Genomic DNA, 103,146 nt, shown 5'->3' with positions numbered 1-103,146 from the left:
TTCCCTTGCTGATGGCCACCACCTCTTAAAACCAGACTCAAAGAGTGATTAGGTTAAAAGCTCCCTGCCCAGCTCTTCCTTGACTCCCTATCTTATTCCATCCAGTCATCAAATACCTGCTCCTGCCTGGCTCTGTGCCCCATGCTGCTGACCTCTGTGATCTCTTGGGTCCACAGGGCCCAGGAATAAAGCCTTCAGTTAAGCTGACTTTCCTTGCAGTCTACCCAGCCCTGTGGCTCTCCTCGTGCTTCCACAATTCACTCAGGTGCCACTGCTTCCAGGAAGGACTCCTTGCCTACCCAGGCTGGCTTGGGGCAGACCATAGGCTTGTGACTCCTTCTCTCCCACCCAATAGACAGATTGTACCTGGAGTACAGGAACCACACCTGGTTCATCTCCTTGGCCCCAGAGCCCAGCACAGGCTGAGCACAGGGCAGGTGTCACTAACTGTTTGAGGAATCTGAGAATGAGAGACGGTCCAGGTAGATAATGTTGGTGACACCTTGGGCAAACTCCTGCTATTCCTTTCTCTCCACTCACCAAATTGAGCTGTGGATCAGATTGTGGAATTTGGCACCAGTGACCTTAAGCTCAAATCCTGGTACTGCTGTGGTGACTTTGGGCAGGTCATCTGTGACAGATGCTGCCTGTGCCCACCATGTCTCCTCTGCTAAGCTCACTCAGGGCCCTAGGCCCAACTCCCAGCTTCCTGAGTCTCCCTCTGGGGTCTTGTGTTAGTCATGTCTTTTATTTTCTGTGTTCTGATGCTTTGACACAGGCCAGGCTGACCCTGGAGGGATGACCTCCAGTTCCTAGAGATAGTAAAGGAGTTGCCATGAGCACATCTTTCATATGCAAACCAACACATCCAGCGCCAACACCACAACAACCTCACACTCCAGACCAGTGTCCACCCGCCCTAGTCACCCCAGGGCCAGCTACCAGACAACTAGCCTCTGTGCCCTGGTCCACTAAAATTATTCAAACTGGCCAGTCCTAAGCCTGCTCACCCTGCTCACTCGTTCCTTCCTATGGAAACCACAGTAAAGGCTCTCACCACATGCCCCCCTCTCCCTCTGCCTCCTGAGCAAACCTGGTGCTTCCTTGTGTGGCCCTACATGGTGCAGTGTGCTCCCAGCCCCCTGGCCCCTCAGGCAGGTTAGCTCTGAGGTGCTGGTTCTATACAGTGAGAAAGCTGGGCCCTGGGGCTCTCCTGTTGAACATAAACCGTCACAGAACATCAACATCAGACAAGGTCACTCTGTGAGACAAAGAAACAATCAACTGTACCTATCCTGGTGATATAAGTGGCTGCTGCTTTGCTACCAGCTACAGCTTTTGCTTCCCTTCATTCCTTATACTTTCTAATAAAACTTACTGATACTCAAACACAGAACAAGCCCCACTTCCTAACAGCATCCAGTCCAGCTCTGCTTCTTTGAACCTCTTCAAAATTGCCTTATATGAGCCCAAACCCTACTCAAGTCCTCCCTAACACCGTTGCACTGAGACACCTTACGATTTCGCACGGCAAGTGTTTCACCTCACCTCATCATGGCAGGTCTAAAAACCCCGGCATCGTCCTGGGGTCTCTGCTGGGACAGGGTGAGTGGCACACAGGCTTCCCCTACAGCCAAGCTTCAGTTGCCTCCAGACCTAAGTTGCTTGATACCACACTCTGTGTATCAGTGTCCTGGGGCCACTACAACAAAGTACCACAAATCAGGAAGCTTAAAACAACAGATGAATCCTGGGCATTCCTTGGTTGGAGCTGCACCACTGCAATCTCCACCTCCACCATCACATTTCTGTGTGTCCTTTCTCTCTTCTTATAAGGACACCAGTGATTGGATTTAGGGACCACCCTAATGCAGTAGGACCTCATCTTAACTAATTACATCTGCAAAGACCTTCTGTCTTGGTCACATTCGGACATTCCAGGTCGACATGAATTTTGGTGGGGGACACTATTTAACCCATCATAATCTACCCTTTGACCCCCTCAAAAGTCAATTTGGTCCCACTTTCAAAATACATCCACCCCATCCCAACATCTCCCAAAGTCTTAACCCATTCCTAATGGGAGAAAAAGGAAGGAACGAAGGAGTCACTGGTCCAAAGCAAGTCTGAAGCCCAGCATGCACACTCCAGTAGATTTCAAGGCCTGCAAATAACCCGTTGTGGCTTGATGCTCTGTCCTTTGGGTGCATGAAGGTGGCCCTGCTCTCCGGGGCTTTGGCAGCAGCTGCATCCCACCTTCTCTGGTCTCTGCCTCTGCATTCGTGGCTCTGCCCTCCAAGCCATTCTTTCTTCACTTCATTTCATCTCTGGGCCTCTCAATCTAGACTGGCAGAGTTTCCACTAATGTAACAGTCTCAAAAGCCTTGTTGGTCTTCTGCATAATTCACAGGGAGCTACACCATCAGGTAAGAGGCTCCACAGATCTTTCCTGAGTAGCCCCATCTCTCTTCCTGCATTCCGCTGAGATGGTGGAGTATACCCGACAGTCACAGATTTAATCTCTTCAACAGTAGGTTCTCCCACAACATCTTTGGTGCTGTCTTTAGACCACACTTTCTGAACAGTGAATTTCCTAATTTTAACAGGCTGAGGACTTCCCAAATCATCATGTGCTGGTTCCTTTTGCTTAACAGTTCCTTCTGCAATTTATATCTTTCCTCTAAGATTTTACTACAAGCAGCAAGGAGAAACCAGGCCATATCATTCATATTTTGCTTAGAAATTTCCTCAGTTAAATATCCAAGTTCATTCCTTACAATTTCTACTTTCCAGTCAACACTAGAATACAATTCAGCCAAGTTTCTGCTGCTTTATGGCCTTTCCTCCGGTTTCCAATAATTGGCTCTTCATTTCCATCTGAGACCTCACCAGAAGCACCTTTCATGTCCATACTTGATACCAACATTATGTTCATGACCATACATGTATTCTCTGAGACAATAGAAACTTTCTCTACATTCTCCTCACTTCTTTCTTTTCTTTTTTGGAGGTTCTTTTTTTTTTTTTAAATTGAAGTGTAGTTGATTTACAATGTTGCATTAGTTTCAGGTATACAGCAAAGTGATTCAATTATACATACGTATATATCTGTTTTTTTCAGATTATTTTCCCTTATAGGTTACTACAAAATATTGAGTATAGTTCCCTGTGCTATACAGTAGGTCCTTTTTGCTTATCTATTTTATATATAGTAGTGTGTATATGTTAACCCCAAACTCCTCATTTATCCCTCTCTCTCACTTTCCCCTTTGGTAACCATAAATTTGTTTTCTATGTCTGTGGGTCTATTTCTGTTTTGTATATAGGTTCATTTGTATCATTTTTTTTAGATTCCACATATAAGCGTTAACATATGATATTTGTCTTTCTCTGTCTGACTTATTTCACTCAGTATGACAATCTCTAGGTCCATTCATGTTGCTGCAAATGGCATTATTTCATTCTTTTTTATGGCTGACTAATATTCCATTGTGTGTGTGTGTGTGTGTGTGTGTGTGTGTGTGTGTGTGTGTATCCCGTCTTCTTTATCCATTCATCTGTCAATGGACATTTACGTTGCTTCCATGTCTTGGCTATTGTAAATAGTGCTGCAATGAACATTGAGGTGCATGTATCTTTTCAAATTATGGTTTTCTCCAGCTATATGCCCAGGAGTCCTCACTTCATTTTGACCTCTCTCTCAACAGAGTTGCCTTTATTGTCCGTATTTCTACCAACAATCTCTTCAAGGAAATCTAGGCATTTTCTATCATGTGCCTCAAAACTCTTCCAGCATGTATACATTACCCAATTCCACAGCCACATTTTTAGGTATCTGTTATAGAAGCATCCCCCTTCCTGGTACAAAATCTGTATTAGTTTTCTACAGCTGTTGTACAAATTTCCAAATTTAGTGGCTTAAAACAACAGAAATTTATCCTTTCAAAGTTTTGGAGGCCAGGGGTCTGAAATCAGATGTTGTCAGGGCATACACCCTCTGGAAGCTCTAGGAAAGGATCCTTCCATGCCTCTTCCAGCTGCTGGCCACTCTGGGTGAACTTTGGTGTTCCTTGGCTCATAGCTGCAGCATGCCCATCCCTGCCTCTTCCAGCTGCTGGCCACTCTGGGTGAACTTTGGTGTTCCTTGGCTCATAGCTGCAGCATGCCCATCTCTGCCTCCATCATCACAAGGCCTTCCCTGTGTGTCCCCTCCTCTTCTTATAAGGACACCAGTCATAGGACTTAGAGCCCACTCTATCCTCATCTTAACTAACTACATCTGCAAAGAACTTATTTGCAAATAAAATCACAATCTGAGGTTCCAGGTGGACATAGATTTAGGGTGGGGGACACCATTCAACCCAGGAAGCCAGCTTGTGTTGGCTTTCTTCCCTTCTCTGCCTTATTCTTCATTCCCCTACTATTCTTCCTGGGTTGCCTCCCAAATAAACTCCTTGCATTCAATCCGTGTAGCAGGATCTGCTACTGGGAGAAAACTACCTAAGACACAGGCCCCCTGCTGTGAGTCAATGGGGACCCACCTAAGACATGCCCACCTCCACCCTGTGAGCTACTGGCAACCCATTTAAGACATAACTCCTGGTGCTGAGCTACAATGTCCCCCTCTGTGAGTGGAGTGAAGATAATGGCCCTTTCCTCTAAGGTTTTGGGAGCACAGAGGAGAGAATGCCGTAGGGCTCTGGGTTTAGGACCACACACAGGGAATAGCCACTCCCTACTTCTGGGAAGTGGGGTACTTTGGGAATGACCCCAATATTTTTCCTTGAAGTGGATGGGCTGCTCTTTTGTCAGTTTTCCAGTGCCCCTTGGGGGCAGATGTTGTCCTGGGGGACTATAATGTAATTTCTGAGTTCTGATAGGGCACAAGGAAGTGGAGGTCCCTCTCCAGGATGGAGATTCATGGGATGGTGGCATGTGCATTTTCAGCAGGCAGAACTGGAGTGCTTAAGACCAGGCTCCCGGGGCAGGTCTGGCCCTGGTAGGAAATGGAAGATTTTTGTCCCTCTCAGGGATACTGCCAGCCTGGATTCTGTTGGGGAGATAGGGTCAAGGCAGGACTTTTTGGGGGGTGCAGGCTGGTCCCTGCAGATGGGGTCTGCGGGGTGGGGCAGGGCCATAAAAGAAATCAGACTCCAAATGAACTTTGTTCTCTCATGGCTGCTTCAGGTGAAGTCAGAGGTGGGTTTCTTCCTGCCTCTGTTCTCCCATACTGGTTTGGGTTCCCCGGGAGGCCCTTCCAGCCCGTTCCAGGATGGCCCCCCTCCACCCTCAAGTGGGGGGGACTATCTTAGGTCACGTGGCCATCTTGGACCAACCCCAGCAGAGGGAGCGGGAGAGCTGGTCAGTGAGCCTGTGCCACAGGAGGGCTAGCTGGACTCCTTCCCCTGTGACCTTCACTTTCTAGGATCTTGGGGCCAGGTGGCCCACCCGAGCCACCAGCTCTTCTCCTTGGCAGGAAATTCCCTAGGCACTACCTGGTATTTGCCATCCTGCTGGTCAGAGAGGACCAAGTCCAGTTTGGGGACAGCACAGTGGGGCCATCAGGAAGGTAAGACAAGGCTGAGAGAGCAATGTGGGTGTGCGACCATCCCCAGGGATCCCTGGTATGCTCCCATCGGGGGGGCCACTGAGGCCCAGCAGACAGCGGCTTGAGCACACCTGGGCTTTGAGGGGAAAGAAATCTGCAGGCTGCGAGATGGCGCGGGTGCCATGGGACAATGGCTTCCTGGGGCTGCAAGGGCCTCCATCAGAGCTTTGCACCTGTGAGCAGGGCACCAAGCCCAGAAATTTGTTGGGTCAGCAAGACCAGGCCTGGTGGGCCTTGTGGCCAGGAGGGTGGGGGAGGCCAGCTTTCTAGGACGGAATGTGCAGAGTGCAGGGTGGGAACCTGGCTGCTCCCCATGGCCTGCCCTAGCCCCACCTACTTCTCTGGCCCTCAGTTTTCTCTCTTGTAAATGGGGGCAGTGGTGGGCGTGGGAGGGTATGTGACCAGGGAGCAGCCTGGCCTCCTGTCACAGCTGGTTGCCTTGGGACCATCTGGAGCTCCTCGGATCACTTGGAGTACTTAGGAATACCTGGAGCCCCCAGGGGACACCTGGAGCCTCACAAGGACCATCTGGAGCCCCTGGGGACCATCCGGGGCCCCCTGAGACAAACTGGAGACCCTTAAGGATCCCTGGGGCCCTCGGAAACACCTGGAACCCCTCAGGACCACCTGGAGCCTCCTAGGACACCTAGAGTCCCTCATGGACCACCTGGGGCCCTCAGGACCACCTGGAACACCTTGTGACCACCTGGAGCCCTCTGGGACCACCAAGAGCCCCTTGGGGACCCCACGAGGAGGGGGAGGTGACTGAAAGGAATGGGCGGCGGGGGGTCCATAGTGCAGCCACCCTCTGTTGCCAGCTGGGCCTCCTAGAAGGATCATTCAGAGAGAGCTTGTCTGCAGACACATTGCAGTGGCTCCTGGGGAGGTGAGCCCACCCTCCTTCCTAGATGCCAAGCACTTGGACTAGCTGCTCAGAGGGGCTTGGATTCCAGGGCCCTGTCAGACCGCAGGAGGTGGGGAGGCCCTTTGAGCATCTGGGGGATGAGGGTTAGAGCCCCCCAAGGCCTGGACTCTGAGGCTTAGGGTAAGCAGGGACTTCAGGGGCTGATCCTGCCACTTCCATGTGCACAGTGGTCTGCTGTCCCCTTGGAGGGTGGTGAGGGATGGGCACAGGTGTGCGGCGGACCCACCTGGGTCCAAATGCCCCTCTGCTGATTTCCTGGGGCATGGCAGCCCCTTTGGGTCTTGTGTGCTGGTTTCTGCAATGGGACCAGACATCTGAGGAGGAATTGGCTCTATGTCCTGGAGACCTGGGGACCTCAGAGGAGGCAGGAGAGCACTGGGCCTTTATGATCTCAGGCAGCATCTGTCTCTCTCTGAGCCTCGATTTCCCCAACTGTTAAAAGAGGATTCCATACCCAAAGTGCTCTGGGGCTGCATGGCAAGAACAAAGTGTCTGAGCTTTCACCCAAGCTGTTGGCAGATATTAACTGAGCACATACTCTGTGCCAGGCACTATTGTAGGTGCTTCATTCTGCTCTCAGAACTTCTGTTCTAGATGAGGAGACAGAGGTTAAACAAGAGGGCAAATATCCCAACAAAAAGTAGAGAGACTGGGGCAAGGGCTCTTTGTTGAGGTTCACGGAGCAGACTCTTGCAAAGTCCTGCAGGAAGAAACCCCAGGCAAACAGAACAGCATGTGCAAAGTCCCTGAGATGGGAAGGAGACTGGTGTGTTCTGAAGGTCCAGTGGCTGGAGCCTGGTGACCTGGGGTGGGAAAGAAGCAGTGCGGGGGCACTGGACAGGAGAAAATGAGGCTGGAAGTGTGACAGGGCCAGAGGCTACAGGGCCTGAGTCCAACCCCTGAGTCCCAGAAATCCAAGTGGCTGGTACACCAGTGCCCAGCACACAGGAGGTATGCCAGCAGTGCCTGCTGCATGAAGAAATGGACAAAGAGTGAATGAGTGACTCCTGGCTGGGTCCCTAACTCATTATGTGACCTTGGGCAAGTGTATTTCCCTCCCTGGGGCTTAGTTTCACTGCTACTAAGACACCCTGAGTTGTCATTATTTTCAGCGAATGGCTGGGCTGGGTGCCTGGCTGCAGCAGGCCCTTGTGTATGCTGGCTCCTTCCTCTTCCCAGGACTGTGAGGGACACGGCCAGCATCCCCCCGGGCCTAGTGGGGAATGTGTGTTCCCCAGGCTGAAGAGGCAGCAGCCCCTGGGGGCACAGAAGACCCTCAGCTCAGGCCGTTGACTCCTGTGACAGTTGGGTACTTCAGACCCTTTCCTGCCCCGTCTGGCATTCTTTAGGACCCCAGAGGCCCCAGGGGCCACCTCCTGCTCAGCCCACTGGCCTTCCTTCTCCCCCTATCCAGGGGATGGCCTCCTGTCCTGCAGGGTTGGGGGCTGGACTTGGGGAGGAGGAGGAGGAGGAGCAGACAGAAAAGGAAGAACAGTGGAGAGGCCGAAAGCCAGTGTGCATCCAGCCTCCACCCTCTGTGGGTGGGCAGTGCAGAGTGCCCGGGCCCCAGGCTATGGGAGCAAGATGAAGGTGGACAGAGGTGGGCAGTGTGCAGGTAGGAAGACGCCCAGGCCACACACATGGTGTGGCAGCCTGTTTCTCACAGTCCTTACTGGGGCATCCAGAGGGGCAGGCTAGATGCCCCTAGCCAGAAGGGTCCCTGGGGACAGACCTGCCTTCTGGGGCCATGCACCGGCCACCCACCCCATGACTTCAGACTCCACAATAGTTATTAACATTTATCAGGATATTTCACAAGAACATCTGAGTCTCTTTCATCTCCCGAAAAGCTGGAAGCTCTGGCCGCACAGGTCCATGCCTGCGTGGGGACAGCTGGCAGAGGCTCCCCTATATCACCATGACTGCTGGCCTCCAGCATGCCCGTCATGGGGGTCTGTGTTGAGACTTGCTGGAGACACCAGGCCCTGTCTCCAGCTCTGCCCTGGTTGCCCCCTTTGCAGCCAACTGGATCTGTTAAGACCCCCAAGCCTGCCCCGTGGCTCTTGCCTCCTGGAGCATCACCAAAGGAGACCCCGTGGAGACCCCATGACCAGGCCTTGTCTCCCCCAGGCCCCCTCTGCTCCTCGCTGTGTGTCACTGGCTCCTCCAGGCCTTGGTGGCCCTGCACTAAACTTAGGCACCCTTCCTGCAACCCCTCCCCCAGGGTGTCCTGGTTGGGAGCGGGGCTCCTAGGGACCTCCTGCCACACCCCCTGCCATGCCCACTCTCCTTCCCTGCTTCTGTTCCTCCCCTGTGGCTGCACATCTTCTTCTCAATGTCTCAATGGGAATAGCCACTCCAAAGAGAGGGATTTCCTTTCCTCTGTGTTCTCAGGGCCCAGCACTGTCCAAAATGGACAGCGAGGACATTTTTCCTGGTCCTGCTGCAGCCACAGCCTTTGGGAAGCCTCCTGCTTTCACCCTTGTAGCTGGCCCCAGAACATATGGACCGTGATGGAATATAATGTCCTGGTGTACCCTGAGCTGCTAGGGACAGAATGCCCACCTCGCCAGCCTTCCGATGTGCTGACTGAGGACAGGACCCTCCTGAAATTACTGTGGAAGCTTGTGTGCCAGGCACCGCAGGCTGTTGGGTGGGAGAGGATAGGGCTCAGGTCTGCCCTGGGGCACAGAGAGCTCACTGGGAACCGGCCACGGGGACCCTGGGCAGGAACCCACAGTGGGGGCCGCGGGTGAGGACCCTGGATGGGGGGTCCAGTCTTGCCCCCTCAGACCCCAGCAGAGTGGCACCATGTCCAGCAGGTCAATTCCGGCTGCCCACTTGGTCTGGAACTGTGGGACTCTTGGAGGCATCCTTTCTGTGACTGTTTCCTCAACTGTCAGGTGGGAACATCCTGGGGTTGAGGTGAGACTGGAGTATTACAGAGTTGACCCTGAGAAGGAGCCCCAATAGGTCCGCTCAGTCAGTGCATGAGGCAGAGAGAGCAGAGCTCCAAGGGAGGAGGGGCAGGACCAGCAGGAAGAGGCCAGCTGGGCTCCAGGTCCCTTCAATGCCTCTGACGCCTGCTGTCCCTGCCTTGGCTCCATGGGCAGGGACTTTGCTGTATTTCCTTGAGGAAGAGCACAGTTGGAAGGGCCTGACCTCCCCTTCCCAGTGGGCAAGTTGCTGGTATCAAGCAGCTTCAGAACACCCACTGCAGGGTAGTGAGCTCTCACAGATGCAGGACTGACGCCCAGGTATGCAGCAGGTGTACAGCTGCAGCAGCATCCAGGCATAGCAGGGTGGGCATGTGGGGGATGGCGCTGACTCATGCCTAAGCTCACCTGCGCCCTGCCCACCTCACCTGGGTCTCTACTTTAGCTGTGTCCTGTCCTACCTCACCTGGACCCTGACCACCTCACCTGGGCCCTGCCCACTTCACCTGGGTCCCACTCCCAACTCACCTGTGCCCTGTCACTCCTTGCCTGGGCCCCACCCCCGCCTCACCCATAACCAGTCGTCCATTTCTGGCTCCCACAATGGCCCTCTCAGCCCACAGGTATGTGCCCTGCAAGTCTGCCCATGGCTGGGCAGTGATAGGCATCCCTGCAGGGTGCCTTGCGGATCTTAGAGGGATGGGGGTCCCAAGGGACTGGACACCACTCAGTCATCAGTCCCTAAGTCCCTCTGCTCTCCCTCAAGGGCCTCGGGGCTCTGGTGCAAAAAGACCTCCCTGACATCTTTGTGAGTAGCCAGCACCCCCACGATCCCATATCTAAGTCTGGCTCCACTTGCTACAGGGGCAAATGGCCCTATCTACCTCACTCGCATGACCAGGGACACAGAGCAGGTCTCCAGGCACCTTGTCTGAGGCCCTGCTGTCTAATGCCGCTGCATCCTGGGGCAACCACAGGGGTGTTACTTGCACCCTGCAGGCCTGGATTGGGGTCCAGGGCCTCATTACGGGCTGTGCCCATCTGTTACCCTCATTCTCCATCCAACCACCAGCAGGCCCACTGTGGGGAGGCCCTGCCCCAAGGCTGTGTCCACCTGTTGGCTGCCAGCATTTATTTATGTAGATAAGCACTGTCCACCACCCACCAGGGAAGGCAGGCACAAATCTCAGCCCCCCCCCCCAACGATGCCTGTGTGGTCCCCCTGTAGTTTCGCAGCATGGTTATTCAGGAACCCACCACTCGCCCCCTTGGGCATCTCCAAATGGGGTGGCGAGCTACGAGGTGGCACAGGGTGTGCCCAGTCCCCGGGAGAGGAAAGAGGAGAGAGGTGGAGTCCAGGGGGCCAGTATGGTTCAGCTCACATGGATGTAGATGGTATAGATGGGTGGGCAACTGTCAGGAGGGGTGGCATGACTGCAGACATCCACCAGGTGTCCCTGGGCACCACCCATGAGCTCCTTCTGTCTTCCGGCGCAGATGACCCCTCACTGCCCACTCAGATGGAGTTTTCTTGACAGTCACCCCACGCCCCACTCTGGGCCACACTGCTGGGCCTGAGGGCAGAGGCCCGGGTCTTTGAGGGACGTGCTGGGTGACCCTGGGCAATTGGCTGCCCCTGTTTGGGCCTCATTTTTCTCCTCTCTGATGTGGAGGAACCCTCCAGGGCCAAGTGCTATGTGGCCTGTTGGTCCCTCAGCAGTCCAGGCTCCCTTCATGCCTGCATGTGGCCTTGATGCCACCTCTCAGATGAGTACAGGCCCTGCCGTGGTGGCTGTACAGCTAGGAGACGCGGCAGAGACTCAGCTCATGGGGCAGCTGGGGCCTGGGGCTGCTGGGCCCCCGGGCTGGCCTGGGCCGGGTGCCCGTGGGCTGCTGAGCTCAGGGCCTCCAACCACTGCTGCTGCAGCTCGGCGGACGGGGCACTCAGGTACAAAGACTGCTGGGCCTGCTGCAGCTGCCACACGTGTCCAGCATCCAGCCTCTCTGCAGGGTCTGGCACACTCACCCTCCAGCCAGAGAGGGGGATGGCATGCAGCAGCTGGCCATCCTGCAGAAAAGGAGAGGAGCATCAGCACCTCGGCCCCTGGAGTCCTGGCATCACTAAATACCATCTCCCACAAGTGGGCAGCAGAAGGGTGATTCTGGACAGCCGGGGAAACTGAGGCCCTAGGGTCCCATGAGCCACCCACCGCATGGGGTTGGCCCCAGGCTGCATGGTCCAGGCCTATCTGGGCGCCGCGGGCTTGAGGCTGTGGGCTGCCGGAGCAGGGTGGACCCCCACTCCCAGTGTGGCCCAGCGGACAGAGGACACACCTGGCTGCCTCCTCGAAGGTGCAGCACCAACTCCAGGGAGTCCGACTCAGAGATGGCAGCCCACACCTTGCTCCAGGCTGTGCCGCCATCCGACACCTGCAGGGGGCCACAGAGCAGGCTGGGCAGGGGGTCCACAGTGGCTGGCTTCTGGGGACACAGAGGACAAGTCAGGTGGAGTCTCCCTTGTAAGAGCCACTCTCCAGGAAGCACCAAGGCCGAAGCTCTTGGGAGAGAGAGGAGGGGGAGACAGACTGGACAAGGCCTGGGCCAGCCTGAGCTTCCCCAGGGTCACTGCAAGGCCACTTGGGATTGGGCTGGACCTTCTAGGCAGTGAGACCACAAGAAGGGTCAGGACAGAAATAAAGATAAGGTAGGAAAAAATGGAACAGCAGGGAACCAGAATGTGGCGGCTGTTGATGATTTTCCTGTACACACACACACCTCTCACATATAACACCACACACACCACACACATTCACACACACATATACACCCATACCACCCCCCCAACACCCACACACACCTCACACACATTCACCACACACACAGTACACACAAACATACACACTCACATACACATCACACACACACACCGCACACCCACCCCTCCCTTTCTTCTGATGTGTTTAGAGCAGTCATGGACACAACCCTTAGGTCATCAGGAAGCCCCTCAGACACACCTGGCAGAGCTGGTTCCTGCTTGGACCTGAGACCTGGGTCTCCCAAAGACAGCATTTAAAGTGCATGGATGAGGGGGCCAAGGGGGCTGAGCAAGGGGCTCCTCTCTCCTCTATCGAGATAATCCTACACTCAGTTCTAATATACTGATGCACTTGACCTCTAACATACAGAGACCCTAACTGGGGCTCCAACCGGCCCACCCGGATGACCCTCCCTGGAACCTTTGGGAAGGGAAACTGACATTATAAATAGCTTCCCAGAAGACCCCGATGTGCAGTTGGCCTTGAGAATTATGCACTATGTTATGTGGAGAGAATGGAAAAATGCACTTTTTTGGAAACCACATTCTCACTTTTCCAGCTTTCCTGTTACCTCAACAAATAGGTACAGTGCCCTTGAAGGAGGGCCTGGAAGGCAGCAGCCATGCTCAGGAGGACAGGAGGTGAGAAGGGGTCTGGTGTCCTCACTGCCCCCTAGCCCCCTGATGGCTTGGGCAAGGCAGGGGCAGCATCTCCTTTCAGCAGGGCCTCCAGGCCTTCAATCAGAGTGACCATGAGTGAAGATGACACTTGTTCCCATCTGCTGTGGGCTGAATTGTTTGCCCTCAAACCCATATGTTGAAGCCCTAACCCCCCATGTGACTGTGTTTGGAGATGGGGCCTCTAAGGAGGTAATTAAGTTAAAATGAGGTCATATGTATGGGCTCCAATCCAATATGACTAGTGTCCTCATAAGACGTGGAGATTAGGACACAGACACCCACAAAGAGAAGACCGTGTGAAGACACAGGGAGAATATGTCCATCTACAAGCCAAGGAGAGAGGCCTCAGGAGAAACTAGCTTGCTGACACCTTGATCTCTGAATTCCATCCTCCAGGACTATGAAGAAATAAGTTTCTGTTGTTTAAGCTGTCCATCCTGTGGTATTTGTTATACAGCCTGAGCTGACTAATGCACCATCTAACTCCTGAGTGCAAATGGTTCCCAAGCTCTCAGCCATGACTGGATCCTAAGAGCCCAACACGCACACATGTGATATTTGGCATTCAACTGCTAGCTGCTCTCAGTGGCCTATGGACCCAACTGAGCTCTACCAGTCCTGGTCTCAGGGAAGGCGACAGCTCTAGCACAGTCTGTCAAGGCTTCTGGGGTCTTGTGTCTGGAAGGCTCACCAGACCCAGTCCACCCACCTCTGTGTTCTGCTTGGGCTCCAAGGGGTCCTCGAGGCTGGGGCTCGAGGGGGCCACCGGCTGGGTCAGGAAACACTCTCGGCAGACACGGCTCTGCCTGCCGTTCTCGGCCTTGAACTCGGAGCACTTCCCACAGATGACCTGCAAGACAAGGGCACCTGTGACCCCAATGCCCAGGGACAGAAGACTATCCAGAAGGAGGCTGGAAGGAGAGGTGTTAACGGCATGTGGAGGGGAAGGGCTTGTCTGTGAGCCATGGGAGTCGGGAGCCTTGTCCACAGGGCAGAGACCCCAAGTCTGTCCCCTGCTGGGCCTCCAGGACCTGCCTTCTTGCTCAGAAGGTCCAGGATCCAGGGGTCTGTGGGCATAGAAAGAAGATTGGGAGGAGGAACTAAGCACACGGAGGCCCCAGCAGCTGGCCTCCTCCCACCTGGACTCACCGCCCCGCACAACTTGCAGTGGTGCTTCCTTTTGGTGATGGAGTTGAAGGTCTCGCCGCAGCTGCTGCAGCCCTGCTTCTCCTTGTCACGTCTGGTCTTAGAGGACCCTCTCCTGGGCTCAAGCTATGGGAGGCAAACGGCTGCAGTCAGCTTCCCAGCGCATGTGGAGTGGCAGCTGTGCGATACACAGGCAATGCACATGCAGGGCAAGAAAGCCGGACGTGCAGAAGGGAATTAAGCAGGAGCCACACTGGCCATGGCCCCCTGCCCAGCCTCACTCCCCAGAAGCTGCCCTGCTGTCACACAGGGTGAGATTCCAAGGGGAACAGGCACTCTATGCTTGGAATGACTTGTCCCACCACGGAGGTCGGTGACTTTGCGTGTCTGCAAAGATAACAACCGGAACCCACACTGGGGGAAACGGTGGCTGCTCTGCACAGGAGCCCAGACGCCAAGGACTGGGGTGTCTGCACCCAGCATCCAGCCAGGTGGCCCTTGCTTCCACGCTCTGTCCTTCATCGGACCCCAGAGCATGGTGCCTGCTCCATGCCAGGCACTCAGGGGTGCGCAGTTGCCCACCCAACACGTGCGAGAGCACTCTCCTGGGGTAGGAGCAGGGTCAGGGGCTGGACTCCCCTCTCTATCTCCTCCGATGCTGCCTGAATTTCCCACAAAAGAGGGCAGTGATGAGTCCTTTCAGCAAGACAACGGGAAGTCATGAAACATGGTGTGTGTTCAGAGAGGTTAGAAGATCTTTAAGACTAGTCACAAGAACACACTATAAAATGCTTTTACTTCTTTTTTGTTTGTTTGTTTGTTTTCTTTTACATTTAAACAAGCTGTTTTGTGTAAGGTTTCTCAGAGAGTTTTACAAGAACCACATCAAACTCCTTGGAGCAAAGAGGAATTGGAGAGTGGCAGGCAGCAGTGGGAGAGAGGTTTTCATTTTATTCTATCACTTTACTTTAAAAAAAAAAAAAGTATTTATTCCTCTTTTAGTTAAACATATTTACAAATTTAAAAAAATCTGATGCAGTCTAAAACTAAGGAACAGGTATATAAATCATACATGGGAGGTAGATGTCAAGGCGACATGTTGGAAGACTGTTTAAAGGTGTCAAGTTATATTGCTAAGGGAAACAAGCAAGTTGCAAAATAACGTACAGTAGCGTATAATGTTTATACCAAAAAAAGTACGTGCATGAAAAAAAGACTGGAAGGAAGCACACCCTGATGATCTTATTGGCTGTTTGGGGTACAGTTACTCTTATCTGACTCTCTTATCTGGATTTTCTCAAGTGTTCACCGAGAACAGCTTGTGAAAGAGGAAGAAAACCAATAGACATGTAGAAAAGCAAACCAGCCACTCGCTGACCAGCCCCCCCTAACCCCTCCCACCTCCTGCCTCACATTCCCATTGAGGACTGTGTTCCCTCTGCACTGTGGACAGCGGTTTGAGAGCTGGGTGAGGGAACCTATGTGGTCCGCTCTGGCTGCCTACCCCTGGCCATAGTGACATCAGTCGTGTCCAGGACGCCAGCCCCACCTGATGCAAGGGCTTGGGAGGTGAGCAGGAGGCAGGAGGGAGTGAAGGTGGGAGTGGGCACCGGCCATGCAGGGTGAGGCTGGGGTGGGGGCTCAGTAGCGCTGTCTGGTTAGGTTTCCCCATATGATTAGGAGTGGTGCAAGTTGGGGGACAGCTCCCAGGCCCTTGCCCTGCCCCTCATCAGCCATGAGACCCTGCACAAGTCACTTCTCCTCTCCAAGCTTGGTTTCCTCATCTGTAAAGTGGGGTGAGGAACCGCCCCTGGCCCTGAACCCTGTCACAGCACAAGAATCCTGACTGGTTTTGCTGATTGCCCTTACATGTAACCATGGCTCTCAGGAAATGCCCCATCGTTTGATGAAACAGCTTTCTAGCTTTGAACCGCCCCAGCCCCTTAGCATTTCCTCTCTGTGTGGGTAGGGGGCGCTGGGGTCCCAGGAGAAAACACAGTCAATTCACCACAAACTTAAGATTTTAAGAAATGTCACAGATACGTATCAAATTCCCCAGGATGTCAGAGCTAGAATGGCTACTGGAAGTGCTTGTCTCAACCTCTCCCCTGCACAGATGGGGAAACTGAGGCCCAGAGACACTTTTTCTGTTTAAAAGAGAAACACTTAAAATAAGTTTAACATTAGTGTTTCTGAGCAGAATAAAATGAGGTCTGAGATTTGTTTTAAAATATTCCAGAAGAAAGAAGAGTATGTGGGGGTGGGGTGAGGATAGGGGTGGAAAGACAGATAAAACATGAACAGCACAAAGTTGAAGCTGCTCCAGGCTGGTGTGGGGGTCTCGCTGTCTGTTATTTCTACTTGTATGTGTCCAAAACTTCCCTAATAAAAATTTGAACAAAATAAGCTAAAAAATATGTTTAATATAAACTCTGCAAGTTTAAGGAGAAAGAGATGCACTGGTTGGGGGTGAGGGGGACCGAAGGGAGGGGCTTGGGCATTGGAGGCTGTTCCGGGCTGAACTGTGTCCCCCAAAAGTCACAGTTTGCAGTTCTAACCCCCAGCACCTCGGAATGTGACTGTATTTGGAGAGAGGGCCTTTAAAGAGGTGATTAAGGTAAAATGAGGTCACTAGGGTGGGCCTTAACCCAATATAACTGGTGTCCTTATAAGAAGAGGAGATTAGGACATGGACACACACAGAGGCAAGACTATGTGAGGACACAGGGAGAAGATGGCTATCTACATGCCAAGGAGAGATGCCTGTGAACAAAAAAAGAACAAAGAGTGCCACTCATCATCCAGTTATATAAGGGTTAAGATGCAACCACTGCAGTCACCCACGACAGTGCACCCTGGAGGGAATTCAGGATGCAAAAACAAGATGAGGCATTCTGTGTGTTGGAGAAACAGGCCCCGAGATAGATGCACATCTCAGAAAGAATTTCAGTGACCCCAGATTCTTGCATCTTCCCGTGCAGAGAAAAACACTTAAAAGTATTAACTTGAGATATCCGTTCTTTGTGATATAGCAGGAATCTTTTACCAAAATGTATGCTTGACTACATGTATTTCCTAGCCAAAAAATTCCTACATATACTGGCTCCTCCCCTCCCTCTTACAAGCAGTTCCTCAGAGCTGTCTCCCAGGCTATAGTCCTCAGTAAGATCCTGAATAAAACTTAAACTCAACTCTTAAGTTGTGTGTTTTTCTTTAAGTCGACAGGCCTCAGGAGAAACCAGCCCTACCAACACCTTGATCCTGGACTTCCAGCCTTCAGAACTGTTAGAGAATAAGTGTCTGTGGCACTTTGTTAAGTAGCCTGAGCACACTATTCTGGCCTATGCTTCCCAGCTCTGCTGCCTCTGCTCATAGACCCCACTGCGGGCCCCACCACTGTGAGGCCAGTGCTGGCCCCCTGGTACGAGGAGCCCTGGGACCAGCTGGTGCCTCTGAGGGTGACAGGGACACTTGCTCTGCCCAAGACCCCATCCCCCTCCAGCTCATGACCCCTGACCCCATGGACACTGGGTGTAAGAAAACCTTGGGCCCCCTCTCAGTTTATTCCATGCAGCTCAGGACCACAGAGCCCTGTGGGTGGAAAATGGGTGGCACAGACCCGACAAGCAATAGTGACGCTCCCCACAGCCACGTGCCTTACTGGAGGCCACCCCTGTCACCCGACCTTGGCTGCCAGCCACACTCTAGCCCTGAGGCACATCTGTCTGCCCCACTCAGGGCTCCTTCCCTTGAGACCATCTCTCAGGACTGCTGGGGCTCAGACATGAGAAGAGAGGGGAGGGGCCATCCCTGGGTCTGCCGTGGCCCAGGAGCCTCAGCCCTCTACCAACCTTCAAGGTGACCCTGCCATGCCTGTTTTCCAGGTGAGGACACCAAGGGCACTTGAAGTGGGAGTGGTCAGCGGCAGGGTGGTTGGATCAGCTGTTTTGCCTTCAAGCACTTACATGTGCTGCAGAACCTTGGCTCTCCAGACCCTGCGAACAGCGCTGCACAACTGCTGAGAACACAGGGAGGCCATGGGGGCTACTGGGGCATCCCTGAGGGGCAGGGCTGCCCACGAGATGGAGGAGAGGCTGTAGCGGGCCAGGGGTATGTGGCCAAGAGCTCAGCTCCTGAAGGTCAGCAGGGACCCCATCCTGGCCAGAGGGACCAGAGGGCAGTTCCTAGAGCCGGGCATCTTGGGGCTGGGGCTTGGAAGAGCGACCCATCCTGGCTTCCTTTTTTAGGCTGCAGTTCGGTGATCAGACAGGGTCTGAGTACCAGCTTTCTTGGCTGGGTACCAGCTTCCTCGGTGCTGAAGACTGTGAGCCACCATGGCCTACGCTTGATTCGGCTCCCCCAGGCAGTTCCCGAAACCGAGGGCTGGTGACCAGGTGGCTGAGGTGAGCCCACCTGCATCGTTGAGGACAGGTCTTCCTGGCCAACCATACTTCCTTTTTGGATGAGGATATAGAATAAGTCAACCAAAGGGAGGGGCTCAGATTTTCTCTTTGGATGTGGAGACATTGGAAAGGCCTGGGCCAAGTCTAACCAGGGAGGTGTGGAACCGTGGCTTCCCCAGTAACAGCCAAGCAACTTCACCCAAAGCGCTCCAAATGCACAAGCATGGGCCTGGGAGGTCTGTGCTGAGGGCCTGTTTTATTCAGCATTTTCTCTTCAGCAGATTCACTTACAAAGCAGGGAAGCAGGAGGAAAATTCAGGTAAGAATCGGGTCCCAAACAGTGGCCCTGACAACCAGCCTCAGGAGATAGAGCCACACAGTTATCATTGGTCCTAAAGGGTGTGGACATAGGCCTGGGTCTTAGGCCCGGTCCTGTGGCGGGTGCAGCCCAGGCCCTCTGCCCTTCACAGGCAGCCCTGTCCCGGGCTTGGGGTGGAAGGGCGGCACTAAGTTTGTGCACGCTGAGCGACGGGTGGCAGGGGTGGGGCCTTTCACGGCATCGCGGAAGGGTCCATGTGTTGCCATGGTGGGTCTGGAGCCCAGGGAGGCCTTTTGGACTCTGACATTTCTGTGCTTCCGTGAAGAGAGATGCAACTTTTGCAGAACGGGGAAGTTTTTGGATTCTGCAAGGCCCCCTTGCAAAACTTCCTGGTTTGGGTTTAGCTTTTCTTAGGAAAGAGGGCCTTGTGGGAACTGTGCATCTGAGGACACCACCAAGAAATCAAATGAGCACACCAAGAGTGAGTTTACATTTCCTCTCCAAAAGCTTACATCTGGCATGTTGTAGCAAAGATCACTCTTTCTAGTGCCAGAATTAAAACCCACTTTGGGGTACTTTCCACATATATCCACTGAGCACATCTCGGACTCACCCTGTATGGCAGGAGCTTCACTGAGCTCTCTCTCTTCTCCCCACCCAAGGGAAGGTAAGGGTAGAGGGGGAGGAGTTGCCCAAGGCCTCATGTCAGGACCCACTCCACGTGTTAAAACATTAAACATGTGACCTTCAGGTCCCTTCCAGCTAGAACATTCTCTGATGGGCACTGCCTGTCATGTGTGCCAGCCCCACCTCCTGCTCCTCTCTCTCTGCCTTGGCACTGGATCTTCCTCAGCCCTGTCTCCCTGACCACACAGCCCGCAGCCACTTCCACTTTTCCCTGCATCCACGGACTGAGGCCTGCCTGTGGACTCACCCTACAAAGAATGGGGGTTGCTCGCGGCCCTTGATGCCTTCCGGCCTGCCCCAGGCCAAGGGTCGGATAGCAGAGGGCCCTGCAGGGAGTCCAGCTCAGCTCCCCTGCAGAGGCAGGGAGAAGCAGTGCTTCATGCAAAGGGCCATCATGGAGGTTGTCAGAAACCCTGGCCAAGGGACCCTGGAGCTGATTGGAAAGCTGCAGAGGCCCCATCTGTCATTTTTCTCTGGGCAGTTAGTTACACAGATGAAGCTTGAGTGTGCAAGCTGCTTTTCATGACATTCCTAGACGTTCCAGAAAGGAGCCCAATAGCACACTGCCAGCCTCACACGCACAGTTTGGTGATTCAGAAAGCTGATGGTGGGTTGCTTCATGTGAGAAACACTTGTCGGTGACTCTAGGGTCAGCCGCGAGGGCTTCACAGATGAGGCCTTGGGGCAGAGTAGGCATAATTGAGGCATTCTGCACAGAGGGGATAGCAGGTGCAAAGGCCCTGGGACACGGCCAAGTGAGGGAGGCCAGGGCATGGTGGGGGAGGTTGGGCTGGAAGGAAGCCAAGGCCAGACAGAGCCACAATGCAGGAAGCCCCTCAGGGAGTTTGAGGGGCTGTGACAAGACCATCTCTCCCCTGCTGATAGTGCTGCTTTCAGATTTCCTGACTCTGAGTTCAAACAAATTAGCACAGGCTCCTCTTGGTTCTCGCAGTACCACCATGTGGCAGCAGTAGCACTCAAATAAGGGGGTTCCCTCCTCTCACTTGGTCCCTGAAGCCCATGATGCCCTAGAAACGCTCCATCCCTCCCTGGGAGCCCAAAAACTTCTCAACGTTTTCCCAGTGCCGGCAGTCAGAGACACGTTGGGTCAGGGGTCGTGTGGTGACCTGGCAAAGCTTCTGCTCTTGTAACAGAGCAGGGGACTGGGGCATCTGGGCACATCTGTTCTGGGGCCTCAGCAGGGGCTCAATGCTACCCAGCAGCATGGATCGTGTGGGAGGAGGGGACTAGTTTTCTTACTAAAAATCTACATCAGGACAGGAACACTTACTCCCCATGATGAGCTAGACATCCGTCCCTCCCTCTGCTGCTGTCCCAGGAAAGTCAAGTCCCACAAGGCCTTTGAGCCAAAGGCCCGGTCTCCTCACCTATCAAGCCCGTTTCCTCTTCTTAAAATGGGTTGACCCTAACAAGTGCCAACCCAGAATGGCTGTGATGACCAGCAGGGTGGCCCTTGTAGCCAGAAAAGAAGGAGCTCTGCAAGTTGGTGCTAAATTCAGGCAGACTTTGCTGTCCAACTGGGGAGCACCTGCCACCAAGGGAGTGCTGGCCCAGATGAGGGATGTGAGATAGAGAAGTTGGGGGGGAGGGAAGGAGAGGCAGGCACAGTGAAGAGAATGTGGGGGCAGTACCGACCCACCCATGGAAGAAGTTCCCCTTTAGGAGCAAACCCCCTGTTAGGGGTCAGGCTGGGGCTCAGGCCTCCACTCATTCCTTCCGAGCCTGGAAAACTGAGGGATAGGGCAAAGCGAGGATGCCCAGGAGAATCCCCTCTCAGGATGCAGGGTACAGCACCTCCTTGGTAGTCTAGGCTTATAAATGTCATCAGACTTCACGACTGTTAGGCCCAGTGGTTAATAATGATGCTTCCCTGTCCTGGATACTCACTGCATGCAAGGCGCATACATTTACCCTGTTACTAATCTCCCAAACTGACAGAGCAGGAGGGACTCGGGCATAGTCCCGTGGCCTGGCCCTGTCAGGGTGGGGACATGGACACAGGCTATCTGACCCTGGACCATGCCTTCTCCGCCCACATTGACTGAGCCTCCTGAGGGCCAGGTACCGCCTTGATCCACATTTCATCCAGGCATACTTTACCTGTGGTAAAGAGCACAAGTCTTCAGAAGAACTCAGCTGTGTAACCTTCACCCACCCAAGAAAATGGACATTTGGGTCCCAGCGGGCTTGCCCCAACCCTCCACCAACAGGCCCCAGGGGCCATCAGTGTGAGGACCCAGGTCACATGGAAGGGGGAGGCTAAACCCTCACCCTCAGGTCACCCTGGTCTGACCCCAACTTCCACCTCCCACCCCTGTCAAAGCTGGGGGGGGTCACTCACCCCTGCAGCACCCGCTCCACCAGTGGCTACCACTGCAGGCACCTCTGAGTTGGCGCTCACCATCTGGAGGGGACAAAGACAGCTGGCATGAGCAGAGGTTCCGTGGCCACATGCTGACATCCAATGCAGTGTTGGAATGCCACCATTCCTTCTGTCTGGTCACAGGGTCAGGAGGAAGACTGTCGGGGCCTAGTGTCTGCTATGACTTTGGGAATCTGTCCTCCCTGGCCTGAAGGCATCTCAGAAGAGTTATCATTTCCCAGCTGGGGTGGAGGGCGGTGGGCAGGTATGAACCTCCTTGAGGCCCACCAGGCCTAGCCAGCTGCATCACACCATGTGAGGTGGCCCTGGCCTCTAGCTCTTTCCTCAGGCATCTGTGGAGAGCTCGGTGCCCTGCCGTCTATGGTCAGGCTCTGTCTCTGCACCAACTTTAATGGCAGGTATGGGGTGGGGCGGGGGGTTCTGTTTCCAGGTCACCTCTTTTCAAGGTAGGGGACAGTACGTTCCCTGCCCGGGACAACACAAAGTTTTCTTCTAAAATAGTCCAGAAAGCAGACAAAATGGAGATTTGATGCAAATATTAAGTGGATAATGAGGTGGCCTGTGGGCCACAGACCAGTGAGACCACAGGGAGGGCCAATCAGGCCTGGTGTCTGGGACTCAGGGCTGCTCAGCCAGGCTGGGCTGAGTATCCCTTAGCTTCAGGGATGTCCCTGAGGCATGGAGTGAGGGACCCTCACTGTGAAGTCATGTTTGGTTGTACCCAGACAGAGGGAATGGCCAAGGCCTAGGGTGGACCCATCTGGCCCTGGGTGGGGATCCTGCTTCCTGGCTCCCCCCAGGCCTGGGGACAGTTTCCCATGGGGAGCAAGCTACCCCTGCTGATAAGATCACAGCCCCTAGGTGCATGTGATAGGACAATGCCTCATGTAGCAGCTTTATCCAGGCCTGTCCTTCCCTCCCTCCTGTCCAAGCGCTGACCACCCCAGCTACGAGGCACAAGGGTCCCCACATGCATGCTCAATAAAGGTGGGCATGAGGAGAGCATGGGGACCAGCTTCCCTCCCAGACACCAGTCCTTGTGCAAAGGGCCTGGGTCACCCCAGGGACACTGGCACTCACAGGCGGGTCTGGAGTGAGGGAGGAATCCTCATCCTGGCCGAAGGAGCCACTGAAGGCCTTGAAAGTCTGGCTGTTCTGCTTGTGCTTCTCAATGGTGGCCTCAATGACCTGAAACAAAACCACAAAGAACAAGGGCCCTCAGAGAGCATTCCAGGAGGGTGAGGACAAGGGTCCTGTGGTCATTGCGTTTTCCCCTGACCAACAGGCTCACATGTCCTCTGAGATGAGGAAACGAGGCTCAGGGATGTGATCAGTGACTGACCCGGTCTCCATTCCAATCTCCATGGGTCCCAGTGCCACCCACATGCAGTACTCCAAGCCAAGAGCAGATGCTCTCGGAACATTTTATATGGATTCGAGGCCATGTTTCCATTTCCTACAACAGCATTCCCATCTAATATCTGTTTCAATTTCCTTTTTCTCTTCTCACTCAGATTTCTGTCTTATGAATTTTGGGAGCCACAAATCTAATGGTTAGCATTTGGCCTGGCGGTGGTCTGCCAACCTCGGTCACTGCCTTGGCCTCCGCTCTGCCGTGGCCCTCCTGACCTGTGCCCCTACCATGGCTGGTTCTGAGCTGAGCCTGCTCTCGCTGCCCCAGGACACTGCCTGGCCTATCTCTGGAAGCACAGGCTCCGTCCTGGGAGTCAAGCTGCTCGTCCTGCAAGACCCACTGCTCCTGCCAGCCATGGAGAGAAGGACAACATGGACCCACCTTGGAGCTGCCAGACAGTGGAGATCCTCCCCAGGGTGAGGGCACCTCCCTGCATGCCCACCTCCAGGCCTTTATGTTTATTTGTTTACTGGGGAGCCCCAAATAAGAGAATGGATTCAAAGGTTTGTGGAGTCTGAAGGTGCTTATAAACTTGGTCACCCCATCACTTCAAGGTGGATAGATGGGTGGGTAATACCTGGGGGGACACGGAGCCATCCCATCCCTTGCTCCAACATGAAATGGCCATACCGCTCAAGAATTTGGTCATTTGGTTACTTTAAAACTTTAGGAGTTTCACCTGAATCCATTCTTTCTTTTCCTCTTCTGTCCTATAAAAGCCAAAAGAGTATTTTATTCATTTAGTCTTGGATACTGACTGTAAACCACCTGATTCCTCTCAGCCCTGCAGTACATGCCTGCGCTGCTCACTGCCTGGAAGTGCAACTCAAGGCTTGGGAGAGTGGTCCCAAAGGCTCTGGAACACTGTGGCCAGTATCACCAGGTGCAGTCAGGTGAGGTTAAGTGTGGCCTTGTGGGTGCAGGCGGGGTCAGGTATGGCCAGATGAAGTCAGATGTGGCTGGATGTGGTAAGCTTGGTATGCAGAGCCCTCTGCAGGGGATGTAAATCAACACTTCCCTGGGCCACAATGGGTCATTGCAAAGATCTCACATCATTGGCGGAAGTGAGAGATGGGCTCTCCCAAGCCCTGCCACAAGTCACGCACCATCTTACAGGGTAGTGTGACAATAGCCACCAAAATTTAAAGTGGACATGCTACCCTTTGGCCAGCAATTTTACTCCAGGAATCTACCAGATGGAAGTAACGACACATATGTACAAAACTTGGTTCATGGATACTGCTTGCAGCACCATCTGCAACAGCAAGACCCCAGAGGACCTAGGTGCCCGTCAATGGGAACCAGCCAATGATCATATTGGAAAATTATGCTGCTTTAGAAAATGGTGCTCATATATGGGATGATTTCTGATAAATTAAATGAAAAAAGCAAGATGAAGAACAGACTAGATAGAAAATGGTCATCTGTGATTTAAAAAATAGATACAGGGCTTCCCTGGTGGCACAGGGGTTAACAATCGCCTGCCAATGCAGGAGACAAGGGTTCGAGCCCTGGTCTGGGAAGATCCCACATGCCGTTGAGCAACTAGGCCCGTGCGCCACAACTACTGAGCCTGCGATCTAGAGCCTGCGAGCCACAACTACTGAGCCCGCGTGCCACAGCTACTGAAGCCCATGCGCCCTAGAGCCCGTGCTCTGCAACAAGAGAAGCCACCACAATGAGAAGCCTGAGCACCACAATGAAGAGTAGCCCCTGCTCGCTGCAACTAGAGAAAGCCCGGAGCAGCAACAAAGACCCAACGCAGCCAAAAATAAATAAATAAATAAATAAATTTATTTTAAAAATAAATAAACAAAATAAAAAATAGATATATATGTATGGGGACAGAAATTCCGGAAGGATACTTCAGAGATGGTTAAGAATGTCTTCTGGGGCTTCCCTGGTGGCGCAGTGGTTGAGAATCTGCCTGCTAATGCAGGGGACACGGGTTCGAGCCCTGGTCTGGGAAGATCCCACATGCCACGGAGCAACTGGGCCCGTGAGCCACAACTGCTGAGCCTGCGCGTCTGGAGCCTGTGCTCCGCAACAAGAGAGGCCGCGATAGTGAGAGGCCCGCGCACCGCGATGAAGAGTGGCCCCCGCTCGCTGCAACTAGAGAAAGCCCTCGCACGAAACGAAGACCCAACGAAGCTAAAAAAAATAAATAAATAAATAAATAAAGTAGCTATTAATTTAAAAAAAAAAAAAAAGAATGTCTTCTGGAGGTGGGGAACAGGGGGTGGGCAGAGGCTTAATTTTCCTTGACTTCCCCTTAGTACTGTTACATTTTAAACCACAAATAAGCGAGTAAAATGAATAAAAACACATCGAAAGGTTATCCAGTTTAGAAAAGGAAGCCATCTGCTAAAATTTCAGGTCAAACACATTCACACAGCAGCAGACACCAAGGCAGCTGAAGCCTACCGAGTTTGTAGCTCCAGGGACCTTTTCTTTCCAGTTATGATGAATGTGGGGGCTGCATTTGACTTGACGACATCCTGCACCTGAAGGCATACAACAAAGGACAAAACAAAAACAGTAGGTCACTTTTAGCAGGTCCTGAACTGTGGACTCACACTCTCAGACTTGGAGGTCTTTCCCTGAGAAATGGGGCGCAGAGGTGACCCAGTGAGTCTGCAGGGAAGTGCTCGGCTTAGGGTCATGGTTGCTGCGGGCCACTCCATGAGTCAGTCCATGGCGGAGGGTGGACCACCGACCTACTCAGGCAGGGCTAGGACCACTCATCCACTGTTTTGGAACTGTGCCGGCCAAATCTGCCTGCTCTCAGGGCTTCCCAGGAAGTCAGCCCCAGTGCCTTTCCCCACAAAGTTACCCACAGGCACTCCCGACACAGGGATGGGAATCTTAGGAGAAGAGCCAGGAGGGTCTCCACTACTCTGCTGGGGTTTCTGAGGCCCCATGGGCAGGTACCTTGGATCTGCCGGTGTCTTGCAACAGGGAGCCTTCCCTCATCCCCTTGACACCGCACTCCCACAGCCCTTGGCTGGATGTGGCCCACAGGCTGGCCACTGTCAGAGGGAATTTTTTGTATCACTAATGCACCCCTTCACTTTTTAGAGTAACTCAATACTTTGATTTAGCCAGTATTTTTGGAGTGCCCGTTTAATTCAAAGCACTCCCCCACAGGAGAGGGGGACTGACTCCAGCTCCAGCAGCCCCACAGCACGAGACATCGATGGACTCAAGGAATAGGGACAGCAGGAACAACAGGTCATCTGGACCTTGGGTACAAGTGCCTGCAGAACCTCATCTGGGCTCCAAATTGGTGCAGGAGTGGAGAGAGCATGGGACCAAGGACCAGGGAACAGGCAGGATGGGCACCCCATCTGCATTCACCCCAAGTTTCCCTTAGAGTCTGTAAATGGGGCCCTTAGGGCTGACTTCACAGGGGACGGGAGACGACCCAGGTCCTGGCATTGTGCTTCATCCTGCCAACATGAATCCAGCAGCGCACTGGCAGGTAGGCCAAGTGGAGGGACAGGGGATCCTGCCCATTCAGCCCAGGATGCTAGGCCAAGGCACCCTCAGAGATGTTCCCTCACGCCTGGGTCAGGATAGAAGCAAGGCCCAGAGAAGCAGGCAGGCAACCAGTTGCACAGCAGTGAGTGCTTTGGTGGCTAAAGCGCTGTGTCCCTACATCTGCTCTGTGCTTTCCCAGGGGAACAGATTGGTGGGAGGGGCTCACCCACCTGGAGGCCGGAAATGTCCATCTTCTCCCGGACACTGAACTTCTGGCCCATGAGCCGCAGTTTGGGCACACAGTAAAGGATCATGCTGTTGAACTGCGATAATGACGGGCAGGTATGGGATGAGGGGCGGTTGACTCCGCAGAGGAACACCCCAGGGAGGAGGTGGGGCGTGGCTCTGGCAGGAGTGGGCAGGGCTAGGCGGGGCTGGGCTGAATGTGGGCGTGGTGAGGGCACGCTGGGGGTTGGACTGGGGGAGTGGCTTAGCGGTGGGGCGTGGCTCTGCAGCTGGTTGGGCCTGGGTTGGGTGAGGGTGTGGCTGAGTGGCTGGGTTGCCCGGGCTCTGCACCTGGGCTGGGTGTGGCATGGCAGGGGCGTGGTTCTGCAGCTGGGCTGGGCAGGACTGGGCAGGGCTGGGTGTGACCGGATGGGGGCTCACCAGGAAGAGGTGGCGGTCCTGGGTCGTGCCATTCTTGGCTGATAGCTTCTGGATGTGGCCCTCCTTGATCAGCTCGTTTGCAGGGTTGACGATGTCCTCCTCCCCACCCAGTCTCTCGTACACCTCCAAGAGCTTGTGCATTTTCTCCTGAGAGAGACACGGGGAAAATTAGATAAAAAGGATCTAGAGTGAAATGTCACCTGTTTAGGTTGCCATGGGTGCCCCACTGTGGGCCTGACCTCAGGCCCATCTGGTCTGGGGGCTCCAGACCCAGTTCCGGGGACAGGCAGGTAATGAGGACACAGGACGTGGACCACACATAGCAAGAGCTGCCCCAAAACAGGCGGCCTGTCTCTCATTTCTCCCTTTTGAGAGATATGGGGTCAAAGAAATATTTCACTTTCTTTTTCCTCTCAAAAAACAACAGTGTCCATGTGAAAGTGAATAGGTCTCAGGACTGAGGCAACCAGGGCTGGGTAGGGACTGTGGCGGCCTGGAGAGCCGGCCCACTTAGGGGGCACCTCGCCTCGTCCCAGGTTGCAGTGTGGGCCTGGGGTTTTCAGAGTTTTCCAGTAAAGCCAGGAATTTGGATTCTCCTGTGAAATGACCTGATCTCTAATTCTGGGCAAGGATTTAGAAATTCTTACACCATGTCCAGGCAGTGTGCAGGCCAAACAAGGGCCTGTGAAGACAGGGCCCACTGGGTCAAAAGGCATTGGTATGGGCTAGGAGGCCTCCCCATCGGCAGAGCCTATTACTCGGGGGCGTTAGATCAACAAGAGGACACCATCTCCTCCACCTTCAGGCTGTATTTGGAGGTGGGGCCTTTGGTAGGTGATTAAGTTTAGATGAGGTCATGGTCATGGGGTGGGGGAGGGATGGGGGCATGATGAGATTAGAGCTCTATTAAGAGAGACACCAGAGAGCTCGCTCTCTCTTTTTGCCATGTGAGGACACAGCGAGAAGGTGGCTGTCTACAAGCCAGGAACCAAATCCGCCAGCACCGTGGTCTTGGACTTCCAGCCTCCGGAATGGTGAGAGTAAATGTCTGCTGTTTAAGCTGTCCAGTCTACAATACTTTGTTAGAGCAGCCCCAGCTGACAGAGCTTCAGTGAGTGAATGAACGAACAAATGAATGATGCTAACACCAAGAGCTAACATTAAATTATGCCAGGTCCTGTTCTGAGCACTTTATGTAGAGTGATTTAATCCCCACAACAGCCCAATGAGACAGATTCTGTCAGTGACCTCATTTTACAGATGGGGAAACTGAGGCATGGAGCGCTATATAACTTACCAGCAATCACCAAGCTAGTAAGGGACAGGCCTGTCTGGCTCTCAGTGGAGCCTCTGTGTTCCTGGGGGACAGGTGGGTGAGTATGCATGCTGACAGTGCCTGGCCCACCCTGTGCCCTCCCTGCCCCAAACTACTGGTCCCTCGGGCATCTTCCAGGGTCGCCCACACTCACCATTTTCCGAATGGCAGCGTTGGAGTGGTTGGCAGCTGTGGAGATGAGCTCCAAGGACCCTGCAGGAAGAAGACAGAGTCAAGCTGCAGGGCGCCTGGTGACTCCACCCAGGTAGTTGCCCCACGAGGCTTAGTGTCAGGTTCTGCCCTGCTCCTGCCCTTTCCCACGGCTGTACCAGGCTGCTCATGAGACCTGGCCCTGGGTGTGGGGGTGTGACCCTGCAGACGCATCCCATTTGCTGGGGGTCCGCCAGGGCTGGCATGCCACTCTCCTGTGCAGACCTTGCCCCATGCTGCCCGCCAGCTGCTGCCCATGCACCAGGAGCAGCCTTGCCAGCCCCATAAGGTCCTCCGTGGGGCCTAAGCTCTGCCAACACTTAGCAGCCCCCTCCACAGAACCATCATCCACCCCTCGTACTACAGTGGGGGCAGGGGCGGTTTTCCCTTACACTTAGACTCTCAGTCACCTCCTTGTTTAGGGGTCACTTGGAGCTCTCTCCGTCTCTCTGTCTCTATCTGTCTCTCTGTCTCTATCTCTTTGTCTCTCTCTTTCTGTCTCTGACTCTCTGTCTCTCTCAGTGTGGGTTTTCAGCAGGGGCCCCAGCTCCCACTGCCCAGGAGCTCCTCAGCCTGTGGCCGGCTTGGCTCACTCTCTGCATCCTTCCAGTCTGGGGCATCCTCTGGGAGCCTCTTCAGATAGTCCTTGAGCAGCAGCTCATAACGGGGGACCCTCTGCACGGGCTCCAGCATATGGTGCTGCAGCGTCAGGTTTCCGCACATCTCCTGCTTCTGTGGGGGAGATAGAAGCAGTGTGGGGCACCCATGGACACATGTGTGGATCCCCCAGGAGGCTGCCTGGAGTACTGTACCCAAATGACTGCAGACCACATCTTACAGCAGAGGAAACTGAGGCTTGGAGAGGTTGAACGATGGAGTAAGGAGCTGGACCCAAGGCAGGGCTGCTCTAGACCCAGGTCCTATTGAATAATAGTTTGTGATGACACAGATCGCACAAACTTTTTGAGCCACGATTTCCTCACCCATGAAATGAGAATGATGATTTGTCTCTGGGAGTTATTTTAAGGATCAAAACATCAATAGAGCATCTGGACACATCCCACAATTTTACTGATTTTCTCCATGTTGAAACACAAACCCAGCACTGTGCCCGTGAAGCAGAGGTGGGACCGCCCTACCTGGATGCCTTGGACAATGTCCTTAAATACCAGTGAGCGCTGGGTCCAGGTGCTCACCAGCTCCACGGCCCGGTCAAAGTTCTTGACATATTCACCATACATCTTGAGGAATGGGGCCAGCTTCTGCAGGATGTCTCCAAGCCGGGGGTTTGTGTCCCTTTGTGGGGGAGTGAGATCGTCAGACAAACAGCTCCAGTGAAGGGCCACGGTGGGTCAGGGACTTCACCAGGGAGCTATGGGACAATGGCCTGACTCCCAGCTCTGTGTGTTGGTGGGCAAACTGGTCACCTTCCCTAAGCCTTACTTTCCTCCCCTGTATCACATGGGATGGAAAATAATGTGTTACCTAGAGGATCATGTAAAGTACTTCAACCGTGCAGTCATAGAACGATTGCTCAAAACCAGGAGTTGCTAGTAATAATGGAATCACTTTAATGATGAGCCACAGTTATCAAAAAGAATCAAGAAAACCCCATTATACTTCTTCTGTATGAGCAAAGATTAGGAACAATGGGGCAATCTAACTCTGGCAATGTCATGGGAAAGCAGCACTGTGTAATAATGAATGGTTTGGACAGGGATTTGGAAATAAATTTCAAGGAGCAGAAAATATATTAATAACCTTTGACCTTAGAACTGTGGGGGATTTATCCTAAAGAAATAATCAAAAAGAAGAAAAAAAGGCATATGCATAAAGTCATCCTCTGCAGCATTACTAGGAACGTGCACTCAAAGGCCCACCACCTGTGAAGATGGATGGACAAGCTGCTGGACTCTCGTACCATTATTATACAAGGAGTGTCTGTGTGCTGACAGTCTCTCCAGGGCCTTGAGGAGAAAACTCATATCTAGCAGGTGTGCACTGCATCAGACAGAAAGCCAGTCTAGCCCTGAGCTTTAACCTCATGGCCTTGGACACAGTACAACCTGCTCTGCAGGTGGAGCATGTCTTTCTAAACATTTACAAATTGCCCTGGACCCTCGATGAGCCTTGCAGGTGCAGGGACAACCCCCAGTCAAGCCCCCTGGCCTCTGTGTTCTCCCTGGCCTGGCTGCAGCTTGGAGAATGGCCTCTTCCCCTCTTACCACAGGAGAACCACACACTGGCTCAAGTCAGGCCAGTGAAGAGGGGAGACAGCAGAGACCCCAAAGCAAAGCTGCAGCAGCACCCAGAACAGAGGGGGAAGCACATAATGTGGAGAATGGCAAGCTGGGGGCCATGCCTGTAATGTTTTATTATCATTTCTTACAGCTGGGCAGTCCCTCTGCTACAAATGAACGGAAGCGGCAGAGGGACAGATGGACAGCCCTCTGGCGACACTGCTGAGGAAGAAAAACATCTCATTTTTTAAAGCAGAGGTGCAATATACACTAGGAGGGAAAATAAACCAATAAGCACTGTCTATTCACTGGTGTTTGCAGATGGCAAACCTCATTTAAATTCCACAAAGCCCTGAGCAGGTATTAAAGCCCCTTTAGTTTGCAGATGAAGAAGCTAAGACACTGAGAGAGCTTGGGGTCAGGGTTGGCCCAGGACCCTACAGAAAGAGAGCCCAGGGCACTATGAGACAGGCTCCCTAGGTGCCTCCTGGCTTTTGGGCATGCAAACCCCAGATTTAGAGGCTGCTTGGCGGAGAGTATTCAACAAAACCACTGCAATAGTGTCACCATGACCCTCAACCACTAAGGGCATTGGAGCCAAACTCCCTGGGAGATGCCAGCCCCTACACTTCCCGGGCACCATGAGCTGCACTTACCACTCATTCATGATCCGTGTCTTCAGCTCAGGCAGGAGGAACTGCCCATGGAAGCAATAGATGGAGGAGATGTTAGAGAAGATGCCTGTGGTGACTTCCGAAGGGATTCCTGCTTCCATCAGTCGGGTGCAGAAAACCTGGGCACGGAGAAGCCCATGCAGTGGTCACTGAGTGTGGGTCACTGCAGATGGTTACAATCATGCTTCTGCTGCAGGTATGGGAGCTCAAGAGAGGCTGCCATTGCCTTGTGTTTTCTTAGTGAACCTTCCACTTCATCAAACTGGCTCAAAGAAACTTATGGTCTTAAAGCAAGCTTACTTATGACTAAGAATTGGGGGTGAGGCAGGGACAGTCCCCTCTAGATAGGGACAGGCCATCTTTCTCCCATCTGCCTTTCAAGGGAAATGGATGGTCCTGATTTCCTTTCTTTGCTTTGTGAGCTACAAACAGAAGAAGCACCTGTCAAAACCCAGTTTCTGTTGGAGTTTTACTTCCTGTGCTCATAAACCCCACGTTGCCAGGTGGACAGGGAGAGTGCCACCCACTGTCCCAACTATTTATGCAGAAAGATGTCCAGAGGCCATTTACATGCTCAGATAATTTAACTGCCAAGAAGAAAAAAACCCCAAGGTGACTGGATGAGACCGTTGCCCCAGAGCCACAAGTTCTGAAAGCAAAAACTAAGACTTTCTGGAGGAGACTTAAATTTGTCCAAGTTTTAGTATTCATGTCAGTCATACTCCAACAGCAAGCCCTAGCCAATGCTAAGATAGAAAGTTTGCCTCTGAAACTGCCCACTGAAACTCTGGAAGTGGACAAAGGCAGGCCCAAGCCAGGAGGTCTACCTGGTCTAGCAGGTGCAGACGCTTCACATAGGTCTCCTCAGTGTGCAGCAGCTCCTGGGCAATGTGGAGCAGCTTCTGGGGCTCAGAGCACTGTGAAGAGAAGAGCCATAGCTCACCTGGGGAAGATGAGTTTTGGGGAGGCAGCATATGACAAAGGCTACCCGCTGTATGCCAGGGATGACCAGGGGCCCCAAAAGGCCAGAGGAGGCTGCTGGGACTGGGATGTGGGGCTCAGTTCTCACAGATGGAATTTCCAGGGAGGTTTCTGGGGAAGACATAATAGTTTCTACCAACACCCCCCAAACCTTCTGCAGCCCAGAGAGAACTCTATCTTCCCGGGGCTTTAACTACAGAGGAGCTGCAATAGCCACATCAAAATATATTGTGGAGTGACATCAGCAAGGTGGCAGATTAGAAAGCTACAGGCCCTCCCAACAGGCACATGAAAAGATGCTCCACATTGCTAATTATTAGAGAAATGCAAATCGAAACTATAATGAGGTACCACCTCACACTGGTCAGAATGGCCATCGTTAGAAAGTCTACAAATAAGAAATGCTAGAGAGGGTGTGGAGAAAAGGGAAACCTTCTACACTGGGAATGTAAATTGGTGCAGCCACTATGGAGGTTCCTCAAAAAACTAAAAATAGAGTTGCTATATGATTTTGCAATCCCACTCCTGGGCATATGTTCAGACAAAACTATAATTCAAAAAGATACATGCACCCCAATGTTCATTGCAGCACTATTTACAATAGCCAAGACACGGAAACAACCTAAATGTCCATCAAAAGATTAATGGATAAAGAAGATGTGGTACATATATACAATGGAATATTAGCCATTAAAAAGAATGAAATAATGCCATTTGTAGCAACATGGGCTAGAGATTATCACATTAAGTGAAGTAAGCCAGACAGAGAAAGACCATATGATATCACTTATATGTAGAATCTAAAATATGGCACAAATGAACTTATCTATGAAACAGAAACAGGCTCACAGACATAGAGAACAGACTTGTGGTTGCCAAAGTGGGGGAAGGGATGAATTGGGATTTTGGGATTAGCAAATGCAAACTACTATATATAGAATGGATAAACAACAAGGTCCTAGTGTATAGCACAGGGAACTATATTCAATATCTTGTGATAAACCATAATGGAAAAGAATATTAAATATATATATATATAACTGAATCACTTTGCTGTGCAGTAGAAATTAACACAGCATTATAAATAAACTATACTTCAAGAAAATATATTTTAAAAAAAAGAAAGAAAGTTATAGGTCCTCCTTCCCTCACACATGAGTTAACAGTATACAAATAAGAATACCTCTGTGAAAACTCTGGAGACCAGCTGAGAAGCTACAGCTTCCAAGGCATTGTAAAACTAAGAAGAGATTCTATCAAATAGAGAATGAAAATTGGCATGTTTGGAACACCCTTTTGTGTTCCTCCCTCATGCAGCATAGCACAGCACAACTGGGAAGAACCCCCTCCCCCCACACTAGGGCTCCTCCCTCAGGATGGAAACAAAGGAGTGAACTGTGCATCCAAAGTTTTGGCTCATCTGGAAGCTGCCTGAGGGACTGGTTTCTGTCTTGCCTGATTTGGAATGCTGTCATGACCAGCAGCAGAGTTTGAAAACAGAGGGAAGCAGCATGTTAGAGCTGATGTTCTGCAAGCAGATGCCAGGGGAGCAAGAGATCAGAAAAAGTTTAATAGGTCTTAGAAATTCCAGCCTGATTGGCTAAGGTTTTCCCTGCACAAAGCCAGCATGCAAAGACTGGAGAGATGATTGTTTTTCAGATGCCCAAATTCCAGCAAAAAATTACAAAGAAACAGGGAAACATGGTGTGATTAAAGGAACAAAATAAAATTCCAGAAACTAAACCTAAAGAAACATAGCTCTATGAGCTGCCTGTAAAAAATATTAAATACCTGTCATATAGATGCTCAATGAACTAAAAAAGAACACAGACAACTAAGTGAAATCAGGAAAGTGATGCATGAACAAAATGAGAATATCAATAAAGAGATACAAACTATTAAAAAAAAAAGAGCCAAACAGAAACTCTAGAACTGAAAATTGCAATAACTAGACTGAAACATTCAAGCTAGGTCATTTGAAATCATAAATCAGAGAAACAAAAAGAAAAAAACAATGAAGAAAGCAAAGAGAGCCTAAGAAACTTATGGGATACTACCCAAGGGACCAATATATGCATTTTGGGAGTCAAGTACAGCATACTTGAAGAATTAGTGGCTGAAAATGTCCCAAATATGAGGAAAGAAATGGACATACGAATTCAAGAAGCTTACAGAACTCCAAATAGGATAAATCCAAAGAACCACACTGGGAGACATTATAATAAAAAAAAGGGGGGGTGGGAGGAGAGGGATGATATATTTAAAGTGCTGAAAGAAAAAAAAAAAGCTGTCAACCAAGAATATGTATCCAGCAAAGCCATCTTTCAAAAATGAAGACGATGATACAAAAACCAGACAAACATATCACAAAAAAAGAAAACTACAGGCCAATATCACTGACGAACATACACGCAAAAATCCTCAACTAAATACTAGCAAACCAAATCTAACAACACATTAAAAAGATCATACACCATGATCAAGTGGGATTTATCCCAGGGATGCAAGGATTCTTCAATATACACAAATCAATTAATGTGATACACATATTAACAAATTGAAAAATAAAAACCATATGATCACCTCAATAGATGCAGAAAAAGCTTTCGACAAAATTCAACACTCATTTACGATAAAAACTCTCCAGAAAGTGGGCATAGAGGGAACCTACCTCAACATAATAAAGGCCATATATGACAAATGCACAGCAAACATTATTCTTAATAGTGAAAAACTGATAGCATTTCCTCTAAAATCAGGAACAAGACAAGGGTGCCCACCCTCGCCACCATTTTTCAACATAGTTTTGGAAGTCCTAGCCACTGCAATCAGAGAAGAAAAAGAAATAAAAGGAATCCAAATTGGTAAAGAAGAAGTAAAACTGTCACTGTTTGCAGATGACATGGTACTATACATAGAAAATCTTAAAGATACCACCAGAAAATTACTAGACCTAATCAATGAATTTGATAAAGTTGCAGAATACAAAATTAATGCACAGAAATCTCTTGCATTCCTATACACTAACAATGAAAGATCAGAAAGAGAAACTAAGGAAACAATCCCATTTACCATTGCAACAAAAAGAATAAAATACCTAGGAAAAAACCTACCGAGGGAGGCAAAAGACCTGTACATAGAAGACGATAAGATACTGGTGAAAGAAATCAAAGATGACACAAAAAGATGGAGAGATATACCATGTTCTTGGATTGGAAGAATCCACATTGTGAAAATGACTATACTACCCAAAGCAATCTACAGATTCAATGCAATTCCTATCAAATTACCAAGGGCATTTTTCACAGAACTAGAACAAAAATTTTACAATTTGTTTGGCAACCCAAAAGACCTCAAATAGCAAAAGCAATCTTGAGAAACAAAACTGGAGCTGGAGGAATCAGGCTCCCTGACGTCAGACTATACTACAAAGCTACAGTAATCAAAACAGATGGTACTGGCACAAAAACAGAAATATAGATCAATGGAACAGAATCAAAAGCTCAGAGATAAACCCACGCACCTATGGTCACCTAATCTATGACAAAGGGGGCCAGAATATACAATGGAGCAAAGATAGCCTCTTCAATAAGTGATGCTGGGAAAACTGGACAGCTACATGTAAAAGAATGAAATTAGAACACTCCCTAACATACACAAAAATAAACTCAAAATGGATTAAAGACATAAATGTAAGGCCAGACAGTATAAAACTCTTGGAGGAAAACATAAGAACACTCTTTGACATAAATTGCATCAAGACCTTTTTTGACCCACGTCCTAGAGTAACGAGAATAAAAACAAAAATAAACAAATGGGACCTAATGAAACTTAAACCTTTTGCACAGCAAAGGAAACCATAAACAAGATGAAAAGACAACCCTCAGAATGGGAGAAAATATTTGCAAATGAAGCAACTGACAAAGGATTAATCTCCAAAATATACAAGCAGCTCACGCAGCTCAATATCAAAAAAACAAACAACCCAATCCAAAAATGGGCGGAAGACCTAAATAGACATTTCTCCAAAGAAGATATACAGATGGCCAACAAACACATGAAAAGATGCTCAACATCACTAATTATTAGAAAAATGCAAGTCAAAACTACAATGAGGTATCATCTCACACTGGTCAGAATGGCTATCATCAAAAAATCTACAAACAATAGGGCTTCCCTGGTGGCGCAGTGGTTAAGAATCCACCTGCCAAGGCAGGGGACATAGGTTTGAGCCCTGGTCCAGTAAGATCCCATGTGCCACAGAGCAACTAAGCCCGTGCACCACAAATACTGAGTCTGCGCTCTAGAGCCCGCGAGCCACAACTACTGAAGACTTCGTACTTACAGCCCATGCTCCACAACAAGAGAAGCCACCACAATGAGAAGCCTGCACACCTCAATGAAGAGTAGCCCCCGCTTGCCGCAACTAGAGGAAGCCTGTGCACAGCAACAAAGATCCAAAGCAGCCAAAAAAAACCTACAGACAATGAATGCTGGAGAGGGTGTGGAGAAAAGGGAACCCTCTTACACTGTTGGTGGGAATGTAAATTGATGCAGCCACTATGGAGAACAGTATGGAGATTCCTTAAAAAGCAAAAAATAGAACTACCATATGACCCAGCAATCCCACTACTGGGCACATACCCAGAGAAAACCATAATTCAAAAAGATACATGCTCCCCAATGTTCATTGCAGCACTATTTACAATAGCCAGGACACGGAAGCAACCTAAATGTCCATCAACAGATGAATGGATATAGAAGATGTGGTACATATATGCAATGGAATATTACTCAGCCATAAAAAGAAGCAAAACTGGGTCATTTGTAGAGACATGGATGGACCTAGGGACTGTCATACAGAGCGAAGTAAGTCAGAAAGAGAAAAACAAATATCATATATTAATGAACGTATGTGGAATCTGAAAAAATTGGTGTAGACGATCTTATTTACAAAGCAGAAATAGAGACACAGAAGTAGAGAACAAACGTATGGATTCCAAGGGGGAAGGGGGGGATGGGATGAATTGGGAGATTGCGATTAACATATAAACACTACTGATACTATGTATAAAATAGATAACTAATGAGAACCTACTGTATAGCTCAGGGAACTCTACTCAGTGCTCTGTGGTGGCCGAAATGAGAAGGAAATCCAAAAAGAGGAGATATATGTATACATATAGCTGATTCACTTTGCTGTACAGCATAAATTAACACAATATTGTAAAGCAACTATACTCCAATTTATAAAATAAAACAAAATAAAATAATAAAAATTTTAAAAATGAAGAAGAAATTAAGACTTTCCCAAATAAACAGAAGATAAAGAGTTCATTACCACTAGACCTGCTATACAAGAAATGCTAAAGTAAGTCCTTCAAGTTGTGAAAAGATGGTAGATAGCAACATGAAGCTGTACAAAAATATAAGGTTCTTCAATAAAGGTAAATGCATGAACAAATATAGTAACCTGTACTATCATAATTTTGATAGAAAATAACACAAAAAGGACAAAAACATTTAAAAACTATAAATCTACGTGAAAGTGCATACTATATATATAAATACATAATTTGTGACATCAATAACATAGAGTGTCTGGGAGGGGGAGCTGTAAAGGAGTAGAGTTTTTGTATATCATTGAAGTTAAGTTTTTATCAGCTTAAAATAAAATGCTATACAGATGAAAAGATGCTCAACATCACTAATTATTAGAAAAATGCAAATCAAAACTACAATGAGGTATTACCTCACACCAGTCAGAATGGCCATCAGCAAAAAGTCACAAACAATAAATGCTGGAGAGGGTGTGGAGAAAAGGGAACCCTCTTGCACTGTTGGTGGGCATGTAAATTGATACCTCCACTGTGGAGAATAGAATGGAGTTTCCTTAGAAAACTAAAAATAGAATTACCGTATGACCCAGCAATCCCACTACTGGGCTTATACCTTGAGAAAACCATAGTTCAAAAAGACACATGTACCCCAATGTTCATTGCGGCACTATTTACAATAGCCATGACATGGAAACAGCCTAAATGTCCTTCAACAGATGAATGGGTAAAGAAGATGTGGCATATTTATACAATGGAATATTAGCCATAGAAAAGAACAAATTGGGTCATTTGTAGAGATGTGGATGGACCTCGAGTCTGTCATACATAGTGAAACAGTGAAGTAAGTCAGAAAGAGAAAAACTAATATCAAATATTACCACATATACATGGAATCTAGAAAAATGGTACAGATGAACCTATTTGCAGGGCAGGAATAGAGACACAGATGTAGAGAATGGACGTGTGGACACGGCGGGGGAAGGGGAGGGAGGGATGAATTGGGAGATTAGGTTTGACATAAATACACTACCATGTGTAAAATAGATAGCTAGTGGGAACATGTGGTATAGCACAGGGAGCTCCGCTCAGTGCTCTGTGATGACCTAGATGCATGGGATGGGGGGGTGGGAGAGAGGTCCAAGAGGGAGGGGATATATGTATACATATAGCTAATTTACTTTGTTGTACAGCAGAAACCAACATAACATTATAAAGCAATTATACTCCAATAAAAAAATAAAAAGCAGATGGAAGATCTTTAAAAAAAATACTATAACTTTAATTATTTTATGTAATTGCAATAGAAAAAATACATAGAATATACACAAGAGGCAATGAGAAGGGAATCAAAGCATATTATTACAAAAAATCAATTAAACTTAAAAAAGGAAAGCAGTAAGAGAGGGAAAAAAAGCTACAAAACATACAGAAAACAATGAAAAAGGCAATAGTAAGTCCTTCCCTACCAGTAATTACTTTAAATGCAAATGAATTAAACTCCCCAATCAAAAGACATGGATTGATTGAACAGATTTTTTAAAAAATCCGATTATATGCTACCCACAAGAAACTCACTTTAGATTTAAGGACGTACATAGGTTGAAAGTGAAAGATGGAAAAAGATATTTCATGGAAATGGTAAACAAAAGAGATCACGAGTGGCCATATTTACATCAGACAGAATGGACTTTAAATAAAAAAACCATTACACAATACAAGGGAAGACATTATATAATGTTAAAAGGACCAATTCACCAAGAAGATATAACAATTATAAATATTTATTCATCAAACCTCAGAGTTCCTAAACATATGAAGCAAACTTTGGCAGAATTGAAGCAAGAAACAGATAGCAACAAAAGAATAGTAGGAGATGTCAGTACTCTACTTTCAATACTGGATAGGACATGCAAAATATCAATAAGGAAGCAGGGGATTTGAATAATACTGTAGATCAAATGAACCTAACAAACATATGCAGAACACTCCATATAACAACAGCAGAACGTACATTCTTCTCAAGTGCACACAGAACGTTCTTCAGGTCAAACCACTTGTTAGGTCACAAAACAAGTATTAACAAATTCAAGAAGATTGAAATCATATAAAATATCTTTTCCAATCACAATAGAATGAAACTAGAAATCAACAGCACAGGGAAAACTGGAAAATCCACAGATATGTAGAAATTAGAAAATACGCACTTAAAGAAGAGTCAAAGAAGTCACAAAGGAAATTAGAAAATAGCTTGAGACAAATGAAAATGAAAACACAATATGTCAAAACTTATGGAATGTGGCAAAAACAGTGCTAAGAGGGACGTTTATAGCTGTAAGTGCGTACATGTAAAAGGAAGAAAGATCTCAAATCAACAACCTAACTTTACACCTCAAGATTAGAAAAAGAACACACTAAACCCAAAGCAGTCAGGAGGAAGGAAATAATGGAGATTAGAACAGAGATAAATGAAACAGAGAGTAGAAAAACAATGGGAAAAAACCAACAAAACTAAGAGTTGTTTTTTGAAAAGATAAACAAAATTAACAAACCTTTAGCTAGACTTACCAAAAAAATGAGAAAGAACTCAAATAAATAAAATGAAAGAGGAAATATTACAACTGATACCACAGTTGAATACAAGGGATCAGAAGAGATGGCTCTGAACAATTAAATGCCAACAATTGGATAAGCTAAAAGAAATAGGTAAATTCCTAGAAACACACAACCTACCAACACTGAGTCATGAAGAAATAGAAAATTTGCACAGACCAATAACAAGTAAGGAGGTTAAATAAGCAATAAAAAACTTCTCAACAAAGAAAAGCCCAGAAACAGATAGCTTCACTGGGAAATTAATACCAATTGTTCTCAAATTTTTCCAAAAAAATTAAAGAATAAGGAACACTTCCTAACTCATTCCATGAGACCAGCATTATCCTGATACCAAAACTTTGGGGCCTTGCTGATCCTGGAGGGACTGTCCCTCCCAGGGTTCGCTGATTCCTAGAGATGTAAAGGATTAGCTGGCAAGAATGTCTTTCAAGTGCAAACCAACCCATCCAGAGCCCACACCCAACCACCTTCTTTATACTTGCTTTTCCCCTATTCCCCGCCCTAATTACACAGGTCCAGGTGCTAGCTATCCAGGGACAGCCCCTGTGCACAGGACCCACTGAAATTATTCAAACTGGCCAATCTTAAGCCTGTTTACCCTGTCTCACCCATCCCTCTCCTCAGAAACCACAATAAAGACTCTACTGTAACTTATATAGTATTTGTATATCAACTATACTTCAATTAAAAGAATAAAATCATTACGTGATTAAAAAAAGACTCTTGTGGGCTTCCCTGGTGGCGCAGTGGTTGAGAATCTGCCTGCTAATGCAGGGGACACGGGTTCGAGCCCTGGTCTGGGAAGATCCCACATGCCGCGGAGCGACTAAGCCCGTGAGCCACAATTGCTGAGCCTGTACGTCTGGAGCCTGTGCTCCGCAACGGGAGAGGCCACGATAGTGAGAGGCCCATGCACCGCGATGAAGAGTGGCCCCCACTTGCCGCAACTAGAGAAAGCCCTCACACAGAAACGAAGACCCAACACAGCCATAAATAAATAAATAAATAAATAAATAAAATTAAAAAAAAAAAAAAAGACTCTTGCTCACAATTTCCACTCCCTCTGCCTCCTGCCCCACCTTGGTGCTTTTCCCTCTGGTTCCCCATGGTGTGGTGTACCCCCTCCTCTCGGGAACTATGAGTAATAAACTGTCTTTAAGTGGCAGTCATCTCCTGATTTGTTGGCTTCACCATTCCTGAATGATAATAAAACTTAGATTAAAACATGCCCCCAGCCCACTCGCTGGGAATTTGGCTTTCAGCAGTGCAGGCCTGTGGCTGCCCTTTGCCCACTAAGCCTGCCTCTTGATGTGGCCATGTTAGTCCATACCATCTCTACCAGGAGCCAGCAGGTCTGACCCTGGCCAAATGCCACCTGTGCTTGTCTTGGGACCCAGTCACTTGTAGCTTACCTACGCTGTTCTCCTCCCATGCACAGGCGGTCTCTCTAAGCCGGGGCTGTCGGCTTTACTTCCGTGTCCCCACAAGTCCCAGTGTAGAGCCCAGAGCCCAAAACGCTAAAGGGACACAGATGAGCTTTCTTGCAAGGCCGAGCCCCCACGGGTGGGCACACCTGCTTCCCGGGGCCATCTACACGGGGCTCCCCTCGCATGCCTGGGCTCCCTTCCTGCCTCTGCCACACCCCATGGGAAACCCTGGGGTTTCTCCATTCGTAAAATAAGGTGACAAGCATGCTGTTTTCCTCATGGGGGCTCTGCAAGGCAGGAAGCAGGCACTGGCAAAGAGTGGTGGCAGCACTGTTCCCTCTAAGATGAACCACCACAGCCACCCTGGGGTGGGGTCCCTGTGTCACTGTGGGGCCATGGAACTAAGGCTTGGGAGTGAGATCATTGTCTGATGTGTCAGGGAGACCCCTGCCTGCGTGGTCCTTCCCCAGGGCCTGCCCACCAACCCATAGCAGGGGCTTCTCTGAGTATGGTGTCTGAGTGTACACCCTGCTATTGGCACCAGGCCTGGGTGATGGCACTGTAAACCTCAAATACCCTCGGAGGAGAGCTCTGCAGCCCCTGACACCTGGGACGGGAAGGTGGCCTACCTTGGCTGGATCCGCGTCAGCCCTCAAGGGGCTATTCTCGGGGTCTGGCTCCTCACTGCTGCCCTCGCCCATATCGCTATCGGCCTCCTCCTGTGGGGCCTTGCCACCTGGGGCTGTCTCCAGGTGCAGGCCTTTGATGGTGGGGCCTGGGCCCGCCTCGCTGCCGTCCTCGCAGGAGAAGTGCTCGCCAACCACGCTGCAGGAAGGGCTGTCTATCCCGCTGTCCCGGTTAGGGATCTTAGTGCCGCTGCTGGGCTCACCCACAGAGCCCATGTCCCCCGCAGAGGCCTGGCTGCCAGGGCTCCCGGAGGCAGGGTCCCCGCAGTGGGCTCCAGGCCCAACAGGGAGCGCTCGGAGCTTCCCTGGGTCTGTGCTTGGATGCTCCAGGGAGGAGCTGCTAGGCCCAGCGTCTGGCTCCCCCCGGGTGGCAATGGGGGCCGGGGGTATTGAGGACCCCCCTCCTGGCTCCATCCTCAGAGGTGAGTTCTCTGAGCTCTTTGAGGGGCTGGCCGGGGGCTTCCTGTCAGGGAGAAATGAGTGTAGTCAATGCCAGCTGGGCCATGGACCAGCCCCCAGGTGGGGCCCTCTGGAGAAAATCAACATGGAGGAGGGGGAATGGGGCTGAGTGTGAAGTGAACACCCTGGTCAGCCTCAGCTGGGTCCTGATTAGGCAGGCTTTGGGGCAATGGCCAATGGAAAGCATTTTATTCTAAAAATAAATTTCTTCATTAAAAAAAAGAAGGAAGAGAGAGAGGGAAGGAGGGAGGGAGAGAGTGAGAAAGAAAGAGAGAGAAAGAAAGAAAGAAGGAAGGAAGGAAGGAAAGAAGGGAGAAAAGAAGGAAGGAAGGAAAGAAAGAAAAAAGAGAGAGTGAAAGAAAAAAAAGGAGAGGGAGGAATGAATTCTGTAGCGTGAAGCTACCTGCCCCTCAATGAATTCAGAATATATGTGTAAAAGAATAGCGATAACCATCGTGAGCACAGTGAATCTGGTCTGTACTGTGCTTTGGCATCCGTGGCGCTCTATCCTACCATGTAGCTCTGAGGTGAGGCAGGATGCTCATCGAGACCCTCCCTCAATATCACTGTCGATATTCTGTCTGACAGGTGACCCATCATTTTCCAGAGACCTGGAGGCTGAGGAAGCTGGATCTTGGTCCCCAATTCCTCTTCCTGCTAAGCACTGGAGCTACTTCATGCCCTCACATGGTGCCTCTTCTGGAAACCCTCGTGGAGGAAAGGCACCTTCAAATGTCAGTCTAGGTGCACAGAGAGGGTCAAAGGTGAGACTAGACTGGGAGGAGATTGACATTCCCCAAAATCTTCCACTTGAACCCCCCGTGGAGCTGCAGAGGAGGACAGGGACCAGGAGTGGCAGTCACTTATTCCTGGGCAAGAGGTGGGTTACCTGAGGCTGTCAGACTCCACAAGGACACTGAGGTGGAAGGGTGGGTGCCAGGTTCCCTGCTGGCTGCGTTCCAAGTCGTTTGAGTTGGCCAGCCCAGGCCTTGCACAGGGTTGGTGGGCTGGGAGGATTTGCTGAAAATCTTTTTCTTGCCCAGCAGTTTCGAAGTGGAGCAGTTCAGGAGGTTCTGAAAAAAAACGTGAAAGGAGAATGAAAACCACCTTCTCCACTGGCACTTGGAGCAGTGTGGGTGACAGACCCAGTGCTCAAGGGAGAACATGGAAGGGCATCTTCGTGCCACCACCCAGTGCAGGAGACCCCCAGGCAGGTCATAGAGGTCTGCAGGTGGATGAAGCATGGCTGAGTCCCTGGTCCCCGTGCAGCAGCTTCTAGGCCCTGGCTTAAAACTGGGGCCAGAACTGAGCTTGTTCCCAATCATGCAGTGACTCAGGGAGAAAGGGTCCCCTTGAGTGTGCAGTGCCCACTGTGTCTGAGGAGAGCTGGCTGGCATCTCCACGCACCCTCCCAGACACAGGCACTCACTCAGCTCTGCTGCCAGTGGCTTCTTCACACATTCCCTTCCTCCCTTGCTAAACGAAATAAAGAACCATCGGTGGAGACGCAGTTTCCCCTCCCCGCAACACACACAACCAAAAAGGTGTCCTGAAGCCTGACCCTCGGCCACCCGTGCAGCAGAAGGGCCTCCGGTCAGAGCGTGCTCAGAAGAGAAGCATGAGCCACCTCTGTGCGTGCGTGGCCTTGAGGGCTGCCGAGGCCCCAGGAGTCAAGCGCCAACTCCAGCCCCTGTGATAGTCTCCTGCACTCTTGCCTTCCAGTGCAGTCAGATTTCTTCTGAGTGGACCTTTCTTTAAGTGACACCAAAACCAGTGCAGGGTGCACATTTAGTATTGGCTACTGCCACACTCTTAAAGAGCTTAATGGGGAGAAATATCAAGATTTCTAAACAGAAAATGCATGCTTTGCTGCATTTTTCTCATAGCACAGGTGATAAATTCCAGTTTCCGGAAATCAGACATGACACAGCAGTCAAAATATGCCAGATGGAATGCAGGCCACGCACTCAGCTCTGGTGTGTCCAATGCAGCCATCTGGTGCCAGGTGGAGCCTGCTGCAATCACACCTCAGGGATTCCTGCTTCTGGTCAAGATGGAATAACAGAAACTGGAGATACTCTCTCACTGGAAACAACCAAGTCATGGATAAAACATACGAAACAACAGTTGAGAGACACCTTACACCAGGCAGCAAAGTGCGGTGCTCCTGAGAGGTGGGTACAAGTGCAGTGATCCCTCTCTCACCCCAGCTTCCTGCCCAGCGAAGGGGATCCCAGGTAGACCCCTGAGTAAGGAAACAGAGCTGGGAGTCCAGGAACATGAAGGCAGCTGGAGGTCACAGGATAGAGCACTAGAGAGAGCGCAGAGAGCTGACAAGGGCCCTCGGAGATGGCTCAGTGCATGTGTGAGGAAACTGCAACGCTGGAGAAAGATCTACTTGAGAGGGTCAGAGGGAACATCAGCTGGTGCTCACACAGGGCAGGGAATATGCCTGTTTCCACCAGCTAGACTGGAAACCCCAAGATCCACAGGGAGTTAGAGAACTTGGAAGGGTCTTGCCTCAGTGTGGGGCATAATTAGCCCCACGGTGAGCTCTGCTCAGGTCCCACCTAACAAATACTGATGAATTTTAACAGGAAAGTCCATCTGTTTACAAACAACTTAACTGCATCCCTAAACAATGCCTAAGGACAATTATAAGAGCACAAACATACTCAGCATCCAGTAAGGTGAGATTTATAGTGTCTGGCATCCAACCAAAAATTACCAGACATGGAGGGCAGGAATACACAACCCATAGTGAGGAGAAAAAGTCAGTGAGTTGAAACTGACCCACATAGGATACAGATGTTAGAATTACCAGACAAGGTCATTAAGGCAGCAGCAGTTACCCACATTATATTTAAAAGGTCAGTAGAAACATGAAGAATAAAAAAAAGATGCAAATCCAACTTCCAGAGATGAAAACCACAAAGTGTGTGATCAAGACCCACTGAAAGGGATTGATGGCAGATTAGATATTGTAGAAGAAAAATTAGTGAGTTTAGAGAGACAATAGAAGCTATCTAAAATGAAAGAGCAAGAATGAATTGTGAGATGTGGAAAAACTTTAAGCAGCATAATCTCTGTGTAACCAGAATATATATGTGGAGTCTCAAAAAAGGAGTGAGCTTGAAAAATATTTGAGAAAAATAATGACCAAAATTGATACCAATTCTACACAAATCTTTCAACCACTGAGGGGAAAAGAGAATACTTCTGAACAACATGGATGAATCTAGAAATAATCACGCCAAGTGAAAGAAGACAGACAAAAGAAAAGGCACCTACTTTTTTCTCATTTACATAGAATTCTAGGAAATGTACACTAACATGTGGTGCCAGAAAGCAGACCGGGATGTTGCCTGGAAGGAGGGGTGGGTGTGGTGTGGGGGTTACAACGGAACACAGCGAAGCCTTCAAGGGCTGACAGCTGTGCTCATCATCTTGGCAGTGGCGACACTTTCACAGGTGTATATGTGTATGTTGAAACGTCAACTTGTACATTTTCAACATATGCAGCTAATTGTAGGTTGATTATACCCTGTGGAAGGTGATACCTCCGAGCTGTGCAAACTTGGTGAGTTGCTGACACTCACCAAGTGTCATTTTCCTTGTTACAGAAGGGACAATGAATCATGTAGAGGAGGGTGGTGAGGGGTGTGGCAGGCCCAGAGCCTGGGGAGGCTGGCCTGCCTGGATGTCCTTCAAAGGGAGGAAGTGAGCCTTTCCTCTGGCGGCCCTTTAGCCATGACCATCTTATCTTCCAGGGGTTTTAGTGCAAGGGCAGCTGAACCATGCTTGGCCAGACTGGGAAGCCCAGGGCTCAGCATAAAGACATCCTCCAGGGAGCAGAGTACATGGTGGAGGGAGGTCCTGGTTGCAGAGCAACCTTCCTAAAGATCAGATGACCCTCTGATCTGATTTGGGAAGCCACAGGATACAGCCACCAGCCTCGCTTACCTCAGGACTGGTCTCCCTGCTGCCTGTCCAAGGCCAAAGTGAGTGCAGGGCAGGGCAGTCCAGTTCCAGCCTCCCCTCCACACTGCTCAGAGGAGCCAGGGGCTAGGGTAGGGTTGGGGGAGAGGAAACACATGTTCAAGGGTGCCCAACATACACACATATAAACACACATGCCTCCACACGTGTATACACATATGCACATGCACGCATACACAAATACATATAAACATATATCCAATTATATATACACGCCCACACACCCCATGTGCCAGGAGATGTGCTGAGTGCTTTTGTACTCTTGCTCAGTCACAATCACCAAGGTGGGTGACATTCCATGTTTCAGACAAGGACGCCAAGGCTGACCCTGGCCATGCTGGCCTGGGGTAATCAGCACCCAGGAGCTGGGTCCACCAGACATGCTGCTCTGAACCCCCTGGACTGGGCTCCGGGCTCATTCTGACATGCCCAAGGCCAGGGACGTGTAATCACGGAGGAGCCAAGGAGCATTTGTCATTTCTGTCTTCCCAGCCACTCAACTCTCCCTTTAGAAGCCCTGAGCTGAGAGAGTCCACCCTAGGTGAGCTGAGCCTGCTGCTGAACTCAGGACCCAGGGCCCCTGACACCCAAGGCTGCCACCACCCAGCATCAAAGGCCCCAAACCTGGGACTGGGGGAGGAGTGGGGACTGGAGAAGTGCAGAGAAAGTAAATGTGCCCCACTGTCCAGTGCATTGTGGACCGTTAAGTGGCCCCATCCACAGCAGCCAGTGGATGGGGTAGCATGAATGCTGTGGTGCCTGGCCTGCAGTCTCTGAACCACTTAGTAGCTGCCTGAGTTGGGCAGGGATAGTCTTACAGATGGGCCACAAGTCCGCTCCACCTGCCGCTGGACGTCCCCACCTTGGAAACAGTGTAGGAGCCCCCACTAAAACCACCGCTATGCCCATCTCACTTGCTGCCTGTCACCTGGTACCCTGGAGCCCCCAAGTGAGCAGAGACCTCGGCTGTCTTGTCACTGACATGGCTTAGTGGCCCCGGCACATGGGGCCCCAGCTGGCAGCAGCCATCAGATGTGTGAGCCTGAGAAGAAGACTTTGAAACAGTTCCAGCCCTCACTGGCGACAGTCCCAGAGAAACCCTGAGTGAGAGCCATGGGAATGCACCCCACGAGCCCCAGAATCATGAGAGATGACAATCCTCGGTGGGGCTGCTCTTTACCCTACCATGTCCAGGTGGTTGGTTACGTGAAGGAGGTAATCCAAACAATACTGAAAGCACCATAGGGCGATACCAGAAACTGCTGTGCTGCACACACCTGCATGCAGGTTGCAGGCTGGGAGACAAGGCTGCAGAAGCCCACAAGGCTGTATGAGCAGTGACAAAGGTCTGGCTGCGCTGGCCATGCCAGATGCAACAATCAATGACATGTCAGCCAAGCTGCCCCGTGACCCAGGGGTGCCTGCACTCCAGTGTCAGGATCCAGCAGCGCAATACTTGCCTTGGGGCCTCAGCCCGGGAAGTGCTCTGGCTGCAGCTGGTACAGTCGGCGTTCTCCATCCTGTGTGCTGAGAACACAGAGATGGACGCAGGTACCGTGGGGTCCCACATGCTTCAAAATTCATTGGGGTCAATGGGACCTCGGGACGGGACGGGGCCAGCAGAGTGGGGAGGAAAGGAGACGGATCAGCACAGCACCATCCCAGATTGCTGGGACGCCCTGATCAGATGTTCCCCAAACAGTTCACACCATCACTTTAAAAAGTTACTGTTATTTTTTCAAACCGCATGAGTGATGAGTCATTTTTTTTAAGAAAACTTAGATATTATGGAAAAACAAAAAAGAAGCAAAAATTACCTGTCCGTTCTAGTACTGGGATACTGGTGAGTGGGCAGGGGCCTGCAGGCTGGACGGCGGGGGTGTGAGGTAGGTGGGGGTCCGAACGCTCCTAGGTGTGCTGCAGCTTTTCTTAGAGAAGCTGCATTTGTTTCAACACCAAATTCCAACATGAATACCTTATGTCCACAAGAACGCATTTCTCCCAGAAGAATTGAAAGCAGAGACTCGAACAGATGTTTGCCCCCTGTTCACATGTGAACAAAGGTTCAGAGCAGCATTATTCACAATGGCCAAAAGGTGGAAGCCTACTTCAACATGAATGAACCTCGAGGACGTGCTGAGTGAAACAACCCAGACACAGAAGGATAAATATTAAGATTATGCTTGTCTGAGGTACGTGGAGGGGGCAAATCATAGAGATAGAAAGTAGAATGGTGGAGCTGAGACTGGGGAATGGGGAGTTAGCATTGAATGGAATAGATTTTCATTTTGGAATGATAAAAAAGTTCTGGAGATGCATGGTGGCGATGGTGCATAACAATGTGAATGTACTTAATGCCACTGGGCTGTACACCTAAAAGTGGTTAAAATGGTAAATTGTATGTTATGTGTATTTTACCACAGTAAAAACTAAAAAAGCTTTTAAAAAAAGGAATGCATTTCAGAAAGGTTTGCATAGTAAGTTCTGTAAATTAGGGTCAAAGTGACAGTGATTCAAAAGCACTGAAAACTTACTCCCTGCCCTGCATTCCTGTCACCCTGGTCCTCAAACCCAGGCTTTTTCTCCACTAACCCACCCGGAAGCCTCGAGGCCCACGGTGACGTGTGGTTGTGGAGAGGCCTGGCCCCGAGCAAGAGCTGCCTGTAAACCTCTCACCCCGCTGCTGATGCATCGTCACCCTGCACTGCCCACCCTACTCCTCAGGAGACATGGCCCCCAGGGCAGGGCCTCGAACAGACCTGGGGGGTGGTTGGATGGTTGGACTGTGGCCCACACTCTGTGTGGCTCTGGCTCTGGCCTCGGCCTCCAGACTGTCTTTTGGTCCCCCACCTGACGAGGTGAGGCTCAGAGACAGCTCATGGCCCAGCACAGAACACGGGTATCATTATTAGAGGCTCAATAAATGATTGTGGGGAAAATGCAGGATGATTTCCTGGTTGATTACATTCCTGAGACCACAGGTGCCTCACTGGGAGGGAGGTGGGAAGGCTAGAGCCCCCTGCCCACCAGGGAGGGTCAGCCAACTCCAGCCACGTAGAGGCCCTGCCTGGACTCCTCCCTGCTCTGACCCCAGGCCGTCTTCTTGGGCCTGTGGGGGCATGACAGCCCCCATGGATTGCATGATGCATCTTTGGCCCTCCTGCGTGGATCCAGGAAGGCAGCAGCACAGTGGGCCTGAGGCCCTGCATCCAGAGTGATCAGTTTCTACCACTTATTGACCCGGTAACCAGAGATAAGCTCAACTTCCCCAAACCTCAGTTTCCTTGTCTGTAAAATTGGACCCAACAACAGTCCTGCAAAGGGTCTTAAAGCTTGAGGCAGTGCACAACACTCTACCCTCAACTGGCCATGTTGTACATTTTTAGTGGCCCTAAACAGACAAACATGGTCAGGACACCTCACCAGGGTAATGGCCTTCAGCCATTAGCATCGCCTGAAGCTCCCAGGTCCCCTGTCACAGGGCCTGCTCAGCTACAGTAGGAGTTGGTGAAATCACACAATGAGCCCAGTAGTGATGACGTGTGCCCAGAGCTGGACTGACAGAAACTCAGGGAACGCACTGGGTACAGTGTAAGGAGCTATGACAAGAAGGGTTACATGCAGGGCTGCACTGTGCGCAGGGTGGCTGTGCCTGGGAAACAGACCACTGCACTGTTTCTTTCTTTTTTTTTTTTGGCTGCGCTGCGTAGCATGTGGAATCTTAGTTCCCTGACCAGGGATCCAACCCATGCCGCCTGCATTGGCAGCATGGAGTCTTAACCCCTGGACTACCAGGGAAGTCCCTGCACTGTTTCTACTTAATCTTTTTACTTAATGTATTTACTTAATATTTTTCTTTATTTCCTATTTTTGAATTTTCTATACTTATTTCTGTTTCATATTTTGTTTCTGTTTTTATTTTACTTTCATCTAGAAGGAGTATAAATATAAACACTACAGACACTGTGCATTACCATACATTAAAAGCAACTATAAAAATAAAATCACAACCTTTGAAATAAAAAATAAATCCTTCCTTGCATAGGCAGGTAGATGTGTGATAAAGCAAGTAGGATCTCAGGAGGGGACACTGTAAAATATTTGGAGCTTTGCTGTATGTTTGAAATGTTTTGTAATAAAGTATTTTGGGAAAAAAGTTGATCTCTGCAGTACCCAAGACCTCCAGGCCCACACTTGGGGTGGGGCAAGGGGGGCTCCTTGTTCCATTCTGACCTCCTCCATTGGGCACCCTGGGCTCACTACATATTTCTCTCTACTTTTGATTATGTTTGAAATTTTTATTTAAAAAAGTAATGAAACAAAACAGTTAAGAACTTTCCAACAGCTTCCGATTGACACTGAAATCCTTGAACACAGATGTAACTCTGCCGTTCCCTCCACACTGAGTCACCTCAGGGGCCTTTGCAAGGTGCTCCTTCTAGAGGAACAGCCTGGCACAGCTCCCTGAACTCACTCCCTGCTCTGTGACAGGCCTTTCCCAGATGAGGCCGCCCCTCCTCCATCCCCCCTACCCCTCCAGGCTCACCCACACCTCCCACCTCCACTCCCCACTGGCTGCAGGCCACACAGGTGGAAATCTCACCTCCTTCACATGGTCCCCCACCTGGCAAACAGCAGGACTCAGTAAGCATGTTCGGTGAGAAAGTGAATAGATGAATTTGAATCAGCATCTCAAGCGGTCTTATTTCCCTTCTAATATGTACTTTTACATAACCATACAAAAATGTCCTCTGGCTGAGTCCAAATTTTGAAAATATAAAATGCAAATCTATATTACAGAAGGTCAAATCCCACCTCCTACAGTCCATCACTCGACAGCCCCACGTTGTCTCATCTAACTTCACAGGGACCCTGTCAGGTAATTACAGCAAAAGGGACACCCAGACAATGGATTCACCTTCCTAAAGCCACACACCTGCACCAGCAAGAGGTCTGTGCCCTGGGCACCGAGGGGCTCCAAGTGGGCCCCACCAAAACCCCCAGAGCTGATGTGTAAGGTCAGCCACCATCCACTTCACTGGGGACCTAGGTGACCAGTCATCACACATGGGGGCTCAGACAGAGGGGACAGTATCCCAGACAGATGGAACAGCATTGCAGACAGAGGAAACAGCATCCCAGGCAGAGGAAACAGCCTCTCAGGCGGAGGGAATAGAGCCTCAGACAGAGGGAACAGCATTGCAGACAGAGGGAACAGCATCTCAGACAGAGGAAACAATGTCCCAACAGGGGAAACAGCATCCCAGACGGAGGGAATAGAGTCTCAGACAGAGGGAACAGTGTCCCAGGAAGAGGCAACAGCATCTCAGGCAGAGGGAAGTGTCCCAGACAGAGGAAACAATATCCCAGGCAGAGGGAACATTATCTCAGACAGAGAGAACAGCATCTGAGGCAGAGAGACCAGTGTCCCAGACAGAGGGAACAGCATCAGATAGCATCAGACAGAGGGAAGGGCACAAAGCAAACAAGAGTGAGCCAGGCCATCTGAAGAGCTGACAGTGTGCCTAGGTGGGTGAGCCCAGAAAGGGAGGGGATGGGACCTGGTTGTTGGAGCCAGGATGGATCTCATAGCTGTGGGTAGCCCGGGGGTCATGCAAGTGAGTGACACCCCATTCAGGTTTGGATTTCACATCTCGGCTACGGTTAATACTGCCCCAAGGTTACATTTTTACTCCTATGTTCACCCACTTTTCCATGGACCTGTTTCCTCATCTGTCAGTGGGGTCGTCAGAGCCCACCTGGAGAAGGTGGCAAGGATGCAGCAAGGCAGGTGCTCCTGGCACTGGATCAGCGACTCTTCCATGGTCACTGTTCTGGGTCCAGGGACACCCACCACCCTAGGTTCTCAAGGGGCTCTGGGCAGCAAAGCCTCACCCTTCCTCTGGGGCCTCACTCAGCACCTCATCTCAGCTTTAACCCCAACAGACCTACCACAGTCCAGGCTTCTGTGTGTGCAGAGCACACAGTCTTGTCCAGCTTTGCGAGGCACTGCATATTTGGAGGTGCTGGTTTTAGTGGGGAGACAGACATCAGCCCGAGGAGCGGAACCAGGGCCTCTGGCCTCCTGCAACCAACCAGCTGGAGACAAACCACTTCCTCCCCCTCTGCACCCGGCCCCACCCAGCCCCAAGGCCACTTGCCAGTCAAGCTGTCAGGCTCCAAAGGTTTGAGTTTGCCCGGCTTGGCATCTTGCAGTCCATGGTCTAGGGCAAGCGGTGGGTCTCAGTTTCTCTGTGGCCTTCAGTTTCCTCTCCTGAAAGAACGGCGGAGCGAGGTCACCCTGGGTTTTGTCTGAGGACTAATCCGAATAATAGCAGAGCTGCCCCAAGCACACCCAGCCTCCAGGGGGCTGTGCTCACCTCCGGAGCCTGGCAACACTCAGACCCCAGTTCACATACAGGAAAGCTAGGTGGTCAAAGCATCTGCCCAAAGTCACAAGCTGGGGGAGGGGCTGCCAGCCAAACGTCCCAGTTGGCCACTAACATCAGCAGGGCACCAGCCACCTGCTGCCCCATGCTCAGTTTCCCCTCTCCAGTGGGGTCTCAGAGAACCCCAGGCCCAACTTTCCACCTCCAAAGGGGACTCCACAGCACCTCACTGACCGCAAGAAGCTGTAAAGGGGCTGATTGTCAGCAATCACAGGGACTCCCACACTACAAACCCCAGAGGGTCCTGGGAGCCAAGTGCTCTGGGTGCAGTCGTGCCCTAGAACATGTCCACTCTGTACAACGGGCACAAACACAGCTGCCTCTGGTACCCCATGGCTGCCCATGAGCCTCCCCAAGTCTGCGAGCCTCTCACAGGTGGTCCGCCCACCACCCTGCACTGTCTGGGCACAGTGTGGAATTCTGAGGAGGCCCTGACGGGCTCGGCCTTCCTTCCTAGTAGCACTATCATGGATAGGCCCTGTCTGTCAGTACCTAAAATGCAGATTGCAGAGGAATCTTCTGGAGCCCCACCATGTGGAAAGGCCTAACCCCCTAGGGACTGTGTTTGGGACCATTCATCCCTCCTCTGTAGGCCCAGCCTACTCAGGGACCCTGGCCTCAGGTTCATCTTTGCTAGAGTCTAAGCCACCACAGATGACACCCGACATTGTCCTGGCAGGTGTGCTCATTTGCTGTTCGATAATGCCCACAATAACCTGACTTGTTACAAATCATGCCAGAGGCACCACAGGAAGACAAAGGGACACAAGACACCACTCAGCGCCACCACGGCAGCTTCCTGCCTTGAAAACATCCGACCCCAAATGGCTCCTGCTCTGAACTTCCCCTAACCCCGAAAGTGCCCCTTACAGGACCAGCACAGGCTCTCAGGGCTGGCAAAGACCCCGAAGTCAGCACCACTCACCTGTCTTCTGCGGCACACACACTTCTCTCCAGGACTGACTTCAGGCAGTAGCAAAACACAACTTCCTTTTGCTGGTTTTCGCAATATGGGTCACTAAACGACAGTGCATTTGCATTTCCGCACTATCACACATCCAAGCTCACTGGTTCTCCCCCTGCCTTATTTGCAAAAATACAGCCCAAACCGGCTGGAACGCTGTCCAAGGCCCAGGCCATCCTGGCCTGTGTTGGTTTAAAGTTTAACAGGTTGCTTGGGTGTCCCTGAGTTGTTCTGGGCGTGGAGGCTGCAGTCATTCTGCCTCTGCCTCTGTGGGTTTTTCTAAGCAGACCTCCAGGCGCCTGTCGCTCAGACCCTCAGAGAGGGGTCGTCAGTGTCTTCAGTGCCTGAGCAGTGGGACTGGCCCCAGACCATACAGGCAGTGGCTCCTAAATCAAAGAAAGGGCCCAATGGGCCCCCAGAGGCTTCTTCAGGTCTTCTTTGGTGGGAACGGTGAAAATGGCCGCAGACGGTTGGAAAATTGAGAGGTCCCACTGAAAACAGATTATTTCAAGATGCTCCCAGGGGTGAAACCAGTCCCCCGCTACTTCCTGAGGAGACCTGTTCCACAATGGATGCTCCAGCCCAATCCAGCCCCCCCAGCACCCACAGGGAGGGCTCCATGACTTCTAGGGTGAAAGTAAACATATAAAGATACAGGATTCCTACAAGGCTTAGACCACGAATTCTGACCTAATTTAAATGATGGATTCTTCATCCAGGCTTACATGCTTTTTAAAAAACAAAGCAATTTCTCTGGGCCTTGGTTTCCTTGTTGTTGCAGGGGTGTCACCACAGAGCCCCCCTCAGAGGCAGTACCTAACACACAAGGATCATATGAGTGTAACGAATGGAATAATCAAAAGGGCCAGTTAATGAGATCATTTCTCCAGCCCACCCTGACCTCCCTTGGCAGAGCACACAGCCATGTTTCTCCACGAGTTTCTAAGTGATGCCCACACCAGCTGGAGAAGGGACTTCCTTCCGCCCTCAGTTCTACTAAATATTTACCAGTTGTTTGGGAGGGGGTAGGCTGAGACATGCTACCCACTTCCACCTCCAGATATTCTTCCTTTCGACCAAAGATTTGAAGAATTGTACAACTAGGACACTGATGAGCTCTCACTCACCTCCATGACTAATTTCAGTGAAAGCCACCATGCGCCAGACCCTAGGAGTATGGCCACCCTGGACCCAGGCCCAGCTCTAGGATACACAGGTGCATCTCCCTCCAGGAATCTGAAGACCAAGGTGAGGATGAGATCCATCTGGCCCCCAGCCATCACTGAGGACTCAGAGTAGCCCGGCCAGCAGGTGACAGAAGACAGGGTGGCCTGTGTTTCAGGGGCACCTGGCTTCACATCCTGGCTCACAGGTTGTGTGACCTCCACACATCACTGAGCCACTCGGAGCTCCAATTCTTCTCATAAAATGGAGATAATACAGGATGCGTGGTTGGAGTTTTTGTGAGGAACGAGAGCCTGGCCTGTGGCAGATTGACCATCGGAATGCTTCTAGCCCAGGCTGGGAAGGACAGTGCCTGCCACCATCCTCCAGCACAGTCCTTCCCCTTGTTGACATCCCTCAGACAAGAGAGTGGCAGGGGGGCTCCATCAGGACATGGAGACCCGAGCCCAGACCTCTGCTGTACAGAACTGACCTAAGAAAGCAGAGATGAACCCTGGCAGCACAGCAGCAGACCAGGTATAATGACCCAAAGGTCATGTGGTGGCGGGGCACGGCCAGAAAGCAGAACTGGGGTGAAGTGCCCTCTCATCCTGAGACGGGGGTCTCCACTGGGAGGTGACACCATCCAGCAAGAAGAGTGCTTGTGGCAGTCAGCTCCCAAGATGGTTCCTGGTGATCCCACTCTTCTGCAGCCATGCCCCCTTTGAATAGGGTTGACCCAGTAATGCAGCCAATAGGACACTGCAGAAATATCGAGGGTGACTTCTGAGGCCAGGTCACCCATCACATTGCAGCTTCTGCCTTTCTCTCCTGGGTCACTTGCTCTGGGGGAGCCAGCTGCCATGTCATGATAGTGCTCAAACATCTCTGAGGAGAGCCCCATGTGTGGAGGAGCTGGGCCCCCAGCCAACAGCCAGCACCAACTTGCCATGAGGGAGTGAATTACCCAGAGTCAAGTCTCTGGGTAAGACTGCAGACTCACTAGAGACCCCAAGCCAGAGATAAACTGTACCCAAATTGCTGACCCACCAAAACTGAGTTGGTAAGTGTTTCCTGTCTTTTTAAGCCACTTAAGTTTTGGGCATTTCGTTATACAATAATAGATAGATCTGTTATGCAATGATATAATATGGTCATCAGGAAATGGGCATCACCTTAAGGTCAGGGGGCATCAGCCCAAAATGAAGAGGTGACTACAGGGTATTAATGGTACACATTCCTATTTCTCTATCCAATTATTTCATTAGTGACCCAATGGTCCAAATTGTTTCCTCAACCCTGAAGCGTTCCCTGGTAACAATGTTGAAGATTCTGTCATTCACTCTCGATGGCCCTGAATAGCTTCACGAATCAGAGGCTCTCCAGGGGAAGGCCAAGTGCTCCAAACCGTCATCCCTCTGCCCATCCATCCTCCAAAGGGGATGCTCACTCCTCCCCCAAGCAGCTCACTGCACAGGGGACAACACTGATCAGGAGGGCTCCCCCCATGGCCCCTGCTCTGCCCCAGAAAACCCCAGCCCCACCTACCAGGACAGCTGGCAAGGACCTAGGGGCAGCCCATCTGAGGAAGGCAGAAGAACCCTGAAAGCAGTCACCAAAGGGGACTTGTGTGGAACCAAAGGCTGGAGAGAATGGGTGAGCAGAGACCTTTCTACCAGGGGGAATGTTCACTCATTTCACTCAGGAGGTGATCCAAAGGGAGAGAGCCCCAGGCCAGCCATAAGAAACTGGTCTTGGGTACATTGAATGGGGCAGAGCCCACATCCCGAGGTGGGGCTGCTGCCTAGCTCTCAGCCCTCACAGAGGAGAGTATGGGGCAGTCTCTTGGAATAAGGGACAGGCCGGCGCGGAACCCAGGAAGGTCTTGTGATATGATTTCATTTGTGTTATGATTCCTACTCATCTTGTGTGAAACACATGAGATTTAAGCCACATTAAGTAATTCAAGATGGAGTCACAGTGGTGAATGTGAACTTCCATACTGGTTGTTTTGAAATGCCCAATACACGACTGTGAGTGTAATACACTGAGAGTGTCAATATAGATAAGGAACTTGTTTGGCAACATCCTTGGAAAGATTTCGGGAACAGAAGGGGTGACTAATAGAGACAAAACCCCCTGGGGTGTAACCATTACACCTTACTGACTTCTTAAAAGTTGAGACCACTGAGCCAAATGACTTAAAGGCTCTTTGCTGGAGGACCCGGCTCCACGCTGCTGAGGGCTGTTCCAGACGGACCTGCCGGAGGCTCTGCTGGAGCAGAAGCGACTTGCCACGCACACTTGTCAAGACACCCGTTGCTGGACCAGAGACTGCGGCTGGTGCTGAGATGCCTCCTTCCAGGACTTGTCCCTGGAGTGATTCATTACCCTCTTTCCTATTTTCTCCCTACTTTGACTAAGCTCTGTTGTGTGCTGATTGTGTGCAATAAACCGAGTGATTCGCGAATTGAATGTTAGCTACGTTTCGTGTATCTCCAATCCCGTGATTCTTACCTGACTTTACTGTTGTGCCCTTCAACAAACAGGTCTGCACGAAGAACAGTGGAAAGCGTGAAGAAAGAGGCCTTGGGGGTTAAGTCCAGGGTTTACGGAGTCTCTCTATAAATTTGTTTGTCTCTCTGTACATCTGTACATTAATTTCCTGCCCAACCCTGAACTCCCTGGTTCTCCGTTCACTCCGAGAGTGCTGTGTCCCAGCTTGAGGAACAGAGGTCATCCAAAACGAGTATTTTTATAGTATAAAATATTGAACATAAAATGGCCACATATGGTTGTTTCTTATTTACACTTCCTTGAGTGTGAGGAGTACAGGACAGTACCGCCTCCACTTTCTTCTGGAGAGTGAAGTGACCACATCTTATCACTCCCGACCTCCCCTGCTGATGGTGGGCCATGTTGCCAGCACTGGACAATGGGAGCGACATACCCCCTTCAGGCCTGGCCTCTCAAAAAATGCCCACACAATCTTCCAGCTCCCTCTTCCCTGTCTGCCAGGCAAATGCATGGAAGTCAGGCCAGGAGCCACCAGATGGAGAGCACTGGACCCCAGACTGTCGACAAGCTAAGCAGAACCTTTGTCCCGCAGAACCCATTCTCCCTGGGGACCTGAGTTAGGGCTGGTCACAAGGGAAATTTGCCCATGATCTGGGAGATGAAAGTGAAGCGGTGCCTCCCTTTCTGAAAGTCCTTGTGATTAGATGAGAGAGACCCAAACAGGAGCACTAGCAGGTTCCAGCTCATCCCCATTCCTCTCTGCTCTCTGTCCCACTCCGCATCTCCCAACAACCACCATCAACCCAGCCCCAGAAGCAGGGTCACAGCCCTCCTCGAGTATCTCCACCAGTCCCCCTTCATGGTTCTGGTCTGCTGGTAGGACCCTTCTTTCCCAGCTGGTATTTAGTAAGCACATGCCTGAGCCAGACTCTGCCTGGGCTGGATTTGTGGGGTAACTTGGCACCCACAGGCCCACCCCAAATGCTGCTCAGAATAAGATCAACCACCAGGGTACATCCTCTGGTCATGCAAGGGTGTCCCTGGCTGTGGACATCTGATGGCCCCAGAATGTGCAGAATCAAATGTGTGGCCAGGCCTCACTGAGGTTTTCCTGCAGACACAGAGGCCAAGGGACAGCAAAAGCACTAGCTCTGGGCAAAAGTCACCTCTCACCTATACTGTATGTGTCATTGAGCTTTGTGATCATATCTAAGCCCCGTATGAGACTCTGATGTTTAAGAGACTTTCCCGTGTGGACAAATTCAGAGTTTACTCACAGCCGCCAGCAATGGAAAAGCCCCTGTTAGAAAAGGGGGTGCCTAACCCACTTGCGTACATTCTGAGTGGACGCTCAGAGATCCCATCAAATCCTCTGGCTCTAAGCAGGGCAGAGAACAGAGCCTCCAGTTTCCTTGTCACCAGGAAGTGGCAGGCCTGGGGGTAGCCCTGTCTTCTTGCCTGTGTTGATCTGAGATGAACTAGCTCTTGCTGTCCTTCAGTACTGTAGGTGCCAGCGACCTCTCCCAGGACACTCTTGTGAGCCATCAGGTGGACACTCTGGACCAAGGGTGTTGGGCAATCGCTGCTTCAGTGCTGGGCAACTTGGGAGACACACGGAGCAGCCGCTCTTCTGGATCTTCCAAGAGCTGTCAGCCCAATGGTCTCCCATCAGAGCCCCTCAGCGCTGCTGCTGGCCCCTGCGTGCGCTCCCTGCCCCACAGTCCTCTCTGTGTCCTTGGGGATCAGGCCAAAACCACACCCCAACACCACTTCAGTGTCCCTGATGGGGTATCCTGTGCCAACACAATGACCCAGAGCCGGGCCAGGCAGCAGGCAGTCCCCACTGCACAGCAGTGTGGAACCAAGAAAATGGCCTGCAAGAAAATGGTCCTGACCGAAGGGGAAAACTACCATTGTTCCAGGAGCTTTAGAAATGTTTTTCAGAACATTGAAAATCTCTCACTGTTGCTATAAATATAGAAAGATGAAAAATGGTAAAACCAACATTTATTCAATATGCTGTGACAAGACATTAGAAACATTAAGACTTAAGGTGTTTTATTTCCTTGTATAAAAACTTATACAAAGAGAACCTAATTCTCTCTTCTATCTTTTAGTAGAACTCTGGGCACATATAACATTAAAATCCAATATACTCCAAGAGTGAAACCTAATGTGAACTATGGACTTTGCATGATTATGATCTGTCAATGTAGGTTAGTCAATTGCAACAAATGTACCACTCTGGGGGAGGTGCGGGGGTTGTTAATGAGAAGGCTATGTATGTGTAGGGGCAAGGGGTATATAGGAACATCCCTTTTCCCTCTTAACATTGCTGTGAAAGTAAAACTACTCTTAAAAAATAAAAGCTTAAAAAAATTTTTTTTTAATCCAATACACTAAATATAATATGGTACCCCAGATTGGATGCTGGTGAAATCTGACCACAGACTGCAGTTTGTGGTATTCTACCAATGCCAATTTCTTGACAAAAGGAACCTGGTTTTGTAGATGCCCATGCTGGGGCAAGCTGGGTGAAGGGTATAGGAACTTGTATTATCTTTGCAGCTTGTCTGTATATCTAAAATTACTCCATAATAAAGGGATTATAAATTCAGTACTGAATATTTTAATGAGATGGAACAGTCCTGTTGCGAGGCCATGAGCAAGTTAGGCTTTCTCTCAAAATCTTGTCTCTTATGGCATTTCACATTCTAAATAACTTCCTGGCTCATGTGTCAATCAGTGAGGCAGCATGAGGGACAAAAGGATGATAAAAACAGCTACCAGATGTAAAGTAATTTGTTTGCTGTTTATCAGATTTATACATGTGGAGTTAGATGAGTTAATCTGACTCAACCTAAAACCATTTTGGTTTTATTCCAAAATGGTTCATTTTTTTTTTTTAAGATTCAGGTGGCTGACCTGCCATCAGATGAGTCACTCTCCATCATTTAGTCCAAATAAGGGTGTTGGGGGTGGGGGGTGGTGAGTGGAACTGTGGAATGATCCAGAAGCCAGTAACTCTGGGCAAAGGGCAGGAACCGATAATCATAGAAAAGGAAATGTGAGTGGTTTTTAAACACCTCACACATAATGAGAGAACTACAGATTACAGCCACACTGAGATACATTTTCTCCCCGTCAGATTGGCAATGACTGGGGGAGGGGGGAGGTGAGGCTGTGGGAAGAGGCTCCTTCCACATGGTGGATGGGAGGCTGAAAGGGCACATATGCCCTGAATTCAACTCTCCAGAAATCAGTTCTGCAGGCACACCTGCCCAGGTACACAACAACAGTGTGCCAGGTGGTTCCCTGCATCAGGGCTGATAAGAGCAAGTCTGGAAACAACAAAGACCCACCTAGGGGGGACTTGCTGATAAATCACATGGCCACCTGCTAACTGCAGAGGGAAATTTACACAATGGGGGGATCTGGCAAAGCCACCTCAAAGGATGATGCAGCTAGTCACTAAAATGAGATGACCAGAGCCTGAGTGACACAATGGGAAGTACCTAGCCACAAAACGTTCCATCCGTGAGCTCTGAAAGGTTTTTTTTCAAATGGTTCTGACAAAAAAAAATCTGCCTATATATACAGAGAGAGACAGCAAATATGGGAAAATATTGACACTTGGTGAATCAATTCTTACAATTTTTCTGTAAGTTTGAAAATGTTTAAAAACAGTTTAAAATGGTTATCTATAGAGAACAAGAGGAAAGGGGTGAATGAAGATAGGGGTGGGAGTGAGATTTCTCTTGTAGCTTTTTGTATTTTTAGCCATGTAACCATATTACCTAATTTTAATTTAATCATTTTGTAAGACTAAGATAATTAAAACAAACAAAAAAATTCTACTTCCTCTCATGGCTGTCTCCATGACAAAGCACAGAACCAAGACATGAGATAGCACTCCACAGGCACCAAACACTGGAGGTTGGCTTGGAAAGGGTCAGAGTAGTGCCTGGGGTGCACCACTCCCCCACCCCCAACCACCTTGTGGGAGGCAGTCTGGAGCCTCGACCAAAACAAGGATGACAATACACAGGTCACCCCCTCCCACACAGCTCTGCCCCCTCCAGGTGTCAATCCTTCATGTTCACACAGATGAGTAAGGACATGCAGTACAGTCATATTTGTAATAGGGGAAAATTGGAGGTGTTCTGGATGTCTAACAATAGAGAACTAGTTCAATAGATTACCACAGCACAGGTCTTACTATAAAATATAAAATGATTTAATTTATTAAGTAAAATCATTACTATAATAATAAGATTAAATTAAATAAAAAATCAAGACAGTGTGATATTAGCATAGGGATAGAGAAATAGATCAATGGAACAGAATAGAGTCCAGAAATGGACTCACATTCACATGATCAAGTTGATTTTCAGTGAAAGTGCCAACACTTGTCAATGGGAAAGGAAAACCCTCTCAACAAGCTGGAATAAGTGGTTATCTACATGGAAAAATGAACCTTGACCCTCCACTCATACCACACACATAAAAATAACTGGAAATGAATCACAGTCTTAACTGTGAACAATAAAACTAAAAAGGTTCTAAAAATAAATAGGTGAAAACATTCATGCATTCAAGGTAAGCAAAGATTTCTTAAGCTATAAAAGGCACTAGCCATGTAAGAAAAACTTGACTAACTGAACTTCATCAACATGAAAAACCTGTGCTCATCAAAAACCTGTGCCCATTAAGAAAATGAAAACGCATGCCACAGACTGAAAGCAAATATTTGTAATACATCTATCTGACAAAGGATTTGTGTTCAGAATATATAGAGAATCCCTACAAATCAATAAGAAAAAAGACAAATGGTCTAACAAAAAAAATTTTTTTGAGGAAAAGACTAAACGAAGCACTTGACTAAGAAAACTTATCTAAATGGGCAAAAAGCACATGGGAAGGTGCTCAGCATCACCTGTCATCAGGGAAATGCAAATTAAATTTACAATGAGATATCACCATGCCCCACCAGAATGGCTACCATGAAAAAGACTGACAATACTAAGTGTTGACAAGAATGCTGAGCAAACAAAACTCACACAGTGCTGGTGGAAGCATAAAATTGTACAACTGCTTTGGAAAACTGCTTGGCATTTTCTTATGAAGTTAAACATACATTTGCCCTATGACCCAACAATTCCACTCCTAGGGAGTCTACCCAAGAGAAAAGAAAACATCTGTCCACACAAAGACCTGGTCACAAATGTCTATAGCAGCCCTATTCATAATAATTCATAACTGGAAAAAACCCAAATGGCCACCAACTGGAGAATGAATAAGCGAAGTGTGGTATAGCCATAATATGGAATTAAAAGGAATGAATTACTGATATACCAGTGATACGGATGCTTCTCAAAAGAAGCCAAGCACAAAAGACTAATTTAGATGAAGTTCAAGAACAGGCAGAACTCGTCTATGAAGTTGAAGTGTGGTATTCTCTGGGGCTCTGTGGTGAGAGTGTGGGTATTAGTTTGCTTGAACTGCCATAACAAAATACCATAGAAACAACAACAAAATGTATTATCTCATAGTTCTGGAGACTAAAGTCTGAGATTCATGTGTCAGCAGGGCTGGTTTCTCCTGAAGCTTTTCTCCATGGCTTGGAGATGACAGTCTTCTCTCTGTGCCCTTACATGGTCTTCCCTCTGTCTGTGTGTGTCTATATCTTAATCTCCTCTTCTTATAAAGACACCAGTCATATTGGATTAAGGTCTACCTGCAAGACCTCATTTTAATTTAATTACCTCTTTAAAGGCTCAATCTCCTAATATAGTCACTTTCTGAGGTGCTGAGGATTAGGATTTCAACATATAAATTTTGCAGGACACAGTACAGCCCATAACCTCCCTTAAGAATGAGAACAAGGCAAGGATGTCTGCTTTCACTATTCTTATTCATCAGAGTGGTGGATTCTCTAGCCAGTGCAAGGCAAGGAACTAAAATGCATACAGAACAGGATGGAAGGAATAAAAACATCCATATTTACAGATGACATGATTGTCTACAAAGAAAATTCCAAGAATCTACATCATACTCAATGGTGAAAAGCTGAAACCATTTACTCTAAGATCAGGAACAAGACAAGGATGCCCACTCTCACCACTTTTATTCAACATAGTATTGGAAGTCCTAGCCACAGCAATCAGACAAGAAAAAGAAACAAAAGGAATTCAAATTGGAAAGGAAGACATAAAAATGTCACTGTTTGCAGATGACATGATATATACAGTAAGTCCCCTACATATGAACCTTCAAGATGAGAACTTTCAAAGATGAGAATGTGCATTCCATCACTGTCAGGTGTGAGTGAAATTGCAGCTTGCTCTTTGTCTCCTATTGCTGATGATCCTTCAGCTCTACCATCTCCCACCTCCTCTCCCTCCTCCAGTCAGTAACTCTTCTTGCCTGTTTACTTGATGCCAGCCCCTGTATGCCAGCTGTTGTACTGTACTTTTCAGTTACTGTATGATTAAAAAATGTTTTCTTTTTTTGTGTGTTTGCTTTTTATGTATTATTTGTGTGAAAAGTATTATAAACCTATCAAAGTACAGTACTATATAGCCGATTGTGTTAGTTGGTTACCTAGGCTAACTTTGTTGGACTTACGAATGCATTCTTGGGATGGAAGTTGTTTGCATGTTGGGGACTTACTGTATAAAAAATCCTAAAGATGCAACCAAAAAGCTATGGGAACTAATAAATGAATTCAGTAAATTTGCTGGATACAAAATTAATATACGGAAATCTATTGCATTTCTATACACTCACAATGAACTATCAGAAAGAGAAATTAAGAAAACAATCCCATTTACAATTGCATTAAAAAGAATAACAATACCTAAGAATAAATCTAAACAAGGAGGTAAAAGACCTGTACTCAAAAAACTCTAGACATTGATGAAAGAAATTGAATACAACACAAACAAATGGAAAGATACACTGTGCTCATGGATTGGAAGAATTAATATTGTTAAAATAACCATTCTACCCAAGGCAATCTACAGTTTCACTGCAATCCCTATCGAAATACCAACGGCATTTTTCACAGAACGAGAACAAATAATTCTAAAGTTTGTATGGAAACACAAAAGACCCCGAATAGCCAAAACAACCTTGAGAAAGAAGAACAGAGCTGGATTTATCAAGCTCCCTGACTTCAGACTACACTACCAAGCTACAGTAATCAAAACAGTATGGTACAGGCACAAAAACAGACACATAGATCAATGAAACAGAATAGAGAGCCCAGAAATGAACCCACAATTAAATGATCAATTAATCTATGACAAAGGAGGTAAGAATATACAATGAGGAAAAGATAGTGTCTTCAATAAATGGTGTTGGGAAAACTGGACAGATACATGCAAAAGAATCAAACTGAACTATGTCACACCATATACTAAAATAAACTCAAAATGGTTTAAAGATTTAAATGTAAGACCTGAAACCATAATATTCCTAGAAGAAAACATAGACAGTACCCTCTTTGACATCAGTCTTAGCAATATTTATTGGATATGTCTCCTCAAGCAAGAGAAACAAAAGCAAAAATAAGTAAAAAATTAAAATTAAAAACTTTTGCACAGTGAAGGAAACTATCAATAAAATGAAAAGGCCTCCTACTGAATGGGAGAAGATATTTGCAAACAATATATCTGATAAGGGGTTAATATCCAAAATATACACAAAACTCATACAACTCAACATCGACCCAATTAAAAAATGGGCAGACACTGAGGTTGCTTGCATGTCCTGGTTATTGTAAATAGTGCTGCAATGAACATTGGGGTGCATGTGTCTTTTTGAATTATGGTTTTCTCAGGGTATATGCCCAGTAGTGGGATTGCTGGGTCATATGGTAGTTCTATTTTTAGTTTTTAAGGAACCTCCATACTGTTCTCCATAGTGGCTGTACCAATTTACATTCCCAGCAACAGTGCAAGAGGGTTCCCTTTTCTCCACACCCTCTCCAGCATTTATTGTTTGTAGATTTTTTGATGATGGCCATTCTGACAACAAATACTGTACGCTAACACATATATATGGAATCTAAAATTTTTTTAAAAAGATGGTTCTGATGAACCTAGGGGCAGGACAGGAATAAAGACACAGACGTAGAGAATGGACTTGAGGACACGGGGAGGGGGAAGGGTAAGCTGGGACGAAGTAAGAGAGTAGCATTGATATATATACACTACCAAATGTAAAATAGATAGCTAGTGGGAAGCAGCTGCATGGCACGGGGAGATCAGCTCTGTGCTTTGCGACCACCTAGAGGGGTGGGATAAGGAGTATGGGAGGGATACACAAGAGGGAGGGGATATGGGGATATACGTATGCATATAGCTGATTCACTTTGTTGTGCAGCAGAAACTAACACAACACTGTAAAGCAATTATACTCTAATAAAGATGTTTAAAAAAAAAAAAAAGGGCACAAGACCCGAATAGACATTTTTTCCAAAGAAGACATACAGATGGTCAACAGACACATGAAAAGATGCTCAACATTACTAATCATCAGGGAAATGCAAGTCAAAACCACAAAGAGATATTACCTCACATCTGTTAGAATGGCTGTTATCAAAGAGACAACTAATAACAAGTGTTGGCGAGGATGTGGAGAAAAGGGAACCCTCATGCTCTGCTGGTGAGAATGTAAATTGGTGCAGCCACTGTGGAAAACAGTATGGAGGTTCCTCAAAAAATTAAATATAGAACTACCATATGATACATCAATTCTACTTCTGGGTATTTTTCTGAGGAAAACAAAAACACTAATTTGAACACCCTTATGTTTATTGCAGTGTTATCTACAATAGCCAAGATATGGAAGCAACCTAAGTGTCCATTGATAGATGAATGGATAAAGAAGATGTTTCATACACACACACACACACACACACACACACACACACACACAATGGAATGTTACTCAGCCATAAAAAAAAAGATGAAATCTTGCCATTTTCAATAACATGTTTGGACTTTGAGGGTATTATGCTATGTGAAATCATTTGGACTTGCACAAGTGAGCCCTGTGCCCATACCCCTTCCACTCGCTGGTCACATGGGGCACATGTGCAGCAGGCACTGGGGGCACCTGTCAGACTCCAAGGATAGGACAAAATGTCCAGCACTGTCATTTTCCTTTCCACAAGGCAGGCGAGAGCCACAGAAACGCTAAACTCGCCGAGCGGGAGTCTGGGATGAGAATCCAACAGGCTTTGGATGGGGGTGCAACTTAGCTTTCAGGCCCCAAGACAAATCTTAATGAATATTCTACTTATCAATAGACAAGACCCAGGAAAGGAAAAGGGAAATCTTTCCAGACCCACAAAAACCTCGCCATCTTTGGGTGGTGAGCTTCTGGGAATTTTCATTCTCCTCTCAATGTTTCTCGGTAATATCTAAATTTCTACGAAGAACGTTTATTGTATTTGCAATTGGGAGAAAAGCCAACCTATTTAAAAATAAGAGAATAAAGCCTTCTCCATTGTTCTTTTGATATTCCAAACCTCCAGCTATTACACAGTCAGAGCCAGCTGTCTCCACGTCTGTTTACGTATGGAAATTTTAATTTCTACTTAGCTGTCCTAAATCTCTTTTAGGAAAAATGTGGTCAAGAAACCCCAAAAGAAGGGACTCTGAGTGTAATTCTGCTTTCTGAAAACATGTTTTTGCAAAAAGTTTTCTAGGTTGCTCTAAACTGAAAGTGAGTTTTGTTCAAAGACCTAAAATATTTCCTAAATTGGGCACTGCCTTGAACGTCACCCATCTTCACCAGCAGTCAGGCAGCTAGGAGGGTGAACAGGCCAGCACCTGGAGTCTGTGAGTCCACATCCTGGGCAGGTGACAGTGAGAGAGCCCCTTCACACCAACACAGGGCTACGGGGTGGGCAGTGAGGAGCTGATGAAGCATCATTCGCTTTACTTTCTTATTAAAAAAAAAAAGGACTGCTCTAAAAATATTTGACAGTTTAGTCATCTCAGCCAAGAGAAGCCTTTGGCATTGCACTGGAGAAGCAATCTCAGCCTCAAACCCTTGGATGAAGTGGCGTTTAAGAGCTTTCCAGACAGGACAGGATAATTACAGAGAGGCCCTCATGTGGGCTGCAATGACATTCAAGCCTGAAGTGGAAGCAACCTCTTATCTTTAACAAAGAGCTCTGATGATCCACACTGAAAGGAAAGTGCTGTGTCCAGGGTACATTTTTTTTTTTAATCCTGTAAGAAGAAAATATCACTGTGTAAATAGAGAGCTATATGAAGGAGTAAGACAATAACTCTGGCCTTGCCCCACTCTTCAGGTCCAGGTGTCTGGATACAGGGTGATTCCAACATTGTTCTGGCAACTGCACAGCCTCAACCAGAGCATGGCAGAGCCCAGAGAGGTGCAGGGTCTCCCCTGCATGCTCAAGATCCACCCACATTAGAGTTAGCCAGGTGGCATTTGCACAGGCACTTGGACCCTTCCTTTCTTATTCAGCTGCTTAGTCTCTGCTCCTGATTAACCAAAGGCAATTCAGAAATCGACAGCTCTGCTTATTTAGAGGGCTTTGTTTCAGGGCACTGCTGTGCTGGAGACTCTGGGAGAAGGTAACTAGAGAGAACTGGAATTTACTCACAGCACCACTGTCCTAGTGAGAAAGGAGGTAAGGGAGGGAAGAATGGGGAGAGGGAAAAGAAGGGGAAGGGGAGAGGACCTGAGTGTCCCTTAACAGAGGTCTAAAGCTGAGGGATAGTGTCAGGAAGCAATAGCAGGCTGGAAGCATCTGTCTACCCCTGCAATTGATTATTTCTTAAGCAGCATAGTTTATTTTGCAGACAAAATTTTTTGGAACTTGGTTTAAGACAAAGGATCATGGAGAGAATAGAGAACAGATGCCCCCTTTGCCACAGAAGATCTTAGACTCCCCAAACGTGTGGGGAATGGGGAAGGGAAGAAGGACCTTCTCTGCAGCGGCTCCTGACCTTAGCAAGGTTACCATTTCAATGGTTTCCTGCAGACACTCCCTGCACATGATGCACACGCACAGGTGGACACAGGCCAGGCTCCCACCTACACCAGGGTTCCCTGACCAATCATCTAGGACAAAAAAGCAACAGCCACACTCTCCTGGACCCATTTTGGAGAAACAGCACAGGCTGCTGAAAAGTCACAGCCTGTTGACCAGGAGGCTTACATCTCAGAGGTCAGCAGTTTTATCCAATTTGCAGCCTGAGCACCAGCTATGAGGGATACTTTAGACACGATGTTAAGAACATGGGAGTCCACAGATATAACCCCACATCTGCATGGGACAGCAGTTTCTTTTAGGATGCTATAAGTTCAATGTAAGATGCGTTCAGCAAAAAATTCTAGCCTCGTCCAGCTTAGTCCACGTTAAATATTCTGAGACGCAAAATTATGTACTAGGAGAACACAGGCCTTCCTCACTTATCCGTTCAAGCATATATCACTAGTAACTTTTCATTTTAAAAGCCCCAGGTGGATCTCTAGAAAGCCAGTTGGAATTCCCTCTAAACACGCTCGACTTAGCCTTTATCTCCCAGCCAGGCCAAGGGGGAGCGAGTCGTCCACCTCCATGGTGTCCCCTCTCCCTTGTTCCTGCAGGGGACAGGAGACAGAGTGCTGGGAGGGACAGCCAGGAGGATGGCCATTTAGGGGCTCCCACTCCTCAGACCCCCTCTGCGTGGGCTCCTTGGGTCTGTTTCTGGGTTCCATTCTTTAGACTGAGGAATGTTCATGAGCTCTGATAGCTCACAAGGGCCTGACCTGGAAGTGGGGAGGAGGCTCGGACTAAACTGGCCAACCTTGAACTCACAGGTATAGAGCCTTCTCTCTCCCCTGCCTTCTTCCAACACTCGGGCTCTCAGATGGGTAGGTTCAAGCCCAGAACTCCCACAGAACTCGGTCTTGGGGCTTCACGCCCCCCGCAACACAAGTTCTGTCTGCAAATACAACCAGCTCTTACATTATATTCACCTGCTTCTCTTTATCCTTAATACTTTAGGCTAAACCAAATCCTTTCTGGAACAAGATGGGAAGGAAGGAAGGGAGAAAGGGAGGAAGAGAGAGAGGGAGGAAGAGGGGGAGAGAGAGGGAGGAAGAAGGGGAGAGGGAGGGAAAGAAGGGAGGAAAAGGGAAAGAAATGAGAAGCAGGGAGGTCAGCTAGCTGGTTAGTGGTTGGGTAGTGACTGGCTGGTCAGTTAGTAAAACCCTAACAGGGATCTTGCCTGTGGCTCTGGGACAGAGGATGGCTGAGAGCCTCTCAGGGAAAGTAGAGGGAGGGCAGGGGGGACCATACCCCTTGGCAGCACACAGAGGGCGAGGGCACAGCAGTGCACGTGGGGAGGGTGCTGGCTCGGAAGGGATGGCTTCTCAGTTCTTCCCGGGAAGATTGCTGCAAACACTGGTGTCTCGCCGCTCACTGGACACAGTTGGCCCACGCAGACATCTGGTGGCCCTGGGTGGGCTGGGAGTGCTGAGCTATGGCTGTACTACAAACCTGGTTCTGGGGAACCTCTTCTCTGGGTGTCCTGGAGAAAGTGGATACCCCCAAAGCTGGCCCGAAGCTACAGGACTGAAGCAGAACTGGAGCCCAGGAACTTGGGTTGGGTGTCCCCTCAGCCCTGGCAGGTACTTCAGTCAGACAGCCTCCACCTGCCACAGATTGTACCCCTCAGCTCCTTTTACGCACAGTGAGCCCCACTGGACAGCTGGGGGAACTGAAGCACTGGCCTAAGGTCACGCGGTGGGAGGGGCCACCATCACCTGGGTGTGTGCCCCCCCACCAACTCGCTTGGCAGGCAGACGTGTCCTGCTCTGAGCCCCCAAGACCTGTGTGAGCTGGTCTGTTCCCAGTGCCTAGAGCAGAGCCAGGCCCCCCACAGCCCGGCTGAGGTCACCAAGTGAGCCACTAAGGGCCTGAGGACGAGCTGTCAAGACCCCCTGAAGTGCAGATGAGGAAACTGAGGCCCAGCCCAAGCTCTGCTTGATGGGGTCTCTGTCGGGATCCAGCCCAACCCGGCTAGGCTGGGACCCTCGCCTACACAGAGCAGACCCTGCATCCAAAGCCAGCTGGCCTTCAGCTGACCAACTGGCTAGACATAGGGGCCTGGAAGGAAAAGCCACGCCTGCCAAGACATGTTTAACTTTTCTGCACAATATAACCTCTCGTAAACAACCTATCTGGAGCTGGGGTGTGCTGTCATTTGAATTGAGTCTGTGTACATATGTGCACAGACACAACACACATAATCATTCTTTTCACTTCAAGCTGATTCAAGCAAGCTGATTCAACCCAGTCACCCTAGAAATCCACAACAACAGCTAAGATGTTCTCACTGTCCTGATTCACAGATGTAGAGCAGGAAACACATCACCAAAGAGCCAGGGACAGCCTGGGGTCACCAAGGACCTGGGAATGAGCACCTTACAGCCTCTTTAAAGAAAAAGTCCCCTTGCCCACATTTATCCGAAGGGCTGGTTTTCCTAATGTAAAAGAAAGTAAGTAAGTAAAAGAAATAAAAAGAAGACAACCCTGAAACCTAAAATGCATACTACTAGGTGACAGAAGCCAATCTAAAAAGGCTACATACTGTATGATTCCAACTGTGTGACATTTCAGAAAAACTACTGGAGTTCAAGACTTGCCAGGGGTTAAGGCAGGAGGGATGAATAAGTGGAGTACAAAGGATTTTTAGAGCAGTGAAACTACTCTGTACAATATTATAAAGGTGGATACCTGCTATGATACATTTGTCCAAACCCATAGAATGTACACACCAAGAGTGAACCCTAATGTAAACCGTGGACTCTGGGTGATTATGATGTGTCAGTGTAGGTTCATCAGTTGTAACAAATACACCACTCTGGTGGGGGATGATGATAATGGGGGAGGCAGGGAGCAGGGCCAGGGGAGTATATGAGAAATCTCTGTACCTTCCCCTCAATTTTGCTGTGAACATAAAACTACTCTAAAAAAAAATAAAATCTTTTTTTTTTTTAAAAGACAATCCTGACATCTGAAATGTGGTCCCTGTTATCATGGCAACCTCAGGAAGTGGTATTTCTAAAGCACACACTCTATTCCTTTCCCATCCATTTAAAAAGAAAGGAGAAGACTGAGGTGAGGGTGAGGGAAATCCAGAATTAGACCAGGTCCCATTACAGAATCCAACATCCTGCATTTGTTTAAAAAATATTCTGGACAATTCCATTCAAAAGCCAGGGACCCCTCAGCAAAGCCAGCCCAGGTCGTCAGCCTAGACCCAGTGTGCTGAGATGCAGGGAGACCCCCTCCTCAAGTCACGCAGCAGCAGTGTTCCATCCCCCAGCCCTACAACCCTGCAGAATAAGCAGCACCCAAGGAACCCAGAGAAGTGACGCACCTAGGACTTCACCACCTGAAACGAGAAAAAGTCTCCCTTTTTCAGACACCCGTCTACTCACCGCCTTCCCTTGAGGAGGAAAACCAAGAAACACGGAAACAAGCAGAGCCAGGGTTTCTCCACAGGCCTGTGCAGCGCCATCAGCCACTCCTGCCCGGGACAGCTTGCCGGAGGGGACCCCAGGCAGATCACCAAGGAGAAGGACACCGCCCCAGGTTCCCACACTGGGGCGGGGCTGGCCTCCTCCCTCTGGGCACGCTGTGCTGTGGGCAGTCAGTCCAGGGTGAGGCTGGCAGGGACCCCACAAGCTCGGGGCTGGTGGTCTGGAGTGGCCCTGCCTGCCGGTTCCGGCCCTCAAGGGGCCTCAGTGGCACCCACGGCAGCCTCTTTTCTTCTCCGTCTTGCAGCTGCAGGGAGACGCTGAGCCCTGACAAAGCCCGCCTGCTCCTCCAGAGCCAGCAGGAGGGGTGAGGGGAGTGCAGCCCGCAGCCCACAGCCTGGGATGCCGACTGTCACCATGGCAACAAGGAAGGGTGGGGGGGTGGGCGACAGGCTAGTGGGACCTGTAGGGCCAGGGAGTCCCTACAGTCATGGGCTAAGGAGGGGGCCCCTGCAGGCTGGGAGGGGCCTTGTTTCTTGTTCTGAACACCTCTGCCACCCATCCTCCCTCTTGCAGACTTTTTAGAAAGTTCTGAGGCAACAGGGCATTTAAAATGCTTCATCACCACAATGAACCCCCTTTTGTAGTGTGTGGACACTTAATACATGCCTAGGGAAGCATACAGGGAATATGCATCTGCTTAAAGAGTTCTTTGGAGACTATGGGGGTGTGTGTGTGTGTGTGTGTGCGTGTGTGTGCCCCTCACACTCAGGCTTACCTCCACACTCACGTTTTACCCTCACACTTGCCTGCACCCCTCAGTTTGGGGAATGCTAACTGAAACTTGGATCCTTAGGGTATGTCAGCTACCCTGAGCCCTGTCTGTGAATGTGACACAGACTTACTTGTTTATTTCCTGTCGCAAACCTGTAAGGTGAGTACTGTTATCACGGAGTTTTCTGCCAAGGAAGCCAAGGAGATAAGTGCCCCCCTGAGGTCATTCCCTCTGTAAGTGACAAGCCTGGACTGAATGGCCATGTCGCACACTGTTGTAAGTGCCGAAACCACGACCAGCGAGCACTGAGCAGACATAGGGCACGGGTGTGAAGCAGGCAGCCCAGCCCCGGTCAGCCATCGTTCCTGGCCTGGTACCCTGAAGCCTTGAGCAGCAGTGCCTCAGCTTCCCACCAGGTCTGAGTGTCCTTCACCCCCCATGCCCGCGATCTCACTAAACATCTTCGTAATTCAATGTCCGAAGGCCTTCAAATGCCCACTGAGGTCCCCTTGGTGAGGGACCTGGCATGAAACCTCAAAGTCCTCACTTCTCACCCTGTGAATTTATCTATACATATACTCGTGCAGTAGCATTACAACACCTTGCAAAGAGAATGTGCTAATATGTTACTTACGAAATTATAAATAAGTGCAATAAAGAGAAAACGTTTTAAAGGAAAAAGATGCCCTGAGTGCAGATGAAACCCAGGTTCAAGTCTCAGCTCGCCCCTTGTCTGACCAGTGACCCCATCTCCTCATCTGTAAAGTGGAGATCTTGCTAGTGGGGCGCACTCCCGTGTTGCCGGAGGATTCCATGTCGTGCTGACGCATACACACTTCAGTGCAGGGCCCAGCTCACAGCAGTTACCCAGTTAATGCCAGCATGCCAGTGTTTACATGTGTTTTTTAATTTTCCAACCAGAATCTACAATATCTGTTTTAGAAAGTGGTTCCCTCACCCTACAGTATATTGCAAACTTACCCTTATTCGTAAATACTCTCCTATAGCCATGTGATTCTTTCTGCCCCAGCCAGTGCTGCTTCCCCTGGGCTGAGCTGGTGGAGAGTGATGGAGAGCATCTCTCCTGCTGCTTCTCCACCCTCTGCCCCTTCAGCCCGACACAGGGTGGAAATGGGCGGAAACCAGCAATCAAGTGATTTCTCCTTCTCTGATGGGCACCTCTCTCTCCTCTAGCCCTGAACCACAGAACGCACCCAGCCTTAATTGCTTTCATAACACCACAAACAATGACCCATTTTACATGCTCACATGGATGTAGAAATTGCTCTGAAGCCAGGATAACACTTGCTGTCCAGACTATGTAGACCTAAAACCCTCTGGATCTCATGGTTCATCACACGCCCACAGTCTAAGTCTGTCAGGTTGGGCCCCCCTGCAGTCCCACGTTTCTGGTGTGTTCTCAGTTCTCGTGTTGGAAAAGGACAGGCAGCATGGCAGGCATTCTTCGCTCCAATTCCATGATGTCTATGACCCAGAATGCCAGCCTCCTGGGGCCACTGTCACTGTCAGTGAGGGACATGCACACACACGTGTGCTCACATGTGAGTGACATGCATGCAGTGTCAGGGACAGGAGGTAACACTGCTCTTCTTGTCTCATCCCCTGGAGACAACTCCAAATGTCCCAATGTGGCCTTTACTGTGCCCAGAATATCCACAAATAAAAACACAGGCTTGTGATCTAGGACGAATGCCATTGTCTCGCTAAATGCTCATTTGCTCCTGAAATGCTGATGCACAATTGTGTAGCCATTAAAATAATTAGGAGGGTTGTGTAGCAATATGGGAAAAAAGGCGGAGTCATAGAAACTGAATTACCCCTTTGTAAAACCGACTTTTGCAAATGAGGAGGGGACGAAGCAACAGTGGATTGTACAAAAATGTTCTTTTTTCTCATGCTGTTGTGATGAAAACTACGTAATAAACAAAAACCAGGAAAGAAGGGAATTTCCTCTGTTTCCTGAGCAGGAATTATGTTTGAGGTGCTTTCCACAGGTGGCTTCATTTAATCATCCAAATCCAGGTCTTTTCACCCAAAGCTAGCACCCAGATGTCTCTCAGAGAAAGGCTTCTTTGCAATCTAAAATATCAAAGGGGGCCAGCCCTGAAACATTTCTGGGGTACAACCCCAAGTCTTTCCCTGGAAGGAACCCCCCACCCCACCAAGAAGGGCCGACCTCATGCAAGCCCGTCCAGGTGTCATCGGATAACTCAGTCCCAAGGGGCCTGGACACATGGTTGACTCTTTTGTTAAAAAAAACTTAAGCAAAAAAAGGTGTCTTTATGTAAGGTTTGAGCAGTGTGATTTTCCTGTGGCATGTAGAAAAAATGGCAGAAATACCATAATTCCAAGCATTTATCTGCTGGGTTTAAAAATATCCAAGCAGCTGTCCCATCAATGGGATGTTTCTCCTTTGCTAACCAGGAGAATAAAGGGCAGAAATGCTTTGTCCCCAGAAAGCATTTTCCCTTGACATGCTTTCTTTTCTTTGCAGCATTTGCCTGTAAGCTTTTGACATTTCACAGAAGCACAAATCAAAGCTTCCTATCACTCAGCAGACTCAGTCTCGTACCCACTCCTGCCAGCCCCCACCCCATGGGTCTGATCCTGGAGGAGAAAGAACAGGTGGTGGCATCAGTGCATTCCAAACTCCTGTGCTAGCGGGATGAGCTAGCACAACGCACACCTTCAGCATAGGGTGTGTGTCAGACCCGCCCGGCCGACAGCCCAGAAATCAGCCTCCCTTGGACACGCTGAATCAACCACCCAGACACACAGGAATTCTGAATAAACTATTACTATATATCAAATATAAATTTAGTAAGAACTGTTTACTAAATATTTACATACTGAATACGTAATGAATAAGTCGTTTTGAACACTTGGTGCGTGTCAGGCCCTCACATGAGGATATCATCATTTGCCCCCAGGGAGGTGGGCGTCATTAATTCCATTCACAGATGAAGACATGGCAAAGCGTGTAAGATGCCTCAGGAAGAGCAGTTCTGGGTGAGATAGCGGTAAGTGCCTCCTGACTCAACAGTTCAGCCCTCCTTCCTGAGTTCCTGGTCTCACCAACCTCGGCGGGGGCACCAAGGCTGGCCCACCTGGGCCCTATCCTGACAGCAGGTGAGCAGAAGCCACATGCACACCCACACACATGTACACACGCACACACATGCACACGTGTGCTCCCACTCCACGTGCCATAGCACCCTCCTCAATCTCTCCGTTCCACCACAACAAACCCAGAATTCTCTAAAGGATGGTAACTAAGAAAATAGGAGACAAACTGCGCCAGGCCTGTTTTAGGCTCGGAAGGAAGCGGTGAGCCAAACTGACACAGAAAACCTAGAAGCAGCAGGACAGACATGTCCTGTGCCGTCTGATCCTAACAGCCCTGATGTGAAGCCAGTCTCCCAGCACGGCTGCTGGAGGCCAGCGCCTGGCTCCCCTCCTGCCCTGGGCCACATAACTTAAGGCTGGCCAGTCCCCAGTGGGCAGGACCTGGTGAGCCCCTCTCTCCCAGGGAGGGCCAGGCCCAGCTGCTTAACCCATCAGCCTGGGGACACCAGGGTCTCTAAGTAAGAAGCCCTTCCCCAGGTGACTTCAGGAGTGCCCCCACACCTGGTAGCCTGGACCCCCTCCCCTTGATGCCTTTGCATTCCATCTGGGGACAGTGGCCCCTGGAGCATGGTGCTGAGGCCTGAGAATGGATGGATGGATGGAGGCAGCCACCACAGCCCAGATGAGGGAAGCCTGCTATGTTTGCTAAGGCCTCATCCGTAACATGGGAAAGACGGACACTCTGCGTTGCTCCAGACGGTGCCTCAGTGGGAACGACATGCACGACTTCACAGGAGCTTTGAAGTTCAGATCTGTGCTTCGCTGCCCCAGGCCCTCCTGCTCCCTTCCCAGCTCTGGCCTCAGCTGCGAGCTCTTCGGTGATGTGTCCCAGATCTCTGATCCTCTCATTACTGTCTGTGCCGCCGAAACACACAGAGCACACAGAGTTTGCTCTGGGCTGGGGGTCCTCTGCCACCACCGCTGACATGTTTTCACCACGAACTTAAACGATGGCAAGTGCAACTTCAGCCACTGAAGTTTAATGCTCTAAGAATATGGTGTTTAAAACCCGGACCAACTCTTCCTTGGAAAAAACTGCATATTCCAAATCTCGATTTTGGACATTTCCTTCACTTAGCCAAGAAGAGCACCAGTGGACAAAGAAGCCCATTTAGACCCTGCCCTGACGTCCCCAAGCTTCAGATTCCATCTGTACCTGCAGGGGGGCTGGGGGCTTGAACCTGAGGGCAGCCAATCCCACCTGGCCTCCAGCTGCCAGCCTTTCACCCTGCAGCCCAGTGCAGCTCAGCCCAGTACAGACCACCTGAGCTCAAACAAACAAACAGGATGGGGCTTGTCAATAGAATTCAGGACTTGACCTGGAGGAGCTCCTACTTGCCAAAGCTGCAATAATTCGAGCAACAAAATTCATGACGGTGTCAGATTTTAACCCCCAGAATAAAATAAATATCCATGAATCTGTACTGATATTAAAAACTGAGGAAGTCGATAAACAAATGCGGGAGAAGAGACAGATCTTCCTTCTAGAATTTCAAGCAACAAATGCAGATGGGAAGAGGGAAATGAGAATCCCCATCAGGCAAACACTGGGAACAAATGCTGTAGACAGAATGTCCCAGTGGAGGCAAAAGGCAATGGGGAAAATGTGAAGAGAAAGAGGATTTGCACCGTCCCCCCCAATATACTCATCAACTACGAAGGCAAGGGAGGAACATTACAGCAGAGAAATTTAACCAACTTAACCAAGTGATCAAGCTAACGTAACCAGGGATATGCTGAGTCACAGATGCCCTAATAGGATGCACTAAGGGACCTTCAAGATGGCGGAGGGGGGCTTCCCTGGTGGCGCAGTGGTTGAGAATCTGCCTGCTAATGCAGGGGACACGGGTTCGAGCCCTGGTCTGGAAAGATCCCACATGCCGCGGAGCAACTGGGCCCGTGAGCCACAACTACTGAGCCTGCGTGTCTGGAGCCTGTGCTCCGCAACAAGAGAGGCCGCGACAGTGAGAGGCCCGCGCACCGCGATGAAGAGTGGCCCCCGCTTGCCACAACTAGAGAAAGCCCTCGCACAGAAACGAAGACCCAACACAGCCATAAATAAATAAATTAATTAATTAAAAAAAAAAAAAAAGATGGCGGAGGAGTAAGACATGGAGATCACCTTCCTCCCCATAAATACATCAAAAATACATCTACATGTGGAACAGTTCCTACAGAACACCTACTGAATGCTGGGAGAAGACCTCAGACTTCCCAAAAGGCAAGAAAATCCCCACGTACCTGGGTAGGGAAAAAGAAAAAAGAAAAAACAGAGACAAAAGAATAGGGTCGGGACCAGCACCTCTGAGAGACAGCTGTGAAGGAGGAAAAGTTTCCACACACCAGGAAGCCCCTTCACTGGTGGGGATGGGGGTGTGGGTGGGGAAGCTTCGGAGTCACGGAGGAGAGCACAGCAACAGGGGTGCAGAGGGCAAAGCGGAGAGATTCCCACACAGAGGATCGGTGCCGACCAGCACTCACCAGCCCGAGAGGCTTGTCTGCTCACCCGCCCGGGTTGGGTGAGGGTTGGGAGCTGAGGCTCGGGCTTCAGAGGTCAGATCCCAGGGAGAGGACTGGAGTTGGCTGTGTGAACACAGCCTAATAGGATGCACTGAGAAGGACACAACATCATGACTGTGATGTTTTGCCAAAATGCATAATCTCACTCCAACCATGAGAAAATGGAGGACAAGCTCAAATTGAGGGGCATTCTGTAAAAACAGAGATCAGTTTAATCTTTAATCGAGATCAGAAAGGCAAGGAAAGCCCCAGGTTTCCTTGGGGAACAACAACAACCTGGGGGAGATTCAGGAGAAATAACGAATGTAGTGTGGGATCCCAAAATAAAAAATGTCAGTGAGCAGTTTGGCAAAATTCAGAAAAGTTCTGGCATTTAGTTGATAATATCATACTACGGTAAATTTTCTTGTTTTGATCATTGTACTATGGTCATTAAGAGTTTATATTAGGGGGAGATGGGTGAAACGTACTTGGGAACTCAGTAGTAGTGTTTCAACTTTTCTTTAAGTCCTGGCATTCAAGGCTCCTCAGTATGGCTCCAGCCTTTTCTGGGACCAGAAACACATTTTCTTTTTTCTAGCAACAGAGCATTTAGTTCGGCCTTTAAGAGGAAAGCTGTTCTAGTTAAAGTAAGGTCGAGGGCCACACCTTGTCTCCTTGACCCTTCACACCCACCCAGCTCAGAGGCCTGTCCTCAGGGACACCCTCCTGCCCCCACCACCCACATGCTGGATAAGACTCCTTGTTGTCTGAGCCCTGGGGCACCCTGGTGGATGTCCAACAGCAGTGACTATCTCTCGACTGTTCTTTGTGCCCACATCTCATCTAGAGAGGCAGGAAGATGGAGCGCTTAGGGACTGTGTGTCCTTGGGCAAGTTACTTACCCTCTCTGAACCTCCATTTCCTCATCTATATCATAAGAACAATAAAAGAACCAACCCCTTTTGGTTACTGGAAGGATTAAAAGAGGCAGCACAGGCAAAGGTTTAGTACAGCGTCTCTTATTGGTACCACAATGATATCATCTCTCCTTGGAGCTGGTGTCCTTGGGACTGTCTGGACGGCACCTAACACAGCATCTCCCCAGGCCACCATCACAACCCCTTTGAACCTGGAACTGAATTTAAATAGACCACAGCACATCCTAGGCACCCTGGAGCAAATATGTGGCCCCACATCACTCCTAACATTACTAAGCTCACATTCAGATACATCTAGGAGTAAACCCAAAGTGAAAACACTCCAATTTTCAGTTGTCAGAAACTTAGAAACTGCACAAAACCCACCCCCAAGGAGGTTAGGCTGCTTTTCTAAGTGACCCTGGAGCCTGTTTACAAAGCTTCCACAGGCTCTCTGGGGGAGAGTGGGTCCTGAACAGCACTGGGCTCAGAGCAGCCACTCAAAAATTTGTAAAGTCTATTAATATAAAAAATCAATATTAATCCAATCCCTTAACCCAATTCCTTTGGAGGAATCAGATAGATGTTATCTATTCTTAAGTGCTTTGTACTTGTCTCAAAAACCAAATCTTACGATGACAGATACAAGGTACACCCGCAGACTCATTCATTGTATATACTAAGCTATATGTTTATTAATGCTTAGCAAACTAAGCATGAATATGTCTAGAAAAAAAAATTTGTGGAATGAATGATCTCAGAACTCTTAAGAGGTCTCCAGAGTCATCTAATTCATACATACCTCCTCTCCATTTCATACCTGTTGAATTATTTTAAATGTTATTGTTGTTGTTTGTTTGTTTGTTTTTAACAATAGCCAAGGCAGGAAAGATTGGTGAAACAGACGAACTAGGACCATTGGGAACCACAGCAGGCAGCCACTGGTCTAGCCTGCCAACATGTGCCAAGGGCAGGACATCCCTGCCCTCCAACCCAGGCACCCCCAACACTGCACCCCTGAGATTTCTCAGTGAAAATCAACAGCAGCAAAGCTCCACCCCTGCAGCACCTCTTCAATAGTAAAAACATCTGAATAAAATGTCTTAGCATCAGCTGATCAGGGTATACATAATTGTGATGCAACGTTATAAATAATCTAAATCATGGCAAAGTCTGTATAAAGTTTTTAGATTTAACATAGAATAGGGGGAAAATCCAAATGCAAAACCACAGTTCAACACCACGTTTATGTTGAAAATCTCACAAATATGGCCAAAAAGGGCTGGGATAATGAATATCCCCCCTGCCCCCAAACAATTTTTCTTCAGAATCTATGCTGTTTCATCTTTTTGACCAAGTGTGAGGAAAATCTGTGGAAAGACTGTAGAAAACTGTGAAAGTAAGAGACAACTAATAATAATTCAAACGATCCTTTCCCATAGAAATACAAATGAACCTTGCAGGTGGAAGGCAATGGATTTTTGCCCCGTGGACAGATGGCTTTGCACTTATCTGTACATTCACTTCGGCTCCCCTTACTGCCTAAACATGTGCTGCTGAACCATTTCCATTGGGAAATTTCAGAGGAGTGGAGGGTGGGGTGGTGCCTGAGCTAGAGGGCTGGAGTGTTTTTGTGATTCTCAGATCAGATCTTTGGCATGTGCTCACTTCATATCTGTGTGAGTCATGTTACCTTTTCAAAAAGTGAAAATTCTCTGAACACAGGTTTTAATGAAGTGCCCAGACCTAGCATTTAACTCCACCTGGTTGGGACTGTTCACCCCAAATGGGACTATGCTCTCACAATCCCCTGTAGGATCACAGAACCAAGGCCTTAGCACCGCAGGTCCTAACCCCAAGCTTAAAGGCCTAGGGACCCCCAGTCAACTTCCCTTTAGAACACCTATAAGTTCTAAGTTGTAGAAATATCTGGAAAGTCTGGAAGAGTAAGGGCATTGGACAGTCTGAAGACTGGATCTTACCAAGCTTGTTTTCTGAAAAGGACATCTAAAAACCCATGGTGATGGACTTCCCTGGTGGCGCAGTGGCTAAGAATCTGCCTGCCAGTGCAGGGAACACGGGTTCGGGCCCTGGTCCGGGAGGATCCCACATGCTGCGGAGCAGCTAAGCCCGTGTGCAACATCTACTGAGCCCATGTGCCTAGAGCCCGTGTTCCGCAACAGGAGAAGCCATCGCAATGAGAGGCCTGCACACTGCAACGAAGAGTAGCCCCCACTCGCCGCAACTAGAGAAAGCCCACGCGCAGCAATGAAGACCCAATGCAGCCAATAAAAAAATAAAAAAAAAAAAAAAAAACAAACCATGGTGAGGGCTTCCCTGGTTGCGCAGTGGTTAAGAATCCGCGTGCCAATGCAGGGGACATGGGTTCGAGCCCTGGTCCAGGAAGATCCCACATGCCGCAGAGCAACTAAGCCCATGCACCACAACTGCTGAGCCTGCACTCTAGAGCCCGCGTGCCACAACTACTGAAGCCTGCGTGCCTAGATCCCATGCTCTGCAACAAGAGCAGCCACCGCAATGAGAAGCCCGCACACCACAACGAAAAGTAGCCCCCACTCACCGAAACTAGAGAAAGCCTGCATGCAGCAATGAAGACCCAATGAAGCCAAAAATAAATAAATAAAATAAATAAATTTATTTAAAAAACCATGGTGTTTTGACTTGCATTTCTCTAATAATTAGTGATGTTGAGCATCTTCTCATGTGTCTCTTGGCCATCTGTATGTCTTCTTTGGTGAAATGTCTGTTTAGGTTTTCTGCCCATTTTTTAATTGGGTTGTTTGTTTTTTTGATATTGAGCTGCATGAGCTGTTTGTATATTTTGGAGATTAATCCTTTATCCGTTGTTTCATTTGCAAATATTTTCTCCCATTCTGAGGGTTGTCTTTTCATCTTGTTTATGGTTTCCTTTGCTGTGCAAAAGCTTTTAAGTTTCATTAGGTCCCATTTGTTTATTTTTGTTTTTATTTTCATTACTCTAGGAGGTGGGTCAAAAAAGATCTTGCTGTGGTTTATGTCAAAGATTGTTTTTCCTATATTTTCCTCTAAGAGTTTTATAGTGTCCGGTCTTATATTTAGGTCTTTAATCCATCTTGAGTTTATTTTTATGTATGGTGTTAAGGAGTGTTCTAATTTCATTCTTTTACATGTAGCTGTCCAATTTTCGCAGCACCACTTATTGAAGATGCTGTCCTTTCCCCATTGTATGTTCTTGCTTCCTTTGTCATAAATTAGGTGACCATATGTGTGGGTTTATCTCTGGGCTTTCTATCCTGTTCCATTGATCTATATTTCTATTTCTGTGCCAGTAACATACTGTCTTGATTACTGTAGCTTTGTAGTATAGTTTGAAGTCAGGGAGCCTGATTCCTCCAGCTCCGTTTTTCTTTCTCAAGATTGTTTTGGCTATTCATGGTCTTTTGTGTTTCCATACAAATTGTAAAATCTTTAGTTCTAATTCTGGAATCAACCTACATGTCCAATGACAGATGAATGGATAAAGAAGATGTGGTACATATATACAATGGAATATTACTCAGTCATAAAAAGGAACAAAATTGGGTCATTTGTAGAGATGTGTATGGACCTAGAGTCTGTCATACAGAGTGAAGTAAGCCAGAAAGAGAAAAGCAAATATTGTATATTAATGCATATATGTGGAATCTAGAAAAATGGTACAGATGAACATATTTGCAAGGCAGGAATAGAGACGTAGATGTAGAGAATGGACATGTGGACACAGGGGTGGAAGGGGAGGGTGGGACGAATTGGGAGATTAGGTTTGACATAAATATACTACCATGTGTAAAATAGATAGCTAGTGGGAACATGCTGTATAGCACAGGGAGCTCAGCTCGGTGCTCTGTGACAACCTAGATGGGTGGGATGGGGGTTGGGTGGGAGGGGGGTTGAAGACAGAGGGGATATAGGTATACATATAGCTGATTCACTTCATTGTACAGTAGAAACTAACACAACATTGTAAAGCAATTATACTCCAATAAAAAAAACAAAACAAAAAAAACATGGTGTTTATTTGTTCTAAAAGATTTTTTGTAGACTTCTCAGGATTTTCTACATACAAAACCACATCATCTGCAAATAGAGATGGTTTCACTTCTTCCTTTCCCATCTAAATGCCTCATTTAGATGGGAAGACTGGCTAGACTCTCCTGTTTGATGCTGAATAGAAGTAGAGTGGACATCCTTGCTTGACTGTGATGAAGGGGGAAAGAATCTGTCCGTCACCATGAAGTATGATGTTCCTGGTGGGCTGTTCATAGATCCCTTTATCAGGTTGAGGAAGTTTCCTCTATTCCTAGTTTACTGAGTGGTTTTTATCCTAAAAGGGTGTTGGGTTTTGTCAAATGCTTTTCTGCAACAATTGAGATGATCATGTGGTTTCTGTCCTTTATTCTATCAATATCATACACTATAATGCCGTAGACTGAAATTCATATGTTGAAACCAGTGTGACGGTACTTGGAGGTGAGACCTTTGGAAGGTGATTAGGTCATGAGGGCTGTGTCCTCATGGGATTAGTGCTCTTATAAAAGATACCCTAGAGAACCTCCTCATCCCTTCCTCCAGGTGAGGTTACAGTGAAAGATAGCTGTCTCTGAAGCAGGAAATGGGCCTTCACCAGACACCAAATCTGCTAGTGCCTTCATCTTGGACTTCCCAGCCTCCAGAACTATAAGAAATTTCCAAATATCTGTTCTTTATAAGCCACCCGGTCTATGGCATTTTACATACCAGCCTGAATAAACTAAGACATAAAATTCTGCTTACTTACAGTTGGTTATGTTCTACAAAGTCAACTCAAACAGTGAATTAGCAAATACGGAACTGCTGTTCCTAAGAGAAATACAGGGTTAGGATCCCACTAGTCTCATATGCCACTTTTCCAACAACCAATCAATACATAGTCTTTTTTATATGTGTTTTTGTTTAAAGACACCTGATTTAATATATACTGTTGATTCGTTCATGAATTCTCAGTCACCAGAACATAGCTCATGCCTGAATGAAGTTCGTATAACACACATATTTTCTCCCCAAGACACATAGTAGTGTTTTTGCACTTAGAAACACCAGTCAGCACTTCAGCACTACTCTGGGGGCCATTTTAAACAGCAAAATCACCAACAAAAAGCACAAAAATGCTTAAAATGTGGCATTAAGTAGACATCGAAAAGGAGTTTACAGTATGAGAGCTGAAACAAGAAGGAAAAGTGTTCCCTTGTTTGACCTCAGCTGGGAACATGTGCGTTGGCCACTCAGATTTCATGTGCTCGACACATTTCTATGAATGTCCACGAAAGCACTGCAAGTGTTGATTATGGAGTTACATATAAATTTTAACAAGCAAGTGGATATGCATATATGACATCCATGAATAATGAGGATTGACTGTACATTGATTGATTTTTGTATGTTAAACCAACCTGCATTCTTGTGATAGGTCTAACTTGGTCATGGTGTATAATCCTTTAAATGTGCTGCTGGATTCTGTTTATGAGGTTTTTTATTGAGGATTTTTTGAATCTATAGTTGGCCCACCACATCTTAGGGTCTGAATCAGTGGATTCAAACAAACGAGGATGGGAAATATTTGAAAAAAATTCCAGAAAATTCCAAAAAGCAAAACTTGAATTTGCAGCACCAGCAACTATTTACATAGCCTTTACACTGTATAAGGTATTATAAGTAATCTAGAGATGATTTAAAGTGTACAGAAGGATGTGTGTAAGTTATATACAAATACTATACCGTTTTATATACAGGACTGAAGCATCCTCAGATTTCGGTATCCATGGGGGTGGGGGTGCTGGAGGGAGTGTGTCCTAGAGCTAATACCCCAAGGATACTGAAGGATGACTGTATATTCATAAGAGATGTTGGTCTGTAGTTCTGTTTTCTTGTGATAGTTTTTTCTGGTTTTGGTATCAGAGTAATTCTGGCCTCACAGAATGAAATGGGAATTGTTCCCTCATGCTCTATTTTTTGAAGGGTTTGTGAGGGATTAGTGTTAATTCTTTAAATTTTTGATAGAAGTCACCAGTGAAACCATTAGGTCCAGGGCTTTTCTACGTGGATAGTTTTGATTACTGATTCAATCTCTCTACTTGTCAGGGGTCTATTCAGATTTCCTATTTCTCCTTGAGTCAGTTTGGTGTCTTTCTAGGAATTGGTCCATCTCATCCAGGTTATCCAATGTGTTGGTGAACAATTGTTCATAGTATGCCTTTATAATCTTTTTTACTTCTCTAAGATTGGCAGTAATATCCTCTCTTTCATTTCTGATTTTAGTAATATGATTTTGCTTTCTTTTTTTTCTTAGTCTAAGCGTTCATCTATTTTGCTGGTCATTTAAAAGAACCAACTTCTTGTTTCAATGATTTTCTCTATTTTATTTTCTATTTCTTATATTTCTGCTCTAACCTTTATTATTTCCTTCCTTCTGCTTGCTTTGTTTCTTAAGTTTCTTAAATGGGATGTTTCTAAAATCCAGAACAGGTCCCTCCCTTCCTCAAAACCCTGGCATGGCTCCCATGCCACTTGGAATAACATGCTCCTCTTCACTGTGGCCCAGAAGAACCCCAGTGAGCTGGCCGTAGACACCTCCCCTACCTTTTCTCCTGGGACTCCCTTCAACCCATTCTGCTGCAGGGATATTATTCCTCTTGTAATCCCTCCGATGAGGCACATGTGTTCCTACCTCAGAGTGTAAATGCCCTGCAAGGAGGCATGTCACATGTATCAACTTACGGGCAACCCCTCACAGTTGCCTCCTGGGGCCACTCTGGTTTCTACCCATCCAGAACTCCCCACCCCATCACCTCTTTTATTCCCAGCACTCATCACCATCTGATCTAATCTTGTTTATTTGCTTCCTTTACAACCTATACCCCGCCATGTGGGCAGCTAAGCTGGATCCTCCACAGGGCCCCCGTCACACCCAATTGTCCTTGTCACTGTCTGCTTCCACTGCCCTTAATCTTACCAAAACCAACCAGCTCTTCCCTGCCACTGAGCTGGGAGATCCTTCTGACCGCTCGTCTCCCCTAGCCATTCCTCCCATCCAGGGCCTTGTTTCATTTCCGCACAAGCTCTTCAAAGTCAGCCTTATCTTGTCTACTTGTTTCCCACTTCTTCCAAAATGTAAGCTCTGTGGCATCCCAGGGCCTGAGCAGCAGGCTGAGTGTTCAGTGATCAGGTATGGCCACTGCTGCTTCCCGCCAGCCTAGAAGACCCAGTGATTCTGATTGTGTCCAGCTGGACAGCCAGTGTGGATGTGTGAGGGTTCCCTGACCTTAGAGGCCTTCCCAGCCCCAGAGCCAGAGGTGATCCACCAGGGATGCTCTCCTCAGTGGTGGCAGGGTCATTGATGATGTGACCTCCCACATGTCCCCACTTGGGGACCCTCACCACCTGCAGAGTCTGAATGGCTCTCAGACAAGTCACAGATTGTGCCAGGTCACTGAGTCCAAGATGGGTGGCCCACTGGGGTCCAAATCCAACTCCCTCCACCACCTCCAGCCAGGTTCTAAGGTTCTTAGGTGGGGGTGGGGGCTTTGCAGACCTACTCTGACCCCTCTCCTTTCTCAGTTTCTCTGGGCCTCTCCCCCCCTCAACTTCACAGGGACTCAGCCCTCCTCCTCAGCCCTCTTGCTGTGGGGGGAGGGGGAAGAAGGTTGGAGGAGGGGAGGAGAGGGTGAGAAGGGCCTTGGGAGGAAACTCCTGCCAGACCCTCCCCCATTCCCCCCACAGAGCCCCATCTCCGCCTGGGCTGCCCTCCCCTGTCCCGCCTTCTCTCATCTCCCCACCCCTGTGGACAGATCACATCAGCAGCCAGCCCAGGGCATTATGGGACTAAAGGAGCACGCTGAGCACAAGCCTGTCCTGAGAGGGACTCCTACCCTTGTCATCACCACCATTACCATCAACCATCAACCCTTCCCTCCACCATCACCACCACCACCACCACCATCATCATCACCATCACCAATGCCAGGCCAGGGTGAGGGGTGTGACTTTGCTGAGCTCTCAGGAGAGGAGGGAGAGTGTGGGGAGAAAGGAGGTGCCCCCAGGAGGATGGTGCATGGGATGTGCAATGCAGGGAGGACTGAAATGTGCGGGCTGGGCCGAGAGCAGGCCATACACTTATCAGCGCCCCTGCCCTTGGCAGGGTGGGGTTTCTTGTCACTTGGTGTTTTGCTTTCCAGAGCCCATACTCTAGTAGTGATGTTCCCTGCAAGCATGCAGGCAGATATATGTAAAACTAGCCACTGCACCAGTGAGCTCAGAGCTCCAGGCTGTACACACCACCAAAAACTCCACACAGCAAGAGCCTCTGCTTCTAGAATGATGTTCCAGGGTCAGCAGAGGCCATCATGACCATGGGCAGCTTCAAGGTCAGAGGTCATCACAGCACCCTGGAAGGAGGCTGGCAAAGGAGGTCAGGGAGGCTTTCAGAAATCATTACTCCCACACTCATCCCCCATCTCAGCCAGCCTGTGCCAGGAAATGGGGCCACAGAAGAATGAGGAACCAAACAGATGAGGTTCCTGTCCTCGAGCATGGGGCACACGTTCTGCGAGGGAGACAGAATAAACAAATGAACCAGAACGGTTCTGGACACAGGCACTAGTCCCCTCCACTAGGAAGCCTACACAACCCACTGAACCAACCTTAGCCACTGGGGGCAGACACCAAAAACAACGGGAACTAGGAACCAGCAGCCTGAGAAAAAGAGACCCCAAACACAGTAAGTTAAGCAAAATGAGAAGACAGAAAAACACACAGCAGATGAAGGAGCAAGGCAAAAACCAACCAGACCTAACAAATGAAGAGGCCATAGGCAGTCTACCTGAAAAAGAATTCAGAATAATGATAGTAAAGATGATCCAAAATCTTGGGAATAGAATAGAGAAAATACAAGAAACGTTTGGGCTTCCCTGGTGGCGCAGTGGTTAAGAATCTGCCTGCTAATGCAAGGCACATGGGTTTGAGCCCTGGTCCGGGAAGATCCCACATGCCGTGGAGCAACTAAGCCCGTGCGCTGCAACTACTGAGCCTGCGTGACACAACTACTGAAGCCCACGTGCCTAGAGCCTGTGCTCCGCAACAAGAGAAGCCACCGCAGTGAGAAGCCCACCCACCACGAGGAAGAGTAGCCCCCGCTCTCTGCAACTAGAGAAAGCCCGGGCGCAGCAAAAAAGAGCCAACGCAGCCAAAAATAAATAAATAAATAAGATAAATTAAAAAAAAAAAAAAAAGAAACGTTTAACAAGGACCTAGAAGAACTAAAGAGCAAACAAACAGTGATGAACAACACAATAAATGAAATTAAAAATTCTCTAGAAGGGATCAATACCAGAATAACTGAGGCAGAAGAACGGATAAGTGACCTGGAAGATAAAATAGTGGAAATAACCACTGCAGAGCAGAATAAAGAAAAAACAATGAAAAGAATTGAGGACAGTCTCAGAGACCTCTGGGACAACATTAAATGCACCAAATTTCGAATTATAGGGGTCCCAGAAGAAGAAGAGAAAAAGAAAGGGACTGAGAAAATATTTGAAGAGATAATGGTTGAAAACTTCCCTAATATGGGAAAGGAAATAGTTAATCAAGTCCAGGAAGCACAGAGTCCCATACAGGATAAATCCAAGTAGAAACATGCCAAGATACATATTAATCAAACTATCAAAAATTAAATACAAAGAAAAGATATTAAAAGCAGCAAGGGAAAAACAACAAATAACACACAAGGGAATCCCCATAAGGTTAACAGCTGATCTTTCAGCAGAAACTCTGCAAGCCAGAAGGGAGTGACAGGACATATTTAAAGTGATGAAGGAGAAAAACCTACAACCAAGATTACTCTACCCAGCAAGGATCTCATTCAGATTTAATGGAGAAATTAAAACTTTTACAGACAAGCAAAAGCTGAGGGAATTCAGCACCACCAAATCAGCTTTACAACAAATGTTAAAGGAACTTCTCTAGGCAGGAAACACAAGAGAAGGAAAAGACCTACAATAACAAACCCAAAACAATTGAGAAAATGGTAATAGGAACATACATATCAATAAATGTAAATGGATTAAATGCTCCAACCAAAAGACATAGACTGGCTGAATGGATACGAAAACAAGACCCGTATATATGCTGTCATCAAGAGACCCACTTCAGACCTAGGGACACATACAGACTGAAAGTGAGGGGATGGAAAAAGATATTCCATGCAAATGGAAATCAAAAGAAAGCTGGAGTAGCAATTCTCATATCAGAACGGTTCTGGAGACTTAAAGCTCAATGAAGAAAGCAAAATAAGGGAAGGTGATGGCGATGTGGGAGAGAGGGAGGCTCTGACCTGCAGAGGATGGGAAAGGCTAAGGGAAGAGCAGGCACAAAGGCCCCGAGGCAGGAACAGAGATGGTTGTGACCTGAGCAGGAGGTCACCTAGTTATTTCCATAAAGGTCACACTCACAGGGATATGTCTTTGGACATACATTTCTGAGGGACATGATTCAACCCACTACACTCACTTGGTCACTTTTTCACCACGTGGTCTTCTTTTTCAAATTTGTCTTAGTTTGGGGGCTTTTAGTATTTTAGATAAAATTTTCAATAAATTCTCTAGTTCCAAGAAAAATCCTGTATTAGTTTTCTATTGCTGCTGTAATAAATTTCTACACACTTAGTGGCTTAAAACAAGACAAACTTAAATCTCATACAGTTCTTTAGGTCAGAGGTCGGGTTTAGGTCTCATGGGGCTAACATCAAGGTGTCAGCAGGGCTGTGCTCCCTCCAAAGACTCCAGGGGAGAATCTCGTTCTTTGTTCATTTGGGTTGTTGGCAGAATTCAGTTCCTTGAGGTGGTGGGACTGAGATTTCCATTTCTTTGCTTGCTGTCAGCTGAGGATCCCTCCTGGCTCCTAGAGGATGCTGCTTTCCTTGTCTGGTAACCCCTTCCCATATTAAGAGGCAGCAATGGTGCGTGGAGTCTCTCAAGTCTTTGCATCTCACCTGCCTCCTTATCAGTTGTCACATCTCTCTGACCCTTTCATTTAAATCTCTCATTGTAGATCATCATAGTATCCAGCTAAACTCCGAAGCTAAATTTGATGTGAAAAGAGAAAAGTCTCCCAGAATTGCAGGAAATTAAGCCTGAGTTTGTACCTGTCAGGTGGGAGCAGCCCTGGCTTGTCAGCACCATCCTGTGAAAGACTCTCAGCAAAGTCATTAGGTCCCAAAGAGAAATCCTAAATGCAAAGCCATTTCTGCACCTGTGTCCTGCCTTAGTGCTGATGCAGACATCAGCTAAGCTACCTTTCATTGCTGAAGCCACTTTTGAAGTGTGGAAATAGAAGCAGCAAAGCTGTTTCCTGCTGTAGAAAGTGTTGTTTTTCACAACTGAGAGAGAACAGAATCTCGAAGGACTTGGTGGCCTCAGAAACCACAGAAGCCGCCTCTGCTCTTGTCCCTACCATACTCACTCCTCCTTTCTGTCCCTCTGTCTCCCTCACCCTCAGCGTTTTGTGACCAGCATCATTAGACATCTGTATCTGCTGATGAATATCCAAGCAGTGGGAAGGGAGTGGAGAGAACTGGATCCTTCCCTGCAGTATGAAGATGTCCTGGAGGAGAGGACAGAGGATCACAGCTGGTGGGAGGAGGAGTTAATGCTACCCTTGGGCTCTGGGTGGGAGAGTCCTGCTCTGCAGCCACCCCTCCCCTCACAGAGATCCATTCCTGTGAGATGGTAATCTGAGCTTGCAGAGGCTACCCCTTGTATTCATTCATTCATTCATTCATTCATTCTTTTGTTTCACACACACTATGGATCCCTGCTCTGTGGCGGGCACCATCTAGTTCTTGGGATGAATTTATAAGACGTCTCTGCGGTCAGGGTGTACTTGCTATGCTGGAAGCAGGGTGATGGCCTCCTTCTCACAGCAGCTTTGCTAGAGCAAGATTACCACATGACCCCCACTCTGTAGATACAAAGCTGGAGGCTCAGAGCACAGGGACGTGTCTGAGGCCATGCAGTGGTCAGCGGCAGGACCCCGAGCGGAACACAGGTCATATACTGCCACTTCCCCACATGGCCCTCTAGCTCTCAAGGGCCGGTACTCTAAAGCTGAACTCCTACCCTGTCTCTGGCAGGCAGGCCCCATGAAGTTTTTTAAAGCCCAGAGGCTGTTAGCACCTTCTCATTCAATAAACACACTGTCTGCCACATGCCACGTTCTAGGGAAGCAATGTGATGGAGTGGAAAGAGCTAGAGTTGTACTCTCATCTAGGCTTTATCACATGATAGCAACTGGGTTCTTCTCTCTAAGATGACACACGTCCTACTGGGACGGGCAGGGGGATTTTGTGCCAGTGGCTTATTGAGGAGGGATCTCTGGAGGAAGTAGTACAGGGTGGCATAAGAGAGGGAGTTGTGCCAGGTTAGGGTCTCTGCCAGGGCCAAGCCTCAGACCGATCCACAGGGTATGGTAGAATGAATGACACAACACAGATACCCCATCAATCATTGGCCAAGGTCTGATGAGGGGTGAAGTGTAATGGGCAGTGCAAGCTGAGAGCAGCCAGCACTCTCAGTAGTGGGAGGCTGGGGGTGAGGGCCACTAGCAGGTGAAGGGAATCTGGGTAGGGCCCCAAGTTAAAGGATCTCAGCTCCAAGTTCTAAGAACCTCCTAGTTTGTATTTCTCTAGCCAGAGAAGTGGTCACCGTTCAATGGTGTATAACAAATCTAGTGATGTGTAACAAATTATCCCAAAATTTAGTAGTTAAAACATTTATCATCCCCCCAGTTTTTATGGGTCAAAAATTCAGAAGCAGCTTGGCAGGGTAGTTCTGGCTCAGTGTCTCTTGTGAGGTGCAGATGTTGGTCAGGGCTGCAGTCTCACTTGAAGGCCTGACTGGGCCTGGGGATCCACTTCCAAGGTGATCCACGCCCTCATGGCCAGCTGTTGGCTGGGGGCTTCAGCTCCTCCCCACTCAGGGCTCTCTTCAGTGTTGCTTGGGAGTCCTTATGACATGGCATCTGGCTCCCCCAGAATGAATAATCCAGGAGAGAAAGGCAGAAGGTTTTCCTATGACCTAACTTTAGAAGACACATCACCTCACTTCCACCACGTTCTTTTGGTTAAAAGTGAATCACTAAGCCCAGCCCACACTCAAGGGTAGGGGAGCTAGGCTCCACCTTTTGGAGAGGAGAGAGTCAAAGAACTGTGGATATATATTAAGCCACAACAAGTGGCATTTCTGAACCAGTTTCCTCCCCAGAGGCCCTGACTCTGCCGAAGCTCCAGGACTGTCATTCTATTGGGTAAGAACTTGGCGAAGGGTTTTTTGAAAATCCATCAACTGTTTTGCCTCTTGCAACTTTTCCAACTTGGTAATAAGGTTGGATGTGTTTCAGCTATTGAGCAGTTCCTAAGACCATTTCTTTTGGGGTTTCAAATACGTAGGGTGACCTAAATCAGTGACATAATGGGAAGATTTAATTGGGAAGATTTAAACAGTGAATAATTGTTTCACCTGAGTGAAAATGACTCAGGGGTCAGCGGGGACGGGGCGGGGGGCAGTGCACACTGTCACTTTGCTCATCTTTGGTTCACCCTCTGTGTTCATTCACCGTCTTTGAGTCACAAGGCTCTGCTGTCTTTTAACTCATTTCATGAGAGTTGGCCTGAGATGCCATAACTATAAATGTTGAAGGGAGCTTTGATTCTAAAGGGTCTTGTCAAAACCATGTGTTAAGAGAAGGAAAACACCTACAATAACAAACCCAATACATTTAAGAAAATGGGAATAGGAACATACATATCGATAATTACCTTGAATGTAAATGGATTAAATGCTCCCACCAAAAGACACAGGCTGGCTGAATGGATACAAAAACAAGACCCATATATATGCTGTCTACAAGAGACCCACTTCAGACCTAGAGACACATACAGATTGAAAGTGAGGGGATGGAAAAAGATATTCCATGCAAATGGAAATCAAAAGAAAGCTGGAGTAGCAATTCTCATATCAGACAAAATAGACTTTAAAATAAAGACTATTACAAGAGACAAAGAAGGACACTATATAATGATCAAGGGATCGATCCAAGAGGAAGGTATAACAATTGTAAATATTTATGCACCCAACATAGGAGCACCTCAATACATAAGGCAAATACTAACAGCCATAAAAGGGGAAATTGACAGCAACACAATCATAGTAGGGGACTTTAACACCCCACTTTCACCAATGGACAGATCATCCAAAATGAAAATAAATAAGGAAACACAAGCTTTAAATGATACATTAAACAATATGGACTTAATTGATATTTATAGGACATTCCACCCCAAAACAACAGAATACACATTTTTCTCAAGTGCTCATGGAACATTCTCCAGGATAGATCATATCTTGGGTCACAAATCAAGCCTTGGTAAATTTAAGAAAACTGAAATCGTATCAAGTATCTTTTCCGACCACAACGCTATGAGACTAGATATCAATTACAGGAAAAGATCTGTAAAAAATACAAACACATGGAGGCTACACAATACATTACTTAATAACGAAGTGATTACTGAAGAAATCAAAGGGGAAATCAAAAAATACCTAGAAACAAATGACAACGGAGACACGACGACCCAAAACCTATGGGACGCAGCAAAAGCAGTGCTAAGAGGGAAGTTTATAGCAATACAAGCCTACCTCAAGAAACAGGAAACATCTCGAATAAACAACCTAACCTTGCACCTAAAGCAATTAGAGAAAGAAGAACAAAAAAACCCCAAAGCCAGCAGAAGGAAAGAAATTATAAAGATCAGGTCAGAAATAAATGAAAAAGAAATGAAGGAAACAATAGCAAAAATCAATGAAACTAAAAGCTGGTTCTTTGAGAAGATAAACAAAATTGATAAACCACTAGCCAGACTCATCAAGAAAAAAAGGGAGAAGACCCAGATCAATAGAATTAGAAATGAAAAAGGAGAAGTAACCACTGACACTGCAGAAATACAAAAGATCATGAGAGATTACTACAAGCAACTCTATGCCAATAAAATGGACAACCTGGAAGAAATGGACAGATTCTTAGAAATGCACAAACTGCCGAGACTGAACCAGGAAGAAATAGAAAATATGAACAGACCAATCACAAGCACTGAAATTGAAACTGTGATTAAAAACCTTCCAACAAACAAAAGCCCAGGACCAGATGGCTTCACAGGTGAATTCTATCAAACATTTAGAGAAGAGCTAACACCTATCCTTCTCAAACTCTTCCAAAATATTGCAGAGGGAGGAACACTCCCAAACTCATTCTACGAGGCCACCATCACCCTGATACCAAAACCAGACAAAGATGTCACAAAGAAAGAAAACTACAGGCCAATATCACTGATGAACATAGATGCAAAAATCCTCAACAAAATACTAGCAAACAGAATCCAACAGCACATTAAAAGGATCATACACCATGATCAAGTGGGGTTTATCCCAGGAATGCAAGGATTCTTCAATATACGCAAATCAATCAATGTGATACACCATATTAACAAATTGAAGGAGAAAAACCATATGATCATCTCAATAGATGCAGAGAAAGCTTTCGACAAAATTCAACACCCATTTATGATAAAAGCCCTGCAGAAAGTAGGCATAGAGGGAACTTTCCTCAACATAATAAAGGCCATATATGACAAACCCACAGCCAACATTGTCCTCAATGGTGAAAAACTGAAACCATTTCCACTAAGATCAGGAACAAGACAAGGTTGCCCACTCTCACCACTATTATTCAACATAGTTCTGGAAGTCCTAGCCACAGCAATCAGAGAAGACAAAGAAATAAAAGGAATCCAAATCGGAAAAGAAGAAGTAAAGCTGTCACTATTTGCAGATGACATGATACTATACATAGAGAATCCTAAAGATGCTACCAGAAAACTCCTAGAGCTAATCAATGAATTTGGTAAAGTAGCAGGATACAAAATTAATGCACAGAAATCTCTTGCATTTCTATACACTAATGACGAAAAATCTGAAAGTGAAATTAAGAAAACACTCCCATTTACCATTGCAACAAAAAGAATAAAATATCTAGGAATAAACCTACCTAAGGAGACAAAAGACCTGTATGCAGAAAATTATAAGACACTGATGAAAGAAATTAAAGATGATACAAATAGATGGAGAGATATACCATGTTCCTGGATTGGAAGAATCAACATTGTGAAAATGACTCTACTACCCAAAGCAATCTACAGATTCAATGCAATCCCTATCAAACTACCACTGGCATTTTTCACAGAACTAGAACAAAAAATTTCACAATTTGTATGGAAACACAAAAGACCCCGAATAGCCAAAGCAATCTTGAGAACGAAAAATGGAGCTGGGGGAATCAGGCTCCCTGACTTCAGACTATATTACAAAGCTTCAGTAATCAAGACAGTTTGGTACTGGCACAAAAACAGAAATATAGATCAATGGAACAGGATAGAAAGCCCAGAGATAAACCCACACACATATGGTCAACTTATCTTTGATAAAGGAGGCAAGCATACACAGTGGAGAAAAGACAGCCTCTTCAATAAGTGGTGCTGGGAAAATTGGACAGGAACATGTAAAAGTATGAAATTAGAACACTCCCTGACACCATGCTCAAAAATAAACTCAAAATGGATTAAACACCTAAGTGTAAGGGCAGACACTATCAAACTCTTAGAGGAAAACATAGGCAGAACACTCTATGACATACATCACAGCAAGATTCTTTTTGACCCAGCTCCCAGAGAAATGGAAATAAGAACACAAATAAACAAATGGGACCTAATGAAACTTAAAAGCTTTTGCACAGCAAAGGAAACCATAAACAAGACCAAAAGACAACCCTCAGAATGGGAGAAAATATTTGCAAATGAAGCAACTGACAAAGGATTAATCTCCAAGATTTACAAGCAGCTCATGCAGCTCAATAACAAAAAAACGAACAGCCCAATCCAAAAATGGGCAGAAGATCTAAATAGACATTTCTCCAAAGAAGATATACAGATGGCCTACAGACACATGAAAGAATGCTCAACATCATTAATCATTAGAGAAATGCAAATCAAAACTACAATGAGATATCATCTCACACCGGTCAGAATGGCCATCATCAAAAAATCTAGAAACAATAAATGCTGGAGAGGGTGTGGAGGAAAGGGAACACTCTTGCACTGTTGGTGGGAATGTAAATTGATACAGCCACTATGGAGAACAGTATGGAGGTTCCTTAAAAAACTACAAATAGAACTACCATATGACCCAGCAATCCCACTACTGGGCATATACCCTGAGAAAACCATAGGTCAAAAAGAGTCATGTACCAAAATGTTCATTGCAGCTCTATTTACAATAGCCAGGACATGGAAGCAACCTAAATGTCCATCGACAGATGAATGGATGAAGAAGATGTGGCACATATATACAATGGAATATTACTCAGCCATAAAAAGAAATGAAATGGAGGTATTTGTAATGAGGTGGATGGAGTTAGAGTCTGTCATACAGAGTGAAGTAAGTCAGAAAGAGAAAAACAAATACAGTATGCTAACACATATATACGGAATCTAAGGGAAAAAAAAAAAAAAAAAAAAGGCCATGAAGAACCTAGTGGCAAGACGGGAATAAAGACACAGACCTACTAGAGAATGGACTTGAGGATATGGGGAGGGGGTGGGGTGAGATGTGACAGGGTAAGAGAGTGTCATGGACATATATACACTACCAAATGTAAAATAGATAACTAGTGGGAAGCAGCCGCACAGCACAGGGAGATCAGCTCGGTGCTTTGTGACCACCTAGAGGGGTGGGATGGGGAGGGTGGGAGGGAGGGAGATGCAAGAGGGAAGAGAAATGGGAACATATTGTATATGTATAACTGATTCACTTTGTTATAAAGCAGAAGCTAACACACTATTGTAAGGCAATTATACTTCAATAAAGATGTTTAAAAAAACAAAAACAAAAAAAAACACACAAAAAAACCATGTGTTAGATGTAATTTTAGGAGTAAAACCAGTTCATTGGGAGCTGCCTGCAGGGCCTCAACACCTCCAGCTTGGGGTTGGCACAGGCTGAGGACTCTGTTCTTGGCACTGTGGTGTGGTGGTGCGTGTGACAGGATCAGCCCCAGTCGCCTATTGAACTTCCTAGGCCCAGCACTGGGCGGCTCAGTGTGTATCTGGTGAACATATGTGCCCCCTGGGATGGGAGCCTCTCCTCTTGGTAAAAGGACAGTCTGTGAATGAATCTAAGGAGATGAAGGGAAGTATTCATTGAGCACTTATGGTATACCAGGTGCTTTAAGAGGCATTGCCCATCAACTCCTCCACAGTGATAGGGACAGGGTCCAGGAGACATGTGGTCTCCACTTAAGGGAGAGGACTTAGAGGCAGGGGCTGCGTGGGGAGTATGGACAGGTGGGACAGTGAATGAAGGGGTGGTATGGGGTGCTCACTGCAGCAGGCTCTGGGCCTTCCAGGTGCCAATTCATATGAGTCTCTCATCTGCCCAGGCCACAAAACAAGGGGCAGAGCCAGGGTGGGAACACCAAGGACCCCCACCCAGCCTTGGGATTGGCTTATTACTTTTCTTCTGACCCAGAGTCACGAAACTGGGGGTGTCAGTGCTGTCTTCACAAAGGTGTATGTCTGCAGGGTCAGGCAGGGGGGGCAGGTCTCCATCCCTCCCTTGGTGTGAAGAAATGCACCTATATCCCCAGGGTGCTGCCAATCTCACTGGACCCACGTGGCTTCTTCCCAAGTGCTCAAGGTTAGGGGGATACCCATTTTACAGACAGGGAAACTGAGGCTTTCCTAAGGCCACTGAGCTCATTGATAAAGGGCTGGGGCTCAGGCTCAGGGGCCTTTTGACAGCTTCAACAGTGAGTGTTGTGGCAGCTCTGTGCACAGAGCTGGGACCCCCTATGAGAGAGGCAGGCAGGGCCCACAGTCATGGCTACACAGTCCCCTATCAACACTGACAGCACAGGTCTCAGGACACCTCCCTGTGGGTCCAGAACCTGGACTCAGAATGCTTTTTAACACCGCACTCCAGCCAGGAGCTCTTTGTCACGACTTCCCTTTCTCCCCTTTCCTTTTGTCCCTCTCTGTCTTGCCCCACCATCCCTGCCCTCTCCTCTCTCCTCCTCTGCCATCTGGGTCAACCTCAGGAGATGGGCAAAGCCTCACGCTGCTCAGCCCCTTTCCTGCGTCCCATCATGGTCAGGATGAATTTTATCCTTGCCTATGTTCCAGTTGGGAACTTTTGGTGGTCCCCAGCTCTCACTCCAGGCCACTCCCGCAGCCTCTGCGCTGGCCCCCTTGACTCATGCTACCTTTTCCTATGCTCTGCTGGTTATACCCTCATCCTTCAAGGCTCCCTGCAGTGCATCCCCACCCAGCAGCCAGAAGCCTTTCAACCTGTAAGTCATCTGTCCTCCCTACAGGGGCTTTCCACAGCTCTTAGAACAGAACCCAGACTCTTCTAGGCTGACAAGGACTCCAGGACGGCCTCAGCCTCCTGCTCAGGTCACAACCAAATAACTAGATATAACTAGGTGAAGGATCTCAAGATGGGATCATCCTGGATTAGGATGGGCTCTAAGTCCAATGACCAGTTTCCCTTTCAAGAGAAAGTGTAGAGAGACACATAGAGAGAAGGCTGTGTGAGTATGGAGGCAGAGTAGGGAGTGATGCGACCACAAACCATGGGATGCCTGGAACCACCAAAAGGTGGGAAGAGGCAGGAAGGAGCCTCCCCTAGAGTTTCTGGAGGGAGCACAGCTCTGCCGACACCTTGATCTCAGGCTTCTGGCCTCCAGACTGCGAGAGTATAAATTTCTGTTTATCTCACCAAGTTTGTGGAAATTTGTTGCAGCAGCCACCAGAAACGAATACAGTAGGGGAACATGTGCTATAAAATTCCAAGATGTGTTATACATAGTAATGACGTATTATCACAGAGACAAATGACAAACAGAACAGACCAGAACGCCTTGGCATATACCTGTGTGGAATGAAAAGCACTTATCACACAGATATGGCTCTGTAAACCTGGGGAGACAAACTCAACTCAATCGTGAGGTGTTATCTTTCTTATGCATAGCTGGATTTGGCTTATTAATGCTTGTTCAGAAGTGTTGCAACTTTGCTCATGAGAATATTGGCCTGTAATTTGCTTTTCCCACATAAGGCAAATTATGCGGGATTTGTCAGAGTTTAGCATTAAGCTTATGTTAGCATCATGAAATGAATGGCGAGTGTTTCTTCCTTTTGTATATGTATATATGTTGGAAAGTTTGTGAAATTTTAGAATTATGGGTTCCTTCCCAGTCTGGTAGCACTTTCTGGTAAAACCATACTGTGATTTTTTTCTGTGTGGGAAGATTTTTAATTACTGATTTTATTTCTTAGTGGCTATAAGATTATCCAGGAATATTTCATATTGAGTCAGCTTAGCTATCATATTTTTCTAGATATTTATTTCATCTAGGTTTGCAAATTTACTGGCATAAAGATATTTTTAATAACCTCTGGCTAATTTTAATTTTTTTAACTGTTTGTGGTATTATTATCTCTTGTAAATAGAAGTAAAATAGCAGGAAGAGCTGGCACTTGCTAACAGGGCCACTGGTGCAGGGATATTTACTGAAGCCTTGCTTTTAATTGTCAAAAATCAGATGTCCATAACTTGGAGAGGAAATTAATGCATTGTGGTATGTTAATACAATGGAATGCAGTACAACAATAAAAAGGAATGAACTAAATCTACACATATCAACATGGATGAATTAATAAACACAGTTGGATAAACAAAGCGAGTTCCAGGCTTTATATACTGTATGAAGTCATTCGTGTGAATTTAGAAATGAACACTTGCACTTACATTGAAAAACTAAGAAAGCATGGGCTGCAGGAAAGCAAATTCATGATGATGCTGTTTCTGGGGATGGAGGGGTGTGGACTGGGAGTGGAGCATGGGGACTGCAGCCTTGGAATGACTTGGTTCTCAAAAGAAAACCTGAAGTAAATATGATGCAGTGAGAGAGGGGTGGCACAAAATGTAGTGGAAAATATTTTACAGGAACAAATGATTCTCACTTAAGCCCAAAGTTTTCCATTTGGGGCAGTTTTATGTTCCTACAGATTTTCTTTTTCCCCTGAAGACTTCTAACTGTTGTAGAAACTGATTGGTTGTTTGTTTTTTATTTTAAGGTTCTCCCTGGCTAATAAAGGCAGTTCTCTTGGGCTTGGTCCCTCTTGACAGAGCTGCAGGGCACTGACTCCGTGCTGGTACACCGGATCTAGGCCTGCAGTCCCGGCTTTCTGGCTTTACCAAGGTGGCTTTGGAGGTGACACCACCCACCTGGACTCTCACTTCTGCCAAGTCAGTCCCAGGGAAAAGCCACCTTCCTGCATCCTTGCAAATGGTACCTCACTGAGTTCCCAGAGGCAGTCCACTTAAACCCGCCCCTTATGAGTGCTTGTAGAGCCCTGGGCCAGGACAGTCTCATCCTGCCCAGGTCAGGAAGGAATCCAGTTCCCTGGGCCGAGGGCAGGGCTGGCTCAAGTGTGACTAGATGAGACTTTCATTCCAAGTTCAACTTAATTCAGCAAATATTCCCTGGAGCCTCCTTTTTGCTAGGTACCATGGGCAAGAATAGGATGCACTATATGATTTGTAGGGCCCAGTGCAAAATGAAAATGTGGGCCTATTGTTTAAAAAGCAGAAGAGGACTGTACAAAACTTCTTCTTTTCTTCCATGGTCTCTCTCTTAACTTATCATGATGTCTTATATTTGCTATATAATTTCATTTATAATAAAGAAAAACTCAAAATTTAAATTATTAGCATGACTTTTACTGTTAATCTTTATAGTATGGAATGCCAGTTTTAAATGCAAATATAAGAGCATTTAACTTCCCAAAGTTATACAAATTCACACAATCTGTATTTTGTAGCTCATTCCTGAGGGATGGCGCTGCAAGCTGGACCAAGGAAGGTTGGAAAGAGGAAGAGAGGGTCCCGAGCTCAGAGCCAGCTGAGTGAACGCTCCTGGGCTCAAGGTATTTGCAGGGGTACAGACCTTCATGGGTACCCGGGCCGCCCTCCTGCCTGCTTGGGGGGCCTCTGAGGAAATCAGGGCCTCTCCATTCCCCATGGCTGTCACCCAAGGTGTTTTTAAACCTCAGTCACGCTCAGAGCCTGAACTGCTGCAGCACCGTCCATCCTCCTGCCCCCACGCCCCAGGGTATGTACACCTGACCCCAATCCACCCACGCCCATACCCAGCTTTCCCCGCCAACAGGACCTGTCGCTATGCCAGGCAGAAGGTGACAGGGGAGGCTGGGCAAGGCCTGGGCACCAGGAAGAACCTGTCCCAAGGAAGCAGGAGAACAGTCAGTGGTAGGACCACTAGAGACACCACGCATGCTCCATTGTCATGTCTGCCGCCACTTACAAAACACAAGGTCAAAGGTGAATGTATTAAGATCACAGATGGTGACAGCAGAGCATTCAGTCAGGTGCAGGGACCTCCTGAGTAAGCACAGAGGCCTGATGACTACACAGATTGTATCCACCCTGACTAAGCAATGAGAGGGGATGGGGTCCCGGGCCCCAGTACTCGTCTAACAGAGCAGGTAATAATACAACTGGATGGTTGTGA

General features: G+C 48.2%; 1 protein-coding gene across 1 annotated transcript; it reads right to left on the bottom strand.

The window, feature by feature from the left end:
- Positions 1-8,378: 8,378 nt before the first annotated feature.
- On the bottom strand, positions 8,379-73,340 carry FGD3 (FYVE, RhoGEF and PH domain containing 3). The gene is made up of 18 exons (XM_007182373.2): positions 73,000-73,340; positions 44,318-44,501; positions 42,913-43,432; positions 32,751-32,840; positions 31,906-32,042; positions 30,149-30,305; positions 29,603-29,741; positions 28,954-29,012; positions 27,485-27,631; positions 27,049-27,141; positions 25,763-25,842; positions 24,018-24,048; positions 23,005-23,112; positions 21,883-21,945; positions 14,115-14,237; positions 13,675-13,815; positions 11,804-11,950; positions 8,379-11,537 (listed from the first exon to the last, which is right to left on the bottom strand). The coding sequence occupies exons 3-18, from the start codon at positions 43,381-43,383 to the stop codon at positions 11,295-11,297; spliced, it is 2,229 nt and encodes a 742-aa protein (XP_007182435.2). The 5' UTR covers positions 43,384-43,432; positions 44,318-44,501; positions 73,000-73,340; the 3' UTR covers positions 8,379-11,294.
- Positions 73,341-103,146: the final 29,806 nt, after the last annotated feature.

The sequence above is a fragment of the Balaenoptera acutorostrata genome, chromosome 6, assembly GCF_949987535.1.
Source record: "Balaenoptera acutorostrata chromosome 6, mBalAcu1.1, whole genome shotgun sequence".
Lineage (NCBI taxonomy): Eukaryota > Metazoa > Chordata > Mammalia > Artiodactyla > Balaenopteridae > Balaenoptera > Balaenoptera acutorostrata.
The sequence above is the reverse complement of the archived record's forward strand: the minus strand, read 5'-3'. Positions and strand labels throughout refer to the sequence as shown.

What these genes read in the sequence shown, in the direction of transcription:
- FGD3 (XM_007182373.2), bottom strand. Translation starts at nt 43,383, where the DNA reads ATGGAGCCAGGAGGGGGGTCCTCAATACCCCCGGCCCCCATTGCCACC. An exon ending in AAAAGAAAGAATGGATTCAG is followed by an intron (nt 23,113 to 24,017) that starts GTGAAACTCCTA and finishes GTTTTGTTTCAG; the next exon opens with GTCATTGAGGCCACCATTGA. An exon ending in GTGGAGCGGGTGCTGCAGGG is followed by an intron (nt 14,238 to 21,882) that starts GTGAGTGACCCC and finishes TGCCTCCCATAG; the next exon opens with CTTGAGCCCAGGAGAGGGTC.